General features: G+C 37.5%; 4 protein-coding genes, 5 long non-coding RNA genes and 2 pseudogenes across 16 annotated transcripts in view; 4 read left to right on the top strand and 7 right to left on the bottom strand.

Annotated features, from left to right (window-relative positions):
* LOC139778654 (uncharacterized) overlaps positions 1 to 435 on the top strand; it is a 1,275-nt gene extending 840 nt beyond the window's left edge. The window contains exon 2 of the long non-coding RNA XR_011719634.1: positions 1 to 435. This exon is cut by the window's left edge and continues 193 nt beyond it. This is a non-coding gene — a long non-coding RNA (uncharacterized lncRNA).
* A 995-nt stretch (positions 436 to 1,430) lies between these two features.
* On the bottom strand, positions 1,431 to 3,146 carry LOC139778653 (uncharacterized). Its single transcript, XR_011719633.1, has 2 exons — positions 1,796 to 3,146; positions 1,431 to 1,608 (listed from the first exon to the last, which is right to left on the bottom strand). It is a non-coding gene; the product is annotated as an uncharacterized lncRNA (long non-coding RNA).
* Positions 3,147 to 6,884: 3,738 nt separating this feature from the next.
* LOC139778658 (short-chain dehydrogenase/reductase family 16C member 6-like) lies at positions 6,885 to 10,128 on the bottom strand. The gene is made up of 7 exons (XM_071716712.1): positions 9,979 to 10,128; positions 9,023 to 9,177; positions 8,710 to 8,887; positions 8,380 to 8,509; positions 7,547 to 7,667; positions 7,181 to 7,306; positions 6,885 to 6,954 (listed from the first exon to the last, which is right to left on the bottom strand). Exons 1-7 carry the CDS (start codon positions 10,117 to 10,119, stop codon positions 6,885 to 6,887), a joined length of 921 nt encoding a protein of 306 aa, XP_071572813.1. The 5' UTR covers positions 10,120 to 10,128.
* Positions 10,129 to 19,546: 9,418 nt separating this feature from the next.
* On the bottom strand, positions 19,547 to 20,658 carry LOC139778652 (uncharacterized). Its single transcript, XR_011719632.1, has 2 exons — positions 20,471 to 20,658; positions 19,547 to 20,173 (listed from the first exon to the last, which is right to left on the bottom strand). It is a non-coding gene; the product is annotated as an uncharacterized lncRNA (long non-coding RNA).
* A 3,572-nt stretch (positions 20,659 to 24,230) lies between these two features.
* LOC139778667 (dedicator of cytokinesis protein 7-like) lies at positions 24,231 to 33,141 on the bottom strand (annotated as a pseudogene).
* A 10,058-nt stretch (positions 33,142 to 43,199) lies between these two features.
* LOC139778648 (mediator of RNA polymerase II transcription subunit 24-like) lies at positions 43,200 to 46,386 on the top strand (annotated as a pseudogene).
* Positions 46,387 to 46,689: 303 nt separating this feature from the next.
* Positions 46,690 to 48,071, bottom strand: LOC139778655 (uncharacterized). Its single transcript, XR_011719635.1, has 2 exons — positions 47,601 to 48,071; positions 46,690 to 47,260 (listed from the first exon to the last, which is right to left on the bottom strand). It is a non-coding gene; the product is annotated as an uncharacterized lncRNA (long non-coding RNA).
* A 752-nt stretch (positions 48,072 to 48,823) lies between these two features.
* Positions 48,824 to 51,637, top strand: LOC139778670 (elongation factor Tu, mitochondrial). Its single transcript, XM_071716732.1, has 6 exons — positions 48,824 to 48,981; positions 49,198 to 49,250; positions 49,613 to 49,778; positions 49,880 to 50,187; positions 50,268 to 50,929; positions 51,018 to 51,637. The coding sequence occupies exons 1-6, from the start codon at positions 48,876 to 48,878 to the stop codon at positions 51,208 to 51,210; spliced, it is 1,488 nt and encodes a 495-aa protein (XP_071572833.1). The 5' UTR covers positions 48,824 to 48,875; the 3' UTR covers positions 51,211 to 51,637.
* Positions 51,638 to 51,684: 47 nt separating this feature from the next.
* Ran (RAN, member RAS oncogene family) lies at positions 51,685 to 55,113 on the bottom strand. Of its 3 annotated transcripts, none has more exons than XM_071716733.1 (3): positions 54,792 to 55,113; positions 53,715 to 54,196; positions 51,685 to 53,494 (listed from the first exon to the last, which is right to left on the bottom strand). In XM_071716733.1, the coding sequence occupies exons 2-3, from the start codon at positions 54,144 to 54,146 to the stop codon at positions 53,279 to 53,281; spliced, it is 648 nt and encodes a 215-aa protein (XP_071572834.1). In that variant the 5' UTR covers positions 54,147 to 54,196; positions 54,792 to 55,113; the 3' UTR covers positions 51,685 to 53,278. The 3 variants fall into 3 exon arrangements, with proteins under 3 accessions (XP_071572834.1, XP_071572835.1, XP_071572837.1); XM_071716734.1 differs by having other exon boundaries at positions 54,865 to 55,006; XM_071716736.1 differs by lacking the exon at positions 54,792 to 55,113 and adding an exon at positions 54,339 to 54,621.
* A 2,742-nt stretch (positions 55,114 to 57,855) lies between these two features.
* On the top strand, positions 57,856 to 140,280 carry LOC139778669 (syntaxin 1A). 5 transcript variants are annotated; one of them, XM_071716728.1, is made up of 10 exons: positions 57,856 to 58,090; positions 67,185 to 67,268; positions 78,276 to 78,375; positions 122,900 to 122,974; positions 123,103 to 123,285; positions 123,789 to 123,862; positions 123,966 to 124,103; positions 126,327 to 126,437; positions 136,087 to 136,180; positions 137,260 to 140,280. In XM_071716728.1, the coding sequence occupies exons 1-9, from the start codon at positions 58,058 to 58,060 to the stop codon at positions 136,165 to 136,167; spliced, it is 879 nt and encodes a 292-aa protein (XP_071572829.1). In that variant the 5' UTR covers positions 57,856 to 58,057; the 3' UTR covers positions 136,168 to 136,180; positions 137,260 to 140,280. The 5 variants fall into 5 exon arrangements, with proteins under 5 accessions (XP_071572829.1, XP_071572830.1, XP_071572831.1 ...); XM_071716729.1 differs by lacking the exons at positions 126,327 to 126,437; positions 136,087 to 136,180; positions 137,260 to 140,280 and adding exons at positions 127,425 to 127,535; positions 132,149 to 132,581; XM_071716730.1 differs by lacking the exons at positions 136,087 to 136,180; positions 137,260 to 140,280 and adding an exon at positions 132,149 to 132,581.
* On the bottom strand, positions 70,043 to 70,653 carry LOC139778657 (uncharacterized). 2 transcript variants are annotated; one of them, XR_011719636.1, is made up of 2 exons: positions 70,396 to 70,653; positions 70,043 to 70,271 (listed from the first exon to the last, which is right to left on the bottom strand). It is a non-coding gene; the product is annotated as an uncharacterized lncRNA (long non-coding RNA). The 2 variants fall into 2 exon arrangements; XR_011719637.1 differs by having other exon boundaries at positions 70,043 to 70,264.
* Positions 140,281 to 144,179: the final 3,899 nt, after the last annotated feature.

Genomic DNA, 144,179 nt, shown 5'->3' with positions numbered 1-144,179 from the left:
CATACAATAATAACTACCGTGCATATTTAAACAACTAGTTCAAACTTGAAACACGATTTATTATTTGCAAGAATGCAAAATTGAAATAAACAAATGTTCACAATGTGCATAGTTCGTCGATTACGATGGAATAATGCAGTAGGGGAGACCGGGGCTAAAACGTCAACGGGGTTGAAGCGTCAAATCAAATATCTCGGAACCTGTATATTGTGCGAACTCGCTATTAACATTGTAAACGCTGCTTATGGTACCCATGTGACCAACGGAGTTTCGGCAGGTTACCTGCCGTATTATGATTTTTACGAGGGCAAACGTGTTTTCGGAAGGTGAAAGTTACATTTTCTGCGCGTGGAAATTTTGTAATATCTGCAATAATATTTGCTCTCCAAATCTCGAGGTACGTGATTATAAAGAGTAATGCATGCTGAACACGAATCCAGTGTAGTTTTTTCATTATCGTTGATGTTTAATATTTCGTGGGCGATCAGACCTGAAATTTGTGTTTGGGGCTAATCGGTCAGTAAGCAGTCCAGATGCATTTCCGGGCATTTCCAGGCTCACTGCATATGGAATATGGATGAGACGGGAATTACAACCGTTCAGACACCGAATAGAGTCATCGGACGTCGAGGAGTGAAACAAGTCGGGCGAGTGACTTCTGCGGAAAGAGGAACCCTCGTAACTATTTTTTAATAATGTTTCGCATAAAAATTTTAAATAAATTTTTATATTTTTCTCTTAAAAAACAATTATTAAAATGTGTCCTATCATTTTTCAGGATTAGATGTACGTATATGTATTAAAAATGCAGTGTGACGTTTAAACCCCGGCATTTTTGAGATTTCAATTTTTCCACCGTTGTCGTTTTTGCTCTATACCGGTTAAACAAAGCGACGTAGACAAAAATTTCCTATATAAATTTTGTAGCTAAAGGTTCACTCTTTACAGTGGTATACCACATTTAACTAAAATTATTTATTTTGTTGTTAAAAATCGGCACCGAAAAAAAACTGACCTTTTAGCCCCGGTCTCCCCTACTGTTGTCAGAAAGAAATAACAAAAGAATAATATACATCATTTAGGTGCAAGCAACCGAAGTGAATTTTGTAGTGTTTGATGTAATAGAAATTAATATACAGCAGAAAAAAACTGTTCAAACAAAACTTTTAAACCGTTTAAACAAAACTTTTAAACTATTCAAACAAAACTTTAAACTTTTACAGATAAAAAAATACACGATATTTCATCAACAGTTCCAAGATTATTTTGAGAAATATTTTAATCAAAGAAAGAATATGTAAAATTTTTAATATTGCAAGAATATAATAGTTATAAAACTAAAGCATTTCCCTTGTATTTTAAATTGTTTTAAATTGTTTCTATTTCAAACTAATATTACAATTTTGCCTTAATCAGATTCAAACGGCAAGTAGAATGAAACATTTTATTACATAATATTACATATTCTTTATACTCTTATAACTCTTCTTTATAACTCTTATTTTCACGAAACATTTCGAATATTTTTTATTCTCATCACTATTCTCGCAGTTTTCAGAATTATCATCGTTGTCATCTGAATGAGCCTCGTTATTGTTGCCGGTGTGTCTGTTAATGTTAAATATATCTCTATAATTATCGTTATTTTCGAAATCAAAGTGTTCAAAGTACTCAAAATGATCAGAATTATTAGAAAATTCAGAATGGTGAGAAAGTTCAGAATGATGAAAAAGTTAAGAATAATGAGAAAGTTCAGATTCTGTTTGATTATGAAGAAAATTTGGTATTACGGAACTTTGGCTTTTAACGGAAGCATGTGCTTGCTGAATATGCGACTGATCGAATTCAATTAAAGAATCTGTTGAATTGAGTTCTTCTACAACTTCAACATTCACTTTCTGCCTTTTAACTTTCTTAGAAAGCTTATGAAACGGTGTTTTTTGGCATGTTCTAAAATAAACTGCAAATAAATTTAAATGTTATGTTTACATAAAATACATAGATTTCAAAATATATACTATCTTTACTCTTTAAAAACATTTATTTTTTCAGATTTTCTACTGCACAATTACTATAACAAATGGAATGTTAATGGAAAAAAATATAACTAAATTAATTAAACTAACAGTACAAAATAAACTTATAGGATGGAAGGCTGGCTGATTTTCTCGAGTTATAAAAAGGTCATCAATTTAAATTTAAAAACAAAATCTCGTTTAATTAAACAAATTTTAAATACAATTAACGTTTTACGTTTCGACTTTATATACTTAGTCTTCTTCAGAAACCTGATACATAAGAGATAATACATAAAAAATAATTAAAAAATAAAAAGAAATAAAATTGCTACAGATAAAAAGGATAGAGAACAAAGCCGCATACTTTGGACTGACTTGCCAGAAATGTAGCTAAGATCTACACTATGACATAGTATAGACCTTAGCCACAATTAATGTATATACGAGTTGTCAAAAATAGAATGAAATAAGTCAAGTAATAAAATTGTTACTATTATCTATACTGTTGTTATTATTATCAAACGATATTATTTATTATTTGACAGTGTAAAATTGTAATGCATATATTAAAATTACATTAGGGCTAGAATATAAACCAGACCCACAAGAACGAGAGCAATTCCAAGATCTCAAGACGAGAATTAACCAGATCTTACAGGGCGGAATTAAGGAGTCTGGATTACTGATTGAAATCAAAGTAAGAAAAGAAAAGAAAAAAAAGAAAAGAAAAGAGAGGGGGGCCTCTGCTTTTGTCTACGAGATCAATTCTAGGGCTAGAATATAAACCAGAGCCACAAGAATGAGAGCAATTCCAGATCTTAAGACGAGAATTAACCTTGCAGAGCCCCTTGTACTACCACGATCAATGTCGATCTTCCAATATGGCGTCCCAAATGAGAATATCGGAAGGGCCCTGCTCGCTGGACCGGACTCCTCGCCTCAATCCTCCCTCAAGCTCTCCTTTTCCTGGCGGTGAGCTCTCTTTGGGAAGTCGAATCTCGCTCGGTTGGTCTCCAGAATACGTGCCGCTTAGCTCAATCAGTTACGAAAGAAGGAAAACGTACTCGTCTCGTCCGAAGAAACGCAGCAAGAGCGGCCATGACACTGAACAAGAGCCGCAAGAGCGAGGAAGGAGGTGGGGGCGCGTTGAAAGTGGCGACTCACGTGTCGCGCCATCTGAATGAAACGCCCTAAACATCGCTTGGTATTTGGCGTCAATTTGTTCTTAAGTTTTGTTACCAAAATTTGCTCAATATTTGGCATCAATTTGGCGTTAGGTTTAGTCAACAAACTTTAACAGCAATTTGGTGCCAATTTGTTATCAGGTACTACTAAGCTTTGCTCGATATTTGGTATCAATTTGGCGTCAATTGTGTACGCATGTTTTGATACGTATTTGCTAGCAGTTTGTCGACAACATTTGATAAAACAAATTTTGATGCAAATTTGTACCATTTCTGAAACCAAAATTTGTAGCAAGTATTTGGCATTATTTGTTCGAACAGATTTGGCTATCTGGATATATACGAAAAAATAAAAACACTTTTACTATATATAAAATTGGTCCAATTAGCTATACGATAAGCCTATTATAGTTAGAACTTGATCCGTTCCATGCCGTACAGTTTTTTAAATTGTTTTACAAATAATTTAAGTAAAATATCTGATTGTTTAAGATCAAACTGTGTAATTTGATTTTGAAGTAAATTAAACAATGCTATAACTAACATCATCCAGTGCTGAAAATATTCATTAGGCAAATGATCAATAAGAGCTATAAGAGAATAAAATAACAAAAAATTGTAATTTTCGGATGCATTATGAAATTGATAATATGTTAAAGGTCTTGGTAATCGACAAAATGATTGAAGTGGTCGTATACTTGTGATAAAATTATCAATATCTTTACTCTTTTTTTTTTAATATTCCAAGGACCTTTTTTATCAAACCACAATTTAATAAGTTGTTTTACTATCCCAAGAAGAACCGAGTGCATGAACCCAGGTAAAACACATGTTCCAATATCAATCAGCGGCACACAAAACAATCTACTACTACGGAAAAAACTACGGAAAAATATAATTTTTAATCCAATTATTTGTTACATTTTTGTGGAATTAAATTATATTGTTAGATAACTATACAGTATCTATGTCTGACACCTTCCGTACATCTGCTAACAATAAGTGTAACATATGTAGTACAATACGAAACGTCTTTATTAATTAACGTTGTAGCACAGTACGTAAGGTGACTGACTCAAGATCCAGGGGTTCCAGGTTCAAATCCAGCGGTGGTCAGCAAATTTTTCAAGTACAATATAAATTTAATTAATTAAGCTTGCACATAATAAAGATTTTCGGCAATAAAATAATGGTCCCAACGAAAAAAATAAATTTTATATTTTTATATTTTAATGGTCAAATATGAATAGATATGACCGTCTATATGATTTTGTATGAGCATGCATGATCAGACCTGGCCAATTTTCGGATCTAATCATATAAACAATAATGTATGATCATATATAATTAGTCAAAATTATTTTTTCTCGGGATAGATATTTCTTTTCTTTTACAAAACGACTAGAAGATCTTTTATTCAGGGCTGAAAATATGTTATGACTACGTTAAAAAAATTCAATATTGCCTGTTTTTTCCTCAGATGCAGTGTTACTTGTACACCCAGATGCCAATGGAAGAATTATTGATAAATCAATAATGGACTACTTGCGTTAATCACCTTTTAGGACTAAGAAATAAGTCTTTATATAGATATATAAAGACTTTTATATAGATATATATAACGAACAGTTATATTACTGTTACTTTGTGTTTGCCTGCAGTGGCATTTTGTTATAGAAATATTCATTGACATAAGTTTGTGAAAGATATTACATTAAATTGTTACAGATGCATGTTGTAACAGGAAATTCTGAACTCAACGTCTCGCAGTCTAAACTCTCGGGATCCGCGTTAGAATAAGATAATATTTAATTAGCATTAAAATTAAACTTAGCGCCAGGCCCAATGGGATTGCTCCATACAGCCGAAATGCCGAGCAGGCCTCGACGGCTGTATCGATAACGATGTATCGTACGGCGACCAATGAGCGTCAGCCTTGCGGCGACTTCCCCCGCTCTCTCGAACCGGCCGAACCACAGAAAGCTCCCGGCGAAAGCGCGATCGAGCACTCTCTGTGTGAGCATCGTGCGAGAAGGTCTAAATCTAACCTGTTAAGACGTCGTCAAATTGTATTGTAAGACGTCGTCAATTTGTCAAGAAGCGATCGCACGGAGGGTCAATTTTGTAAAGCGCCGTTGAAAGTTGTCAAAAGATCGCACGGAGAGTCGATCTCCGAGAGTTGTGATTGCCAGGTAAAACAATAAAGGAAACTGATTCTTATCAAAACGTAAGTAGTAATCTTCAGTTCCGTCAATTATTTCCACTTCTTGGTATCTCCTGTTTCCTGGGTCACCCAATCGAACCATCTTATTGAATAAATCAGAGTTTGTTAGTTCTCATAAAACTAACTGGCGCCCAACATATTGAACATATTAATTAATTGCATTTTGAGCCCCGACGGCTCCGACCCAAGCCGCGTCGGGTGAAAGGGTTTGTCGAAATAAAAATCCTGTCTCAATGTTCTATAATTTATTTTTCTTTAAAGTACAAATTATATTTATTTTTCTTTATAATACAAATTATTTAATAATATTTACTTTCCTTTATAGTGCAAATTATAGAACTTATTAACGTATGTTAATCAATGTATATTTCTTCCAGACTAATATGTGATAGATATGTGTCAAATTTATTTTGTATTGAGTCAGTGAAAATCTCTCAATTTATTATTATAAGATGCTTATTATAGATTCTTAGAAACGAATATGAAATGAGTATGAATACATGCAATTTTTGTTCTAAAATAGTTTATTGCACTTACAGTAGAACCCGCTTATAATAATGTCTCTTACATATGTTTTCCCGCTATAACGTTTTGATTCCGTATCACCAAGCAATACCTACAAAATGAAATATATCCCGCATTTAACGTCGTCTCGCGTATAACGTTGCAGTTTTCCGATCTAGAGCTTGTACATTATAAACGGGTTTCACTGTATTTAACAATTTAAAAGAAAAGGTAATAAAGAAATATGATTAAAAAAATGTGTAATATTATCCCCATGCCTCCCGTACAGAGAATATATCCCTCCGCGCTTTGCGTTATCCGAATGTTTAACGAACGCTCGCCAAACGTTATATCGCAAACATTCTCTGAACATTCTTCGAACACTACTTAGACGCGAACTCCTAACACTCAGATAACAGTTATTCAGGTAATGGTTGTAACATTCAGCGAACACTCGGAGAACATCAACATGCTGCCTGGGAAGATTTAGTTGATTCGACCCAACTTTATATGCGATTAAAGGTCTATATGCGAAGTCTATATATGGACCATGTAGTCTGAACTCTCAAAGTCAACATCGATTTATTTTGATTTTTTGTTATAAGAAGACTTTTTTAAAATATGTAAACCTCTATATCTACATATATAAAATAGAATGTATGTATGTATGTATGTATGTTTGTTCTTTATACACTCTTAAACTATTCGACCAAATTTTTACCAAAAGTATATAAAAAATCACGACAATAGATTTCCTCGTCACCCATGAGGTACTATTGTTGACGCGTTTTTTTTTAAGTGGTTTTCCCTGTAGGCCTAGTCCACTAAAAAATAATATAATCGAATTTTGCTTTTATTATAATTATAATTATAACAGAAGAAAATAAAACTATATATATTATTATACATATACTCTTAGAGATAGAGTAAAAAATTTGGAATATTTTTTCTATTTTAATCGTCTGGATAGATACGTGGATCCAGGAAATCTAATATGCACTTTCTTGCTTTGCCGGGTAAAGTTCTGAAATAAAAATTATAATTTTATGATAGACACAAATAATAAATGTCAGGAAAATATCTAAAGTAAAAATAATATTGTATTATAGACATAAAAAATATATAGTAATCATAGTACAACAGTATTTGTTATTAATAATATAACAGAGAATTGTTCTAGGACTCATAGTTGTATATTTAAAAATTATACATTGTGCGTAGTATGAATAAATTATTCGTGGTTTACATACCTTATCATGTTACAAAGGGGCAGCCAATATGGTGGTAATGTTATATTTTCATAATTGCGTCTTTGCGCATCAATTATTAACAAGGCCGCCTCCCGCGGTGAATGTCCACTCATCAACCAGGGAAACCTAAATAATCGAATCACTGCCATTATTATACGACATATATATATATAAATATCTTATTAAATAAAAATTGTCGATATATAAAACAGACCTACTACAATATAAAATGCTATTAACATTAAATTTTTTAATATATTTACAATTAAAATTCTATTTCGTTAAATAGGGCAATGTGTAAAAGAAATTAACTGCGTGTGTGATATTACAAAACATCTGTTACGATGTGTATTGTTGCAAACTTACCTAAATTTTGACTTTTTAACCATTCCGGTATGTACTAGACCCGGATAAATAGTACTGAATTTGATGTCTGATTTTCCATTACTGAATATACGAAATTCCTCAGACACTGCTTCCATAATTGCTGCGATACATATATCAATATGTTAGAAATGTATACTTTATAATTATACGCGTATATTTTTACGCTATCAGTGTGTTGTTAAAATTATGTGTAATATATATGATGTAATTATACATATATATTATAGTAAAAGCGTGAAATTCAGTAAATGTATACACTTACAAGAGCTCTCATTTATAAGTATGAGTGTAGTGAGATAGAGATGTGGAGGAGCTGAGCCCCCACCCCCCCCCCTAAAACTAATTTAATTCAACCTAATTTGTATCATTGTCATAATGATATTGTTTATTAAAGATATATAAAATTTAGTAAATGTATATACATTGACTAGTAACTGCATACATTAACTCGTAAATGTACATTTACTGTTTTCACACTTTTGCTGTGACATATATACATATATACGTATAATTATCTCATTTATTTATTACAAGAGCGTGTGCTTGAAAAAAACGTGAAAACGTCACATTTTTAAATATATGTTTATATAAACTTTCTTTGCTCATTTTGATGAGTAGAATACGCGCCTAAAGTAGCGGCCGACATAAACAGTTAATTTGTCTATATATGTATATGTATATGTGTACGCGCGCGCGTATATATTTTAATTTAATTAATATATTCATCTTTATTCACATGATTTATTATACTCGTTCATATAATATTTCATTATTCATATAATGTTATAATCGTTAAATAAAGGATGAATTACCTTTAACTGCGGATTTTGTAGGGCAGTAAACCGTCCCATAAGGAGCGCCAATAAGTCCTGCTATTGACGAAAGTGCCACAATATGACCGTGATTTTTTTCGATCATACTTGGTAAGAATGCTTTCAATGTCTGAAAGAAATATCCCTTTGTGAACAGTGGTTTGAGAATGTATACTCGTCTAAATCGTACGGTACGTTCCGATTACGAGCAGCAAGCTTGTATATGTATTTGTTTTATAAAAATAAAATGATAGCAGTTGCGTTAATGGTAATTTTCTATATCTCGTAGCTTCGGCATATATATGTCTCTGAGAGAGATACGATACTTACCCAAAAATGCGCTGTCGCATTGACGTTCATAACCCGTTGAATTTCATCGCGACTGTGATTTAGAAATAATTTAATAATCCCTATGCCGGCGTTGTTGACTAAGATAGTAACGTCACCTACTTCTTTCTTTACTTTCTCGGCTACCCGGAAGACTTCTTCCTCATCTGCTACATTACATCTGTAAAATGCGATCAAATTTTAATTAGTATTGATAATTTAACAGGCGTTTACACATATTCGTACACGTGTAAATTTTATCGGAGTAGCTTTTTCTCACTCCATCGAGTCTTGTAAAAAAATCGCTGCAATTTACCGATACGCGTACACAGGGTCTTTTCCCATTTTTTTTATTACGCTCATAGTTTCATTGTTTGATTCATCGTTTATGTCCCAGCATACCACTGTTGCTCCTAACGATGCATAGCCAATCGCTAATTCCTTTCCGATACCGTGACCTGCACCTGTTATCTGTGATAATATATAATATATAAAATAGAATTTAAATTATAATTATACACGGAGAGAATTTTCTCTTAAAATTTACCCTGAAATCATGGTAGTTGTGGGACAACATGTGCCACCAAAAATTTTATGCGAGCTATTCTGATTAATATCCACCATAATAAAAAATATTAATATCTATTACATTATAATATAAAATATGTTTGATTAATTTTACTAAAATAGATCTAGGAAATTTCAATAATTTTTCAAAATTTGCCAATTTGCTTGGTAATTTTTATTACATTGTTTGTAAAATGTCTTTTGTATGTTTTAAAAATTCCTTAGTTGTCAAGTTGTCCCAAGTTTGCAGTGAATTTAAGGGTAAAATATAACAAAAAATTCTCTCCGTATAATTGTCAGAAATTACAATTTACAAACTTTTAAAGTTCAAAATATCATTGATATTTAAATTTTCTTGTTGAATTGTATGCTTTAGAAAGAACGAATTTACTTAGTAAAATATGAAAACGAATGTGTCATCAAATAAAGAATGTCAGCTCAGACTGCTCAGAGTCTAATTGTTAAATAAATATTTTCCTATTTGCTCACGCAATGTAATTTCAGATAACACTTATTTACGGTAATAAAAGAAGAAAATTAGGAATTTGTACATTGCTTCCTCAAGATTTTTAAGAGCTTTGTGAGCGAAATAAAATTTTGATGAAGCAATGTGTAAATTCTTAATTTATTTGTATGTTTATATATATATATATATATATATATATATATATATAATAGTGCCCGTATTAAAAATTTCATACGCACCAAAACAATTTCGCCAGCTACGCTCTTTTTCTTCGTAGGGACGATTAATTTGTAAACGTCTTCACAAATATAATATGCCACTTTCAAAAGAACAAATAATATTTCTGCCAAAAGGAGCAACATATTATATGTTTTCATCATGATTGTCTAAAAAAGAAAATTTTTTAATAAGAACATTTAGTATCGGTTGATATAAAAATGTGTGTTAATTACATTAATCTTTTTTTCATCGGATGATATATTTTCAATTATATGCTTGTAGTTATGTAATTATGTATTTGGAATATATTTTAATTATTGTTAATGCTTTAGAATATTATTTGTATATTATATGAGACAGTTAAAACAAAAGAGGCTAACAAGTAAAATTTAGTGAAGATAATTTTCGATTTTTACACATTGAAACTTCTTTTGGAAAAGTTTTAAAAATTTTAATGAATTAAAAAAATTGTACAGAAATAAAGGAGATAGATAGATAGATGGATAGATAAAGAGAATTTGACATATTTTTATGTAAAATTATTTCCACAAAAGGTGTAAATTTTGCGAATAATTATGTAACATTATCGTGAGGAAAGTTTTTTTTTTATAATTTCCTTTTATGAGGAAATAGCAAGCTTTTGTTTCTCTCTTGAAAAGGGATATAGTTAATTTATTATTTTTATTTGTTACAAAAAACTGAGTTTATTATACAGTGTAAGTACGAAAGAATTATTACACTGAGAAAAAAAATATTTTGATCTAAAAAAATATTACTTTATTCAAGAAAATTATTTATTTGGTGGGTACCAATGGCTTATTTACTTAAATTAAATGCATACATTTTCTTAATTTAAGTATTTATTTAAATAAATTAAGTGAATATTTATATACGACAAAACTAACATTAACTTTAATGAAAGAAATATTTTCTTCATCCTGGAAACAATATACAAATTGTTAATAAATATTTTTTTAAATATAAAATAAAAAACTATAAACAGGAAATGAAAAAATATCTCTTATTACAAATAATGGACAATTTCTCAGAACAAAATAATTAATAAAATAAAATAAATATTTCTTTAAGATCGAAGATGATATTCAAAGTTGAAGTAAATATTTTATTAAATTAAGAAAATCATGAACAGGAGATTAAAAAATATCTCTTATTAGAAAGAAATGCATAATTTCGAAAAACAAAATAATAAATAAAATAAAATAAATATTTCTTTAAGATCAAGAATGATATTCATAGTTGAAGCAAATATTTTATTGAATCAAGAAAATCATAAACAGAAGATTAGGAAATATCTTTTATTAGAAAGAAATGCATAATTTCGAAAAACAAAATAATTAATAAAATAAAATAAATATTTCTTTAAGATCAAGAATGATATTCATAGTTGAAGCAAATATTTTATTGCATCAAGAAAATCATAAACAGAAGATTAGGAAATATCTTTTATTAGAAAGAAATGCACAATTTCGAAAAACAAAATTATTATTGAAACTAAATAAATATTGTTTTTAGATCAGGGATGATATTTATAGTTGAAGTAAATATTTTATTGAGTAAAATGAATATGATAGAAAATCAAAAACATTTCTATTCCAAAGTAAAAATAAAATTTTTCTTTTAAAAAATTATTTATTTTAATAAATAAAATATTTCTGTTAATTAAAAAATACTATTCATAATTGTAGTAATAATTTATTTCACAAATAGAATTTTTATTTTATTTTAACTAATCATTTATTTGAATACATATTTATTTTATTAAAAATAAATCAAAAGTTTGCTTCAGAGAAATATTTTGCTGAATCCGAAAGAGCTGTTCGCAAATTAAGTAAGGATAAATAATAAATAATTGTCATACCTTCATCACTCTTTTTTTATTTAATGGATCCTGTGAATTTAGTTGCAGTTCCCAGGAACAAGCCTATTACCTGCATAAAACAGAAATATGATTAGCTATGACATTAAGCGTTGTTTATGGAAAATGACTTTAATTTCCGAGTGTGCATATTGGAGAAAAAACTTGCAAAAAACCCATAGTAATTAATAGTTAAGGGGGCGAGAGGGAAGGATAAGGAGCAAGGGCATGGGGAGTTATGTGTGTATCACACCGAATCCAAGAAGTGCTTAGGAAGCTTGCATCTGATATTTAGTGGAATCTCCTTTGTATTATAGTTGCCCGTATTACTTATAAGTGGATTTTCGTGGTTGTGATTGTATGTTTTATGAATCATACTTCGGATAACCTCGCTTATAAACTCAGTTTGAGTTTGGGTGTGCAACTCAGTGACACGTAGTTTAGGGAGGTTTAAAATGATTCTAAGAAATCTATTTTGCATTGTTTGAACGCGTTTAAGATGAGACTTATGAGCTGTGGCCCATACCGGAGCCGCATAGAGTAGCACCGATCTTGCACAAGTTTTGTACAGCAAAAGTTTATACTCGGTCTTAAGTTTACTCGCTCCATTTATAACAGGATATAACTTTCGAAGCGCTCCTTGGGTTTTGTTGACTCTGTCCTCTATAGCCGGTTTCCATCTTAAACCAGCATCAATGTTTACACCGAGATACTTGACATTTGAGGCCCAAGGAACCTTGTAGCCTAACATGTTTATAGATGGAGGTTTAGGGAACTTTTTTCGCGTGATAATTATAGCCTCTGTTTTTTCGGTGTTGATGACCATCTTCCAACTTTCAAAAAATTGAACGATGGCATCGACGTGCCTTTGCAGCCTGCTGACGAGTAAAGCCGGGCTCCACGAGGAAGGGTACACAGCAGTATCGTCAGCATATCACTCGTTTACGCGGAGTAAATTATCGCAAGTTACTACAAAATCCCGTTTACGCGAAGGAAAATCCCGTTTACGCGAAGAAATTATCGTAAGTTACTACAGAAGTAACGCTCGCGTAAACGTAGTATAAGTACATAAAATTATTTAATTTAAAATTGAAACCTAAACATCATCTCTTATTACATTACCCACGTGTAATAAAAAAAATTGGTCCGGTGAGATTTGTGTCGGGTTTTAGATTTGAGTCAAAGCATAAACAGCTAAAAGAGATAGCAAATAGTACGACGACTTCAAGACTTAATCCAAGTCACACTTTATTTGTTAAGCATCAACAACATCTGTGTTTTAAATTTTATGCCAAAGTACTTCAACAAAGCTAAATGATTTGTTGATTTCTTGTAATTTAAATGTGCAATTTCCCTTATACCTTTGTGAAGTAAATATTTATATTTCACCATGGGTAGAAGTAAATGGCACTTTATATAAAAACAATATGGTTGTTTTAAATTCAGAATTTAAGTTTGCGAAAATCGTTTATATTCTTATTGATGAAAAAAAAGAAGTACATTTCGTTGCATTACAAATGAGTATGATTCAGTTCTCGCAACATGTACAAGCATTTGAGTTAGAGGAATCTGAAGAATACACAGTTATTACACAAAGTACTTTATACGATTATATTCCAAAAATAATTCATGTTTTCATGGGCAAAAAGTACGTAACTATATAAATATGTATTGATCATATAGCTATGTATTCTTTGTGTATTTCTATAATATATGATTTTACAGTTACTGTACTATATTATATGTAATTTCATTAATGGAAGATTTATAATCAAAATATATAAATATTGTATTATGAAAATTGTAAGAAATAAATTTTGTTACTTAACTAATAAAAACAAATAAAACTTTTTTGAAAAAAATCATATACTGCGTTACTTCTGCTTCATTTAATATAATGCAATAGCAACAAAAAACTTGTAGTCAAAATTAGCATCGGAATTATCAAAATCTATGATTGTTACTTGTATTAATAAAATAGTAGATTGTAATGATAATACTGCAATTAATTGAGTTATATTTAGTGTAGGTAACAAAATATACAATAACCTGAAATAAACATTTCATTAAATTATTAGTAGGGGAGACCGGGGCCTAACCGTCAGTTTTTTTTCGGTGCCGATTTTTAACAAGAAAATAAATAATTGAAGTTAAATGTGGTATACCACTGTAAAGAGTGAACCTTTAGCTACAAAATTTATTAAGGAAATTTTTATCTACGTCGCTTTGTTTAACCGGTATAGAGCAAAAACGACAACGGTGCAAAAATTGAAATCTCAAAAATGCCGGGGTTTAAACGTCACACTGCATTTTTAATACATATACGTACATCTAATCCTGAAAAATGATAGGACACATTTTAATAATTGTTTTTTAAGAGAAAAATATAAAAATTTATTTAAAATTTTTATGCGAAACATTATTAAAAAATAGTTACGAGGGTTCCTCTTTCCGCAGAAGTCACTCGCCCGACTTGTTTCACTCCTCGACGTCCGATGACTCTATTCGGTGTCTGAACGGTTGTAATTCCCGTCTCATCCATATTCCATATGCAGTGAGCCTGGAAATGCCCGGAAATGCATCTGGACTGCTTACTGACCGATTAGCCCCAAACACAAATTTCAGGTCTGATCGCCCACGAAATATTAAACATCAACGATAATGAAAAAACTACACTGGATTCGTGTTCAGCATGCATTACTCTTTATAATCACGTACCTCGAGATTTGGAGAGCAAATATTATTGCAGATATTACAAAATTTCCACGCGCAGAAAATGTAACTTTCACCTTCCGAAAACACGTTTGCCCTCGTAAAAATCATAATACGGCAGGTAACCTGCCGAAACTCCGTTGGTCACATGGGTACCATAAGCAGCGTTTACAATGTTAATAGCGAGTTCGCACAATATACAGGTTCCGAGATATTTGATTTGACGCTTCAACCCCGTTGACGTTTTAGCCCCGGTCTCCCCTACTGCATTATTCCATCGTAATCGACGAACTATGCACATTGTGAACATTTGTTTATTTCAATTTTGCATTCTTGCAAATAATAAATCGTGTTTCAAGTTTGAACTAGTTGTTTAAATATGCACGGTAGTTATTATTGTATGATTAAAGAAAGGAAAGTTAGTAGTATTAGGCTTATAAGAATATTGTTTTAGATGCATTTTCATAGAAATTATACTCGTGTTTTCAGTAAGATTCTATAAATCCTTCTTATACCGGCCAATGCATTATCTGCGCACGGAGTATGTGTTCCAGGCATTATATAAGATTCTCGAGTGTTTACAAATATTGTATGTGCTGTTGACAAAGTTAAATGTTTGCATATGTCAGTAAATTCACATTGTATACATTTACTGTAATTAATATATAATTAATTACTTTATTGCCACCGTTAGATTTTATAAATGTCTTATAATGTTTTATAATATAAAGATTTCTTTTAACATATGTAACATATGTATAAAATAATTTATTGTAAATCAATAACAAATTATATGCTTTTTTATAATTTAATGCTTTTAATTTTTCCTAAAAAAAAAAATATTTTAGTATTTATTAATTGACTTACAAGAATAATTTATTAACTATTACTTATATATTAATAGAGGAAAGTCCCCTATTATGAGACAGGATCCTAATATGAGATATGTTAAGCTAAAAGGCCCTATATAGGCCCCATCTGTTAATCCCACCATGAAAAAACTCCGCCATCTCATTAGATCCTATCTCAAAGACAACAAAGCTAAATGATTTGTTGATTTCTTGTAATTTAAATGTGCAATTTCCCTTATACCTTTGTGAAGTAAATATTTATATTTCACCATGGGTAGAAGTAAATGGCACTTTATATAAAAACAATATGGTTGTTTTAAATTCAGAATTTAAGTTTGCGAAAATCGTTTATATTCTTATTGATGAAAAAAAAGAAGTACATTTCGTTGCATTACAAATGAGTATGATTCAGTTCTCGCAACATGTACAAGCATTTGAGTTAGAGGAATCTGAAGAATACACAGTTATTACACAAAGTACTTTATACGATTATATTCCAAAAATAATTCATGTTTTCATGGGCAAAAAGTACGTAACTATATAAATATGTATTGATCATATAGCTATGTATTCTTTGTGTATTTCTATAATATATGATTTTACAGTTACTGTACTATATTATATGTAATTTCATTAATGGAAGATTTATAATCAAAATATATAAATATTGTATTATGAAAATTGTAAGAAATAAATTTTGTTACTTAACTAATAAAAACAAATAAAACTTTTTTGAAAAAAATCATATACTGCGTTACTTCTGCTTCATTTAATATAATGCAATAGCAACAAAAAACTTGTAGTCAAAATTAGCATCGGAATTATCAAAATCTATGATTGTTACTTGTATTAATAAAATAGTAGATTGTAATGATAATACTGCAATTAATTGAGTTATATTTAGTGTAGGTAACAAAATATACAATAACCTGAAATAAACATTTCATTAAATTATTAGTAGGGGAGACCGGGGCCTAACCGTCAGTTTTTTTTCGGTGCCGATTTTTAACAAGAAAATAAATAATTGAAGTTAAATGTGGTATACCACTGTAAAGAGTGAACCTTTAGCTACAAAATTTATTAAGGAAATTTTTATCTACGTCGCTTTGTTTAACCGGTATAGAGCAAAAACGACAACGGTGCAAAAATTGAAATCTCAAAAATGCCGGGGTTTAACCGTCACCCCCCCAGGGTTTATCCGTCACACTGCATTTTCAACACATATACATACATCTAAGCCCGAAAAATGATAGGATACATGTTAATAATTGTTTTTTAAGAGAAAAATATAAAAATTTATTAAAAAATAATTGTTTTACTTATTCCATAAAACAATTTAGGCACGTGAATACAGAGGTTAACCAAATCGTAAACTCCCCAACGGCACGTCATATTGTCAACGCGGGCAACCACGGGGAACACGCGTGACGGCGTTCCGGTGCCATAGGATCAGCGCGGACCCTCGAGCAACCTAATCAAGCCGCGTTTCTCGCGGGGGAGCGATAAATAGCGACAGGGGGGTTAGAAAAGCTCGCGGTGGAGCGCGACCATTTTACCGACTCGACGGCGTCCTCGCGCCGATTCCTCGACGCGCCGACGACGACGGCCACGACCACCACGACGACGACGACGACGACGACGACGGCCACGACCACCACGACGACGACGATGACGACGACGACGACGACGACGACGACGACGATGACCACCACGACGACGACGACGACGATGACCACCACCGACACCACCACCACTACAACGCCGGCGACGACGACGACGACGACGACGACGACGACGACGACGACGACGATGACGACCACCACCGATACCACCACCACTACAACGCCGGCGACAATGACGCCGAGACGTGCGAACGCTGGACGATGCGGTCGCACGCGCGACTGTCACTGACACAACGACCAACAACGACGATCTACCGCGCGCGCGGCATGTCAACTCTCGCGCGGAAATCGCGGGATCTCAGAGCCGTGCCGTGCCTCGCCGTACCTCGCCGACGTGCCGTGAGCGCGAGCGATCTCAAAAACAACGGTCCGCCATCTTTTCGGTCGGCCAAAACACCCGTTTTGCGACGATACGTGCGTACTATTTCCCTCCTATACAAACTGACGCACGTGCAAGGGAAGACAGAATCACGCTCGAGGGAAACCTAACCTGAAATCGCCGTGAGCCGAAGTCGTGCGCCCGGCGCGCCACAGTGACGAGACTGACGGATAAATCCCGGGTGCTTACTGACGGATAGGCCCCAAGCACAAGTTTCAGGTTTGATCGCCCACGAAATATTAGACATCAACGATAATGAAAAAACTACACTGGATTCGTGTTCAGCATGCATTACTCTTTATAATCATGTACTTTGAGATTTGGAGAGCAAATATTATTGCAGATATTACAAAATTTCCACGCGCAGAAAATTTCACTTTCACCTTCCGAAAACACGTTTGCCCTCGTAAAAATCATAACACGGCAGATAACCTGCCGAAACTCCGTTGGTTACATGGGTACCATAAGCAGCGTTTACAACGTTAATAGCGAGTTCGCACAATATACAGGTTCCGAGATATTTGATTTGACGTTTAGACCCCGGCGACGGTTAGGCCCCGGTCTCCCCTACACTTTATTGTTTTAATGAAGCAATAGATAAAAATTATTTAATGTATAATAAATATGTTAATTCAAATCACTAAATACTTTACTGTACTTACTTAAAATAACAATGTAACTCCTTAATGAGAATGTCTAATCACTTATTTGTTGAAAAATAAAATCGCAAGATTTACAAAATAAGCTTTTTATATAAGTTTCTGCAATCTTTGCAATATTTTTCTCAATAAATAAGTATAGTCAGAAATACTGAACAAATAACTGAAGCGTTATATATAAAAAAAATACTGTGTAAAAATTTTAAAATAATATGTGCTCTTTTTTATTTTGGTCTTACAGTCGGTCATTAACCTTATAAAGGAGTTACACATTGTGTTATATTAATTAAGTTCGTGAAGTACGATATTTAATGATTTCAACTAACATCTATATTTTATGTATATTAAATAATTTTAATCCACTGCTTTATTAAAACAATGAAGTGTACTATTAATGAAATATTTGTTTCAATTTATTGTATATTTTATTACTTTTATTAAAAATAGCCTCAATTATTTACAATTTTTTATTGTTACAATCTATTCTTTTGTTAATACAGATAAATCTACTATTGTTTCAAGTAAATATGCATGTAAAGTAAATGCTATATTTCTTTGAATTTATCAAATATAGGTCTAACTCACTGAAATATTTTGTAGTGTGAACCACATGTTTTGTTGGAAATATCAAAGTACCTACTTACTTGTTTTTCGTCTTGATCACTCAACAATGAAAGCGCGCACTGGCGGATGTGCTTTTATATTATGTTTCCCCACTCGAGTTAACGATTCGAGAAGGGACGGTGAAAGGCAGATGATAATGAAGACTTCTCGCGGTCATACAGTAACAGCCCTACTCTCGCTCGCTCGACGAGTCGTTACGTAACAGCCGCGCCGAAATTCTTTGCTACATAGTGGAGGCAGATTAGATTTTTATCTCGGAACCGGTTAAAACTACTCGGATTTGAACGTTTTTTTTTTAAATGTAGGTAATTGAAAACACTACAATGTTTATGGTTAAAAATTGACGCTTTAAATAGGAAATTCAAGAAAATTCCGAAAAATTGAAATTCTAAGACAAAACATTTCTATTTTACGTTTCATAAAACGGCTTTTGTCCATGAAATTGGGCGTTGCGCAACCAGCGCAACACCGTCGATGTCGATGACGCCGTATCGTAAACACGTCCTCCAAGCTCTTCGCGCCCGCGACGTTACGTAACAGCCGCGCCGAAATTCTTTGCAACATAGTGGAGGCAGATTAGATTTTTATCTCGGAACCGGTTAAAACTATTCGGATTTGAACGTTTTTTTTTAATGTAGGTAATTAAAAACACTACAATGTTTATGGGTTAAAAATTGACTTTAAATTGGCTTTAAATAGGATATTCAAGAAAATTCCGAAAAATTGAAATTCTAAGACAAAACATTTTTTAAACGTGCTAGCTTGCATTTTTTGCTTATAAACTTAAAATAATTATAAAAAGAGGTTTTTCAGATAGTTAATTATGTTTTTATTGATTACAATTTATAAAATTTGAAATGTAATATTTTACAGAATAAAAAATAACATTACAAAAGTGAATAAATGTGATACAAAATATGAAAGTAGGTAAATAGTTTATATTGTTTCTTTACATAATGTTTAAATTTAAATGTTTAAATCTTTATATCTTAAATATTTTTTTAAACTTCTTCCTCGAGTTCATTTTCTAGCAAAATCGTAGGGGAACAATTGGAGCAATTGTCGCCGTTGCATCCTGAGCAAGCTGGTGAACAGAATAATCCCGTTTTCCTGCATCCGCAATTTCCTCCACATCCTGATTTGCATTTGCAAAAGATGATTTTTATCAATTTTTTAGGGGCAGGTTGCTGATTCATGGGATTTGGCATTAAAAAATTACCAATTTTCCATCCCCATACGTTTGGTATCAAATTATTATCTAACCATAATTGCGTTTAAAGATAAACTTTTTTTAAGTGTTCTAGAGCTGCATCTGCTGTGCACTATTTTTGATTGTACTGAGACGATCAACGACGATTCAGCGTCAACGCTGGATGTTGAATAAATTCAGCTTTATTTCTTGACGCTAGCGTCAAAGCGAAACCACGTGACCCTAGAAATAATATTTTTTACTTATTTATATTATATAAGTAAATTTATATATATATATATATATATATATATATATATATATATATATATAAAATATATTATATTTGAAGATTTTTGTGCTCGCTGAAAATGAGCGTCGAGCGTCAACGTGAAATGGCACCTTTAACCAAGGTTAAATCAAATCAATTTAATTAGAGAGGAGAATATGGCTTAAGTATCGGTGAATTGTGTGCATAATGAGGAGAACGAACGAGAGAAGCAGAGTTATTTTTGCTCGCGCGACCAACGTTTTGTTTACGTTTACTGCCTGTTTTCCACGACTCGCCGTCCTTGATGACGAATTCGGATGAAACGCGAGTGAAGTGAGCCCGGATTACCGGTTCAGTGTTCTTTACTGATTGCTTCATGTGTGATACGCAGCGAGAGAGAAAGGAGGAGCTGATCGATCAACGCCGAGTTCTTCGGCTTCCGCTCGTCGTGGATCAATAGGCCAGTCATTAAAGACAATCAATTCACTTTAATTACAAAAGTTTTCAAATTTTGATGGAATATTGGGTGAGTTGAAATAACAATAAATCTCATTTTGCAACCATCTCCGAGGTCCGGAACATGCTAAACATTGCAAAAAACGTTAATTTGTTATAACTTTGCGAAAAAAATTGCAAAAGTCCTGCAAACTTAAAGCAATGTCTATTGTAATATTTTCCGCAATGTATTAGATTTGCAACCTATTTCGAGGCGCGCAACATTGAAATTTTTTATAAAATAACGTTTTTGTTTGTAACTTGGAGGAAAAAATTGCAAAAGTGCTGCAAACCGATAGAATAACTTTTACAACTGCCCCGAACAGCTGTACCAATTTGCAACCTTCTATGTTACACGCAACATATTTTTTTTTAAATCAATGATGGAGCAGTTGTTTATTTAGTCGTAATTTTGCCAAAAAAATTGCAAAAGTTTTGCAAATTGGTTGCAAACGTTGAGATTATTTTTTGTCACAAGCTGTTAAGTTTGCAACCTCGGACAAGGTCCGCAACCTTGAAAAATTAGTAACAATTATTATTTTGCACTTTTTACAAGCGTAAAAAAATTGCAAAAGTTTTGCAAATTTTACGGAGTGCTTCAAATGTCTTCCTCTATCCGAATATAAATTTGCAACCCTCTACTAGTTACGCAAATTATTGCAACTTATTAATGACTAATTTTGTGTTACAAAATTAATGCAAAAATGTTGCAAATTCAGGGAAACAAATTAAAAATACATTTACACATAATGTCGAATTTGCAACCTTCTATCTGTCACGCAAAATATTCAAATCAAATATATTTTTCTTTACTTTTCGATGATTGTATTAATGTACTGAGTATTTATTGATGGAATGTGAGTTAAGGAGATCGAATACAATATTTTGACTCCGACGATTGTTACATTTAGAAAGTTTTGAAGAGTTAGGAAAATGATGATTTCTTTATTCAAAATACAACTACTTTACGATTTTTGCAGAATTGAAAAAGGGAACAAGACACTCTCGAGTTCTAAGTTTTCCGAAATGCAACAATCTGTAACTAAAAGTACTATGCAATTGTTTTATTGTAGTTAAAATAAAATTTCGAGCATAACATAAAAATCACTATATAGTTATGAGAGTTTTCGTCTCTTACTGCCAGAAGGTCCAGGATGGTCAGAAACGTTCATCTCCGCATTCTCAGGGTAAATTTCTCTAAATTTCTGAAGCACTCTCACATTTTTCAGTCCGACAATAAGAGCTGCCTTCCCGTCCTGTCTTTTTTAACTACTATTAATTAAAGAACTGATACCTATAATGATTTTTAAATATATTTAACGCAAAATATTTTTTGAAGGTACATTAGTATATTTTAATTTTAAAATTATTTCGTAATGTCTTATAGATTTAAGAAATTTTTATTTGCTTAACTGATACCTTTTTCTTTAACGTCGTCAATAGCTCCACTTTGTAAATCATTACCGCAAATAAAACAAACATTTTCGTTTTCCATAATTAATTTATAAGCACGAGATGCTGTCAAACGATGCTGCTCGTGTAACGTTTTCTTACGTGAATAAGAAACAACAAGAAAGGTCAGAAAATAAGCCGAAAATGTGTACCGTTAAAATAGGAGAAATGATAAGAAAAGTCCGCGTACTTTTCTATTGTGTGTCACGCACCACAACAACATAGAAAACTAAAGCCTCATACACAGGTGCGAAGCAACCATCGGGGCCTCGTAGTATTGAGCATGATTTGAATATTTTGCGTTACAAGTAGGAGGTTGCAAATTCGACATTATGTGTAAATGTATTTTTAATTTGTTTCCCTGGATTTGCAACACTTTTGTATTAATTTTGTAACACAAAATTAGTCATTAATAAGTTGCAATAATTTGCGTAACTAGTAGAGGGTTGCAAATTTATATTTGGATAAGGGAAGACATTTGAAGCACTCCGTAAAATTTGCAAAACTTTTGCAATTTTTTCACGCTTGTAAAAAGTGCAAAATAATAATTGTTGCTAATTTTTCACTGTTGCGGACCTTGTCCGAGATTGCAAACTTAACAGCTTGTGACGAAAAATAATCTCAACGTTTGCAACCAATTTGCAAAACTTTTGCAATTTTTTTTGGCAAAATTACGACCAAATAAACAATTGTTCCATCATTGATTTAAAAAATATATATTGCGTGCAACATAGAAGGTTGCAAATTGGCACAACTGTTCGGGGCAGTTGTAAAAGTTATTCTATCGGTTTGCAGCACTTTTGCAATTTTTTCCTCCAAGTTATAAATAAAAACGTTATTTTACAATAAATTTCAATGTTGCGCGTCTCGAAATAAGTTTCAAATCTAACACATTGTGGAAAATATTCCAATAGACATTGCTTTAAGTTTGCAGGACTTTTGCAATTTTTTTCGCAAAGTTATAATAAATTAACATTTTTTTGCAATGTTTAACATGTTCCGGACCTCGGAGATGGTTGCAAAATGAGATTTATTGTTATTTCAACTCACCCAATATTCCATCAAAATTTGAAAACTTTTGTAATTAAAGTTAAATTTTCGAATTTTAGTGTCTTTACTGACTGGCCTACAAAGTGACCTGCGAAAGTATCGCTTTTGAGAGTGTCGAGGCTGCGATCGACCGAGTTGCGGAAATCTACGGGAATTTCCATTCGCGTAGCTGTGCGCCTGGGTGCAGTGGTGTGTGTGCGCCCAAGGTTAGGATCGTGCCGCTGGGAGAGAAAGAGCGGCATTCTCCTCCCGCGCGTGAGTCCCGTTCTTCTTCTTTGATATATGGCCTTTGAGCAGTACTGCTCTTATATGGCCAGGACGAACCAATAGTCTTATGAGCCGTGAGGCGGGTCTTTTTTCAATTGCACTGACGCAAGTATGAGCCGTGAGGCGTGTCTTTTTTCAATTGCACTGACGCGAGTATGTGTAGTTGTGTGTGTATGTCCGCGGTGTCGGGAACTCGGGTTAATGCCGTAGGTTTGTTAGGCCCAAGGAACTGCGCGGATCACTTCCCCCTGCGGCCGCGTGAGTCCCGTGAGTCCCGTGCCCGTGGCCGGGAAAGGAGAGCGGCAAGGAATCTGGAATCGGCGTTGCGGCGCGCGCGAGGCACACCGAGGAAAACGGAATATCGAATCGCTGGGCGGAGAGGGGTAGCAGCCCCTTTCCAACCGGTTTCCGAGATAACGCCTTTTCCAACCGGTTTCCGAGTTAATGCCTTTTTCAATCGGCTTCCGAGCTAACGCCTTTTCCAACCGACTTCCGAGTTAATGCCCTTTCCAACCGGCTTCCGAGATAACGCCTTTTCCACCCGGTTTCCGAGTTAATGCCTCTTTCAACCGGCTTCCGAGTTAACGCCTTTTCCCAACCGGCTTCCGACTTAACGCTTTTTTCAACCGGCTTCCGAGTTAACGCTCTTTTATTCGGAAGCGACGATATGTACATACCCATTTTAAGGCATAGTGCACGTTCAAATTGGTAATAGGGAATATGATACTAGAGACTAACATTTTATGAATGCATTAAATTACCCAATTATTATATCATAAATCGCTGTGCTTTATTTACAGTTTATTTAATTCATTAGTTATTTGCTATTCACAATTATGAGAGTTGAACGCATATAACTTTCGCTGTAAAAATGACACTTTATTCTATTACATATTGTGTTTTCTCATCGCACTGTTAACGTAGAGTTTGTGATGTTGTGAGGATATGTTGTACGGAGGGAGCTGCAGAAGAGATTTGCGATGGAAATTCAGAGTGTATTCGACATTGATTACAATATCCTGTGTAAAATTTACTTCTTCAAACTACATACAAGGCGTGCTAAAATTAACAGGATTCGAATCCTTTATTATAATTATATTCTCCGCGCCGAATCTCTCGGCATAAAAGTTCTCGAGTCTCGAGAATATTTCCGGGAGTTTTGTTAAAGTTGGCTCTTTGTAAACGAACTCTTCACCGGCGAGATCGCCGAATCTGGCGCCATAGAAACCAACTCTGAAGTACGTCCCGAAGACAAGCTTGCCAGCCAATTGTTCCACACGCGTATATGCCTCGTGAAGTTTACTAAAAAAAGTTCCGAAATAATATCTTATGCAGTAAATTTGAAAAAGATGTGCCCTCCATATCATACTAAACAATTTAAATTTTCTTACCCGTGAATGTTAGCTAATTTCTTGTAGTCATGTGCAGCTTATGCTATAGGTAGCAACACCCTATAGACGTCAGGAATAGCTTCGTACATTCCAGCTGCGTAAAAAGAGCTAGCCGCGTGCTCCAATAAACCAGCCAATCCACTTTCTGAAAAATCAGGGCCTAAGCAAAGCCCTTCTTCCCTTCTGGCCAGTACGTCATCGCCGACGGCGCTCTCCTCTACAGCGTTCGGTGTTACGGCGTTCAAAGCAACGGCTCCTACGGGCCGACCGCCGCCACCAGGTTCGAGTAGATGAAGATATTCCGCTACCAGAGCGGCACTGTGCACTAAACACATTGCTGCTTCCGTGTGAATTTTCCTTTCCATGTGCTGCTGCGCCATGTTTGCGAGCCAAGTCAGGCAAAGATCAAGCGATCTTTGATAACCCTTGGCGATTCTAAACAAAATTTAGATAGCTCGTTATGTTTACTTTGTGTACCACGTCACTCAGATCTGAGTGACGCATAAGTTCTCGCAGGGGCCCTATCACCCATCTATGGGTGATGATTTTATTCACTCAAGTAGAAACGATTTCGTTACTTATAAATATATTGAATAAAACCTTATTTTTGCAGTGCATTGAATAATGAATATATATTTAAAACAAAACTATCAAAAATTCACTCTTGGGCCCCGCAGAGATCACGCTCGAAATGTGCTTGGCACTCGAAGTGTTTAAGTCAAATTGTTTGCTAAGATTCAGAAATCTTACCTATACATTAGATCCAAGAGCATTTCAGGATCCTCTTGGAATTCCTTCATCTTAACAGTATCAGAGAGGATCATATGAAGATTGAATAGTAGATCCTTCACTTGTTCAGGAAAACTCGTGTCTGAAAGCTCCGTATCTCTCTCGGCGTATACCAGCACCGTTTTCAAGGCCCTACGTAACGCACCCTCGCTAGGTGCTTTTCCTCTTCCAACAAGAGCAGATAAGGACGTTGTGACTTGCATCTTGACGCGCGCAAAGTTCTGTGAAGAATGTAAGATTAAAACAACGCTTATTGGTTCACAACATCACGAGATCTCATGACAGCTTACATTCCCAATTTCGAAATTCTGTCGCATCAGCAGATACAGGCTCGCAGCTGCGTGACTTCTAATAGCGCTTAAGGGCGAGCTGCATCGAGTGAGCAATGTTAAGCACAAATCCCCGCAGCGCTCGCTTTCCTCGTCGAACAATGCGCTGTGATACTTGAAGACTAAAGCCCGCTGTGTATTGAACATGTGCTGAAGCACCGATGTACTTTGGTTTCTAGCCAACGCTCTTAGTAACACTTTCAATACCGCACCTAAGTAATTTCAAACGTTTAATTTATCTATCTTGTCGTATTTAAGTAGTGAAATAAAAAGTCGACGAATACCTCCACCGCCGTCAGCTTGAACTACGGATTCTAAGGTATCTAATACGACAAGAGAAGCCTCAGCCGCTAAGGCTCCTTCTATATGAGCGTCTTGTTCCGCAGCTCTTCCTTCCGGTTGTTCGCAAGATCTTGAAGAATCAATATATTTATATAATTATGACTTCAATTAAAATTAAAATTAAAATAATATAATAATATTTGTACCTGTAAGGCATTTGATCTTTGCGCTATCTCAATTTGTCTCCGGTCACTCTCTCCTTTCTTCGCAGCATCATTTCGCTCCTGGCACTTCCCTGACCGAGAATTACGTCTTCCAGTCACGATCTAATATCGCTGGTGGCCGTTGCTTGAGGTGGCAATCTTTTAAGTGCTTTCTTGCCTTTGTACTCGAAAGCTGCGGTGGCGATATTCAGTACTTGCAGCAAGCTCAGAATACGTCTCGCGCTGAGCTTGGAACACCACTGTGCTAGAGCGGTTTGTTATAATCCCTTCAGCACCCATAAGGCACACATTAATAAATGTCGAGTAGCTTCGGAACTCAGAGATACACGGCACTGATTGCCCGCGGTGTCCGCCGACATTCCGCCAGCAATAGCCAATGCTACCGATTGCGTGATCGATCCGGATTCATCCGGATAAACGCTTTTGTCTTTGGAGTCCCAATGATAAAGCTGGGGTAAGGCATCCATCAAGATACTAAGTAACGGCAGATATAGCGCGGCAACTCTAGCCTTCGCCGCAGGTCGGAATATCGCGGATCAGCATCGTGGCAGCTCATGAGATGTCGGACGGTCCCAATAGCTTTATTCTGTAGCATCGGATTTGGTATCTCCAAGGTGTTTGCCAGATCGGACAGAACGATGCCGACCAAGAAGTGCTGCTGCCTGAATTCCTGACTGAGTTCCGAAAACCGGGCTCTATCCCCAGGCACGAGAGTGGATATCAGACTGCCTGAGCTGCCAGTCGATGGACTGGGCGATGCCGGAGCCGATCCCGACGTATAGCCAGTGCCAAAGGGAAGATTCAATGCTACATAGTGCTCGTGCGAGCACACCGTTCTCACGAGATCGAGTTTCAGAGCGAATAACGCTGCGGAGTCGGGAATATGCATTGACGCATCCGACAGCGAGCAACAGGCGGCGCGAACGAACGACAGCACGAATCCTCTGTCCATCACGGATAGCAAGTCGGATAGGAAATTGCCAAGGCTCGATATCAAGTTGGACGCCACGCGGATTTCCTTGCCGCAGCGCGATATCACCTCGGACGTTAACGCAGCGGTGAGCGTTGCGACATCGTCGTAGAACTGCGGTGAGAATCTCAGTTTTCGCAGTGCCTCCAAGGACGCCATCTCAGACAGCGTGACAACCATCGAGCGCATTATCAGCTCCAGGAAGAACCAGGAATGAGTTATCGCCAGTTCGTGTGCCTGACCGGTGGATACAACCCAGTGCAAGGCAAGTTTCTCGTGTAGAAGTCTTCTGGTAGGATGACTGTTGATCGAGGGAGATTCCTGTCGCATCGACGCGGTTCTGTCCAATCCCCGCGAGTGGATCTCCATCTCCAGATCTTCCAGAGGCAGATCGGGATTGCTCTGTGCTCGCACGACGCCCCCGTTGTGAGTCATGCTCGGCAAAGAGCATTGATACGCGATGTAGATGGCCAATAGCGCGTGTCTTCCATGCGCGTCCAGTTGACCGTCCGGTAAATTGGTGATATTTCGTACAAGCAGTCCCAGAGCCTCGAAGATGGTGGCGGCAACGTTCAACGATTGAGACGGTAATGTTGGCGGTCGCACTAGAAGACACAGTAATTGATCCAGTAATTGGGGAAGTGATCGCACCAAGGCGGAATGCGAGGCACGCGCTAATTCGAGAAGAGCTGATTTCAATTCTGATTCCATGCCCGCTTCGCCGATACGAGGCGAAACTTGACCGGTTTCCAAAAAGCCGCATAATGATAAAAATCTGTAATATGGAAATTATGTAAAAAATTATTACATATCTTTTTATTCGCTTTTTATTCGCACAAAGGAAAAAATAATACATTATTACCTGTCGATATATTTGTCTTGCGGATGAACGCTGGAAACAGGCTCCAATATGACAGTGAAGACCCCTCGATGAGCATCCACCCATCGAGTGCCTGGCAAAAGAACATCGGGTGCGATGTAGGAATAATTTGCGGGCTCTTAGAAGCGGTAGCCACTATAATTAAAATTTTACATATTTAGTTCATTAATCAAATTACTAAGTCCTGGTTTTATTAATTACTGATTGAAATTTACTGTATACCCGACCGCCGTTTCGACGTTTGGTTGCTCTGCTTTCTTCTGGCAACTAATATGATAGAAAGTGAACAATAAGTGATGTTTCGCACTTAAATCCGCGGGTAGTCTCATCTTGATTTCGTCGTAAAAATTCGGATTCTTGTTGTGGTATGACACGGAAGTAAAGTACTCATGCATCATCTCAGGACATGATAATCTGCCGAAGATAGCTGTAAGCGCGTCGGCTTCTTGCTCACCTCCCATAAGCTGAAATCTTACAGCGATATTACGGGCTGAGCCAGTTCTGGAGCTGAAGTTTGCTTCCTACACATAATAAAATATAATTTCTCATGTCGTATAATTAATAAGAAATAATTGATGGTACAATTTTATTCGATATGCACCTTGGGATAAAGATATAGAAGATTACGATACGTTAAATCGGGCGAAACAACTTCGCTTGGAAACTCGAGTATCTCCTTAACCGGTCGATTCTTTTCATCCGGATATGGAACTAATCTTCTAAGGTCGGGTCAAGACACCTCGGTAGTTCTTCGGGTCTAGGACTGAGATCCAATTTCAATATCCCTGGTAAGCATTTTAATCGTTTCAAGTTGGAACCAGGTCTTCGTAGTTCAACCAAAAGCTTATAAAGATCTTCATCGCGAAGTCGTTCGCTTTCCTGTTTGAAGAAGCTCGAGACTGTTAAAGTAATGGGTCTATAAGAATATCAAGATGTTAGTTAAGCCTTTCGATAGGAAAATGGAGCATTATACAAACCTAAAGCTATCGAGGCAATTGGCAAAATCGTCCGGCGACCAACTACGTCTTTTATCCGAACTCCGTCTTTCTAGCGAACCACGTCGCGTCGGCCGTTCCACTTTCTTTCGCCACTGTTCCAGACCGCCCGACTTTCTGTCTAAAGATCCAGCACTGCCAGTGCTATCCGTATCACCACTGCCTCCGATTACACCAGACAGATGAATTGCAGTCCACGCGAGAGGCATTCTATAACGACCCAGGCGTTCGCACGCAGCAGCGGCGGCAGCTCTGACTTATACTGAAATGAATAAGACAATAATATGAGAAATTGCCATTTTGAATGCATCAGTATTTTATTTTAACATTTTATTACCTTATCTTTATTTTTATCTTCGCGTAAATATGGTTCGGCACACTCCGATATATCGCCCTGCAATACTTTCTCGAGCCGTACGACAAGAAACAAATCGGGACTGGGTTTATTGATGCTTAAAACGGAACTTCTAGCTAAGATACTTGCATCGCTATAAGCGATGCGTCCTCCAAGCATTCTTTTCAATCCCTCTGAATTCATATCGACGTAGAAATTTTCGGACACCTGAAATATAACAATTTGTAATTAGCATTATGCATTCTTGAAGTTGTAATTTCAATGATAAAAAATATCATACCTTTTTCTTTGCTCTGGCATCGTATAATGCGAGACTCGCGAATATTGGCTCCACTTCTAGTTCTAACTTTAAATTGCAGACATTTTACGAGAATTTTATGAGCAAAAGGTTCTGTAGGTTCCGGGGCAACGCTGATTTCTTGCCACTCGTCGTCAGGAGAAGTCGGAGGAGCGTAAAGCGGGAACAAGGCTTCCTGAAAAATAAATATTTAATTATTTAGTCAAATATTGAACAATAAATACAATATTTAATATTTAACATTTATTATTCAATATTTTATTAAATATTTAATAAAATATTTAATTGAGGAATGTATGAGGATATAGTCTGGGGTTCAGAAGGTTCGACGGTTAAACGGGACACTCTCAATTCACTCGCGAGTGAATTATCGCTAATCTCAATATCTATATTTACGTCACATACACAGAATACAAAATAAACGCCGACAGAAAGATGATCGATCCGACGGACTGAAGGCCCGTTAACGGAATATAGTTCCGAGCACCAGCGGATTTCGACTCGCACGAGCGTAACTACAAAGCGCGTAACGTAAACGAATGGGAAAGAGGGCGGCGCGTAACGGAACGGAGCGTTGATCAGCGCGAATAAAGAGATCTTGAGGAGCGCGAATATAGAACGGAGATCTTGAAACGCGCGAACGGAGATCTTGCTGCGCGCGATGACGCAGATTTTCGCTGCGTCAGCTGAAAACAGTTCTTGGGCCTGCAAGAAGAGCGTGCTCCACGCCAAAACCAGCTCGCTCCCAATAACACGGGAGGCCGGTATCCAATTGATTGTTAATCTTTGGATAATCACACCCGCACATCCTAGTATTAACGCAGGAGAACGGCGACACAATATACGGCGCGAGCAATCCCATGACCGATCGGTCTTTATCGCAGGCCCGTCATACAGGAACTAAATTCGCCGGATCGTCGCACAGCACGCAAAACCTTCGAGTTCGGAAGCGGCGCAGGTATGCGGGAGCATGACCAGCGCGTGATACGATTGTAGGAGACGCGTGTACGCGTGATCGATTACACGCTGTTGTTGACTTACGGACTCGTTGTCTAAATATCGCGGAATAGAGTGTATCAGCAACGCCGAATCCGGAACAATATTTAATAAAATATTTAATAACAAATATTTAATAAATATTCAATATTTAATAAAATATTGAATAACAAATATTAAGAATATTTAATCAAAATAAAACGGACAAACTTGCCGCTTTATAATCCTGTACCTGTCGATCCTCCAATCTTTTCTGCTCGTTCATCTGATCGATCGTTTCGAGGCAAACACGATCTAACAAACTCGGCAGAAGAGGGTCATGTTGCGAATGCCGCAAATCCAGACTTGCCCAAGATCCTCTCGGAGTATCTCCGGAATTGGACAAATCATCCTCCTCGTTCGGTGATACACAGCCATTTGCATCTTCTTGATCCACCTAATTAAGATAAATCGCTTTCATTTTCTGCTTATCACAAATAAATTAATTTTATCTCCAGCACTAGATACCTCGAAATCTTGTCTATGTGTATCCTGAAGCAATCTGTCTCTGGCGATAGGTGAGATTCTACCTTTGTATTTACGATGTATTACGACCCAGTCTGAAGTAAAACTTTCGATGCATCTTTTCACATAAGGCGACACGGTATCACTGAAAGCCAAATGATCAAAATGAAGAATGGATGGCAAGTTTTGACCCTTAGCCCGCAAACCTGGGTCGTTTTCGTCCGGGCGAAAATCAAATGTAGTTGTAACTTTTGAAAACGGGTAGAGAGGGCGCCATTGCGCTTCCGTAAAAAAAGTTATGCTCCCCGAGAACCCGCCTACCGAGTTTCAAGGCGCCAGTCACCCTCCGGCCGTCACAGGAGACACGTCAATTCTTGAAAGGACGAAAACGACCCAGGTTTGCGGCGAACGTTGCCCAAAAACGTAAGTAATTTTTTTGTGTTTTTTTTGTTTTAAAGTGTTTATTGTGTCCGTAGAAGTCTCATAAAAACATCTGACCGCGAAAAAAAAATTACAAAAATGTTTTTGTTCAGTTTTTCGACAAAAATGGCGCAGCGGTCGGTCGAGGAAATGTCTATTGCCTATTGCCCGAGTGATAAAGATAGGAAAACTAACTATTGCTACGTGAAATGCAAGAAACCAACTTGCGATGATCATCGCGTTACGTGCTGCGTGCCGTGCTTTGTGTAGCGTGTTTTTTACGACTTACATTAATGTATTTTTCTAGATAAACAATAAAGTAATGTTGGGATACTTAACTATTGAGTTATTACTTATTTTATTACTAATTTTTTTATTATTAAATATTTATTACTATTTTTACTACGAAATTTGGGGCAAATTTATTGGCAATTTTAAGGTCGCAAACTTAAGCATTTAATTTCAAAATAATTGCATGCAATATTTTTTTTATGAAAGGTACATACGTTTTTCCCCTTCAATTTCCGTTTTGATTCATTTCGATATCTTTATTTGTCTTAAAGTTATGATTTTTTGAGTAAACAAAGGATTTTACCCGTAGTTACTCCATTTTTTTAATACAAATTATGTGAAAAAATTAAATTGTTTATAATTTTATGATTGATACTTCAAATTGAAGGTTTGAATTACCTCCATGAATTTTTTCAGATTTTTTGTAACACTTTAACACTAAAAAAAAACGTCAGGACGAAAACGACCCAGGTTTGCGGCGTAAAGGTGACAAAAAAACGTATGCGGGCTAAGGGTTAAATAACTGTATTGTAATTAATAGCGTTTCGACTATTTTTTTACATTTACTGGCTTCTCTGTTCGAATCTTCCTCTTTACGACTCTCAATTCGACGTCTCCCGGTGGAAAATCTAGTATTGGTTTTAAAGGATCACGGTCCAGCACTGACTGATGCTGTCCCAAGAATTCCTCGTAATCAAGTGGTTCTAATACCTCGCACAGGGACATCTGCATATAAGGAATTAAATATTAATTTACTCCAAGATTATTGGCAATCTCTTTATATGCCAGTTTTCCAAAGAAGACTATATACCGTGGAAGAAAATCCTGATACACTGCTACCGCTCTTGGATAAATCACGAGAATAGGAAGTAGAAGTGGCAATTTGCCGCCTCACATCGGCGGCATGCTGTTTGCTTAACTTGTGAGCAAACGCACGCCGGACCGAAGACATTATGTCCCAGCAAATTAATCCGACGAGATTTTGTAACTGTTAAATGCCATATCGAAATAATACTTAGTCGTGCTTATGTTCTCAGTTGAACTTATATTCTCTATTTATGTTCTCTCCCACTCGGCATGTTATGTTGCTGAAATATTGAAATATTCGGAAATCCCGGGTGGAAATTACAACCTGGCGCTGTATGGGCTCCGGCTAGTTTTCCACGAGTTAATGTGGGCGCTATGATGGAAGGCTAGCCTGGGGTTGTACTGGGTGGTAACGGCAATAATGGCCAGCTCCAATATTGGAAAACTATCTAGGCCCTGGCTCGCGGAGCAATGTTGCCCCAAGACAACACTGATTGCCATATCATACTCGCGGCGTGTTGCTTTCGTGCCGCGGTCGTTACCTCCGGCGCCGCTCGAGCAAAAAGCTTTCTAAATCCCCTCGCGGCGTGTTGCTTTCGCGCGGTTGTTACCTCCGGCGCCGCTCGAGCGAGAATTTCTCCAAGTCCAATTCGGTCTTTCGACACCGACTCGTGGCAATGCTGTGTTCGTATAAAGCCCCTTGCACAATAGGCGATAGCGATAGCGATAGCGACAGCGACAAAGTTGCCAACAAAGGTATAGCTTTGTCGGCACCTTTGTCGCTGTCGCTATCGCTATCGCTATCGCCTATTGTGCAAGAGGCTTAAGTTACACGACGGTAGCGATCGACTACGAGCGCGAGCGAACGGGAAACGATGCTCCCCGCATCGACTTCGTCGTACGTGCCCCTTTCGTGTGCGTATTCCACAAACGTTTTACACATTTGTACGGACCAAACGAAACGCGTTTGCACGTCCGTACGTATCGCTCGTGTCTCTCGGCTCGCCGAGCGCACCGCACCTCTTATAGTACCCAACCAGCCGGCCGAGCGATCGGCGACGCACGGTCTTACGCACGGTCGCTTACGGGCGCCGGAGGCGAAACCATCGAGACCATCGGGACTTGACCGCTGAGAGCGACGACGACGCGAATTCGATTACCGTACGAGATATCCGGCAGCTAGTCTCGGGGGTCGACGATACGCCACGTTGACGCAAAGCGAGACGAATGACACCATAATTCGGGGTACTTGTAACCGAGAGGCACGAACGCGGTCGTTACCTCCGGCGTGGGCTCTAACGAAAAGTCCTTTCGCGGCGTGTTGCTTCCGCGCCGCGGTCGTTACCTCCGGCGCCGCTCGAGCAAAAAGCTTTCTAAGTCCCCTCGCGACGTGTTGCTTTCGTGCCGCGGTCGTTACCTCCGGCGCCGCTTGAGCAAAAAGTTTTCTAAGTCCCCTCGCGGCGTGTTGCTTTCGCGCGGTTGTTACCTCCGGCGCCGCTCGAGCGAAAATTTTCTAAGTCGACCCAATACATGCCCAGTACTGAGCCGACTCTCGGCCGTAGATCAATATCATTTCTGGCCTTATACACGGTCAGTACTGAGACAAGACTCGCCTCGGAACAGAATATGGTTGCATGGGGGTACTGGTCACCGAGACTGGCACAATACTGATCTAGCGGTTTATCCGTACTGGGGCAGTACCACCCACACACATCAAGTCTTGGCAGCCAATATTGTGCCACTTCTGGGCCATGCGGACAACTCTGGCAGAAGTCCGACATTCGCACATGGGTTATAATCCTGCCTCACTGGCCGGGCGCTAGCTAGTCCCCGACTGGATTTCCCATCTTGGCACCCCCGCACAATTCTGTCTAGCGCCTAGATGAAACACTAGGCAGCGCCTGGCTAGATTTCCGATACGGGCGTGCCACGACATTCCCCACGGGGCCCAAAATAGAAACTTGGATGGCCAGACACATTTCCACCCGGGATGGTGCAGAAATATTTCGTTAACATTTCATTTGTAACTATGCATCTGAAATATTTCAGAAATGTACCTACATCATGTTTTTTATAATATTGCATTAACAATATTTCTGAAATCTTTCAGAAAGTTGTTTACAATATTTGTAAGTTTCTGTAATATTGCAAAAAAATGTAGCAGATGCAATATTTCAGAAATATTTCTGAAACATTATAAAAGTAATATTACGTTTGCATTGCACGAATAATATTTCTGTAGCATATCAAACGCAACATTGCATTTAAAATATTTCTGAAAAATTTCTGAAAGATTGCGTAGGTAATGAAAAATTGAATTGCAGGCAGTGAATTTCTACTATATTGCAGAAGAAATATTGCAGAAATATTGATGTAATATGTATGTTTAGAAACATTTCTGATACATGATAAAACTATTATTACGTTTACATTGAACGCGTTATATTTTTGAATGTTTCACATACAACATTGCATTTGTAATATTTCCGAAAAATTGCTGACAGACTTTAGAACTTATAAAAAATTAAATTTATTATTATTTAATATTGCATTTTATTGCATTTTTTCTCTTTTATTAAGAATTTTCTAATATTCCAAATTTTGTCATATGGCATTTTTAATATAAAATATAAAATATTTAATAATATTTAATATAAAATAATATTCGACGCTGACTGGCAAAAAAGATTTATTCGTATATCTGTATTGTTAATATTGTTATGCGATAGCTTTATGCTCACCAAAATAAGCAAGTATAAGAAAGAAAGAAGCGTCAGAGTCAGAGAATCACCACTACCCTGTTCGATCATCGATGTCAAGCAACAAGGCGCCGGTATACTACTTGGATGGGTGACCGGCTGAGAGAGCGGATTTCTTCGGACAAATGCGCGGCGACTATACGCACATGGCTTAATATATTTTTTTTGTTCCGGTAACAAAATATTTCATTTTTCACATATCAACAAATAGTTTTTGCGTCAGTAACAAAATTTTGTTTGCTAATACAAAACATTTTTCTCAGTGTAAAATGTATTTAAAATATTTCTGAAGTGTTTCTGCAATATTTCGTAGATATATTTCAGAAATATTTCAGAAATATTGCCGAAATCTTTCAGCAAAGTTGCATTTGAAATAATTGTGCCGATTGAAACATTGCAGAAATGTTGCAGAAACGGTCGTGAAATATTTCTGAAATATTGATGAAAGGTGTAATATTTCAAATGGAATTTTGCAGAAATGTTTCTGAAATATTACATGCCGAGTGGGCTATTTACATTCTTTATTTATATTCTCATGACAAAGCGACGTATGTAGTGTTGTTTTCGTTTTAATTTCAACCTAACGTCCGAGCTTTACAATAAAGCAATTGATCATGTATACATATATAAGAGCTTGTCTCCTGCCGCTGTCTTCTAGTTAATATTAAATTGTAAGAGACAGTTCATAATTAGCATAACAACTAGATTGTGAAAGAATTTTCCTTTATTTATTAAAACGAGTAAACCACGATATCATATGAAATTTACAGTAACCAAAACAGATATGGACAGATATAAATCTGACAAAACTACAAATGGTTCTAGCTTTTAAATCCAAATTAATTAATCATTAACAAACAGATATGGACAGATATAAATCTGCATTAATTAATTTGGATTCAAAAGCTAGAATCATCTGTATTATAGTTTTGTCAAATTTATATCTGTCCATATCTGTTTGTTGTAACATTAATTATTAATGTATCACATATTTATTTCCTTCTTATTATGCAAATTTGGGTAATACTTAAAGAGAGCTCCCTCCTCACCGATTTCGCTGAATTTAGGCTTAATCGACACGTTCTTGCACAAAACGAACGAATCTGGCAGAAAAAAGTCCCGCTCTGCCCCGCGAAGCGAGATATTAACTGTTAAAGTTGACGACTATCAGGTTATGAAACCTGTCATACCGACGCTATGTAGCGACTGGTTTTACACTAATTACACTTGTTTCTTGTTTGAAACATACATTGTTTTTTTTACATATTTTTTGCTGGATTTTTTTTCATAATGTGTTTTTCGGCATCGAAATATGAGATTACTTGTATCAAAGCAACAGAGAATATTTTGGAACACAAATTATTCCTGTTACAGATATTAAGCGTTGAATTAAGTTAACGAAACAGAAATAAAATTGTTAAAGCAGAGAATAGTTGGTATATAAAAAGTACATATTTATGTGTACTTTTCATATACCAACTATTCTCTGCTTTAACAAATTATTTCTGTTACAGATATTAAGCGTTGAGGTTAACGAAACACAGTAATATGATTATTAATGGATATATAGAGCCTTATTTAATAAATAAAGAAATACAGCCCTTAGGAAAATTTACTTAAAGTTTTTTAAAGTTACTTAAAGTATTTTAAAGTATTATAAAGTATACTAGCCGTAATAATAGTATACTAATAGTATAATAGTAGACTAATAGTATACTGACAGCCGAGCGTAAAGTTTTCTTTAAGTTATTAACCTCAATAAAAACTTTATAAGCAAGTCGCAAATATACTTTAAATTTACTTTTAACAAACGTAATACTTATAAATATACTTTAACTTTACTTTTTATAAAGGTAATACTTAAAGCTGATTTTAACTTATGCGTGTTGTTTCAACAGTATACTTAAAAAGACAAGTTCCCTTTTTCACCACACTTGCACCACACGAGACATTAAGAAATATTATATCATATATCCAGTGATCGGCAAAAATTCTGTTTTTAGTAATGATATCGGCGGTTATTTGTAATTAATCAAAAATAAAAAATTTTAATGTTTTTAATTTTAATTAACAAAAAATTGGTAATTAATAAAATACTAAGCTCTAAATTTAAAAAAATTATTTATTAATTGAAAATGTAATACTCTGTTTGAAAAATTTATAAATAATTAGAAATATATTTCTTATAATTTAAAAATTGGCAATTATATAAAATAAATTGTCAATTTTTAAAAAAATTACTTATTTGGGAAAAAATATTTTTAATTTTTTGAAAAATTAGTAATTTTTAAAAAGTAAATTATTTGATAATTATTAGAAAATATATTTGAGAGATGAGAGATGAGAGAAGAGAGAGATGAGAGATGATAAATAATCTTGATTGAAAACTTCTTGGAGAATAAATACGCTGTATCTGCTGATACGTTTTATACAATAGAGGAAAGTCCCCTATTATGAGATAGGATCCTAATGAGATGGCGGAGTTTTTTCATGGTGGGATTAACAGATGGGGCCTATATAGGGCCTTTTAGCTTAACATATCTCATATTAGGATCCTGTCTCATAATAGGGGACTTTCCTCTATTAATATATAAGTAATAGTTAATAAATTATTCTTGTAAGTCAAATATGTACACATTTATTGCCGTGTTGACTGATTTAATGATAACTGTGTGATAATATAAATATAATTTTTTAATCATTGACTTCGCTTTATTTAATACTTCTGAATATAAAATTGAAACTTCGAATACATTCATAAATTTACAAAAATTGTATGTTATATCAGTTATATGCACACTCAAAAAGGGAAGGAAAATTTAAGAACAACAGCTTTATACTCATTAATATAATCTAATAAATATCGACTAGGTTAATTAATAGATATATTTTCTCACAATCTTCACAATTATTTTTTTAGTTGTTCAAAGAATGTTGGCATTCTTAAAACAATTTTTCGCTTTATCATTAATGTGTAAAATAAGTGTAATCAAGAACTTTATGATGTTCTCTTCGTCTTGTCTAGTATCTCTGATTGTAATATTGTCAGTTACCTCATATGTTCATGCTTGTTTTTGCCAAAACAACTTGTTTCAGAGTCAAGGATAAAAAATTATTTTTATTTAATTGTTAATTTTCTAAAAAATTAGAAAATATTTTTATTTAATTATTAATTTTTTGAAAAATTAGAAATTATTTTTATTTAATTATTTATTTTTGAAAAATTAGTTTTAATTCTCGATTTATTATTAAATTTTCTAAGAATTAAAAAATAATGTTAAACATTAATAATTTTTGTAAAAATAATCTTTTTTTAAAATTAATTACAAATTGTTAGGTAAATAAAAATAAGTTGAAAAAAATTTTTATTTTTTTGGCAATTAATATTGTATTTTGGCTTATTAATGATTGCTTTGACATTAAAAAATAAATAATGAAAATTTTTTTTTGCCGATCACTGCATATATCCAATTCAAAATTTTATTACTCTTTTTAAACTGAATTTGTTTCTTAAGATGATTTTTGGAAAATTATATATTTGCGCTGGTTATGACATATGTAGACTATATATAACACTTACATCAAATTAAGAAGTAGTCTACCACGTAAGGCAGTTGGCTTACGATCCAGAGGTCCCGAGTTCGAATCCCACCAAGGTAAGTGTGTTATTTCAAATACGAGAAAATATTTATAATCATAGACTGCATCTTAAGAAACAAATTTAGTTATAAAATAGTAATAAAATTTCGAAATAAATAATTTTTTTTTATTCCGGGTGAATATCGGAAATCAGTGTCTTCTAGTATTCCCTTAGGAAAATTTACTTAAAGTTTTTTAAAGTTACTTAAAGTATTTTAAAGTATTATAAAGTATACTAGCCGTAATAATAGTATACTAATAGTATAATAGTATACTAACCCAGGTAGCAAGCACTCGTCATTTTGACGTCAAATGACGTCAAAAGACGTCAAAATGACAGACTTTTGACGTCAATTGACGTCAAAATGACGAGTCTTGCTACCTGGGAATAGTATACTGACAGCCGAGCGTAAAGTTTTCTTTAAGTTATTAACCTCAATAAAAACTTTATAAGCAAGTCGCAAATATACTTTAAATTTACTTTTAACAAACGTAATACTTATAAATATACTTTAACTTTACTTTTTATAAAGGTAATACTTAAAGCTGATTTTAACTTATGCGTGTTGTTTCAACAGTATACTTAAAAAGACAAGTTCCCTTTTTCACCACACTTGCACCACACGAGACATTAAGAAATATTATATCATATATCCAATTCAAAATTTTATTACTCTTTTTAAACTGAATTTGTTTCTTAAGATGATTTTTGGAAAATTATATATTTGCGCTGGTTATGACATATGTAGACTATATATAACACTTACATCAAATTAAGAAGTAGTCTACCACGTAAGGCAGTTGGCTCACGATCCAGAGGTCCCGAGTTCGAATCCCACCAAGGTAAGTGTGTTTTTCAAATACGAGAAAATATTTATAATCATAGACTGCATCTTAAGAAACAAATTTAGTTATAAAATAGTAATAAAATTTCGAAATAAATAATTTTTTTTTATTCCGGGTGAATATCGGAAATCAGTGTCCTCTAGTATTAAGAGGACTGCAATCTTAAGTCTAGTGTCTCATGGTTAGAGGATATTCCTCTAGATTTTAAAATATCTTCTTGAGACCGTATTTCAGAGGAAAATCCTTTAAAATCAAGCGGGAGCCACTAAATAACAGAATTTTTTTTTTGGGTGATTAATAGTAATTGCATGAGTTAACTTAAAGTAACCTTTAAAGTATATTATAGAAATACTTAAAGTTTGGTTCAAAATCACTTCTAGTTTATCAATAGTTTATCAATAGTAATTTCTTTGGTAAACTTTCTAGTTTATTTTAAGTTTTTTTAAGTAAATTTTTCTAAGGGTTAAGAGGACTGTAATCCTAAGTTTAGTGTCTCATGGTTAGAGGATATTCCTCTAGATTTTAAAATATCTTCTTGAGACCGTATTTCAGAGGAAAATCCTCTAAAATCAAGCGGGAGCCACTAAATGACAGAATATTTTTTTTGGGGTGATTAATAGTAATTGCATGAGTTAACTTAAAGTAACCTTTAAAGTATATTATAGAAATACTTAAAGTTTGGTTCGAAATCACTTCTAGTTTATCAATAGTTTATCAATAGTAATTTCTTTGGTAAACTTTCTAGTTTATTTTAAGTTTTTTAAAGTAAATTTTCCTAAGGGAGTGTTCAAAATGTGGTGATAAATTAATAATTGATACAAGTAATCGCATATTTCGATGCCGAAAAACACATTATGAAAAAAAATCCAGCAAAAAATATGTAAAAAAACAATGTATGTTTGAAACAAGTGCAAAACCAGTCGCTACATAGCGTCGGTATAACAGGTTTCATAACCTGATAGTCGTCAACTTTAACAGTTAATATCTCGCTTCGCGGGGCAGAGCGGGACTTTTTTCTGCCAGATTCGTTCGTTTTGTGCAAAAACGCGTCGATTAAGCCTAAATTCAGCGAAATCGGTGAGGAGGGAGCTCTCCTTAAGTATTACCCAAATTTGATTTCCTTTGCAATAAAGCAACATACACAATACACGCAGTATCTTTAAACTTACATCATTTTTGTACGCCCTTAGGAAAATTTACTTAAAAAAACTTAAAATAAACTAGAAAGTTTACCAAAGAAATTACTATTGATAAACTATTGATAAATTAGAAGTGATTTCGAACCAAACTTTAAGTATTTCTATAATATACTTTAAAGGTTACTTTAAGTTAACTCATGCAATTACTATTAATCACCCCAAAAAAAATATTCTGTCATTTAGTGGCTCCCGCTTGATTTTAGAGGATTTTCCTCTGAAATACGGTCTCAAGAAGATATTTTAAAATCTAGAGGAATATCCTCTAACCATGAGACACTAGACTTAAGATTACAGTCCTCTTAATACTAGAGGACACTGATTTCCGATATTCACCTGGAATAAAAAAAAATTATTTATTTCGAAATTTTATTACTATTTTATAACTAAATTTGTTTCTTAAGATGCAGTCTATGATTATAAATATTTTCTCGTATTTGAAAAACACACTTACCTTGGTGGGATTCGAACTCGGGACCTCTGGATCGTGAGCCAACTGCCTTACGTGGTAGACTACTTCTTAATTTGATGTAAGTGTTATATATAGTCTACATATGTCATAACCAGCGCTAATATATAATTTTCCAAAAATCATCTTAAGAAACAAATTCAGTTTAAAAAGAGTAATAAAATTTTGAATTGGATATATGATATAATATTTCTTAATGTCTCGTGTGGTGCAAGTGTGGTGAAAAAGGGAACTTGTCTTTTTAAGTATACTGTTGAAACAACACGCATAAGTTAAAATCAGCTTTAAGTATTACCTTTATAAAAAGTAAAGTTAAAGTATATTTATAAGTATTACGTTTGTTAAAAGTAAATTTAAAGTATATTTGCGACTTGCTTATAAAGTTTTTATTGAGGTTAATAACTTAAAGAAAACTTTACGCTCGGCTGTCAGTATACTATTAGTCTACTATTATACTCTTGGTATACTATTATTACGGCTAGTATACTTTATAATACTTTATAATACTTTAAGTAACTTTAAAAAACTTTAAGTAAATTTTCCTAAGGGCGTGTCAAATTTGTCGATCAATCATTTCACTCAGAAATAATTGCGTGCTGCATTAATGCATTTAAAAGGACATTACAACAAATAAAAACAATGGAAAAATTAGAAAATAATGATTAATATTCATAGTTGTGAGAGTAGCTCGGAAATCGAGCAAAAAAAGTATAAACACGAGTATGAATAACGAGATATCGGGATGAGAATGTGTACTTGTTATATCGAGCAATTACAATTCATTGAGAACGGGACTGGGACACAATATCGCCAGCAAGAATCCACTGTCTTCCAAAACCTTCCTCGAGGCTCGAGCCTTGTCAGCCTTGACGTGAATCCTTGGCTGACGGCTGACTTGAGTTGACTGACGCACCTCCCGTAAGTTAGCCGGTCAACTTCGACTTTATTAATTTTTTTTTTTTTAATCGTTTGTTGGTCGTTTGTTGGTGATTGTTGGCCTAATTACAACGTTTGTTGGTTCTTAATTTTTTTGTAAATTAAAAAAGAAAAATTAGCCTTAAGTTAGCCGGAAAAATTTTATTTTTAATTAAAAAAAAGCCTAATCGATGCGTAATCGTTTGCTGATGATTGTTGGTCTAATTTTAGCGTTTGTTGGTTTATTATTAGTCTTAAAAACAAAAAAAACGAAAAATTATCTCACATTAAAGTAATCGAAGATTGGTTTATTTGCCTACGACTTAAGGTTTATTTCTATCAATTTAAGGCTAACATCTATAAAACTGGCTATGTATACGGGTCTTAACATCGGCAGAAAATCGCGAAAAGATCAAGAAACATGGTGGTTCCCTTGATTTTATCAGTCGAAATATTTGCATTTTACTTTGAATATTAGAGATTAAATCAGTGTACAACAGCTTTAACGTGCACTGAGTGCGTACCAGCTCTGCCAGTGAAAAACGCTATAAAGAGGATTTATATCTTATTTTTTCTTGCATAGATAAACAGAATGTTATCGGAAAGTCATCTAAGCATTTTGAGAAGAATCTTCGGAAAGATGAACGTAGAAACCAATTGTTGCAATTAAGAAGAAAGAAGCGCGAGCAAGTATTTGCGCAGAACAGAAATCTCGGTGGTTTTTCTTCGTCACCTGTTCTTATCTGGGTCATACCGTTGCAAAGTGACGTGGACATTGTTAATTAGTTACAGCAGATACAATTTAAAGAACATTGTATCTGCTGTAACTAACATGGACGAAACTGCTAATGTTGCTACTAGTCCAAATGGCATTATACATATTGGGTACGCTATAAGCAGGAAAAGAACTTGTTTATTCTATTATTAGTGAGGTAAATTAAAAATTTGTTAATATTATATATATATATATTTATCTATGTATTTGTATTAATTTAGTGTTCCAAGACTGAAACAGTGGTTTTCTATCATCGTACCATCGATGGGTGACGTTTTAGCAACATTAGATGCAGCCAAAGTTGCTACCACGTTACTCTTTGTTACTTCTGTCGCGAGTCAAGCAAACGATGGTACGCAAAGAGATATTATAGGCGATTGGGACAAGGAAATTATCGTGTCTTGCCTTGCTCAAGGTTTACCTTCTACAATAATTGCAGTGCATAAAATTCAAAGACTTCATATTAAGGTAAGTAATGATACGTTTAACACTTTATATAAAATTTACAAAGAGTAAACTCTTCACAATAAAGAATTAATTTAATTTCTATATTTGTTTCAAAGATTTTTAACACTTTGAGTGCCAAACTGCATGATTTTGGCTCTCTTGCTACGAGCTTGGCGAGAACGCTGGACTGATTTGCAATGGGGTATTAATATCAAAACGGTAAGCGTCTGTATTTCCTTGATGTGCTTCCTATTTGCTTCCCAAGGTTCTACATGTTTTCTAAAATCAAGATTAATTCTTAGATTTTGCCAAGAGGAGTAAGTGGTTATGTATATAACTTAGCAGATTGTATATTACAACAAGCGTTAGTGGGACCAGGACCTAATCAGTTAGTACTGTCTTATCTGAAGCACTCGTTAAGTTCTCAGGTTTGTTTATTATATATATATATATATATATAATATATTTCAGGGGTTACTTTAATTTTTTCTTACACAATACACATATACTGTGACTTGTCAGTGATTTATATTTCAAATTGTCTTGCAGCTAGTGTCATACGCTGCAGTGTTGCAGCGAATAAGTAAATATGATGCTTTTCACAAGCCCCATTGCATCGTGAGCCTGCTGTAGTTCCTGGAGTCTATACAAGTTGGTATCACATGCCGCGGTAAACCAGAGGAAGATCTCTTGGCAGCGGCAGTCCTGTCTATTGTACATTGGCTTCTACAATGTTACCTGCACACGTTGACAAAGGCGCCCTAGAGTAATCCTCTCACTCCGCATCCGAGCGAGCTCGTAGACAAACCTGCTAGTATTTTGCAACAGATGCTGAATTCGGACTTTTTGTGCGCGATGATGTATCTGGCTAAATACGATGACAAAGGTGTGCTGTGACCAATGGAAAATTATTCAACGTTTTGCAATTGCTTATGCATTTGCACTTTTTCTTTTAGATCTATACATAGAGGTTGTGAAGAAATGCCAGGAGACCGAGACATTACTGAAGACGAGCACTCAAAAGTCCGTGGTACCGATAGAGGATTCACTGAAAAAGTTATGCAATCTGGAGATTGAAAGTCTCTGCCCTGAGAAAATGAAAATGGAGTCTATTACGCATTGTCTGCAGCCACTCTTTGCCGTTCAAGTGTTACAGAATCCTAGTACCGAGACAACCGTGTTCGTCAACCAGCTGCTGATGGTGCAGAGATTAAAGTGCTATACAAATGCACAGCTTTACTGCGAGATTATCCGCGCCTGTCTGATGTGCACCAAAATACACAAAATCGTGAAGTTTCAGCCAAATCGGTAAGGAAGCCCCTCTCCTTCATAATTACCGGAGAAATAAATCGTCTGTTAAAATCAATTATACAAAAGTTTGGTCTTCCTAAAAAAAATTTTCTTTTCCATTCGTACAATCCATGATTAACTGTGGGATAAACTGTTGGTAATAACATTTGAATATCTGTTTTCAGGTATCTTGCCTTCTCAAAGCATTGCCCGAGTTATTCACGACTGATATTCTGCTGAGATTGTACGACATACAAACCATGATCGGGCGCAAGGCCACCGCGCGAGATCTATGGATGTTGCGGAATATTAATCTGAAGCCTACAAAATAAAGTCACAATTATCGTAAAATAGAGAATGCATCTTTTCACATGGATAATATTGACGAACAAATACATCAGTTTTATATATATAAATATCTATATAATGTACACAAATATTATCCTCTAAATTCTTATGGCACTTGTACCGCCATGGTTTACATGTTTGTATGTAATAGCATAAATAAATAATTATGTTCAATAATTATTAAGCTAATCATACTTGATAAGTATTGATTTTATAAAAACACAGAAGAAGAATATTATATTTGACGCATGGCATTTGTTAAAAATTATCTTCTCGATCTAAAAATTACCTATTTCTTTACTACAAATAAAGTTAGAACAAATATTTGAACGTAGTCACTTTGAAAGTATTCTTAGAAAATGCATCTGATGCATATCTACATTTCAAAGCATTTGAAGAAATATAAGTTTATAAGTTCTACTTTAAACATAAAATTGTATTTAAAATGGATTAATTATGAATTTATCATTTTCTTCCCATGAACTCTTCATTCAAGACGCCTAGTTGTCAAAGTACGTATAAAATAAATGTCAAACTTACCATATGTGCTAAAAAAAATGATAGAATAAAGTAAATCATAAATACCTAAATATGATCACTTAAAAACATGATACAGTGTTTCATGATACGCGCATTATGTTTGCGTTTAAAGAACTAAAATTTAAATAAGTTGTATTTTTATAAATAAAGATTATTTATGTGATCATTAAGAGTATATGTTATTTTATAAAAATATAAGCTTCAACCTGATTGAATTTATATAAAATTGAAGAGAATTCTCGTATTCATACGTGAATATACGTTTCCTATAGTAGAATTCTCTTGAAAAAAAACCTACTTCTCAAATGTATATATGCTTCCGTTTCTCACTTGTGGAAAGTGTTTTACTGTAAAATTTATAGATTTGTTTGAAGTAACAAAACGTCATTTTTTTAAGAACCTTATTATTTCATACAATTTTCATATAGATCCTAATTGTCCATGTCTTTTACAATAAATAAGTACTATATATGTATCTCAGGTCTATATTCCACTTCTTAGCAAGGACTATTCTTACAAATTATCTGCACAAGTTTCTTAAAATATAGCTTACTTACAGCTAGGAACTCAAACTGGAGCTTTACGTTACATTGAAGTGCATTAGAAAATAGTATGTTTATATATAGTGAAAACGAATCTATAAGCAATATAATACATATACAGAGTAAAAGTTAGAGAATAGAATTAAATTCGCAGTTTACAAATGGTTTCGATTTACGCTGTACAAAATTAATGTATATAATGCATATAAACTATGTATATTCATATATCTATATATATATGTATAGATTATAAATAACACTTTTCTAGCGTCTAACTTCTCTTTATCATCTTTCATTTTTCAATAACTTCCTGAAAGCTAGCGTCAGGTATGACGCAGATAAGAACAGGTGACGAAGAAAAACCACCGAGATTTCTCTTCTGCGCAAATACTTGCTCGTGCTTCTTTCTTCTTAATTGCAACAATTGGTTTCTACGTTCATCTTTCCGAAGATTCTTCTCAAAATGCTTAGATGACTTTCCGATAACATTCTGTTTATCTATGCAAGAAAAAATAAGATATAAATCCTCTTATAGCGTTTTTCACTGGCAGAGCTGGTACGCACTCAGTGCACGTTAAAGCTGTTGTACACTGATTTAATCTCTAATATTCAAAGTAAAATGCAAATATTTCGACTGATAAAATACCCAGTACATATTTTATCAAATAATGCAATCATGATTTAACCTGTTTATACTAAGCATACACTTTACGTTGGTTTGTGTACGACGGCTTTAATGTGCACTGAATGCGCACCAGCTCTGCCAGTGAAAAACGCTATTAGAAATCAAAGAACGTTCTGCTTAAAACATTAGCATATAGAATTCTACATTAATTACCTTAATCTCACTCGGTCTCTCGTTGAAACGATGACGGCGCAAAAAGACAGGAACCACCATGTTTCTTGATCTTTTCGCGATTTTCTGCCGATGTTAAGGCCCGTATTCATAGCCAGTTTTATAGATGTTAGCCTTAAATTGATAGAAATAAACCTTAAGTCGTAGGCAAATAAACCAATCTTCGATTACTTTAATGTGAGATAATTTTTCGGTTTTTTTCGTTTTTAAGACTAATAATAAACCAACAAACGCTAAAATTAGACCAACAATCATCAGCAAACGATTACGCATCGATTAGGCTTTTTTTAAATTAAAAATAAAATTTTTCCGGCTAACTTAAGGCTAATTTTTCTTTTTTAATTTACAAAAAAATTAAGAACCAACAAACGTTGTAATTAGGCCAACAATCACCAACAAACGACCAACAAACGATTAAAAAAAAAAATTAATAAAGTCGAAGTTGACCGGCTAAGTTACGGGAGGTTGGAAATTCTGTGCCTATTGCCTGTTGCCAACCAATCATAGCATTCGAATCTTTTAGGTTGTAATTAACGATTTTTTGGTTATTTCCTGTTCCTATTGCCTGTTGCCTGGCATTGTGCAAGGGGCTTTAAAGCCATTGCACGTAACAATGTTTTAGTTTGAATCGTAAGGCCGTAAGAAAATAGACCAATCACACTCGATTATTCTTCGAGCTCAAGGAGAATAATCGACTGTGATTGGTCTATTTTCTTACGGCCTTACGATTATGACTAAAATTTTGTTACGTGCAATGGCCTTTACCGTCATATGATACGCAACATTTAACATTTTATAGAATTACCGACAATTAATTTAATTTAATTAGTTTATTTTTTCTATTAATTAATTTTTATTAGAATAGAGTTGTTTTCCAATTAATAAAAATTGTATCGACACTTTATCCAAATGATTCTGGAGCGATTGGATTAAAAAAAAATATTTTTTAGACACTTTCTGCTAATTATACGCTTAATTGATTTTAATTAATTGTGATTATTGTATGGTTTTCCAAACTCTAAAAAGTTTTTTCCAAATATCTCCAAATGATTTCCAAACGATTGGATAAGATAATTTTCAATAATTTTTAATTTGTTTGCCAACTATACGTCGGTGTCGTCTTTCGGCTTCTGCTTTTTACGTTTTTTTAGTTCTCGGCTCGTCTCGTCATATGCCGTAAATTTACGCCACGGTGTCCGGCGGCCCCGGCGGCACCGGCGGGTACTTCCATTACTTCCATAGACTATTCCTAAGTCTATGGTTCCAACGTTTTTAGGATCGCTCCGATCGCTCAATAAACTTCTGTGGAATCGCGACACGAGAAACATGGCACTTATTTCCACAAGGGCGATTTTTAGTCCCGGTAAGAACAAAATATCAAACACGAGGACGTGTCCACGCTGACGATAGCGACAGAATTTTAAAGCGAATTTTCGCCGATTGTTCTGTGCATTGCCCTGCTGCCGAAACCTCTCCGACCGATTATCGAACGTGATCGTGTCGCAGGGAAAATAGGGTTAGGTGCGGATGTTTGCAAAGTGCTTCGTTTTCGTCACGCAAATTTATCTTTTTGTTTCAGTGTTGAGGCAGACTCTCAAGCAGATTATCTTCGCGAAGCAACTGACGAAATGCGTAAGCAGACGGTTGTCAACGATCTATTAATCGCCCCTGGAGTTGTGGCCGATAACGATCCGTCGTGGATCACGATAGTTGCATGAAAAATATTTAAATTGTCATATGTGAAAACTTGCTCGTAAATGCGCGTCGCTTTGATCTTTTAATAAAAGTCGTGATATTTATATTCCATGATATTTATACACGTGGTTTTACTGATTTTTTAAATTTATATTCTTATTACTATTTTTTATTTAATATTTTTAATTAACATTTTCATTTTTTTTAATTTTTAAAACTTTAAAAACATTTTTAATTAATATTGTCATATTGTCGCTATTGCAAAAATCACTTTAATTATATATGATGATTTTTTTTAGCAACGTTGTCAATTGAACAATCAGCTGTTTCTTCCGACTGTTACCAGTCAAAGATTCTATGCGACAGAGAAGAAGGTGTTCAGCCGTGATAAGCCGCATTGCAACATAGGAACTATTGGGCATGTGGATCATGGCAAAACTACTCTGACAGCAGCTATTACCAAAGGTATTTGTTTTGTTTACAGTTTACAGGATGATTGACTGCCTTGTAAATAAGAGAGAGCTGATTGATTACTTTGAACTAACGAAAAATCTTATTGTAAACAGTATTGTCTGAGAAGCAATTAGCGAAAGCTAAGGGATACAGTGAGATTGACAATGCTCCTGAGGAGAAGGCCCGTGGGATTACTATTAATGTCGCGCACATTGAATATCAGACGGAAGGTCGTCATTATGGACACACGGATTGCCCGGGTCATGCCGATTACATCAAAAACATGATCACAGGAACAGCTCAGATGGATGGCGCCATACTGGTCGTCGCTGCCACGGATGGCACGATGCCACAGACTAGAGAACACTTGCTTCTTGCTAAACAGATTGGTATTAAGCACATCGTTGTATTTATTAATAAGGTATCTATTAATATGATACGACCGAAAGACACTGAGAGAATAATAAACGTGGTATTAAAATTGTATGCAATATTTTTAAGGTCGATGCTGCTGATTCAGAAATGGTAGATTTGGTAGAGATGGAAGTACGAGAGTTGCTTTCCGAGATGGGTTATGACGGCGATAATGTTCCAATAGCGAAAGGCAGTGCACTCTGTGCGCTCGAAGGAAAGGAGCCCGAAATAGGTGCACAGGCTATCCTGCAGTTGTTGGATTTGGTAGATAAACATATTCCAACTCCCGTGAGAGAACTGGATAAACCCTTTCTACTTCCGGTAGAAAACGTATATTCTATTCCTGGTAGAGGTACCGTGGTTACCGGTAGGCTAGAGCGCGGAAGACTGAAGAAGGGAACGGAATGCGAGTTCATTGGCTACAATAAAGTTTTTAAAAGCACAGTCACGGGTATAGAGATGTTCCATCAAATATTGGAGGAGGCCCAAGCCGGCGATCAACTCGGTGCTCTAGTGAGAGGTTTAAAGAGAGACGAATTAAGAAGAGGCCTGATAATGTGCAAACCTGGCTCTATCAAGGCACACGATCATGTAGAAGCGCAAGTGTACATGTTGACCAAGGAAGAAGGTGGCAGGAAAAAACCGATTGCAAATATGACACAATTACAAATGTTCTGTAGAACGTGGGATGTTGCAGCGCAGTGTACGATAGTGGGAAAGGATTTGGCCATGCCGGGAGAAGACAGCACGTAAGACATTCGATTTGTTTTTCAAGATTTTTATTCATTTTTTTAAATATTTATTTTTGTACACTCACTGCATTTTTCTTTACTGCAGATTAATATTAAAGTTGATAAGACCAATGGTATTGGAAAAGGGACAACGTTTTACATTGCGAGATGGAACGGTAACTCTAGGAACCGGCGTAGTCACTAACACCCTGAAACCGCTTACGGATAATGAGCGACACGAGCTTCTCGAGGGCAAGAAGGCGCTACTGAAGAAGCAAAAAAAAGTACAGCAAAATTAGTAGACTCGATATAAACGTTTGTTATGGAATGAAGCAGAGAATTGTGCTATGTAATAAAGAAAATATAAGTTAGCCCAGACAGTCGGATCTCGGTCAAAACTTTCAAATGAAGGTCTATCCGAAATATCCGACATTTCTTTGAAACGAAAACTTGATAGGTGCGCAAGATACGACACTGACATAGATTATATAATGATGAATACATAATTTGAATATGTATTGAAAAAGCGCATTTTTATCATTATATTACAAAATTGTGAATCATGATTTGATTCATTAACAAAAAACAAGAATGATTGTGTCGACCCAGATATTGATATGTTTATCAAGTATTGCTTTCATTCCTTCCTCAATTCTCACGTATCTAAGTACATTAAGGTATATGTATTGTACGAGTAAAATTTAAATAAACAATACGTTAATAAAACGGTGTTATACGGTGATTAACGCGAAGGCATTGAGCATGTGAGTACATTGTAGCTTTAAAAACAGTTTGATAATTTATTAAAGTTCATACATCAGCTGATACAATCTGCTTCAAGCAGAACAATGAAACACTATTAGAGGTATACAAGAATTAAATGTACATGTTGCAGTGTGTCATTCCTAGTTCCTTTCTATGTTAGATATTCAGCGGTGTAATTTACACGTGACGTACTTTTCTCTATTGGATTTCTCAAGTTAATAGGAACGAGGATTTCAAAGGGAAAGATTAACAGTTTCACATACTTCTAACAGAACGGATTTTCTTGCGTAGAAAAAAAACCACTGTTCATATAATTTAAGTTGAACAAATCATACATTCATCTTTTTTGCTTATAAAAATAGCAAACAGTCCTCGTCGAAACGGACAGACGCAACAGGCTACGAATCTGTGTTTCACTTCAATCTCGAATCATTCTTTTCATTAAAATATAGAAGACTACACCACGGGAGACGCTTATACTCACGAAAGATGGTCGCTCTCTCAACATTCGTACTTTTCAATTCACACACTAGTAAGTTTCTTAAGCAGTTTTATCAAGAAAATGTATATATGGCATAAGTTAGTTTTTTTTTTATGATACTTCAGTCCAGTTTTACTCCGCTGTTCATACTTAAGTATGCAAACAGTAACTTCTAATATTAAATTTTGTATGTATCGTAAGATTCTTTCTTGTAAATTAATCATTGCATGCTGATCTACTGTATACACCTGTGTTCAATCGAGAGCAAACATGTTATCCTGTTCTGTTGTAACAAGATTGAAGTGACTTGCACCGAGCGTCTCGTTTCTAGCGGTTGATTGAACAGCCAATCGCTAAAATGTACTGTGACTTATGAAGAGAACGACTTGGATTTGGTGCCAGTGCAGTTCTACTCGTCTGAACCTGATAGCAGTTTTGCTGTACCTATTTCAGAATTGGCAGTTTTTACTCTATTTGTGTTAGGAAGTTCGAAAACAAAACGAAAATAAAAAAAAGGATAATGCTACTTTTGATACGCCTTAAAGTGGGTTAGCGCGATTGTGTTTAATATACAGCACGCCTTACACAATTCCATTTCTTATGTATATATGTACATACACACGCACGCACGCACGCACATCTATACAAACGAGCGAATCAGAAAATGCAGTGAATTTCTCTCGGTTGTTTTGTATTAGCGTCGTATCAGCTTCAGCAGGCTGTGTTCCATGAACTCGTATCACAAGTCGTTTCCTCAGTTTCGCCATTACTTTATTCCGTTTCTAATTCACAAATTTACGTGATAATATATCACCATCGTTACATAAGAATTTTACAAAATCTAGACATTCAAGTGCAAATCACATATACACAATCACACACATGTTGTGCATACCGCATTACAACGCATTCAAGCGACCCATTTTTAAGGCTATACATGCAAGTTCACAGAAGTTACGTGTCCAGCATAAAGCATCCAACTAAATATTGCGGGTAAGGTATTTTTTTTTCTCAAAGAAAGAATCTTCGATTTCTATGATGTACGAGTGCGCGATACAACCAAGGAGCACCCGCGTAATAGGCCTTACTCTCCGTAAAGGCCATTCCCAGTGTTAAATAAACTAAAGATCTTCGTCGTCCTCTGGTAAAGCTGTTTCTTGAGCCTCCTTGAGATCTTTCTCGATTTGTTGCTGCCATTGTGGATCCATAGTGACCTCCGGCGGCAGCAGCGCAGGCATAGCGACGAATTCCAGGTTTGGATCTCCAATCAACTTGCGTGCCAACCACAGGAAGGGCTTCTCAAAGTTGTAATTACTCTTCGCGCTAATATCGTAGTACTGCAACAAAAAAAAAGATTAATTGTAAATTATTGTAAATTATATACAATATCAATAATAGGAAGTACTTTCAGATTAGAGGGACAGTATAATGTCTTCACTTTATACAGATCACTGAATCATCAAGAAATTGTATAAAAAAAAGAAAGAATAAAAAGACAGATTTGAAGGATACATATAGTTAATAATATTATCTCAATATTATAGCATATAAAAATACCTGTAGATTCTTCTTTCTATGGAACACGATGCTCTTAGCCTTAACTTTTCTGTCCTTGATGTCGACTTTGTTACCGCAAAGGACAATCGGGATGTTTTCGCAGACGCGGACCAGATCTCTGTGCCAGTTGGGTACATTTTTGTACGTCACCCTGGATGTAACGTCAAACATGATAACGGCGCACTGTCCCTGAATGTAGTAGCCGTCGCGAAGGCCGCCGAACTTCTCCTGGCCGGCCGTGTCCCAGACGTTGAAGCGGATCGGTCCGCGATTGGTGTGGAAGATCAGCGGGTGGACCTCGACACCCAGAGTGGCGACGTACTTCTTCTCGAATTCGCCGGTCAAGTGCCGTTTGACGAAGGTAGTCTTGCCAGTACCGCCGTCGCCGACCAGCACGCACTTGAAGGTGGGCATATCGGGCTCGTTTGCCATTTTAATCGTTAGTTCTTCCCAGTCACGATTGAGGTCGGGAACACACGGTTCTGCAAAGAGAGAAACGACATTAGATACCTGGGCATGTTGGCCACGCGGCTACACGAGCGGAGCAACGTGCGCGCGGCACGGGGGGGGGTGCGCTTCAGACGCGGGGGATGCCTCGTGGAGCACCTCCACGGGCACACTCACGCGGGAACGCCTGGGGGGATTGATCGCGGCTGTCAGGACGGCGAGGGACGCGGTTCGAGAGGGAGACCGACCAGGGACGTCGTCGATCGAACTTGCTGGAAAACCGCGCGATCACGCGTTCGAAACGTGACCGTGAAAGGATTCGGTCGCGCGGTCGGGGGAGGGTCGCCGGCGCGACGACGATGATACGCTCGACGAGCGGTTCGCGCCGGCGGTCGGTGGCCGAGAGAATCGGAGGGAAAAGCGAGTCGCGATATCGAGGACCGGTGCGTCCACCGGGGGGGAATCGCCTCGCCGCCGCGCCGGCGGGGAATGGCGCCCGTCGTACTGCTGCCCGCGAAGCCGGGATTTCTCGCTCCGATCCGCTTCGGCGGCCGGCGGCTGATAGCGGCGCGATTTTTCCGCGCGCGTGACAATCGCGGTCGCCCGGCGATCGTCGCCGCACTCACGTACCTGCTCGGACGGCGCGTGTACGAAATTTCCCGGGTACGCGGTGACGCACGTGAAAATGAACGTTAACACTCACCGTGCCGTACAGTCGGTATGGTTCACAATGGCGTTCCTCTGGGCGGTCGAATGGAGGCGATGCCACCTCGCCGATTCGCCGAGTCGAAGGGACGCGGGGACGCGCGTCCGCGGGATCGAGATCGACGGGAAAAAATCGAATTCGATTTTTCGCGTGTGTCTTTTTTCCCGGCGGGATGCGACTGCGTGCGACGACGAGTGGCGACGAGATTGGACGAGATGCTCGGTTGACGCGGACTCGGGACGGGCTACCGGAAATGCGCGCCGTCAGCGACATCTGCACTCGGCGCGCCATGCGGCTGCTTTCCCCCTCTCCCTCCCATGCAGGCGAACGTGCAGGGTGCAGGAATAGTGCAGTTGCGCGAAAAACGCGGTGCACGCAGAGTAGCGATTCTCCGGATTCTCGGCTCTCTCGTCTCGTGGCGGCAACGGCAAACGTTCAAAGGAACTCGCTCGGGCGAGGAGTAACCGATTTCGGTCGCGCGCCAATTTACGAAACTTGACGTTTCCACAAGCAGAAACGCCAAATTTCATTGAAAACAATTGATCATTTTAAGCGTGAAATGTGAGGAGAGAAAGGAATTGTTTTGTTGGGTAAAGCCGACACAAGTTTCCTGAGAAAACTTTGGACGATAGATTTCTAATGTCCTGTTCTTTCGCTTTTTTTGTTTTTATATTTGATCTGTTTGAAGTATAGGACAGTGTAAGTTGAGAACGAGCTAATTAATCATGGTTAACTTTTTTATTTCTAAGGGCGGTATTCATAGTCGGATCTTATTTCAAGACCGTCTTAAGTAATGTCTTAAGTTACTAATACGGTCATTTGATTGGCTGGACGGAGTCTTAAGACTGCTTTTGACCAGACTTAAGACAATCTTAGATATAAGATCCGACTATGAATACCGCCCTAAATTATTTACAGCTACAAAAAAGATATTTATGTTTGAGTGCATATTACATGACGAATAAGCGATTTATACAAACATTTTGAAAGTATTTTTAAGGATTTTTTTCATTCGTAATTGTTTGGCAACGTTGGAATTAGGTGATAAAATCTTAATACAGTTACATAAGATTTCAGATTTAATTAAATTTTGAGACTGATGAGCTGTGGAACATAGATAAAATATTTGTTGAATTGATAAAATATAATTTATTTTAATATTTACATTACATATATAAATATATATATATTAGCTGCGTTTGCTTTCGACGCTTTCGTGCGGAAAGTATCATTCTATCTTTCTTCAACATATAATGAGCAATAAAGATAGAATGACGTTTTCAGTACGAAAGCGCGTCCAAAGTAAACGCAGCCGTTATACATTAATTAAATATTGGAATTAAAATGGTAAGAGAGCGACAGAGGACAAATCACTATAAAATGCGCGCCAGTTTCCATAGCTACACACTTAAAAATTTGAAATTGATTCTGAATTTTTATTTTATCTATTACAATTATGTATAATTCTAATTATATGAATCTCTCCTATAGATATATGTATAATTTTATGAATCCAGTTTTGCTTTTTTTCTATCGTAAAGATAAGAAATACGTTGCATAATCTTATTATTAATTATTCATCTCAATATACATGTTTCACTTGGAAGACCTCATAATTTAAGTGCAAATGCGTTTTTATGTACTTATATAACTTTTAATACTATTTTCTTGATAAATTACACTGAAGATGATCTGAACACAGATCGAAACATTTGTGATGTGAATAATAATTTGTATTAAATACATCGACACGGACACCCAGTAGTTGTGGCTTTGATACCTTTTTATTTTATTTCATTGAGTCATGATTTAAATTCGTCTGCTATTATCTAAAATCTAAAGTAAACGTTCCGATGGATACTTTACGTATTGTTGTAATAATATCATATTTTTTATAGCATTTATTTAATTTATATTATAAAAAATACTATACATAACTATAAAAAAGTATTGATACAGTAAAATACAATCCCGGTAAATAATTTTTTCATGTATAATTATACATTAAATATATAAGCTATATTTAAACAGTAGATCCCCGTATAACGCGTATATATTAATATAACACAGATTCGTATAACACAACGGAAAAACTTTAATAACTGTTTGTTTTAAAGTGAAATAAAAAATATTTTACGTTTATATCTTTAATATTTATTTTATACTTTTTACAATAAACTTTTACATCTTTTATAAATATTTATTTCTATATTTATACATAATCCAAATATGTATAATCTATCTATATATGTGACTCGTATAACATAGATTCATATAATAATACGGAACGTACCTGTTATACGCGGGTCTACTGTGTATGTTTCCTTTTCCTTATGTATAATTTTTGTTCATATATACAAGAAAATTAATCAAAACAAAAATTTAAAAAAATGTAAAGAATATTTTTTACATTGTTATTTTACAAAAAAATAAAGTTTGAGGAAATGAGAAAAAATTGTCTATATAATTATATATATGTATAAAATGTAATATTTGTACATAAAATATAAATATATGATTATATACGGAATACTGTATAATCTAATCGCAATTTTATTTAAAAAAAACAATGTAAAAGTTATTTTCCTAATTATTTTTCAATTATTCTTCTCAACATTTTTTTTATAGGTATATGAACAGAGATTATACACATCATCCTTTATGTATAATTATATATGAAAAATTTTTTCCCGGAATGTTATAAAGTTCATTAATACTTATTTTAGATAATGACGAACTATATAATTTAAATACGATAGCAACATATGTATTATATTATAGAATGCAAAAAGGATTGGCGCTTATTGCCGAACGTAACGAGTATAAATATGACGTAAGGGCCCAGAAATTCTAGTCGTGTCCCTGTCCTCTCGTGTTCCTCGCCACACGCCACACGGGCGATGACGGTCCGCGGGGCGCCGCGGCGCGCGGCGTCCGCACCTGCGAGACGAAGTTGACGTCATCGGCGCGTGCGCGCCGCGTCGGGACGGCACTGCAGAAGCAGGCGAGTTCGCGAGTGTATCGATTTTACGATCGTGCCTCTCTCGCGGTGCCAGTGCGTTCGTCGTTTCCTTTAGTTTTTTAGTGGACGTGCACGTCGTACATGGATAAAACCGTGAATGGGATTACCCGCTAGACACGCCGCTCCGTACACCGCTTGCTGACTCGCAACTCCTCGTCACCCTTCATCATGACCAAGGATAGATTAGCGGCCCTCGTCGCGGTGAGTGTGAATCCGGTCGAGACCATCGAGACTACTCTACTCTTGCTAGTTCGTCGCTCTCTATCTCTCTCTCTCTCTCTCTCTCCCTCTCTCCGCGTACATGTACACGATGCCTCTGGTGCACCAGATAACCGGAGCTGCACCGTCGACATACGCGTCACGCGTGTCGTCCTCGTCGTCGCCGTTATCGCCGCCGTCGATACACGCGTAACTCACGCCCTATAATAGCGCGTGTGACTTTTACGGTGCGTGTCACTCGGCGGCGGCACCGGGCACGGTGCTCCGGACGCTCCGGTCTCCCGTCGCGGTCGCGCGGCCAAGAGAGTAGAGGAACACGGCTCCGTCGGCTAGAAGGCGTAACCGCGAGACGGAAAGCCGGCGGATGACAGGCGGTTCGTCCGCTCGCCTCGGTCCGCCTCGGCGTCCGAGCTGACAGGTGTTCGCGAGGCACGCACTCTCGCCGAAAGAGCCCCCCGAACTCGTCGTCGGTCGTATGCCGCGGAATATACACGGTGGCCGTTTTCGTCGTCGTCGTCGTCGAGCCGGTGCGTCGCGCCCGGGTACATGGCGACCATGGCCGACCTTGTCACTTATTGGCGACGCGCCGATGAATGGAGAACGTATTCTCACCGGCCGTGCCGCCGGGACCGGGATCGGCGTCTGTGCCTCGCCGAAGGTCGCCCCGGATGTTGTAGACGCGCGAGGATGACGTCTACGTTCATTCACGGCCGCCGCGTTACGATCGGCGTGGCGTACACGAGCGTGGCATCCTCCCGGGAGCCAACTGGACCGCGACCGACGATTTTTTTGTAATTTTCGTGATTTTACCAGAGCACGCGATCGCTTCGTAACCGCGTCGATCTTTTCTTTTTCTCGTATTTCGTGGAATTGATCGTCGGTTTGATTTTCAAGAGGCTCGTACGTTTGCAGTGCATTCGAAAGTCGAATTCATTGAATCCACACATCCACACGGTCGGTTTAAATCCCCGGCTGGCAATTGCGCGTCTATTGAAGAGCTTTCCCATGATGTTTCAATGAAAACCGCGTTATCTCGACTCGCTGCAGCGTGTTTCGAAATGACGAGCCTCGTGTCGAAATATTCGCGACGGCACCTTCGACGGTGATTATTTTACAATATATTTCGTGGAAGAAGAATGTCGAAAGCGTACGGGGCGAAAAATTCGCGCGTTCCATTATTTCGTCAGTCAACGGCTTCAATGGATTAACGCGGCGGGCATCGTTCCGAGCTGAAACGAACATCGCGTCCGTATGAAAAGATTAATCGTGGCCACGGTGCCGTTGGTACAATGCAACGAAATTCGTCACATAAATGCGCCGCGATTGCAGATTGCACTTGTCGCGAATATTCGGGCGCATTGTCACGGTACAACTGTGGCATTGTGCCCCGGAGGCCGGCTTCGAAATTCGCGCAAGATTCACGCTTTAATTGATAACGGTAACGCTCTATCGTTGTGCCGAGCCACGACCTGTCAATGGTATATCGTTGACGACACCGAATATACGCGAAGCACTCCTGTTACTCCTCCGTGTTCTTCCTGAAAGCAGGAAACGTATCGATTGAATCAAAATATGACTGCCCGATATCGGACAAAGATATTCGCGAAACGTTATTAACATCACTGATGAATGAACGGAAATGGACAGTGACGTAAAATGTTGCGATATCTTGACTCGAAGACCTTGAGAGAGTTGTTCTCGTCGAATTTTTTAGTTTGTCGTGTCACTCGTGTCGTCGGGTCATTTGAAATATTGTCAAATAATGGAAAACGAAATTGAATATTCTCATCATCATTGTAATTTATCTTATAAGACTTTCAGTTGTATCCCTGGACAAATTTGTGTCCACAATATAGTACATATAATATTATTATTCCTAAAGAAACGGTAGAATGTTTTAAGCCAACAGTTTTATTCGTTGGTTTACATCGTATGCAGTAAGCAACAATGGTAAAATAACGAGAGAGAGAGAGAACGCGGAAATTATTCGACCGACTTTTCTTTTTGTTCTTTATTCTCAATTAATGCCGTCTGGTTCTCTGACTCGCGAAGGATGCATGACACGCATCGAGTATCATGCTAGCTGATACCCGATGATGACTCATTAGTCGGTGGCATTCGTGGAAAGCACGTATGGGCGTAAAATCTGACCGACGTTACCATCCAGCGGATTTCCTCGTTTCTGTCATCATTAGCTATTGTTAACTCCCGTTGTCATCACAGCAACCATTGGTTATTATTACCGAATGTTTTTTGAATCTTTATCCTCACAGTGTAATCTAAAATCGATATCGATATATACATCTCTATACTTTGAAATTTAAAGTTGTAATCACTTTTAAAATGAGCAGTTTCTTCTATAGTAGAATATGTGATAGACTACAATGCGTTCAAAATTTTTAATCGTAATGCTTTTTTACACCATTTGATTTTTTTTTTAAAAGGAATTAAAGTAATTGTAATGTAGCTTACCACGAAATACGATGAAACGAGTCCTAGAGGCAAATAATAAGGAATATCAAAATTTTCAAACGTACAGAGAAGAAAAGGAATATTCTTGATTTGAAAATATCTGTAGTTTCAACGTGGAAATCTTGAAATAAGATTATTGTGTTAAACGAAGAAAATTTGTTTGAATGAAATATCATTTTACATAGTTCAATCGAGAAAAAGAAGTTGAAAAAGTTAAAATTTTTATAAGATTATAAATCATAGATTATTAAAATATTAGGCTCGTTTTATGCAAAGCAATATGAGAGAATATTGGGCCAACGATACGAGCTTAATACAAAATATCGTACTAATTACATACCTAACTTTATTCATAATTAGAATCGATATAAAGTAGACGACTTTACTAACGATAACTCTTTTTTAGTACTAAATTAAAATTTGCGAAAATAACAATTATTCGTAACTGAAGATTGTTGCGTATACATGAGTATAGGTATAAGTTTTGATTCGAAGTTTTAAACTTCTTTTTTTCTGTGTACTATTCAAATTAAGAATAACCAGAACGACATGTCCGTTCTCATCTGTAGATTGCAGATCGCACTCTCGGTCCTCGGCCTACCATCCGCTTTTGGCTCGTATTTATTTATTTTTCTCATTTTCAATAATTGATTAAATTTTTAATATAGTCTCCGAGTTATATTCCAGCGTAAGATATGAATTGTATTTTGAAATGGAAAAAATTTAAATTTGCATCCCACTCACAGCGCGCGGCTATTATCGTCGGCGACGTCTCGACGCCGCGCCGCCGCTCCGCATAAGAAATGTAAAAAATCCGAGCATCTTTTATAAATAACCGAGATTCCTTTACGAGGAGATAGGGCGAGAGTACGTATCTCGCGAAGACATTTTTCCGCGCGCGGTATGAGATAATTCTTTCTCGAAAATGATCGTGAGTTTATTACAATTGTGATTCGTGTGTGTCACGTCGCCGTCGATATCTATGTCGCGACCTTTTATGTTCGCTATCAAGACTTCTGACACATTGCCGGTTGCAACACGACTCTTACCTACGAAATTCTCTTCTTTCTTTCGAAATATATCGTTTCGTATCTGACATCTATCCGTATCTTTATATAGACTTAAAGCTTAAGATAATATAAAATGTTCGAAAAATTTATCTTTTATTATAATATTTTTACGTAGAAATTTCAAATTTGTTTCTAATTTACTCTTGATCTTTAAACCATTCTTTTTTCAACTGTTGAAATGAACAAATAGTAGGACACGCTATGTATGAGCCAGGCTAGAGTCCCTCTAATCATCAGAGTTTGGCCAACTTGCAGTTCTGGCAAAATTCTGCGAGAGAGAAGGATATACAATCACTATCGCTTTCTCTTTCTTTCTATCTCTTTCTTTGTCTCTTTTCTATCTCTTTCTCTTTCTCTTGTTTTTGTCAAGAAATGGCGAACCAATCAAAAGTTGCTACCGCCGCGTATGGCCGGACTCTGATTAGAGGGACTCTAAGCCAGGCCAATCCTAATTGTGTTAAATACTATTATAGACCTTTTTAGTTGCAATTAATAATGAACTTGTGAAATTTCACGACGCGTTTTTTAAGAGTCAGCAGCAAGTACTATGTGCGTGACGTTTTTTTTTAGCGCGTTAATCGCATTTTCCGCGTCGCGAGACACGTTTCGTCCTTTCGGCAAGGACAATTCATTCTTCAGCTTCTTCCTTGACCCGATAGCGCGCATTTACTCTCTTGACGATTTCACTCGTACGTGAAGGTTATCCCTACTACAGGCTTACAGTTTACATAACAATTCTGGTGCTAATCACTTCAAATCACTTCACGCCTTCGGCTATACATTCTTTACGTTCGAAAACAAATGTGGTGAATTGTTCGTTTAAAAATCGACATTCTCGGAGAAAAAGCTAAATTTTATCAAATGATTCATGAATAGTCTTCCCCCTGAGACATTGTCGTACATAAACATCCCAGTAATGGTATGTTTATGTAGAACATAATGACATTGTGCTACATAAACATACCTGCAGTAGGTTAAATAATGTGTTAAAGATCCGATTGTAATTTCGATAAAATTTTCGACCGGCTTTCGATGCAAATATGGAAATATTTCACTCTCTCTGGAAATAATTTACGTTTCTCTCCATTATCGCGAATGAACTTTAACATGGAGTCATCAGTCGCGTATTTTTCACACCGAAATCTGAATTCACGTCGAAATTGTGTGGGTTTTAATTTTTGATTAAGTTTATTATTATCGCATAAAATGTATGATACTAAAATGCGAGTATTTAAACAGTTAAATTGTTAAATTATTTTGTTATTATGGAAATGTATTTTATATAGATGTGTATGTTTATATAACACTTATATAAATATGATAGTCGTATTTCTAGTTGAATACGTAATTATTTTACCAATTTAGAGCAAACCGATTTCATGAACCACTCATAGAATGTATTGCAATTTGGAGTAAATATAAACTGGATCGCATGAGTTATAAATCCGACTGCGGCAAATGCTGATTAGTTAATTTAGTTCAACATGATTGTCTTGATCTGTCTGTATCATAGCACTGTAATCCAGAAAGGGACAGCGTATCGCTAAACCAGGGTAGTTAACCCGGACTCTGTTGGTGCAATTCAACCTTAGCACGGCGCAAGTTGAAACGGGAACGCTGATCGATCGCGCGAAAATTACGTTGGACGTGTGATAGCATCTATATAAATGTATACAATCCAAGACGTAACTACAGAAAAGATTGCAATGAAACGTTGAAATTATATCAATTTTAGCGAGCGTTCGCAGGAAATGCAAGCCATGCACGGAATTCCAAACTGTTAATAAAATGTATCCTGAATTATCAGGGGATGCTACATATATAAAGTTTTATATATTTCGGCTGTTGAAAAATGTATGTTTGTAATTAAATACTTTATGTAATTACACCTACGTGACTCGAAAGGTTGTCGTGCCAATGAATATGAAACTGTAATACTATACAGATACGGGCATGTGTGTTTTCGCGTTTCCGTTGTTGAATAAACATTTATATTCGCGTTTATGTTTGTAGCAATCTCACCATCGATTCTTACCAGAATTTATATCGGCTCCAATCGTGGCTGGCGTATGCCGTAGAAACAGAAACGCATTTCGCGTTCGATCGTCGCGCCAAACTTTGTTTGGATAACGTTATTTTGTCCGATGTTGGCGTACCCTCGTTATCGGGCCGTCGAAATATCTGCCATTCGGCTCTGCTCGGCGAAAGAAATTCGTCGTGAAAATCTAGCCGGCGTGGAAACGCGATATCGATCGGGAGAACGACACACGAATGACGATACGCTTTCGGCCCTCTTGTCGCACCGCGTTATCGCGCGCGCGGTGCCTATAATCGTTTCTTAATTGTATGCAAATACCGTATCGATTAAGCGCACGTAGAACGCTCGAGCGACAACTAGGGCGATCGAGAAACGAGCGCGGTCGCGAATTTGACAGGCGCACGGCGCGGCGTGCGTTTGTACCGTGAGAAAAATTATGTATTAATTGTCGGTAAGAGAGGTCTATCGTAGATATGACATAAGAGAGAGAAAAAGTATGACGTACAGGTTATTTAGTGCATATATTTGATTTTTCATTACAAAAACATGCATTTAATTTCATTTTTGTACAATACATGTTTATGGTTTGCATTTTATGCATATTGCTGTGATATAAACGCGGATTATATATAAACTGCTACACATCAATCATTTTTATAGCTTCCTGTAAAATAAAAAACGTTTGCTTATTTAGTCTCTATTTTGTTTTGTATTCCGTCCTTCATGTCTAATGAATGGCATGTAAAAATAATGATAAAATAAAATATAACTTGTCGAATGGAAGAATGGCATAAATTGATATAAAAACCACTTCCGTGGTATAATATAATTACTTTAGCGTGATATAGGATTAACATTTTTTTTCTTTACGTATCACTTTTGTTTTTCAAAGTAAGTATTCGAAAGTATAAAAATGCAACTTGTATTAGTATTTTAGCAACAGTTTAAAAAATTCATAATGTTATGTAATAATCTCCAACTTTGATTAATATTTATTTTAAAATCTTCCGCGAGAAACAGGAACAGTGTAATGACATTCTGTAGATACTTTGTTCTGCGGAATTTCCATTTTCATATAACAGCATTAAACTTATAATGAAAGAAAGCTCAGTGGTTTACTGTGGCTGACGGTAATGAAAGAAATTTTCCCGCGAGCGATCAGCCGATTGCACCTTCTATGCTGTAACATTCGCTACAGGAAGGTTATATATTCAATAATGTTGATGAAATAATCCCTTTATTTATTTATAAATGCGGATTTTTATAACGTGACGTGAAATAAATCGATTGCATCTAAAATTTATTACTTATACATCTTTTTTTTACGACTGTTATATAAACTTTAAACAAATATAATGACAGATACATCTTATATTATTTGATATATAGTCAGCTAAATTATAATATTACAATTTAGATAATTATATTAAATTATATTAAAGTATGTAAATACTTGAAATCGAAATTTTTTGACTGTATGACATATTTACATATAGTGGCCTTTTAGTAAATTAAAAAAGCAGAAAGACGTTTTATATGCATAACGTGAAACAGCAATAAGTCATTGATCCAGTTGCTGAATTAATTAATCTTCAACAATTTGAATTGAATGATTTAGTAGTCAACAAAGTAGCTGATGATTTTTTTAAGACAATTAATACAATTGATAATAATCTAATAACCTACGAAAAAAACAGACGGTGAGATAAGATAATGCAGAAGATAAGACAAAATGAGACGAAAATGTATAGTGATTTATTTTACATGGTATTTAAAACGTTTTAATTACAAATATAACATTTCGATGTTGCATAACTTTTTTGTAAATTATTATGAATCTTGCATGTGAAATCTGTTGTCACAATTTTGCCAGTAATTCATAAAAATCGCTGTTTAATTAATTAAGAAAATAAGCAAAAGCGATATTTCGTAAAATAAAGTAATATTTTTCAAATTTAGATTTGTATGTTACAACAATAATTTGTTTATTATAACACACGAGATTATTCTATCGAAGGCAAGATTATCACTGCTCGAATGGAAGCGATTATATCTTGTTATGTGAGAGGAAGTCACTCTTATCAGGATTGTGTACGCACAATACATATGTAGTGCAATCGTCGACGAAACCAATTAATCGTACATATATATGCTTTTATGCTTTTACAAAATAAGAATAAATCACGTCTGCGTTAGTCTTAATTAATAAAGCAGACTCCTTACGTAATATCCGAAAATAATCTCTAAACAATCAGTCTTCATTTGATTCCAATCAGGATATGCGAACACGATTATTTAATACTATGATATTTTTGCTCGTCAGATACGAATTAAAAAATTTCTTTAGTCAACGGTTGACAGCCGGACGAACCAGCTGCTATTTAAAACCGGATCTGTTTGTTTATTGTATCAGTGCTTGTATTATATCCGACCACTGCCGCTTAAAAATCATCTCAGTCAGTTTTCGATGTCTTTCCTAAAGATTCAGTTTGTCAATTTCACGTCCTCTGGACTTGGTTCGGTGAATGGATTTCACTTCTCTTTGTCGGTTAGTCCCAATTTTCATTTTTAGTCTGAATATTTTGCAGACTATCAATGTTAGCAGAATTTTTTCCGGCATTTCCTTTTGAAAATTACACTATCTTTGTTACATTCAATGTTTTAAATACTCACCTTGTGCTTGTGAAGTTTAAAATTATTTAAATTTATCTATCACCGCGTCGCTGAAGATGGCTCAAAGCAAAGCCGAAACGTACGATTTATAATTTGTATTAAATATTAAATTAATAATTAAATGTTACATAACAATTCACCGCACAATTAACCGCATTTGACTCTCAAAGGAAAAACCTGTTTTTGTTTATTACTCGTTAATTTTAATGCCGGGAATCTTTAGTTATAATTAATTATTTATTTAAAAATTCTCGCATTTATGTCATTACTATATATTATATGAATATTTTTAACCCGAGAACAGGCGTCTCATTTTTTTTGCATAAACGGCCTGGGGCTATTTTTACACCCCAGTAAAAATTTATTGTTATTAATTACATATTGCATATTTTGGATTGTTCTATAATTTGTCAATATTTGAGGACAATATGTATACAGATTTACTCAACATTTTCCGAAAAAAGTAAGGAAAAACTAAATAAAAATATTTAAAAAATGGAAGAAGCACATTAAAATTATTACATGAGTTTTATTTTTTCGACACTAGGGTATTTAAGTAGCCCCAGGTGCCCGTTGTCGAGTTATGTATAAACAAATATAGATGTAATAAGCTAGACTTGCTAGAGATATGGAATTAGATTAATATTTAATTAACCAAACTTAAATTAAACTTAAATATATAATATTTAGTAGAATTGAAAAAGTTTTTTCATTGTTCAGCCTGTTATCGTTGTATTAGTTATAATAAGAAGCATTTTTAAGACTGAAAATATAGTTTGCTGTATAGTACTTTGTTTCTAATAAATGATTGTATTTCTTGCAGACCCAGTCGGACGACGACGATGTGACGGACGATGTGTCCGTCAACGTCGGGACGGATGACTTCATGACGGAATTTTTCGCGGAGGTGAGTGACAAACTAATTTGTTGCAATTTTTTATATCCGACGCCGTGGCGCGATCGAAAGTATGAAAGAGTGTGCCGTCAATCAAAAGTAGGTTAAACCAGTATCAGCAAGATTATATCGGTCTTAACGAGGACAATGCACAGTTTCTCCTCTCGCTTCTTTTCATACATGCAATGCATGGGTACACGAATATCGCAGGATAACACAAAAGGAACGTTCGTATATAAAATTCAATAACTCGGGCGAAACAGCATTTCGTAAAAATTCCGCGCCGGAATCTTTGCACAAGGCTTTCGTATTTTATCGATCGCGTCTCGCAAACTTTTCCTCGTGCTACGAGTAAAATGTTTTTACTCGTGCGAGCGCACCTGCTCGGGGAAGCAAGATGCAACTTTCTTGTGGACATAATCGCGCGCGCATCTTTTTCCAAGCGTGAATTTTGCAGTTCCGGGCCGCCCGATCGTAATTCACATGTGATTTACCGAAGCGAAATCTCTAACGAACACCGATACGCCCATATATATATGCATCACGCATCAATCGTATCGTTTAATCAGCTTATGCGGGAATTACGGCGGAATCGTACCATACGCTTTGTGTCGCAAAATGACGCACGTTTTACAGTTACGTAACATTTTCGAATAATTATTAATTATAAATGATTATATACATATTTCGAGGACCGTATCGAATAATCGTCGCGCGGAAAATTGATCAAGTTTTGCATCGTTTTTGTGTTAATTTAAACAGGTACCCGTTACTTTCAGAATAAACACGTTCACAAAAATATAAAGTTGCATCCGTTAATTTAATAATGAAGCGAGCACCTGATTTTCTCTTGCGTACATAAGCTTGCAAAAAAGTTCCTTTATCTGATACGCCGTTTTTCTCGCGAGCTAGTGATTTGTTGTCATAGATAAGAGATGTCACTCTCGGAATACAGGATAACCTGTATCGCGTAATGAGAACCATTTCATTCCTCGGATTCTAAAAAAAAAAAAAGATCGGAAACGATAAAGGTGTTTTAATTAATTGTGCATTTTTATCAAATGCGGTTTGAAAGAGAACAAAATAAATATGTTTTATATATTGTATAAATATTTTCTAAATGTTTTATTTTTTACACATATTTTATATATTTACATCTTGCTGACTGTAATCTGTTAGTAATATTAATACCAGAACAAATACGAACATAAATTAAAGAGAGGAGTCCGGTTAAAGGAAAGATTATTCGCATCGTAAGGAAGATTAATCACTCGTAGGATATTTACTTTTCTTCTTCAAAAACTACTTCGTGTTTTTGAAACGGATTGGTTCTACTAATGGCATTCGCTTCATTTATATTCATACGACCCGTTTACGGATAAATGTTGGAAAATGTATAGTAAGAGATTATTTCCTGCGAAATATACTTAAGACACGTTTTTGCTTTGCGTTCTTCCGCAAATGCTTCTGCATCCACTTTTAAGAGCGTTCGCTTCTTATCCGTGCAGTAATCCTTCGAATCATTATGCTCGTTCACAGTTTCCCGATATATCGAGTAATTTTGCGCAACAGGGATGTTAGTTAATTAAAAGTTACCTCGATATCTGTCTAAATTTTAACGAATTTCCCGCGTTAACACCAGTTCACCGTCGATTAAAGACGAAGGGAGCTGGGTAATAATTATCGCGAACGGTGCGCCATTTCTCACGCGGTCGTTTCGTCGACATTCGCGGTTGCGTGCGTTTGACGTTTACGAGGGTCCCAGTTCTAACGGTGGAAAACACAACGCTCGCGAAATCCACCGCTCCGGACGGGGCGAGGCAGGGAAGGGAGAGAGAATCGGGTGCCGCGGACGTCGGATTTGAACGCGGTCGAATAGGTACGTACGCGACGCGATCGTCGGGGCGCAGGCAATTCAAATGCAGATGTGACTCGCGGCGCGAGAACTAAAGCGACATTAGGTATACCAATTGTTTTTGTTGATAAGCGCTACATGTCGGCATTGGTACCGTCGCTTCGCATTACGTAACCGCGGATTGTAGTCTCAAATCGCGGACTCAAATTGGATGTACATACATAATTGTACGACTAGCGATACACGAGATGATTCGATAAGTATCGAAGATGAATTTTGATGATCTGCGTTAAGGACGTTCTCCGGTCCTTATACTAGAGAAAATCTATTTTCTTTACATTTTCTTGAAACTGTGAATATACGTTAATTTAAATGTGCTTTATGCGTGGTATAAATTTCAGTACCTCTTCCGGTATAAAAAATCAAGATACTGAGCCTCAAAGTTTCAATTTTTACCAAAAAAATTTTTTAATTTAATTTTTTTTTAATTTTGGCATTTTTTCCTTATAGAACTCGACGAGAGGAGCAACTTTGGTTCTTTTGACCAACCTCGTATCTCTTACCGTTTGGCCTGGAAAACCTTTTCATTAGTAAAAGTTGAAACTTTGAGGCTCAGTATCTTTATTTTTTATACCGGAAGAGGTAAGGGAGACCGGGGCTAAACAGTCCGTTTTTTTTCGGTGCCGATTTTTAACAACAAAATAAATAATTGTAGTTAAATGTGGTATACCACTGTAAAGAGTGAACCTTTAGCTACAAAATTTATATAAGAAATTTTTGTCTACGTCGCTTTGTTTAACCGGTATAGAGCAAAAACGACAACGGTGGAAAAATTGAAATCTCAAAAATGCCGGGGTATAACAGTCTGCACTGCATTTTCAATACATATACGTACATCTAATTCTAAAAAATAATAGGATACATGCAATAATTGTTTTTTAAGAGAAAAATATAAAAATTTATTTAAAATTTTTATGCGAAACATTATTAAAAAATAGTTACGAGGGTTCCTCTTTCCGCAGAAGTCACTCGCTCGACTTGTTTCACTCCTCGACGTCCGATGACTCTATTTGGTGTCTGAACGGTTGTAATTCCCGTCTCATCCATATTCCATATGCAGTGAGCCCGAAAATGCCTTGGAAATGCACCCGGACTGCTTACTGACCGATTAGCCCCAAACACAAGTTTCAGGTTTGATCGCCCACGAAATATTAGACATCAACGATAATGAAAAAACTACACTGGATTCGTGTTCAGCATGCATTACTCTTTATAATCACGTACCTCGAGATTTGGAGAGCAAATATTATTGCAGATATTACAAAATTTCCACGCGCAGAAAATGTAACTTTCACCTTTCGAAAACACGTTTGCCCTCGTAAAAATCATAACACGGCAGGTAACCTGCCGAAACTCCGTTGGTCACATGGGTATTATAAGCAGCGTTTACAATGTTAATAGCGAGTTCGCACAATATACAGGTTCCGAGATATTTGATTAGACGTATTTACCCCGTAGACGTTTTAGCCCCGGTCTCCCCTACTGAAATTTATACCACGCATAAAGCACACCTAAATTAACGTATATTCACAGTTTCAAGAAAATCTAAAGAAAATCGATTTTCTCTAGTACGTCCTTAATACGACATTCTTTAAATCAACTTCCAGATTAACTAGAAAATTAACTCTATAGGTACCGTAGTCGCTGACAAAGTATTTATGTGTATACAAAGTATATTTGCAATTTAACATATTTTTTTCTGACTAATCCGGATAAATGTATTATTAATATTATTATATGTATAGTTCCGTTAAATACGAGATACGTGGACTGATCCAAATGAGTAAAATATCAAAAGCGATGGATGATCCCCGAGAACATTTGCAATAAAAACTTCTACGCTAACAAAGATTGAATTCAGCTTAATCACGGAACTGCAAAAATAAATTGGTTCGCGATGCAAATTATTCGCGTTTATTGTATTAAATATCATCATTATACTTTCAAATTCTTCACAACAATTGCATTGTCGTCACTTGTTGTTTTAGCTTGATACTGCTTTGTTGGAAACACGTAGGTAAAACGTTACTTATTTAATTCTCTAACAAAGCCCGTGTGCTCACATAGAAATTCTTACTCGTACGTGTTCTTAGGTACCTATCTGCTGCCGAGATTTATTGCACTAGTTTCTACCTACACGGGTCCTGGATTTTGCTTATACATCCGGCATACGGCGCTAACAAAATTTATTATATCAATTTGCGCTGTATACGAGAGAAACTATTACAGCTGTCCTCCGAATTGAAAAATTTGTGGACTTATCTGCTTACCTTTTTGCCTAATACGTACCTTTAAAGGAGAAAAAAATATGCAAAAGAGCTGAACATTGATCGTTAAATATGCATAACACGTGCTTGTCGTCCGTGCGAAATTTGCGACAAATCGTTCAAACGATCGTTACGCGTCGATAAATAATTCGTATTCCGCTCGGCGCGTATAACGGCCGCCGCGTATTTATATTGCTAATAAAACAACAACGGTGCGACCATGGTCCGGTGGTAAAATTTCATCGTCGAGATTGCTGCCGACACATATACGAGCGTCACAGAATTTCCGCTTGATGCTGTCGCGATATTTTCCAACAGGTTGAAGGAATCTTTGCGATGGGACGCCGGCCGCGTTCCCATGTAAATGGATGGTCGTAAAAGCGCACGCGGAAAGTTTGCGCGCGCCAAGTTAGATTGATTTTCACCGCGTTCCGTCGCCATTCCGCTTGCATCGCGTACCCCGTTTCATTTCGCATCTTTATTCCCCGCTGTTTTTCCACGCGCTCCATCACCTGGGATTTCCGTGTTATTTTTCTGTTATATAGCGTCGAGATCTGCGGTATGACATTAATTTTTTTTACTATTACTGTTCTCGTTGCCGTTGCTCTTAATTTTTCTGCAATGCTCGTTTTATATTTCGGAGAAGCTAATCGCATGTACAATACTTTGCTCAAGAATCGTAACGGAATCATGACGGGAATCATTTCGCATCTTTTCTCTCCCTCCCTCTCTTCCCTTTCTCTCTCATCTCATCTCATCTTGATATAAAGGAGTTTAAACCATTTCACTTACAACGTGTAAAGCCCAAAGTAATTTTATTACTTTCCTTCTTCCTTACAGTAATTTCTTTACAGAGAGAATTTTCTCTTAGAATTTACCCTGAAAATCATGATAGTTGTGGGACAACATGTACTATGAAGAATTTTATGCGAGCTGCTATATTCTGATTAATATCTACCATAATACAAAATATTAATATCTATTATTACAATAAAATATATAATATGTTTGATTAATTTTACTAAAATATATAGAGGAAAGTGCCCTATTATGAGACAGGATCCTAATATGAGATATGTTAAACTAAAAGGCCCTATATAGGCCCCATCTGTTGATTCCACCATGAAAAAACCCCGTCATCTCATATTAGTATCCTATCTCATAATAGGGCACTTTCCTCTAAGTATAAAATTTCAATAATTTTTCAAAAATTACCAATCTGCTTGGTAATTTTTATTAAGTTGTTTGTAAAATGTCTTTTGTATATTTCAAAAATTCCTTGGTTGCCAAGTTGTCCCAAGTTTGTAGTGAATTTAACAGTAAAAAACGAAAAATTATCTCCGTGTTTACAAACTCGAATCAATATTTCTTGTTAAATAATATCTTAAATTTGTTTAGCAAATAATCTATTGATACGAATCCCATTTTCGAGAACCATTCTAATTGTGACGTGCGTGGATAAATTTTCTTTTGCACTAAGTAAACTTTATCGTCTCAAGATCGATATAAAAGATTTTAATATATTTTTTTAATATCTTTGCGTCAATGTTTATAACTTGATATAGTAGGTAACCAAGATACATCTATAATGTATTCGGAGCTCAATATTGTATATTCTAATCATTATTGTAAAAGTTTCTTCGCTCTTTACATTTGTGCAATTATTCCTACATACGTACCTCTAAATCTGAACTTTCATCGTTAAATCTGTATTTTCGCCCTCTTAGTAAAATCGATTAGGGCTTCTACAGTAGCGATGCGGTATAAGAGGAGCGAAACGTGCTTGAACGCAAAGTGTTGTAACTCCGACGACGCAAAATTCCTTCGCGCGTGTAATCGCGCGCAAGCTTATTATCGTCATCCTTGCGAGCGTTTAATATTACCGTTTATTTTCGCGAACTTTGCGAGCGTACTGCGACCGGGAGCGGAACTTACGCACCAGGCGTGGGATCGCGAAATAAACTTCCGGAATCTTCCCTCTCTAGACAGAACCCGGAGGATAAATATCTTCCTTGCAGTAAGTTTCGACCGTAACTGTACGCCTGGAAATTCTAATCTCGAAATATGCGAAATATGTGTTTGAGATATACTAAATATGTAATTCCGTTTTTGCACATCCCTTATCCATGCAGCCATATTTGGAATCGTCGATCTTTTCATCAATGTTTATATCTTAGGTCTTCAAATCTTTTGATATTATATGAATAATTGTTTTTTTTTGTACTGAATTTGGTATTAAATTTTTGTTAATAACACTGTTCAACAAAAAATGCACAAGAATATGAATAATCGTTTCCTGCAGTTGCGGAGCCAAGATGGCGGATATTAAAATTAAAAATTTGACCATTTTTAATTTTCCATGTTGGCTCCGCCATTTTAAATTTATCAACTTTGACATCAGATTAGTATTCAGCCATCTGAAAAACCCTTAGGGGGTTTGAATAACTTTTAGTTAAAAAACTTTATAGATGCTTAATAGTCTATGTAAATCACAACTTTGACGCAATAGACTCTATTTTAATGTTTAATATCTTTTTAACCATGTTGACACAACAAATTCCTTTTAAAACCTGAAAGTCCTATAACAACATATATACTTAATTTTGATTGCAATAAAACTTCTCTAAAACGTCACATATCCTATAGTCATAATACGCCAAAATATACTCTTGTAAAATAGCCCTTTTTCGCAACTTTAACTGAAAAATTTCTCAGAATTGCGACGTGATAGAGCAATTTGGTATAAACGGGATCGTCCAAAATTCCATATTCAGCGTCTAAAAAACTATAGAAAATGATTGTTCTCCTTCTTGTGTTAAGAAAAATAATTTTTCGTTGAACAGTGCAATAGAATTTGTGATAATAGGAGCCTGAAATTTATGATACAATATAGTTTAAATAACGCTTTATGAAGCATACAATAAGCACCGAGTACACAATAAATGGAGAATAATAATAAATACCGATGCATTGATGTTACTCGAAAAAACATACGGTATATAATACCCGTATTTCATAATTATTCAATGAAATTGTGTTCTACGGTCTACAATTAATAATACTTGTACATTAATTGTTTACGAATAATGTAAAAATAATAATACGACGAAATACAGGCAAATATTTTGGAATACGCGAAAGTATTTCAATCTTTCTTTTCGTTTCGACATTCTCCGGAAGACGGTAAGATCGAGAGTTACGTCGAGGGAATTTCATTCTAACGGCGGCGCGCAAAAAATATCGGTCTTGAGGGGGTTAACGCGAAATCGATACGTAGACGTGCCGCCGCGATATATCGCGCGCGTTTCGGGTATGCCGAAATGTGTCGTCGTAGCAGCCATTAGGCCGTCCGTTCTACGAAGCTCGCGCTTGTGTCCTCCTGTGTATGTAAACGCGATGCAGTCTATGCACTATGCAATCGCGAGGAAGTAACGGGGGAAGCGTCCGAATAGGCGAGCCACGCGGGCGTGCAATCGAGCGGGTTGAAAACGGCACGCTTGCGAGAATGCGCCGCGAGTGAAGCAGCATGGCACTAACGAGACACGTTCCTATACGGAGCAACGCTTTGTGTGTCGACAAGAGTGTACCAGCCACGACGAAAGAGCTCTTGACAGGAGCTCGCACTTTCTTCGGTATCGATCACCTATCCTGTTACCGTTACCGTTATCCTTTCACGAAAACCGAGCGATCGAGCTTCTTTGACTTCGAAACACGAGTAGAGTCTCGAGACACGATGGTCTCAAGACTCCTTTGGCAAACCTACAATTCTATTGTTAAAAATGAGTGTTCTCATTGAATTTAATCTCACTAATTCTCATACACTTTTTGCGGTTGACCTCAACTTTATTTACAACGGCTATTAATCCTACATTACTCGCATGGAATGTAAAATACGCCCAAACTTTAGAATTCTATTAAATTCACAGAGTATAAAAACTTTTTTTATCGATCGAATGCCGCACAAATTGTTTCACAATTACAGAAGAAAAGCATTTATTTTTATCTAGAAGATGTATAGAATGTTATCAATCTTTATTTAATCGTAAATCGTCGAAAGATATCGAACAATAAAAATTGATATATGATGTTGGCTGGTAAAATACACTCTATGTGAGTATAAATTATATTAAAAAAGAAACTACGTGAGTAATGTAGACTTTAGAAGTATGGCAATATAAGTAATATGCTTCAGTGTAGGTCTTCTAGGATTAACTTAATCGTTAAAATTATGTCACGCTTTACTCTATCCATCGATTATCTCTCATCATCATGCGCGCCTGCTATTAAAGAGATTAAAGTCGAGCGGATCTGGACCGAAGTAGGTAGTTAACGTTTTTACGGATTAACGTTACGAATTATTCTTCGAGATAGTTATATCCGTTCGTGATTGACTTTTTCGAGTTCCTGTCGGCGAATTTCTCTGGCGAAATCCCAGATTGCCGTTGTCGTCCTCGATGACGACAACGCTGGCTAGTGTCTGACATCGTTTCATCTGTCTTACGACGAAGCAATGGAAAAATCCCGATGAGTCAGACGAAATCGCATCAAATTGTGTGAGAAAAGGAGTGGAGGGGTGAGGAAGCGCATCCTTTTCCAGGAAGCAAATCGATGAGATTTCGTCTGGTTTTACGACGCTACGTAGGTGCACCATTAGGTACTGCCCAGGATCGGCTCTTCGTCTCTCATTGGCCGAATTTTATCAACCATTTTCTTTCCTCTCGCTAATTAGATCGCGCCAAGAATATGCGAACAAGAGCTTTTGAAATTTATCGCGGCCTAGTCCTCTTGCTAAGAACTCCTCTTGAAGCCGAGCGAAGAGCGAAGAGCTCTCCGCGGCTCGGAAATTTGCAGCAAACTTTGTCGAAACAATTTTTGAACTTCCTACATTATTCCATTTATGACGTCACATATCGAATAAAATTAACATGTGATTAGGCGAGAATATTAGTTAGAGGAAAGTCCCCTATTATGAGATAGGCTCCTAATATGCGACAGCAAGGTTTCTACTAAACTAATAGGCCCTATCTGTTGGTTCCACCATGAACTTATTACCCTTGGGATAAAACCTATTTAGTGGAAAATTCATTGTTTGATCGTGCGTGTAGTCATTGCAGAGAAAGAAATTGTGAAATTGGATGTTGTCAAGTGCCATGGATATGAGTCTTTAAACCTTGTTTATTATATAATTAATAAATATTTGGCAATAAGTTCTGCATGCAGCGATAGAGTAAGGTCGTATTAATAGGAAAATACGGGATATGTTGAGTTGTTCAATTGTAGAGATTAGATTTGGTGATCGCGAAACCGCAAGGCGTGGTGCTCGTAACATGAGATACTCAGGGTACTCCTGGGTTGCTGGAGTATGAAAGTTATTGTATAGTAATAAAAGAAGAGACAATACTATATTAACGTTAAGGGAAGGTTTATACGAATTTATAAGACTGTGCTGACCTTGATTTGAGGGGGAAGGGTGGAGGGGGAAGATTAGGTACAATATTGAGTATAAGTGGATTTACGATTGTTGCAAATATGCTTCTCCATTACATTTGTCTTTAAAAAACTTTAAATAAAGTTTTTTAATTGCAATATGATGTATTTTGCACTTTATTAGCGATTTCCCGGGGTCTCTCATATTAGGAGCACACTTTTTCGATTTTTTTGAAAGCTTATTTTTTACATTTTTCTAATTTTCAGAAAAATCAATATTTAAATTAAATTTTACATTTCAGCATCTTAAAGCTTATTAAATTCCCTTCATAATGACCTACTATATTTTTCAATTCTGCCCATAGACTTCAGGCAATCACACAAAATAGATGTGGTATCTCATAATCGGGGTCTTTCCTCTATATTTTTTTGTGTTGATAAACGGAACGACATTTTCTAGCGCTACATATATGTATAGTTATCCTACTTTATTGTAACACTTTTATATAAATATCTTAATTTAATCGATGTCAAAATAATTACGCATGAAAATTAGTGTATGTCGATATTTTTGACTGATTCATAATCACGATTAAGGAGTAAATTATAAGTATTAGTATATTTATAAGTATATTTATAAGTATTAGTATATTTTAAAATATTTAAGTAGAAATATTCTTTTATTGTGTTTTTACACATTTTTGTATTATTTTTTAAAGTTTTTAAAGTTTTAGAAAACATACGTGACCTCGCGAGCAAGTATACGTGATCGTGTGACAAAACGCGGTTTGTACTACTTGCGGCGAGCGCCACTCGTAATTACGGCTATACTACTTAAATAGAGTAGTGTCCGATGTAATATGTATATGTATCGACCTCGACTACTTAAATTGGATACTTTTATCAGCAATGTGATCGAGCGTTTATTTTCTCATTACTCTTTTAATTTTTTTTTTATTAAAGACTGTATTTGAATACAATCGACTTGATGAAATATTAATTTCGAAAATATGCTTTCGTGTGATAGTTTTTTAATATTTTTTATTGTTTTATTATGTGCTCTATATGCGATAGTCAGAGATATTAGCAGCCGATAGTAAATTGCTTTTAAGGATTGCAACATTAAAAAATCTTAAAGAGATATGTAAATCTTATTTTATTATTATATCATTATATCATATTTTTTATTTTACTTTTATTATTATATTATTATATCATTATATATTATTATGCAAATTTAAGCAAGCTCAGTTTTGAGAGATATAACTTTCGAAGTAAAATGTCAATTTAGACGTAGTGTCAACCGCGTCGAAATTTTTAAACTTGGATTTACATCACTCTCGTTTGAATATGCGAAAGTTCGTTTAGTTTAAGCCAACTGCTGACTCTGACGTGTGTGTTTTTCCACAGGTGGAGGAGATCCGCGAAATGATAGATAGGATCCAGACGAATGTGGAAGATGTGAAGAAAAAGCACAGCGCCATCCTCTCCGCGCCGCAGACTGATGAGAGTGAGTTTAATTTATCATCTTGTACTTATTCCCATTTCTTACGCGAACTACGTGCATATATCCTCGCGGCTGCTACCGCGGGGGCAAAAAGCGAGAGCGTGTTCAACGTGAAAATCTCTGTTTCCGGAAATTTCCGGTCATATATGAAACGATCGGTCTTAGGATTAAATTAAACGATAACTGGCTTGATCAAATATTAGCGCATTGTGTGCCAACGCCGACGCATCTGTTTGCTCCACTCCTGTGATCATTTATGTGATTATTTATTCAAACCGATTTTGACATTTTCGATTGCGAACCTCGTTAATGCCAGATAAAAATAATTCATACGTTTATTGATTAAATATATAAATAGGGGCGAGACAGTCGTTGTAGAGAATGCTTTTTTTTTGTATTTATATAGCACGTCGAGAATCAAATTCGTCATTATATTAAGATCTAATCGCTGTTATTTTTATATTTAGTAATTATAATTATAGAAATTATATTTATATTGCTAAATATAAATAACATACTGACAATTATTCTCTCGGATACCGATCGCCAGAAGCGAGAAGAGAATGTTCAGGTGGGCGAATCAACGCTTTGTTCCCGGTTAACCGCTTATCCTCCGCGAACTCCTCCTCCGTCGGAGGCTTGCATAAGAGTCAAATTCAAATTTGCTCTCTGTACATAATTCAAGAACTTATCCGTCTTTCTGGGGTCGATTTACTCGACACTGGCAGGCTTTCAAGCCGGTCGGTTGCCCCCGTTCCATCGGCAGGATACATCCCCGCTCATCTTCGAACGTCGATGCTGAATATTTCATTCGGCTGAACGCATGCCGTTGCTTGCCAAAAAACTCTCGCTGAGCATATCGCGTCGAAATCCGATATTCCAGAGCGACGTTTTATTATTGGAAAGAGCACGGTATGATATACAACGGACTTTCGCGAACTTTAATACATTGAACCTTCCGCGCACGCAGAAAAATTCAGGGTCTACCGAATTTTTAATATACATACATATGTAATATTTTGAATTTCTGACATCGTTAAAGGACAACCTTGATCATATTGATGGGATTAGTAATTTAAGCGCAACTAACGAAGCTTGTAAACTTTAGCGCGAGTGTAAAGTGTAACCCGATCGAGAGAAAGAACTGATGGAAGCTTGAGCAGGCGTTAATTGAAAAGACTTGAGCGAAATAGTTTCTTCTAGAGGATATTCCGTGTAATTCTCTCGCTCATTGCGAGAAACGACTGGGAAATCATTCGACGTATCAGCTTTCGTAATTTCGCGCGAAGATAATCGAGCCTCGATATTCCGATAAGCGCGGCGCCCGCGCCGTCAAATTCAATAGAAATGCAATGCAGGAGACTGGTTAAATTTGAAAAGTGGCTGCCGGAGGGAAGAGGTAAAAGAGGTGGTGGAGTGGCCAGGATGCTCGCGAAAGAGGGTGGGAGACATAAGAGGCACGATAGAGAGAGAAAGATAGAGAGAGAGAGAGAGAGAGAGAGGGATGGGACACTAGTGGTAATCGCCCTTGCCCTGGTTGCCATTGTAGCTGCTGGTAGCCGGGGTTGGATTGTCATCCCTTACACCTTCATTCCCCGGCATGAGCAGGTGCGCGCGCGCGTGTTTGCTACGGCTGTGGCTCCTAACCCTTTGTTTATGTGAATCGAACGCCGACGTCCGCTGCAGATTAATTATTAATAGTACCTACTTCCACCGATTATGCTTTATTTTCTAGGAAAAGCCGTAGAATATAGATTATTGAAACGTCGATTAATAACATTCCGGAATGCTTCCGGGGAGTGAGATGTATTGCTGCTCTAATGAGACCTGGATCTAAGATCCGAGTTCAAATTTAACAAAAAAATTGATTTTTATTCTCGATTGCCACTTTTCCGAAGATAGGTACTCACTGATAGTATCTTGCCCTGAGAGAATCCCTCTATAAATACAGACAGAGATGGGCAAAATTTTATTGGAATAATAGATAACAAATAAAAGAGGCAAAGCATAATTTATTCGTGAATAAATTCTTATTCAATTAAAAATTTATTTGATTAAACGATAATTTAAATAAATTTTTATCTAAATAATTATCATTTTTTATTAGAAATATGTTTTATTTTTAAAACATATTAAAATATTAACAAAAAAGCAAATAAGCAAATTCAGTATAATCAAACAGAAAATTAAGTTACATATAATCAGAAATAAATAAATTACATATTAATGCTTATATAGGATATACATATATAGCAATTTAAATCTTTCCTTGCGGTTAACACGAATAACGTAAATAGTGCATAATACAGCTAATATAGATAACGAATAATACAAATAACGAATAATATAAGTAATAAATAATATAAATAACGGGTGAAATTGTAATTAAATAACGAACTAGATAAAATGTTATTTGAATAATGCCATCTCTGAATACATACTGTCCTCCAGGTTGGGTGTAGGTAAGGCTGATAACTTTACTATGGAAAAACTCATTGTTGCAAAGAATTGAACAAAAAGAAGCCGGACAGCTTACACGGCTGAATAGAAAAAAAATTGTTAATAAGACTAAAACTCATCTTGGATTGTAATGCCAGAAAAAGGCACTTCTGGGGGCGGGGGGGGGGGGGGGAGGAGATTTTTAGTGAATTGTAAGATTAGAAGAGTTTGATTTTAAGGAATCGTTTCGTGGATATAAATAGCAAAATTTTAAATCCATACTGATCCATACTGATCGCGTTACATGCGAATACTAAGATAGCTGTTACACTAATATACTGCATATGTAATAATATTATAAAGTATAATATTTTACAAAATAATCAAGATTTTAAAGCTACTTCTTAATGTAAATATAGTTTGATAATATAGTTTGCGTTATTACATGATTTTTAAGAGCAGTCAAGTCTTACATATATTAATATAACGCGAAACGAAGTTTTAACATTAAACGAGAAAGTAATATTGATAATGAGAAATGATAGAGAAGAGGAAAATTACGTTACGCTAATTGTAGGTTACGCTGTGTGACTTCACGCTAATCTGTTTAGAAATCTGGATAAATGTCGCGCAAACATGCAGTACGTTCCTACGTAGCTTGTCGATAATTTCGAGCAAGTAGATTAACCTCCCGCAACTGAGGGATTAAGTAATATCTCGTACGAGAGAGAGAGCGAGAGAGAGAGAGAGCAATGCCTGCTAATTACTATTAATACCTCGACCTTGTGCATCGAAATTCCGTGATAATTTACCCGTGGCTTAAATTATCCGATATATTATGCATATAATCTTTACTCTTTGACCTCCTCAACCGGTACGTCCATACATCGTATCGGCCTATATTGTTCAAGCAGGATGCGAGTATATTTCCATATAGCTATCTGTCGCTCGGTCTCTTTCAGCTTCGCTCTTCTGTCTACCTGAGAAGTTCTGACGGTGAGGCGGCTAAGCCCTAGATACGTCAAAAAGATTTCTCCGTCTGTCCGTGTGTATATAAACATGCACGTACCTTCGAACACTTACGTTTATTGCAACTTTTTGCAACGTAACCGTCGCCGTAGCCGTCGGAGCTTGAACGAAACAGTAGCAAAAAAATGAGAACATGCGTTTAAGACGTGTATCCTATTTGGCGCGAAACTGCGTTTAACTCGCGATGGCGTACTATCGTCGCCTTCGCGATACACAATTACGCGAAATGTACCAATTTGTTTAAACAGTCGCTTTCGCGTAGATTGCACGAGTTCTTTTCGTGAGCGAGCAGAGATTACGACGGGAGATCTTGTAGAAACTAGTAGACGTGATTCGAAACGTATTCTCGCAAAGAAGAGAGAGAAAAACTTTATTTTTTATTTTTATTTTGACGCTTTTTTTGTCTTTTACCATTAAATTGTTTAGATTGCTTGCTTCAATATAATGATGCATCTTTTATTTATCTCTTTCTAGTTATTGATGAATACATGTTTAACTTATGTGTATATGTGCATGCAAATGTAATTTAAACGACAAGCCGAAATAAAACTGCGTTAGTTGTAACGACGGAGGGATGATAATATTTTTTGTATAATAAGGATGATATAAACAACGCTTTTCTTAAAACGTTGTGTAGCTCTAAAGTAAGCTGTTGGTTTCTAAAATAAAAGCTAAACAGAATAAAATTAATGACAACTTGTACATCCGACGACTTGTACAATCCGATACGTTTTTGGGTCGTTCGATTCCAAACAGCTGCGAGAAATACATATACCGTCGAGATATACGCGAGACTGTTCACAACGCGGATACGAGCGTACGTATACGTGAACGAGATGAAGATAATCGGGCCTCGTGCACGTCGATATTGTTGTCACTCGCGGCGATCCGGTGGAAACGGGTTAAACGGTTTTAGAAACTGTGTCGCTGCGCCGAATGCTTCGTTAGAGGGGCACGCGCGCGGATTACGGGCGATAACGACGACGCCGGGACACCCCGCGGGATCGACGCGGCGCGGCGTTTACGCATTTGTTGCGGCGAACGGCTCGATAATCGATCGTTCCCACGTCACTTACGCGCTGGAGGCCGCGAAACAATCGTCGTTGTTCTCCCTGCGCGCTCGTTCGCTCGCTCGTTCCGCTCATAGGCCGGAACCCTATAATATGCAGGAATTATTCACACGTTTGAATCGCCGCTACGTATTTCCGCAAGCTAATGACGATATTCGTTAAATATACAACGCGCAATATCGCGCATTATCCTCGATGAACAATCGCTTTAATTAGTAATTCATTTCCTCCGTATTTTCGCCCTCCTGTCCGTTGATTAACCTCTGGAGGCCTCCGGAGCTTGTTATTTTTTAGCGGAAGTGCAGCGAAAATTTCACAATGTAAATTCCGCCTCGTTTGCAATATTGATTTTTCTACCTGCGGCACGTGTATATGTGCATGTGTGTACCACGTGTGCATTAAGCGCCACTAATGTTTTTAAAATTAATAATGTTTAAACGCACGGTACATGTTCCCGGTCATGAAGATCAGATGAAAGCGATGTTTACGCGGTATACTATTTAATAGCTTGGTTGGACTGTTCAATTTATTAATGATTTATTAGCACTGCCGAAGAATGTAAACAAGTAATGGCGTGAAAAGGTCAAATCTTGATGTAATCGTTGCATAAGATAAGTCACCTATTACGCATGCAAAGATAAAATGATATTGAAGGTATCGTGTATGATACCTGCAAATAAGTGAAGAGATTAAATCGTTCCCGCGCAATCGTCATCTCGCAGGATTTCCGGTGCGTAATTAATCCGTAGAGAACGGGAAGCCTATTTTTAGGCTACACAGGGGTCGCTTATTTTTCGTGGTATAACACTTTAACACATATCTGGAAGTTATAAATAAATATCATAAAGAGCCATGAAAAAACTTGCCCGTCCTTTAAAGGTTAATGGATTCTCTTCGCGACATGCAATTATAAAAAGTCATCTCGAACGCGCGTTCGTGTTCACATCGTGATTATGTAAATATGAAAAAAAAAAATCTCAAACGCGTAACACGAGTCCGCGTGTGCTCCGCGCTGTTACAGCATCGATGTGGACGCGCACCACCTGCCGACGCTGCTAAATAGTATCACGAGAATAGTCCTGCGCTAAAAATAGCTTGAAAAGTCAGTGCGATGGAGAGGCGGCACTCGAGTTACGCGACGCCGTTCATCGATCCGATCTACTGCCAACTGCCGCGTATCAGCAAGAACGCGGATGGGAGCGTTTTTAAATCGGCAGCCGCGAAAAAACGGACCCTTGCGCTGAGGTTCCATTTAAATGGAACGATTCTCGACGCGAAGATTTTGGTTGAGATATTCCCGGTGGAACCATCGTCGTGCCCGATCAGTTTTAAATATTTTATCACGTGCACGCGTTCATCGACTCTAGATATCAATTACACGATATTAAAAATATATTGGCACGCAGGGGGTCAAGTAGTAATTTCACGTAAATTATAATTAAAAGGATCTCGCTCGTGTGTTTCAAACCAACAAAGGAAAAACAAGGGCCAATAATCGAGCAAATAGGAAATTGGAAATAAACTTTTAAATGTTGACTTTTAAATATTTGACTATCTACTGTTTGCTCGATTATTGGCCCTTGTTGGGCCTTTTCCTTTGTTGGTCATGTAAATTATATTTAATATGTACACAGTTCTACGCCGATCTGATTCTAATAATTTAAAAAAGGAAAAGAATTTAGTTTTATTGATCATCTCCTCAGTAACTCAACATGAGTAGTTCCGCAAAATTCTTTAAGCAGAGAATCCGTGTTCTTATTCGCACGTTTATCACCAGATGCGCTTGTTTAATCCTCATTTCCAGTTTGACATTGAACTAAACCGATTAAAACCGCCAACCGACTTTCCTCCGAGTAAAGTAGGTTTTAGTCGGCTAGGGATAACGTAACTTGCAACAGGTTGACATTGATGGATAGCAGGGCCTAGCCGTTATATATATTTTTTTTTACAAGTTTTTTGCAGTACTCGTTTCTCATTTTCCACCATTGAAACTCTAACTGCCGAAAAGAATGAGATATACGACCCGTTCGCACCTGCGCCGCTAAAAAACATCTGACTAAAATAATTTCCACGAGTATTGCTACAGCGTGTAATTGTTGAAAGAATCCAATTAAGCAAATTCATACACTGAGAAAAAAATTGTTAATCCGAAAAAATATTTAGTCCGATACGTTCAACTAAACATTTTAATTAATTAACTAAATATTAGTTTCAACAATTTATTTAGTTTCTTTAATCAAGAATTATTTAATTCAACTAATGTTCAGTTAACTAACTAAAATGTTTAGTTGAACGTATCGGACTAAATATTTTTTGGGATTAACAAATTTTTTCTCAGTGTATCATCGTAATCGGTTTTCTTTCAGTCCTAATCAGTAGTCACAGATGTTGCACGTTTATTCATTTCACAAAATATTGAGAACAAATATTCAGTAAATTAGTACCGCAGTGTCATAACAGTAGCTCTTTTGTAATCGTTTATACATCACATCAAGCATAATACATCAAAATTGATGTATAATATATCAGTATTTTGACTTCTGATACGATACGTCAAATATATGTAGCCAAATATATGTATATACCTATTATCATATTCAAATGTATCCCTAGGGAACGAAGCAGAATGAACAGGTGTCGAAATTCATCGAGCGTCGACATAGAGATCGGATACTCCCCGTATATGTTTGGCTAGAAATAGATTTTAACGTTGATATGCGCCGCTTGAATAGAGCGGCTATCATCTTGCAGTGAACATTTACGCAAATATAAACTGTTGACCATCGCTGTCTGTCAACGTGGCAGATGCAGGCGCGACAGTCGTATGCTACAAGTCGCCCCGTGCCAAGCTCAGACGGCGGATAATTCATGCTCGACGTCACCGGGTTGATCCTGGCGCGACGTCCTAGAGGACTCCGTCCAATCTTATATACGAGAATTGCACGTTGTCCCGACGTGTACGTGAAGGAATTTACGGGGATTCTTTTGCTTGGAAAAAGCATAAACCTGCTTGATCCGAGCTTTTTCCTTGAATTATTGTAAAACGATGATTGATTTACCTCGCGTTTGCGGTACGAGAAATTATTTGGGACATGTTTATTAGCTGCGTAATGTATAATAGTTATGACTAAAATAAGTTATACATATTTACACTGTTAAATATTAAAGGATGGAATTTAAATATCTTGAGTTAAATAACATTTTGCTATTTTTAACTACCATATGTCGAAATTTATTTTTTTAATACAAAACAGTATTATTTTAACTATTGGTTTAGTTGAATTAACATTGTTCTAATTAAATGACATATTGAGGAGGAGCAGTGACGACCTACGATTTAAAATGACTCAATTTGAGTATAATTTGACACTATAAATTTAACAGTGCATAGTTACAATTAGAATATATATTTATTAGTTTCAATTTAGTACACGGAGAGAATTTTTTGTTATATTTTACCGTTAAATTCACTACAAACTTGGGACAACTGGGCAACCAAGGAATTTTTAAAATATACAAAAGACATTTTACAAACAACGTGATAAAAATTAGCAAGCAGATTGGTAAATTTTGAAAAATTATTGAAATTTCCTAGATATATTTTAGTAAAATTAATCAAACATATTTTATATTTTAATGTAATAGATATTAATATTTTTTATTATGGTAAATATTAATCAGAATAGCTCGCATAAAATTCTTGGTGGTACATGTTGTCCCACAACTACCATGATTTCAGGGTAAATTTTAAGAGAAAATTCTCTCCGTGTAGAGATTTTACGATCTTGATTTTTAATATTTGAGAGGTGTATAGTGATTTTGATTATAATAAATGATATTTTTACAGTTACATATACGTGAAAAGAAGATTTTCCCGTCATAAAGTTATTTTAAAACGTGTGATATATGTTAATTTTTTTTAGTAGGTATAATTAAATGTGTAAAAAATTGTAAGCCGACGCAAGACACGTGCGAGATACCGTTGGGAAAAACTGCGGCATATATTTCCCTTTTTCATTTTGCGGTATACATGTTCTCTCTTTTATTTTCGCGACGTTACACACACAAGAACACAATACGGAAGGTGTCCGTCTGCATCTGTTCTGGAATGTAAATTTTCCGTTTACGTTTAATTAGCGCGACAGATTGCAATCGAATGCATCTCGCATGCATATTCGAGAAGATCGAGTCGAAACACACGGTGAGTTACATCGTGTCGCTATAAATTAAAACGTAGAAATTTATCTTTCGTTGCACATGTTCTCGACGAGGGCACGAGAGTTCAGAAGAAAAAAAGAAAACTAGGACAAAAATGCATACCGCAGTAGAACTTTTCCGACTAACGAAAGAAGTTCCGTGTTTCTTCCTTATAATTAAATGTATAAAGAAGTATTGTTACAGCGTGTGATTGTTGAGAGAATCTAATTAATCAAATTCAATCCTCAGAAAATATCCTTACGTCATAAGATGTACTTTTAGCAGATGTGACAATAACGGATACGATATTTTCTCTCTACTTTAGGGAACAAAAGTTCACCCGAGCTCCTTCGCAGGCATGCATAGACCGAAGCCAATTTATTATTATTTCCTAACTGCAGCGCGTGAACTTCTTCTCGCGCATAGAAAATTAAGTTTATCAGGACTGAAGTACGGGGCGCCGTTGACGAAAACCTGTTTTGTAGAGGCACGTGACACGGATGAGCAACTTGTAATTTTTTTTATCGTTTTTACGTCGTATACCTAGATGCGTGTGCACATACACACACACACACACACACACACACACACACACGTGCATCGCATCGACGTCGTTTGTGCGACACGAAAATTTCATTTTCCGGTAAATGTCGCTCCGTGACGGAGACGAATAGAAATTCCTTCCTTGATAGACGAACAGGAATTCCGTCTTTGATAGAAATCTTTGAGAGACCCCCGTAATTAGGCTTTTATACACCGACAAAACGGGACGTTGCGCGGACAAGTAGAGTGCTGACAACGTAATTAATCTTTAACCCTTTCGTTACTCAAAGAAGTTACGGCATTGCCACGGACCGGTTCCCCTTCATCGTATTTAAATCTCACGTAAATAATTCTCATTGTTATATTGTACGCTGGAATATGAGGATACTAATAGGAGATGATAATTAAAATAACTTTTTTTAGAAATTAAAATTTTATGATAAATTTGCTGATTTCTTTCCCCGAAGATTTAATTGAGCGTCATTTCTTTTAACTCTCGAGATTAAACTTAGCATTTAAATTATAAATAAATTATAAAATATTCTGTTCGCTTTACTTGAAGTTAAATCAAACATAAACATTTGTCATCTATTTGCATGGCTAGAACTTAATTTACTGGAAGCCTTCTTTTTCCCGATAATTCGAATTTTTTGCTATATTTCGGTATCCTCCACATTTTTCATTGAAGAAAAATTGTCGCGGAGATTAATTTTCTAGACGTTCGAGACAGTTAATATAAAATTCTCTGGCAAATGCAATCCATAACGGACGGTGTTTCGCGAATGCAATGTGGTCGTTTGAAAATCCGTACGATAGAAGTCGCAGGAGAAAACCGCGTAAACCGCGAGACAGATTTGTCAGCGGCTGTCACGGTAACGAGCAAATCGATACGTCCAAAATCAAACGAGCACCATATACCGCGTTTCTCAGCAAAAGCGTTCCGCTGGTCCCATGATAGGTGGCCATTTGTATTGCCGTAGGGCACTAAAATATATTCTACTCGCGTAAAATATGGAGCTATATTTCTCTTTTTGAGTTATTTCTGTTGCAAACGCGAGATGATTTCTTTCTCTCTCATGATATTCGACGGCGATGAATCGATTTCCGTCTTTAGTGTCTGATTAGAGACGGCTACAGAGGGTTGCCTGTTCAAGTCTTTTTTTACCGCCATTTCCGACAAGAAATTGACTTTTGCCATTGGTATCCGCTACACCGATCGAAACCGATCATCCCTCGACCGACGACAGAATCGACGTGAAATTACCCGCAAGATGTATAAGTTGCCTTTGCTCCTACATTTCAGTCGCTCTCACGGAAATAAGGAAAAAGAAGGAAAATGACTCGCGTTCAGTAAATATCTCGACGTATCAAAGAAAATGATAAAAGAGAAATCGAGAGCAACAGTTGCGGAGACGCTCTCCCATGAAAATCTCTCCGTCGCGCAAAAGAAAAATTACGGAAGATTTTAAACGGTTTAATTAAGCGTCGTTAATCGACGCAATGAGTCGCGAAGCGAACATCTTGCGCGTTCGTTTTTCGCTCTTGAGATATCTCTCTCTTTCGTTTTGCATATCCCAAACGCGACGTTTCGCAGTTTCATGAAACGCGCGATGTTAATTAAATGTTACACTTTTCATTATCAAGTTTATCGGTCCACGTAACATCGGTGGTTTCCGCTGACGTGGATGTAATTCGCTATGTAAATGAAAGGCGCCTTCCGCGCGCGGATGTGTACACCTGTACATTTGCTACGACAATAAGTGTCATGTTCGTTTCGCGATCGTGGAATTCAGCCAAGGTTGTGACGAGCGACGAGCGGCGCGGCGTGTCTGGCTAATTCGCGCGAGTAAAGTTTACTTTCGCGGAACAATTAGGTCGTCCTCTCCCCGTTAGAGGCAACGTGCGCAAAGTTCGGCGTGGCGTTGCGTGGCACACACATGTGAATTAAGGCTGTCGGCGTTGGCGTTGCTCGCGTCATCGTCACAGGATAGTTGGAAATGCTGTTATCAATATGTGTTTCAACGGTCCTACGCAATTCGAAGACGTGGGAGGACGGTTAGTGGTGATACGAGGGAGCTAAAAATATATACCGACCGTGTATCTCCCTCTCCGTATACCGAAAAATATATCGCCCGCGAAAAATACCGGCCGTGACATTTAATCCTTCTGACGCGCGCGATCCAATTCCACCGGGTGGCTGATCAATTACGCTACGATGTGATTGAGAAATTCGGCATGACGATAAGGCGAGTCCGTAATTTGTGAGATATCTATATCCATCTGAAATACGACGCTGTGCCTGAAACATGTAGCGGAAAAGTAAAAACACTCTTATTATATAATTCAAACCCAAGCTATCGATTGGGTCTACTTAGAACTTGATCGGTTGAGCGGTTATTGAGATCTCAAAATCTCGGGTACTCGCAACTCGTGCGTTCGCGTAAAAGAGTCACGGTGCGGTCTCGCTTTGCGTGTACTTGGTGCGGGACACTACCGTGTTTCTTGATGACGTTTACAAATTACGGGCTTGTCTCGTTCAATTTAAGATAGCGCCTAAAATTCTCTCCTACTTGCGAAACGTAATTTCTGACAAATATGACAATTGCGTCAGCAAATCAATATCGCTTGGCGCATTAAGTTATTATGATTGGCGGTTGAACATTGGCTTTATTTAATAAAAGTAATTTTAACGTCAATGGAAAAGGAGAAGAGATAATAAAATCGCAACGATTCGCAGGAATGAAATTGATTACTTGGTTGAGAGGATTCCTAAATAAGTACCAAACGCCTTGGGTTTTGGGAGCTGAAGAAACAGTGCGGTGTAGCTATCGCAATTTCGCGTGGCTGCAATTTTGGGCTGATGGAAGGAAATATAATCAGATGGAGGGACTCACGGGATTGCTTAACGCCGTCGTAGTCGTACATCTCTCCCGATCGTCTCTCCTCCGAAAAAGATTTCTCCAGACCGGCGAGGGTGTCCGTTCGCGATAGAGTCGTTTTTTCGCCGGTTATCGCAACCTTACAGGAGGTACATTCGCGTTAGGAAAAGCCTAAACAACATCGTGGAATCACCCGAGAGGGAGATGTCACACGTTGATCCCAAACCGCCGCGCTGGCGAATAATGGCGTTTCTACCTAGGAAGAATTTATATTTTATTATTCTCCGTGGATTGTCTCTCTCATGAAAGAGTAATGGTCTCAATTTCTATCAATAGCACACACAGACCCAATTTACTGATTTTGGGGATAAGGGCTTGATTGCGATAGCTGAAAAAAGTAAGATTTTTTATAGATATCAATTTTTGTGCTTATTTTGATGACATTATATAAAATTTTAGATTTAGCTAAAAAAAGATTCGTATCGCAGTTCTGTTCAGTGACCTATTAAATGTCAAAATTTTATCGTGGATTTTAACGTGGGGCATTCGAATAAATCGAGGGAGTTTATAGGATTAATTGCGGAAAAGAAGATTAATTTCGGTAATTATTGGAGAGCGACAGTTATTTCGTATTTTATAATCTTTTTTGGAAGTCCGATTGTGACCGCGCTGACAATATTTTTGGAATTCGTTAAAGCATGCATAAAGTTTATAAGTCAAATTTACTTCGATTATTATATATACATATACGCGCAATACTGGCGTGCTCGATATGTTTGACACTTTTTGCAAGAACGTCAATTTGTCAGTGAACGTAAGAGACTTAGATCGCGAATTTATGGCCGGCTCGACTTCTCGCTTTCTCTCTTTCTCTTTCTTTCAGGTCAATCGCCAATATGACAGGCGAGATATGAACGAAAAATATCGGGCTGTCTCGATAGAAATGGCACAATCTCGGGTCCATTACGTCCTGCGACGTTATATAACTCGGCGGGAAGATCCGGGAAATGTTTCGCCAGCCTGTTCGCTTCAAATGTATCGTGACGCGTTGGTGCCTGCGGCGAGGCTCGCGCGCGATGCGATAATAATATTATCTAACCGATTTGACGAATCTTTTGTCTTGCTCACGTCGACCCGGCAAATTTCCACTTGATAATATCCCTTGCAATACCGATCCAAAAATGCCTGCTATTGATCATTTACATAATTGGGTCCGTCGGCGCATTCGTTTCGTAAGCATTTAAATAATCGATCGCATCTGCGCCCGGACTGCTTGATGCATTCCAAATGAATGTTAATATTAATAATATGCGAGATCGAGTGGGGTAATTAGGACTATCTGTCAATTAAATTTGACATTCAATTTCTCTCAATAATAATCAACAAAGAGTCGAGGGTTATCATTTGACACGTCCTCGTTGATACTGTTATTTCATATTATGAGATAAAAGTTGTATGATATCAAGTATTAACTTTGCACTATTAAGTATTACAACAGGCATAATATACATAATATTACAATATTACATAGGCATAAATTTGATCTTAATTTCGGGTTATAATTTTTCGATATTTTGCTTTAAAGTACTATTATAGACAACATTTTTCACAATGCATCTTTCGACGATTTTAATCCATTTTACGCTTTGCTTTGTTCTAACTTAGACGTAGCCATAATAATTGAAGATTAATTATTTCCTTCGATTCTTCTTGCGTCTCGCCGACGCAAATGTCATTTCCTCCCATGCCGTCGCGAATGTTTTCCTCTTTCTCTCGTTCGTTATTACATTGAATGGAAAACCATCAGAACAGATTTGATACCGGCTTGCATTTACCAGGGAAAATATCATAGGGGTGGATAGCAGGTAGTTCAAGCAAAGTGTCCGATACTTGCGAGGATCAAGATGAGATTCAGTCGCACCTCCGTAGGTGGATGCGTGGGTGCGCGCGGAAGCGTGTGCATGGGGAGAGGTTACGAGGAAAGAGCTCGAGGGCAGAAAGTACGATGCCGTGGAATCGAGCGGAGGAGTCCTTTACGAGTATGGGAGTACGGCGGCGGGAGAGGGTGGGCGAAAGTTTGCGTATCGATCTACGCGAATGCGTGTGCTGGCTGGATTACGAGCTCGCGTATCGGATCACGTGGCAAATTTGTCCGCGTACAGACTGCGCCGGTCGGTGCGTGTTTCCCGGATAAAAAAATAATTCACCCGGTCTGGCGAAAAAAAGTACTTTGCAATTAAAAAGAGCAAACGCGTGGAAGGAAATATTCACATAAAAAATAGAAATGATATATAAATTAGTTTGGATGGAGAGTTTATCCTTTTTGAAGAATACGCTAAGTGGGCGAAAAATCGATTTCCTTTGTAGAGTCAAGAAGCGTGATTTTGAAATTGTTTTTGTTACCTGGAATGGGTTGGAATGGGTACGCTGAGTGCTTGAACTTCAAAAAGGACTTGAAACGAAACTTTGTGAAATCCAAGCTAACAAACATAAGTGTGTACAAATGGTGTAATTGGAACGTACGTTACACGTTTATTACGCTATATATATTTGATGTTTATAACTTTCTTTTTCTATTTCGATATAGTTTTGTCTAAAAAAGAATTAGAGAATTGTCTTTTTCACAAAACCTATATAGCAGTAATCTCCTACCCTTTCTAAACTGATTCTTTGGAGTTAAAGTGAGTAGAAATTTGAACATGAATTTATATATATAATTCATAATTATATCTAATTATATATAATTTACAAGAGTTTTACGTACAGAGAGAACAATAATTGGAATAGAAAGAAATATTAAGAGCACATATTACAACATTTTAATCTTAAATTTAGCCTTTTAAATGGTGAACATTTTATTTAAATTTTTTAAGGATACTGTCGCTTTTAATACATTAAAAAAATTTTTTTGTATAATATATTTTATACATTTTTTTTATTACGTGCACATGCGTACACATATTTATCAGCTTTTTACGCGATATCTGTGTTGTTTACAAGTAATGAATTACTAATATCTTTTTAAATACCTTATGAAATATTTTGAAAATAATTATAATTTCATGTCTTTTTTAATAAAATATAGCTTTCAGTATTTTCCGTATTTTATTTACGCGTTTTATAATATTGTAGTTTATATGTCTTTTATATTTACACCAGCGTTTTACAAATTTTAACTGATATACACATATGTTTTCTTTATGATCTTTTTAAAGATCTTTTTAATTTCTTGTATATTCTTTATTCTCTCCTTCTCGATTCATGGGGAGAAAAGATTGCTTCTCGACATTCCATATCTATGTAGGAAATGAAAGTATCATTTTGTATTTTGCGAATCCTGACTCGCGGTGATAAATCTGTCTGAGTTTCGTCATCCGTCTGTCTGCTCTTAAACCGTCATACCGGCGAATTTTCTCCCGTATTTTCGAGAGAGAAGGCGGCCTATTGTAATCGCACGGGAAAGGAAGGGCATTGATCGTGCAAGAGTTTTCTGAAGGCGGAAAACGTATTTCTCTACTTTTTCCCCGTCTCTCGGTATAATATGGAGACGACAAGACAACATCGTTGCCGTCTTTTCCGAACACAGTTTCCAGACAAAAGGTAAAAATCACTTCGCTAGTTTTCATTTAGTAGTATCTTTTGGAGCTGTGGAAGAGGTAAAAAAAGAACAAGTTGTCGGCATACACAAGTATTTTCTATTAAACCATCTATATAATTTCAATCAAACAAATTTTTTTGAACAGTTTGCTCTTGACTTGCTTTCAACTGAAATATCAAAGCAATTCAAACTTTCAACTTACAAATGATTGGAGATGAAGAGCTTTTTACGAAAAACTTTAGTAATAGCAAACTAATATTTTTCAGTTAATATAAAATGGGCAATAAATTAACAAAATTTTTATTTTATTTTTTATTACATTTGTAACAAATGTTATTTGTACTGAAAGATTCGTATAGTAAATTTTTTCGTAATTAACAAGGCGACACAGTGATTTATAAAATTGCGAGATCGCTATTGCATTAATATATTTAACAGTGACAACTGATGTCCTCTTTTCGCGATTTAAACACAAGGGATAATGGCAAATCACTTTTGATCTCTCCGATTTGCCCCTTGGCCTTGACACTTGTTGCCGCCTAGTAACCCTCTGGGCTTTTTTTCGCCGTGTTGTACGAATTTGTTCGCGCGATGAACAAAATAAAAAAAAATAAAAAGAAGAACTAGAGGGAGATTTCGAGAGGCCGGTCTTTTCAGTCGGGCAGCTCGTATTACCACGAATTAGCTGCCGGCCAACTGTTGCTGATTCGATGTCCTCGTCCTGCGAGCTGACTTCTCCAATTAAGCTCTACCTACCCCTCGTCGATCTCGTCGCCGACACCAGCTCCGGAAACTCCTGGGAAATAGTCAAGGGAAGCGCCCGGGAAAATCGGGCGTGGGAGATGCGACGGGGAAAAAGAGGAAGAGGGAGAGGGAGAGAGAGAGAGAGAGAGGAAGACGGAGAGAGAGTCGGATATGCGGAAGGTCGGAGGTCGTGGATTCAGAAGGTCGAGCACGTAAATCCCACACTGAACCTCCCGCAACCTCCTCTCCGTCCGATCCATTCTAATCACAAAGCGTGCAAAAAATGACGGACGTTGACGGGCGAGCATTATCGAACGATCGGATGTCGTCGACAAATTTGACTCGCTTTAACGTAGGTGTTAAGCTGGGCATAATAGGCGACGGGGCAACCCCGTCTCCATTTAATTCTCTTCGTGTTATTCGCGTAAACGGTCGGCTGGAAAATAGACAGAAAATTGTGAATTAACCAAAGTTTGCTGGTTCAATACCGCGTTGTTCTTTAAAGTGATTGCGATCGGATTGAAATTATGTCACAATTGACGCTATATGACGCTATATAGGGTAAAGTGCCTATTTCGGAACAGATCCTAATTCGGATCAACAAATTTAAAATGCCTCTCTAGCCGACTGTATCTACCATATGTGGATTTTTTTCACTACCGTCTATAGCTATAGACGATAGTGAAAAAAATCCACATATGATAGGTAGAGAGAAACTTCAAATTTGTTGATCCGAATTAGGAGCTGATCCGAAATAGGCACCTTATATCGTTAACCTTTAGAGGATGGGTAGGGTTTTCAAGACTTTTTATGAGATTTTGATTTATAACTTTCATATATGTATTAAAGTGTTATACTACGAAAAATAAGCAACCCCCGTGGAGCCTAAAAATAGGCTTCTCGTCCGGTAGGTTGACAGAAATGGAAAAAATGTATGAAACATTCATATGATTATAAATTTCAGAAAAGTTATTATTTATATTAAGTTTCGAATGAGAAATATGGAAATACTTTTCGCAAAATCTTGTTATAAAAATATACTTGAAATTCAGAGCTAAAAAGTGCAAACAAATTCATAAGGACTTTGGGGGAAAATTTTTAGTTACGTTTATACATACGTTTAGTAGTGTTGTTTTGTATGTGATATATTTCGAAGCAAGGTATAACACACAGGCATATCGCATTCACGACACATAAACTTTGGTCTTCGACGAATACCTTTCTTTGAATATACTACTCATTGGCTATTCTCACTTATTTCCCTTAGATTCCCGGAACTACGGAACTCAGCGACTCAAAAAACCCTTGTATATGATATTTTAGCGCATAAATAGTTCAAAGCCTAAAAATAGGCTTCCCGTCCTCTAAGAGTCTATCCAGACAAACTTGCATAGGTGCATAAGCATATGCGTAAGGAAATGAATTGGTCTATTTTCTTATGCACATGTATATGGACTAATCAATTTTCTTATGCTTATGTTTATGCGCCATGCAAGTTTGTCTGGATAGACCCTATAAAGGTTAATAATATTTTTTCTTCTTGTGATGAGATTATGGATACCCACTACATAGTAGTGGATACCCACTACTATGAAGTCTTAACTTCCATCTACTATTTTTTGACAATAATTTTGATTATTGATTCGATTTTGACATACTCTATATAATTACACTTCGATCACATGTCATATGACATAATTCAATTGTTAGAGAAAGTGAGAGAATACTCCTTCAAAATATCCTGATGGATAGTGTATAAAATCATTTTACGCATACGTTTCTTTATTGTAAAGTTCGATATACACATCGAGGTCTCGACGGGCGTCGTCATATCTTTCCAATTTCAATCGACATCTCAAATGCACCTCATTTTCGTCTACGTCAAAAGGTCGCATGCCAGACGGTCTTTGCGGTTAACGTAGGTGTCATCACGCTCGCGTAGCGGTATCGGTGATAGTGGTTACAGGTTACAGATCGTACGCGATATGTATCAAATCGCGTGGGCGATGGCCTTGACTGAGGCGACTGAAGCAGGGGATGATTGGTTAAACGATCAGTCTGCCGTGGCTCGTTTGTAAAAACGAATTACAACATACATCACAGAGAATGTCCTCTTGTCTCCGCACAATTGAGATTTATTCCCTGTAGTCCCTCGTTTTGATAATACCTATTTGTCAATGCGCGTTTATCATCGATTATTTCAAGCACGAATATTAGAGGTGCATTTATTTCAGGCTTGAATATTAAAAACACGCTTATATTTGACGAACGAAAATTACCAAATTAGGCAATCGTTAAAGGAAGTTCTGCTCCTTGCAATTTGCAACTGTGTGTGTATTTAGGAGCGAGCAAATATATATCTAAATCTAAATATCAAATTCTACAATTTCAAATGCATATAAAATTAATGATATCTATATAATCTATAAAGTCAGAAAAGACGATAAGCATCTGTAACTGTTTTACATAAAAAATTCTCTTCTATTTTTATATCAGAAAACCTCTTACGTTTTTTTCCATTTTTAAATCGTGATTATTCTGTTATTTTTGTACGTAATTTTCTTGGAAAGTCGAGAAAGAGACAAAACGTTTATAGAGTGCTTAAATACGAATTACTATGTTATCTAAATTAATTAGTTAATTAATTAATTAATTAATTTAGATAACATCTGTTAGTTTCTCTAATATATCTTTCAATTCTGGAATAAGCCTTGGAGATGCATCTTATGCATCATGTTATAAATGTATCTTAAAATATTTATTGAATTTATCAAAGAATCTTTATTGGAACATTCGTTGATGGAGTCTAATCCCAGTAGCTTCCAGTGCAGATTTTCAATGAACCCGTCAATCTGCGGTATATCTTTTTGGAAAGGGAATTTTTCTATTCTTCTTATTTCTTCTTCCCTTCTCCGTTCTTTTTCACATATTCGTGTGCGAAATATAAAATTTTGCTTGACGAGGTCGTTTCGTTGGTTGTTAGCCAATAAAGCTGACTGATTGGCCAGTCGCGTCTGATCGTATCACTGTCTTGCGGTAGCGAGAGTCAAAGATCGTGGATGATGCGCATTGAATTTCGTGACCCTGCGTATCGTCAGTTTGAGACGGCATAGGGTGACTGTCTCCCTGGTGTCTACTTTTGTGAGCACCGGCAGACTGGTCGGCGGAATATCTCTCTGTCGCACTATTGATTCCGCTTGCTCTCCGCGACGAGCTGCCGTCATCTCTCGCTTCGAGAACCAAGCACCCTCCTTCCATGCCATTCCCGCAAGGTGAACTTAACGCTTCCTACACTGATGTATCGTTTCTTGTGCATTTCTAATTTGCATTTCTAAGTTTGCGTTTTCTCTCGTCCATAGATAAACACATCTGTTTATGTTGGAACAAACTTTCCTCCTGAGAAGTACAATTTGATCAGAATTGTTTACGACAATAGGCGATGTATTCACATTATGAATGCAAATACAAAACGTACTACTTCAAGGTTGTATAGAAGTTATTTTCATTTCGATAAGAAATTCTTTTGCCAATTTAAGGCCGATTTTTATTGTATGTTAAATTAATGAATTATTGAAAATGTTTGAAATGATTAAATGATAGCAAATAGAGGATTTTCCGAGCGTTAACTTTCTAACTGCAAAATTATTTTTACATATTACAGCACGAGTCTTCAAATACTGTTAAATATATTGGATTACATATTATTATTAAACGTTAATATTTAAATTAAAATGTTAATATTAATATTATTAAATATAAATACATTTTTGGAATTAATACCAATGATGTATAATAATAATCATTTACAATTCTTGGCTGCGTCATTTATTGGTACAACATTTCAAAAAACTGTCTTTTCAACAATGTCAGCAATCTCGATCATGGATTCTTTTTACGAGATTTGCGTATTCTCCGTACTCAGAGTTCAAAGGGAATATCTCGGCCGGTCAATGTGTAGGACGGCGTATGAATTTTTCGCTCTCGTAACGGCCGGAAAATCGTGTGTCGGCAAATAGGAGCGGAAGAATCGTCCACGTTGAGAAGGGCGCGCGTTTTGCCTCGCTTCCCTTCTTCCCTTCCTCTACATCTCTTTCCGAGAGGGCAGAAAGCGGGAGTATTCGCAAAGTCCGCCCCCCCCCTCTCTCTCTCTCTCTCTCTCTCTCTCTCTCTCTCTCTCTCTCTCTCTCTCTCTCTCTCTCTCTGTTATCTATACTGCCCTCGCCACTTTTCCCGAAGTAATCCCGCCATGTAAGCATAAAGCATAAAAGGCTTCGTTGTCGTGGCGGACGACAAAAGCTCGGCTGGGTCATCCGTGAGTGAGCGAGCGGGGCGCAAACTTCTCCCGCCTTTAACTGATTCCCTTTCTTCCTTCGATATCTCTCTCTCTCTCTCTCTCTCTCTCTCTCTCTCTCTCTCTCTCTCTCTCTCTTCTCGAGAGCGGATCCTCTTCACCTACATTCGACAATTAGGAGAAGATTTACGTCTCTCTTTCTACCATTCTGTGAACAAAGTATGCGGAAGCCTCTATATCAGCTGTCTTTACGTTCTTATCCAGCGCGTTTCAGCATCGATTGTTTCAAAATACAGTTAGATATTTATGCTCTCGCGTAAAGCGAATTCGCAAGGATGTACGTTTTGATTCGAGCAGAGCATTGGATTATTATAATCTTTATTTACTACCCTAATAGTTGCGGATTTTTGTTTTTTCTCGAGTGCAGATTTAAGGAAGGATTGGAAAATACAATTTTATTCTTATCATAACTCTCTTTTAATCGGAAGAGATATGTTTACTTTGTAAAGACTGTATTTTATTACAGCTATAATTTTCTTTCTTATGTTCGCGCCTTGGATTATTTTTGCAGAAAACTTCCTAGTTTCTCTTCCTCGTGCATTCTCTCAAGAAGGCAAGAGGACACATTGTCCCTCAACTTGACACTATTCCTCAGCGGCGCGCAAGCAAGCCTCTCGCAAAGATTGGGTTATTTCAGAGATCGACCGACATTACTCTGCTTCTCTCGCTCACACCAAATCACATCATCCTGTTTTTCTTCCCTTTCTCGACGAAAACACTCGTGAGGCTCTTCTGTTCCTTATTTAGACCGATAGATAGCGGCGGCGCCTCCATCCCTTCATACGCTGATCCTGTGGGATTGAAATTCGCCGCCGGCAGGACGTGCCGCGCGGAAGCGAGCACACCCCTCGAGGGAGGAAAACGAGGGAACGGTATATGTTATGTTCTTGAAGGGGAGAGGGGAAGTATAGGACGAGATTTGTACCACGAAGTCAGAAATTGGTGCTGGGATATCGAGAGCGAGGGAAATGAGAGGTGCGCGAGAGAGAAGCGAGATGACGGCAGATGGCACATGGGAGAAAGAGCGTGGGGAACGAGGAAGAGGTACGGCCGGCAGCTAATATGCACTTACCAGCATCCTCCAAGGAACCTCGGTTCAATTATTGACGCTAATGTATAACGTACCCCTCTATCCCCTCCGCGGCATCGATTCCGCCGCAACGCCGTTCCTATTTAGACGATCGCCCACGTACCCCGTGGATTCGTTCGGATGCGCGCTTAAATCCGCGGGATTTATTGTAAAGCCGGGAAATTATTAGGCCGGAAATATGTGATTCTCTCGGAACGAGAGTGAAATTCACGATTTCGTGAATCGACTTTTAGAAACTTACCGTCGTGGAATGTCAACTCGAAGCGGAGTTCCGTAATTCACGCCTCGAGGAGCCGAAAGAAAGTCGCATTCCTATGATACGTTGTTGGGCATGTTTTATTGAATTTGTTTACAATTAAACATTCGAGGAAGAAAATGTCGGCAAAAACATTTAGGGAAAGGAAGCAGATATATTGCTGTACTGTATTTATAGATCTCTCAACAGAACGAGATCTAAAACTTTATTATGTATTTTGATAAAATGCTTTTGCACAGGAATTGATATATAAAAAATATAATTATATAATATTAATATCTATATATATAAAACACATTAATAAAAATGTGATCTTATTAATTGCTATCTGCGCCGCCATGGCGTTTAGTTTCTTTCATAATGATTTTTACAGCCAAAACATCGTTCATATTGTATTTCCAATTTACTAATATATTTCAAGCGTCACGTTCTCTTAATATATAATTTCACTTTTACTCACAATTAGCCGTGCTGACTATTTCATATTGAACTCGAAGTAGAGATTATAGATATCGCCGTTTGCGCTGATACCCATGACTAATGTATCGTTTTTATTTGTTCCGTCGTAGGTATGAATGAACGTCGATTCCCTATTAACCGCAACGCTTTATTGATTAAAGTAGAATACGAGGCACGAAGCGCGCGCGGTTTTGTTGCTTCTGTCATTGATTGCCGCGCTACGACCGCAACAACGCGTTCAACCGCGCCAGCTCGCGATCTCGCGCAGATCGATAGCGATTGCGCTGTTGCGAGAAACAAATGAGATAATCTCTGCTCGGATACACACCGGTTTAACCGGCAAAAATTCACGCGCGGCAACGCGTCTCTCGCCGCGCGATCACGGATAAATCCACCCCCGCGACGAATCCAACGAATCCAACGATCTACCTCTCCCGTTGCTCCGGGGATCTCCCGTTACTCACCATTGTCTCGCGCAGGACTATTGTCCTTGCTTGTTGTGTTTCCAGCCCGGCACGCGACTCGTGTAATCTCGCTTCTCAGTCCGGACAACCAGAAATTATATTGTGTCGCACGAATAATGGTCGCGACTTACCGCACGATACGCTTGTTGTGCGCTGATGCGCGACAAAGCGACGTTGTCGCAAATGTACTTGATTATGTAATATACACATATATCTGTATAACGAGCTTTCACGTGAAACATAGTTTCTTCGCTTTTCCCGCGCCGTTTAAGCATTTTCGATGCAACAGGCACAACGCGCGCAACAATATACCTTCGTTAAAGAACGTCGTTTCCGTTAACGACATAGCGATGCTAACTATAATATTAACATTGTTACATTGCTCTTTGCTACATTGCAAACAGGTACATTGATCTATCGAAATCCTCAAAAAACGATAGAGTCATTGTATTTTATATGTATAATGAAAGCGGTTTGATAAAAATATGTATGTCATGAAACGGAACGAAATATATTCTAGAAGGAAAGTAAGACTTATTTCTATGCGGTTAAAGATTTGACATAAAATAAGATGATTGAAGTTATAATAATAGTTAAAGTGTAACAGGCACATTTATAATGTTCAAAATTAATATGAAAAGAATTGTCTATATATGTTTTGATCACATGGATAAATTATATTAGAGAGGTTGTTCGAGCATTTTTGTTTTTCGCAGTTTTTTTAATACTAATATAAGTCTTTGACTTGTAGTGAGGGCTATATGTTTTAAAAAGCCGTTACGGAATTCATGCAAGTCATTGACCGTTGTTACGGTCTTCAACACATATATACCCGCGTAATACTGTGTTCCGCAGAGTGCTTTATCGCGAAATAAATTCACTCGCGAGATTAATACATTTGATTAATTAAATTCTGCCTCGTCGTTAAGCGTTTCATTAAAATGTCGTCTTTCCTAAACGTTGAAAAATATACGGCGGCGCTTTATAATTGTCAGACCGCGCGTCGGGAGAAATTGTCAACGCGCTGGCCTTTAATATATTTAAGGCACGCCTCCCTACCGAGCTTAATAGGGTGGACGGGGACGGTAAACCACATAATATAGGGTAGTCGATGGAATGCGACGGGGATTGGAGGCACAGCGGAAGCTGATCTGGGGCGGATTAAGTGGGTCATGGTACAGGAGGAGGATCCGACCATGGATGGCGGCGTGGCGCGGCGCGGCGCGGCACGTTTGCCCTGGGATTTTGTTGAAATATTCCGCGCAAGCGGGGACAACGATCATCCCGTGAAGCGTAAGCCATTTCCGCGTGTATCGAGTTCAATCTGCCTCGCCGCTTGCGTTGTGCATTTTTCTTTTTACTTTTGAAAATATCTTATGCATAGAAAATCAAGCGTTGCAAAGTAATCGTCGATTAGAAAATCATCTCATTCCTCTTATTACTATATTGTATCATTATTAGAATTATATTTGTGCGGTTCGAGAGGTCGATTTCGTTATAATGTCCTTTGTGTTAACTCCAGCTTTTGATGATAATTTCCAGTTCGTGAATGATCACCGGGGCAAAATTAGCTGGAGAGTCGACCGTGCCGCCGTCATGTCATTAATATCGCTGATCCGGCAGAATCTAGGTCGGATCTTCGGGAAACTGGCGGAAAGTTTTCACGCGCGTGAACGATTTATCTTTCGCGACAAGCTTTCGCGCCACTGACGTGAGAAAGCGCGGTGTACGGCGACAGTTTTGCTTGCTTCGCGCTGATTACTCGTGCGAGTTCTTTTGCTCGCCGACAAAAGTTGCCCGTCCATCGTTTTTTTTTTCGCTTTCGTAATTAGAGAGGGTAATCCGCGAATCCGAGAGTTTAATAAAGCATGAGACAGGTAATGAACATAAAATCGAGATGCAAACAGAATCTGTGAATACACGTAATCCTTTTCTCCTGTGAATTCCTCGTCATATCCCGCTTTACGTTATATCCTTTAGAACGTTACCTCGCTATAACGTAATTGGTTTTATCTTGAGTAATATGTACGCGGGAATAGAATTTGCGGAATTTTTAAATTCTAAATTCGCGCCTCTGCTCTGGAACCCAGTCTTACTCTTTCCATGTTAAGTTGTATCCGGTTTAAGGTTGATTCACTTAAAGTAACGGCTTTGCGGGACGCATATCTAACGTTAAGCGAGGTATGACTGTATTTTATATACAGAATGTTTCAGAAATAGATGACTAAACTTTAAAAACATATTCTACTCAACATAAGGATGAAAGAAAGTCGTATAAACATGGATTTAGAAACGCTTTCTTTACAATAATTTTAAATATATAAATACTTTTACTGATAAAATAAAAAATATTCATAATTATAAATACTTTCTGTATTTACGGCAGGATTTCTTAATAATAATTATACCAATCGACCGCGATTGGTAAATGAGGATCAATTGCATGCCCTGCACGCTTTCTCAATTTAAGTTCTTTGGATTTTTATTTATCGGGACATTTCTCTCAAGACTCTCGTTTCCATAATACTGCTGCTACAGTGGAAATTCTCCGAAATTGTTATGCGTATATTGTTGTTACACTTGTGACAAAATTCGAAAGACTCTAGGAATTATTAAACGTCTTCGTTATATAGTTCATGAGATGTCGAAATGTATCTTGTCTCGGCAGAAAATAATTTCTAGCAATTTTTTAACAAAATGTTCCCGTCAACTTTCTGTTGTAAACAAAGCGTACTTTATAAAGGCCGTGGCACATAGAAAAACTAAGGCCACGGCCTTAACTCGGAAAGGAAGCGCTTCTGAACCCATGTTTATATTATCTTTTTTTATCCTTGGTGAATAGAATAGGCTCCTAAATTTTGGCCCTTTATTTCTGAAACACCTTGTATACATATAGTGGATAAATCAAACTGCACGATAGAAATGAATGTACAAGGTATACGTGAAATATCGCGCGTGGTGAAGCGTAACTGGCGATTTATCGCCTAGATATCGTATCTCGTTCACGAAATCTGTATTTAAGTTTGAAAAACCGGTGCCGCGGTTGCCGTCCGCGAGGAATTTCAATTTTTGGTCCCGCGTTGTTTTCGAAATAACCGTTTTCGAAACACCGCCTCGATTGTTTCCTGTTTGTCGCGCGCGGCAACGCGGCGGAGGCTGATGGAAATTATTCACCGCCCACCACGATAATCCGATTTGTTCTTGTCGCGTCCCGTTCCATCTCTCGCTTTTACTTGTCCAGCGTCGTTTTGCGACACCGCCGTGTCAGGAGCGTTTTCCATTCGATCGATCCGCATTGCGTTCGGGCGACAAGCAGTTTACGATCGCGGAGAAACGATTGCATTTCAGTCGACGAATTCGCGCATCGTCGGGCTCTCAATGCAAATGAAATATCCGCTTAACAGAAAGGCGCGCCTTGTCACTACGTTTATCTCTTGAACTTGCAATGCAGCGTTTGAAGAAGTATGGCTCTAATGATCTAAAATCTAAATCTAAAGGAACCGGGATTTAATGATATAAAAACGTTCTCGACAGTAACTTCCGTATTCTCATTATTTATTTCTATCTTTTAATTTATATAGTTTGACATATAATTTTTTTACTTAATTCAATTAATTCAACATGTTATTTAACATTTAAACATTATTACCTTTTTAAACATTATTATGCTCAAATATAAGCTAACCTACTACATATATTTTTGTAAACTGTTATGACATTTGATGGGATTCCAGAATGGATGTGAATAAATCAAAGTACGCGAAGAGAATTGCTTGAAGAAAGACGCCGGTGAGCGTAAAAAGATTTTCTTTGAATATGCTTGAATAATTAAATTTAATTAAAAAGAAAATGTTAAGGGTTATTGGAAATGCTTTCAGAAGAATATCATGAAAAAGTAATTAAACGCAATTACAGCGCGAATAAAAGCGACAATTTTAAACAAAGTTTATCTAAAATGTATTAGATTCAGTTTTGGGTTCGTATATATTCTTAAGTAATATTACATTTTATACTTTAGCCTTTGATCTTTATTTAATCTTTATTTCATCTTTGATCTTTCGTAATTTATGTTCTTCTGCAAAATCGCAAAGAGATTTCCTGAAAAGTTAAAGACGTTACGTGTTATCGGGTTACATCCGGAAATAGCAAAACATCGACGATTAGCTCTATATGAGCGGAGCGGACCGATGTTCGTTGCAGGTGTTCTAATTCAGCGCAGCATTCGTCTCCGCAGTTTTTAGGCCAACGACTGGCCGCGCATAAATCAGATGTGATGCACGAACTCCATCGAGACAGTAAATTTATTCCATTTACCTCATTCGCGTCGTCAATTTATCGTCATGACAAAAAAAAAGTAATTCACGCAATTTTACATTCATGCGCTTGTTCTTTAAAAACATGTGCTTGAAACAAGAATTTGTTATTCATCACATCCGTTATTCACACGTTATGAATACCAAATGCTAGGCTCCTCAAACAATAATTTACGAAATGTGTTCGTGTAACACTGATTTATTATTAATCATTTCTTCCGGCTAGAAATAGGAATTAATATTTCAACGTTTCCCACTTGAAATATCGTTTTAAGAACCAACTTTCTGGAACTTTATTGCGAACCGTATAAACATACTTAAAGCGTTTATTATGTGAAGATTGTCCCGGCTGGAAAACTGTTGCCTCGGTAATTTAATAACGCGAACGCGGCGCAGATTTACTTACTTTCAATTTATATTAGCGCTGTCGGAACTCCGCATGAATGGCGGTGACGTGATCAATATGCGGGGGTAACAATTTTGAGGGTGTAAAGTGTGTTGTGGCATTCGCGGCGAATGTAAATGCGCGCGCGGTGAATTACGCTATTCCGAAGCGACGAGGAGTTGCAATTTTTCTTAACGAGGCCGTCCTACGACAAAATTGAAATCGTGTCGAGCTTTCGTTCGACAACAAGGAGGAAGAAGTGGACCCTCTTCTCTTTTGTATGTCTCTCTCTCTCTCTCTCTCTCTCTCTCTCTCTCTCTCTCTCTCTCTCTCTCTCTCTCTCTCTCTCTCTTTCTCTCTCTCTCTCTCTCTCCACAGTTGGGCTTTCTTCCGCCGCGGAATACAAATTGATCGTGCCCCTAAGTCGCGTAGGCGACCTCGCCATTTTTATTGCGGTCACGTGCCGCTTTTCCAGCCACTTTTACTATTTTTCCGCGTAAGAGAGATGCGCACCCGATATTTTCCCGCCGACACTTCTCTTTCGACCCTTTTACATACACCGTGCCCCGGAAGGAAAGGTCAATACTTCGAGAGGCGGTAGCGCCGATTATAGTAGATGAGAAGTTTCCCCGCATAAATATACAAAGTTGCGAGGCATTTACAAAGCTTATATGTCATTAAACTTAAATTACTGTAATCTTCTCAATTTCAACAAGGCTGTAGCTGTTGGGCTGCCACAAGTAAAGGGAAAAGAAATTATTTTCTACCTGTTCATAAATATAAACATATATAAATCGATCGTTCGCGCACAGAAGGTTCGTAATATTCAATATTGTTACTTACCGAGAACTATGACCTTTCTTCCACGACACCGTGTACACCAAGCGAGCTTCCTAGGACTTCAAAGGAGAGCCGATGTTGCTTTCTTTTTTTTTCTCATCGCTGCCAAGTAAAGCCCTGGATGCATTTAATTTTCCATGCGGTTCACATCTCTTTGCGATTTTTTGTGCAACTTTGTGCAGACACTCTTTCTCACACAATCCAATTAACTTGTGCGGCATGAGAATTAAATAGAGAGAGGACAAATAAATTTAAAAAATATTGTTCCGCTGCGCATTTATTGACAGGTAAATACATAAAAATATGTGAAATTATTCTGATATGACAAATCTATTAAGATTTTTGTTATGCGCGAATAAGATAAGAACTGATTAATTAAGGAATAATAGTTGAATAATACAACTTTTATTAACATTGCGCGGACACCGTGCTTTTGGAGCACTCCCCTTGGGACTTTTAAGTTCAAAGGGTTTTTGAAAGTTTTTCTGTGTTACAAAAAAATCTATAAAAATTCATGTATCATCTTCAATGTTTCAAAAAGTGATCTCTATATTTACATAGGCCAGAACTGTTGCAATTTTCTTTAAGTGTTAAAACGTCAAGAGAAAACTGTAAAATACGAAAAATCGATTGTGCCTTAAAAGGCCTACGGTGTTAAATTTTCGCGCAGTGTTAAAAATTTATTGAAACAAATATTGCGTAACTAATTTCTGTCACGATCGAATATCTATCTTTCAAGAATAAAGTGAAATTCATGAAAAAGTTTATTACATAAATATGATTCTTGCACGTTAATCAAGATAACTGGACTAAACATTTATAAATCTAAATTACCTGATGAACTTGTCGTTCGATCTTTCCTACGATCGGAATTTCGTTTCGTGCCGTTCGTCGGCATTAAACCTTGAAACGCGAAATCATGGGACTATATACACGCATGATCTTATGGCTGGATTACCGAACGTAGCCTCTTGTCGATCGTGATACCGTAAAACTTTACGTCCCGCGTTTTACGGCAAACGAAGTTTGTTCTCGTTCTAGGGAAATAAATATTGTCTTGCTCTCGGCGCAACCGTCGTTATAAGCGCGATGATACGACGCTTTTACGTGATTCAAAGCGATTAAAAAAAAAAGGAACATACTTCATCCGGCGTTATCCTCTCAAAGGTCCTTTTAACAAGGACACGAATAATAAAAATAAAAAAATTCATGATGACCGTGGAAATTAAGCTCTGCAAAGAACTGTTCTGTAATTCCGTGTATTGATTCTCTTGTATCTGCAACGGAACGGCTAACTTCCATTTCCCGGTACGTTGACACGAAAAACACGAGCGGACGGCAAGTCAATGCACGCACCCCCGCGCGCTCTCTTTCGCCATCTCTGTTTCCCCTCTCCGTCTCTCCACGTCAAAGCCAGTTAACGGAGGTCAAAGGTATCGCTCGGTTCAATTTATGCCCATACAGACACTCCGTCATTCTGCCCTGGCTACGTGTATACGATACATATTCATGAGCACCTGGCTTTGCACCGAAGGACGGACGCGCCATGGGCCTGCCTCCTCCCTTTGGTAGATCGAAAGTATCCGTGTTGGTTTACCATCGCGTCGATCGTGTTTGCCGTGCGACCAGGCCAGCTGTTCCGTCAGTGACCGCCCCGCGATTGAGAACGCTGATAATTTAATAGACCTTACTATAACAATATACGGCTGTCCTCGGTTTACGGGAACGGTGGGAAAAGTTAATCTGGCTGATCGAAAGAGTATCAAGAAACCTTTATTGGCTTGTGCATTTTACCGCAGATTCGCATCCACAAATTTTAACTATAACTTTTATTCTGATATGATTGACCGGCGCGAGAACACCTGTGATTTGGTGTCGACTGTTAGGTATTTTAAAAACGTTAATTATTTAAAATGATTTTATTAAAATAAATCTGTAAGAGCGCAAGTGAATATTTTGTCATCTAACTTTAAATAAAATGCAGTTTAATGGAAGTTTAATTTCTCTTTCTTTTAGAAACATGGGATTTTGTTATAGAATTTTGTTTGATATTCTATATTCTTTTTTCAAATTTCATAAGTATTGTATTTAATAGTATAGCTTTTTAATGTGTTATATATTGACGACGCTTTGACACTTCCTTTCAACATTGTGTACGTAAGAACTTGCATTATTAGCGAACTAGTGCACATAAGAAGGATTTACAAGCTGAACAAAAAGCGAGAACGATCGAAAGTTCGCCGGGGCGTCGCAAAATCACCGTCGCCGTCGGTGCTTTCCGACAACATCGCGCTACTTCCGAGTTCGTTAAAGTTCGACATCCTATTCCGGTCCTGGTCGATCGGTCGGTCGGTGGAATAACCGGAAGTAGGTCTGGCACGTTTCTACGTGGTATTAACCCAATTTACACGTTCGTAATTGTAACGCGCGAGCGTCCGCAAACGAACGAACGAACGGACGAACGAATGAGTTCCATTGTCTGCGACAGATTTAGTAAATCTGGAGCTGTCGATAACCGACCATTCACCCCGATTAATACGGAACGTACGATCGGCCGGCTCGCTGTAAAAAGGCGTGTCCCGCTGTTCTCTTCTGCAATCGTCTCGAGAGGGTATCTCTCCGGAAAGGTGAAAAGAATCGGAAGTGACTGGAGCGTCACGTCGTGTGCTGGCCATGTCGACTCTTTCGATCAGTCGATTGCGGATGTGGACGGTAGAATTGGATCGACTGACTGGAGAGGTGAACGGGGGGGAACGAGGGCAGGACAGATCGCGATATCGTCGAGGTCAGGAATGGGCGAGGTCAGCCGAAGTCGATAACACGTCGAGATATCCAGGAAGAGGTCCGAGGCACCTGAAAGTGTCGCGAAATACCTCGAGTTCCTCTGGGAATAGTCTTACTCGTTTCTCTCTCTCTCTCTTTTTTTCCTCCTAACTTCCCTCTCTCTTTCTCTCTCATTCTCCGTCCTTTTTTCCTTTTTTCTTATCTATTTCGTTTTCTCCATTTTTCCCGGCTTCCGGTTTCCTTCAGGATGAGGATGGAAGAGAAAAAGAAAACGTTCTCTCGTACCCGACTGAATTTAATCGGAATTTCGATATCTTGCGCCGGAGATCGGCTTGTAAGCAAAATAGCCAAGCATACTCTTGAAGATTTGTTAAAAGATCCGCTTTTACAAAACAGAAATGACGTTATAACCGCTTTGATGCAGCGAACGAAGTTCTGATTTAATCTGTAAAATAATAAAATGAAGCTATTTTATTCGTAGATTGTAGATTAAAAGTGGCACTATCGCGGGAGTTTTTTTCATAATTTGATATCTTTCATATTTTTATATTTTATTTTATAATGCGCGAAAAAGTTTTGCTCGTTTCCATTGCAGCAATTTTTTTTATTCCTACAATTATACACAATTATAACATATATTTTGGACTTTTTCCGGCTTATTTAAACATACCCGTTCCAAAAGTAACTAACCACTCATATCGTTTTGCATTTCAATTTATATATATAACTCCTATAATTTTATTACCTTCCCGCTGTGGAATGTGACGTAGTCCGGCTCCCATGTGATGTAACCGGGCTATGCGGAGGGTACTTTGATTTGCAAAATTACTCGTTGACAACAATAGCGAAGCGGTTACGCGAACGGGGCGGAATATTTGCCGCATTTCTGCGGAAAGCGATTTTGATCATATTGCTTTTGGACGTCCCGGCGCGGTGGCGCGGCGGGATAAAGGCCAAAGGAAATGTTAATCGCCGTTATTTAATGCCCGCAATTTCGGCCACTTTGCTTTGAGTCCGCTAATAATACGCGACGTGGGCTTTATTACCTGCGTTCCGCGCGTAATACGCGCTAATTGACACATAATGCATTTACGACCGATGACCGACGATCAAACGTTTGGACGTTAGCGCTGAAAAACGCCGATCGTATCGAGGAGTTGCCGGACAAACGATTGACACTTAACGTATCGATACGGCCGCTGACCCATCACAAACTACCGCGTTGCCCGCAAAAAAAGTTGTATCCGTCGCGCGCGAGTATTAATACTTCCTGTCACCCGGTATTTTAAGGAGGGTGGTTAGTAAAATCACTTTGATAAGAATTAGTTCAAATTTACGGAGAATATTCGTCTATGGGAATCTGTCGTCCATGCCAAAGTTGAAGACAATCGTCTGCATGGTTGTCGAGTAATTAATTAATTATTGAAGTTATACTCTTGTCTCTCTCTTATACACGGGCGACACAGCAGAAATGTTACCTAACCTGTAATGTAACTCTCGAAAGCATATTAACCCTTAAATGCCACCCGGGGTCCAGCGGACCCCAGACCCTTTAGAATGATATATTTTCAAATGTTCCCGCCAAATATGGAGCTCATATTTATTCATTTATTATTTTTTATTTTTTTGATTTTGGAGCCAACATTTTAACTGTTGGCGATCTTAATTTTTTATACTATGTTGAAATTGAAATTTTAACAATATAAGCATTTTATTCTCTTTTCTAAGCCTTGAACAACATTGAAAATAATTTTCATAACTAAATATCAAAAAATCAATAAGTAAGGAGACATTTTTCATGCTGGGGTCTTTTAGACCCCATGTGTCATTTACGAGATTCTTGAGAGGTGTGGCATTTAAGGGTTAAAAATGATAAGAATTTAGTGAAAATAGGTGCAAATAACTCTTTACATATTTAGGAAGAACTTTCTCGAAGACTGAAATGATTCGTCTTTATAGTTATCAAGAAATTGTAAAAATAAAATAGGACCACATTTATTATTTCCACATTTCAATGTGGATAATAACGTATTTGGGTTTCAATTGTACAAACAACTCTTTTTAAACCTTAAGAAACAGCAATTAAATGCATTCCACATATTTATTTGCTAAAATTCGTTTATTTCACGCGACGAAAATCTAACCTATTGCTTTTCCCCTGCCGCGCGCCCCTTCCCCGCACGAAGAGCGAACCAACCTCCTTAAGGACGTCCTCCGGTCCTTATACTAGAGAAAATCGATTTTCTTTAGATTTTCTTGAAACTGTGAATATACGTTAATTTAGGTGTGCTTTATGCGTGGTATAAATTTCAGTACCTCTTCCGGTATAAAAAATAAAGATACTGAGCCTCAAAGTTTCAACTTTTACTAATGAAAAGGTTTTCCAGGCCAAACGGTAAGAGATACGAGGTTGGTCAAAAGGACCAAAGTTGCTCCTCTCGTCGAGTTCTATAAGGAAAAAATGCCAAAATTAAAAAAAAAATTAAATTAAAAAAATTTTTTGGGTAAAAATTGAAACTTTGAGGCTCAGTATCTTGATTTTTTATACCGGAATAGGTACTGAAATTTATACCACGCATAAAGCACACCTAAATTAACGTATATTCACAGTTTCAAGAAAATCTAAAGAAAATCGATTTTCTCTAGTATAAGGACCGGAGAACGTCCTTAAGCTCCCGCCCGCGGCGGAAGCCACGAAGGGATCCGCTAAATCGAGAGAAAAACAAACTCGTTTCGCTTTTACGTCGCGCATGTTTTATGCGTTTTCGCTTTGGCGTTTTGTGGAATTGGCTTTAGAGATAAACGAGTTTGTGGGTCGTAATTGCGTGTGACTCGGGACTGTAAAATTGCAAAGCCGCCGATTGCCTCAAGACCCTTGTCGATGAGAGAAATTCAGCGAGAGAATATTGTGAATTACGAAGGGAAATTTTGTGTGTGTGTGTGTGTACAAATCTTAAAGGAAAATCGTAGTTTTTCAACCTCGATGTTACGAGTACTGCCAATTAAGTTTCAAATGAAATTTTTCTTAGCGTAAAGTCCACTTGACGTTATGCGAGAAATAACAACATCTCGGGGCGGGTTTACGTTTTCAGAGCTTAATTAAAAACTCAAGGTAAACTCTCTTGAATGTTAAATAACTCGTTAACGACATCGTGAATTAAACACGCGTCGGGAAAGAAGTGGAATATTAATCGTTCGACGTCTTCGCGGGTTCGTTCTTTAATTAAATTAAATTTTTCCCTCTCATCCGACTCGCGGTTTTCTCGCGGCAGTCTATATCCGTTCCGTTCCTTTCGCGAGCGCTATTCACACATATGCGCGATAATCCTATATAACGAGGATATAGAAAGGAAGAAAGAAAGAAAAGAAAAATTCCCACTGGTTGGGGTTTCTTGATTAAGTCGCGTGAGCGAAGTTAATTCGGTTCTTTGGTAGAATCGATAAGGTAGTTCGACCGTCGCGAAGTCGATTCGAAGGCGAAATCGGGATAAGTCGCGAAGGGATAACCGATACCTTTAAATATACTGAATGACATTAATCGCTTGTATCCTTCCGCTCAAGAAATTTCTCTCGGGGACGGCGGGTAGACGCCATTCTTCGTTCTTAGAAGATCCACGGAGTCCGGGGGAGCGTCGAGGGCAATTAAAGGGAGTTCCCTAATTGCTAATTGCTCCGCCTGCGCCGTGCTCGCGATGGTGTTCCATCCTGCTCGCGATGTCCCCGACGTCTAAATTATACACGACAGATTTGCATACGAAGATCCTCTCGCGAAAGAAGCGTATACCGAACGAGATTGCGAACTGACATTTCTCTTTCCCAACGAATCGCGCGCGCTAATTAAAACTTAACGAGAGATTCGGCCTACTTTAGCAAGTGCGATTCGCGACAATTACGAAACGAACACATAACTTCTTGCAGTTCAAGTTTCAGTTTATACGTTAAATTATATTTTAATTGTTTTTGTGGCGTCACATAAATAATTGAAGAAATTTTTAAATCGCATCTTACAATTAGATTTACTTTTTAAAAATATGGGCTTAAGACATATATTTTCCATTTATTTTATAAAAAACTGCGAAGAAATTCTCAATAATGTCGTTGCGAAGATAAACATATCAACTATGCGACATTTGACGCAAAAACTAAATAAGCGTTTTGTTTTATTATTAGATTATATTATAGATTCTAATTTTTTCATTTATTTTATAATGAAAACTTTGCAAAGAAATTCTCAGTAATATTATTGCTTGATATATATATTAATTATTATATTATTTCAAACTTTTTCCTCAAGTTATCTTTTATATATCATAGAAAGTAATAAGTACACATTATAGTACACAGCATTTAAATACACGTGCGTGCGCGCCGTGTACGTTGGTAGTCTGAAAAGTTTTGAGCCTAACATCGACTTAAAAGGAGACATGTTGAAAAATAAAACTACATTTGACCGAAAAAAAAACTTGTTTGAGGCTCAAAACTTTTTAGACTACCCACGTATATGCGCGCATTTAAACATGACCGCGTGTTAAAGCGTACGTCTAATATCACAAGGCCGCAACTTGAACTTTATTACACCTCAAATACGTGCTTTCCCTCTACTTTACGCTTCAAAATTTTATCCCTTATCACAGTGTCGTGGCGCGATAAAGGGGTAACGACACCTCTTTCTCTCGCATAATTTTACTTGGCCGGCGGCCAAACTCTCCCATACATCTTTTTACTATATTTACGTTCTCCCCGTCCTCCTCCGGAATTTCTTCATTTCTATAATCTTCCGTATCTGCCTGCCGTCGGCCACGGCAAGAGAAAAACTTTCCAGCAAGTGATTTTCGGAACCGTTGAAATTATCGCGACTGCGATCGCCGACGGGGGAAACTAGTTTCGTGCCGTGGCACGTGCAAGAGAATAGAATCTTGGCGTGAGCTGAAACGAAGGAGGGAAAAAGCCGAGATAGGTCGGATTATCCTCTCCATATATACGTATAGACTGTATAGAGCCCCTTAAGCCAAACCTGTTAAACCAAACGCGGGCCGAATCGCACGCGACGCATATCGGTCGGTTTCACCGATCAACTTTCAAGATAAATATAAAATTAAGTTATGCTTATCAAAAATGGTATCCGTAGCTGAATCTCACATTATTCTTAATCTTTTATGTACATGCGTGTATGTGCGTGCGCGTATTTACATATCGTGTTCATCAATATTACATAAATGTATTGGGTATCAGATTCATGAATTCATGTTTTGCAAATTGTTGTTTGGAAGCACTTAGCGTTGTTTATAATATTTGTAATGACCAAAATTTCATTTGACGCTTGAACTTTTAATCTATGGATTCTATGGTGTTTAAACTATAATGAATTATTATGAATAATTTAGTTATTTTTAGTGATATAAGTAAAAAGTTTTGCGCGAATAGAATCTGCCGAAGTTCGCGATGAAAAAGACTCGCCGACAGAAAGGTTTTATACCTGAAGCCGCGAGTTCTCTCGATTTATGGGGTTGGAAAAAACGCTCGAAAGACGCTTTTGTGGGCGTTAACATAGGGGAATGTTACATATATATATATATATATATCTTGGCCGTCGAATTACAAACACACTGGCCACGGTTCTGTATATATAGTACAATATACGTATAATGCCGCAGAGCATTCATTCGGGGGCGCGCGTCTATTCACGGACATTACCACTGCGCTCTTCTTTATCATATCGATGGAAACATCCTGGCGAGAAGTTCTTTTGCGCGAAAACGTTGTTGTCAAGGCCGAGGAAGAGAGCTCGATATTGCAGATTAAAGAAAGAAAAGTTGTTACGAGTGGCCGTTTGGCGGAAGAGAAAATTGGAAAAAGTTGCGCTCGCGACAACAAGAAAGGAAGGATTTAAAAACATATTAGCTCGGTACGTCAAGATATTAGAGTCACAGTTCACAAAAATAGATAATTACAGATAAATATCCTTCGCGTTTTATTGCGAGAGCCATTTATTTCAAATGTTATGATATTATGTTTAACTCCGGGCTGTGCTCCAAGTTTCTTCTACCATATTCTGTTATACAGCAATATTAAAATATTTGTCAATAATGTAAACGTAATAATCACTAAGTTGTTAAAATATTTTTATCATCTATGTTTAATGCTAATAATATATATTTATAACACATAATAAAATTGTAAAAAAAAACAGTTACACTAATTATATAATTGAAAAAGATATTATATTATTATTCTTATCGTAATATTGGAATTATTTAATTGATATTTTTTTCATTTATAAAAATTAACTTCGTGTTGAATCTCTTGGCCGAGAGCCAAAATACTAAACAAAGAGATACGTTTCGGTATTGAATTACATTGTGAAGCTCGACCGGACATTCAGGCGGCCTTTATTACAGCCGGAGCTTTATATGTTGTAAATTCGTTATGAGCATTACTTCAACCGCAAGGACGAGTTCACGTATTCCAGGTCGTTGCATTCGGATGCGGTTAAACTTGGTAGTTCTCTCCCATAGTCGAACTTTACGCTAGCGCCTATGTAAACGACCCTGATTGTTGCTTTCTTCCGCATATACCTGGGTACCGCAGCAAGAAAATTTTGTTTTATCTTAGCTTCCAATCTTGAGCGAAAATTGGCGTGATTATTGGCGCAAAATCAGAATTCAGTATTTCCTTCAGGAAGTAATTTTTTCCGCAGGTAGTTATCTTCTTATCATTCGATTAAAATAAAAAATCAATAAAAAATTGGAGAAGCACGTAAAAAGGATATTTGTGATAATAACTAAACAATTAAATAATTTATATTAAATATCGTTGCAAGGCCATACATTGAAAAATTGTTAAATTATATTTATTAAAGTAATCAATTATGCTAATTAAATTTTAGTGTAATTGCAGCTTGCATTGTTAATTAAAATCATCTTATAAGTATTAAATTTTGATTAGAAATGACAATTTTGGAATCAGTTAGGGCGAACGATATATTTAAGAAAAAAATCAATTTCCCATAAAAGTACAGACCAAACAACCATAGGGCGCGATGGCGAGCGGAACTGTTCCCTTGTCTTCTTTATACATCATCAATCAAACTAAACAACCCCTATTTTTTCGTTCCTTCCTTTTGCGCCGTCTTATCTGATGCAATAAAGATGCCCTTTGCACGCGTCTGATAACAGCCGTTAAATCGCGCGGCGACTAAGTGTCCGATCGTGACTGGAAAGGTGCGCGTGAAGACGGAATTTTTCAAGCACCTTCATTCTTATTCGGTCTTCTTCGATCTTCAGCTGCGGCCCGCCCAGGCTCGCCGCTGCGATGGTGTTAGTGAAAATAGATGCGATAGATGTGACCGATAGAAGCGCAAAGAACACACCCAAGGCGAATTTGCATTTTAAGCAAAGCCAAGTAATTTCGCCGAAACTTCCCCGGGGAATATTCAACGCGTTGCACGTGAGGTAACAGCGAATTACGGGGTTAGTTGTAAGTTTACCAGCTAAATTTTAATCAATTTTCCAAGAGCCCCTGTCACAACAGATTTTGGTTAAAAATTGTTTACTGCCTAAATGCAAATTAATATAGCGCTTTTAAGGGGATGCTGGAGACAGGTCTGTTTTACCGCGAAATTTTCAGACACACTAATCTTTTGATTGATTTCACCGAATTAAAAATTTTTTGTCCAGAATTAAAGTACGGACGATAACGAAGACCGCAGACACCATTTGCGTATGAAAAACGAAAAGACATTAGAAAATTACAGTTTTATTTTCGATTCTGCGGTCGACTCATGACAACATTTGCTGCACATAAAAGTTTTAGACTGTGTACGTATACAAAAACCTGGCAGCTGTCTCGGAAATATAATAAAGAAGAATCCTGCGCTTGCAGAAATGAGCTACGAGCTTTAGTATAAGAGAAAAGTGAGTTTGAAAATTTCATATGCACATGTTACGCGTCTCCCCGAATTCAGCCAAAAACATACGGATCAGTATAACGAGTAGCCCTAGAGCAGGCGCTCTGTATGTATGTGTAAGAATCGGTGAGCACTTCTTTATCGACGCTGATCGAGTTCGCCTGCGCTCTGTATGTATGTGTAAGAATCGGTGAGCACTTCTTTATCGACGCTGATCAAGTTCGCCTGCGGCTCCAGCATCCCCTTAAATACCTAAGCGTTAATTCTTTTATGACGGCGTCTAAAAGTGACCTCACTCGCGAAAGAGAGAGAAGCATTAATTATAATTATATAACTATTATATAATAAAAACACTTTTAACGTATACATAATTTAATATACATATATTTTTACTATAAAGAAGTGTAATATTGTAAATTTTTTATATAAATTATTTTTATATGACGTAATCCATATATTCTTTGATTTCATTGCTTTTACACGTCGTATAAAGATATTTGCTAAAAATGCTCTAAATTGTGGTTACGCCACTCATATCGTTCACGCGAACAATAAAGATGAACGTATTTCGGGGAAACGTCTTATTACTCAGCATTTTCGGGAGCTCCCAAGGGAGACGCAGCAGCGTCGTTCCGACGGCGGACGCTAAATCTCATGGCAACTGGATTTGAGGTGCTCGAGGGTGTCTTGGCAGACTCGGTGGCTCCGACATACTCGGGAAATATGTGGCGTGACACGTAGGTAGATATAATGCAAACCTCACGTTCTACGTTGAGGGATCTCTGTTTAAAAATTATTTGCGATTCGAATAGTATAGCGTCACGTGCAGTATATTCAAACATTGCGCTATTTCTTTCACCGAAAGAGGTTTCTATTAATCTTCTTCCGTTGTGCAATCTCACTCATTTCGAACAGCTCGATATTTAAGAAATAGTCGATCTCGAAGGAGGGGATTCTCTCTGACCTTCTCTCTCTTCCTCATTATCTTCATAAAGCGTAAAATACATCTCGTCTTATACGGAAGATACGAAAACGTATGTATGTTCATAATGCCCGCCTATCGAAAGGGAGGGTCTTTCAACAGAGATCACTCAGACTCGTTCGAGACGTAGGCGAGATTAGTTGCGTGGGACACGGTTTAACGCGTATATGCGTGGGACGTCTTCACGGAATATTGAAACCTGATATTACGAGAAGGATCATGACCTCTCTTCTACACTTGCCCATAATTAGATCAGAGATCCGTGCCGGGTTCAGCCGGCACGCTAATTGGTTACGAGTTTTATAGACACAATCGAGAATTGTGTCTATGAAAATTACGAAGGCTGCATTAAAAAGAGATATACAAGCTCCGGACTAAAAAAGATCTTTTTGGAAATGAAAACAAATATTTATTTTGAAACAATCTTCTTGTAATTATTTTTAAACGTGGCGAATGAAATAAGAAATGTATTAGTCGCATCGTGTGCAATAGGTACATTAATTCAACGTAATCGAGTTCCATGGTATTTGCACGGTTCGTTAAAGGTGCTTTGAAATTATTTCGGTGCCGTGAGTAAATTACTGGCCTCGAATGCAAAATATAGTCGGAATAAGTCGCAAATTGTAATTTGATGATCGCAATAACTTCGAGGGTAGGAGTAGCGATGGGATGAAGTACCTTACAAGTAAATTTGAATCCGTTGGTAATTTCAAACCCCCCTTTATGATTATTTCGAAAAATGAAAGTTGTACTTTCAAGTAGACTCGAATCTGAACGAAATGGATTCGAACCGGTTCGAACCTTTTATGAGTACATATTTCGAAAGATAAGAGCTTTAGATACTTCCAAGTGGACTTTAATCTGGTTCAAATATGTGTGTATTTTTTGTGAGTAGGGTAGAGCGGGGTCAAAAGTAACAATTTGACTTTAGAACTTGATTGTGGAAGAACTATTACTGTAAAAGAAAAACTCTTAATACCCTAAGTTAATGTGATCATTTCACTTTATGGAAATCCTCCTATTTAAATCTTGTGATAAACCAAATAAGAATTATTAATCAAAAACATAAACGAGGGAAAATGTTACAATCGCCCCCGACTCCGGGTCGGTTGCAACACTATAGGGGATCGATCGATAGTAATAGTTTTAAATAATCAAAATAAAAAATGTTTATTCAATGAAAAATAATAATTTCTCTTATATTAACAAAAACAAACTAAAATATTCATATTCTCATACAAAAGAAGTAAAATAAAATCTTATTCTATTAAAACATAACTTCTTTATATCAATTATAGAAAACATTAACTTTGTTCATTTAATTATAAACATTTTTTGTTCTTATATTTTTAAATGATAGGAACACAATGTCTTTAAGGACTAGTACAAATAAAAATTACTTTGAATCACAGTTGTTACAATCGTCCCGAATATGTTTTTGAACTTTGACTTAAAATTTTTAATAATAAAATGCCAAAAATGAATAAGTAATAATTATTATAATAAGCAAAAACAACGAAACTCAAATATAACGTAAAAGAAAAAGTACTTACTTGCAGTGGATATATTATATTAAAAGTTTAAGATTGTCGGAAGAAATTACTTTACGGCCTCAAAAACATATTTTATTTATTGCACACGTCCACTCAATACTCAGGCCGCAGGCGTTCTGAGACACGTTATAGCTTGTTCAGCTTCATCCGTCAACCAACAGACGCATTCGCATCTATGCCTATAACTATAGATATTTGAGTTGTTACTTTCGCCCCGCGTTACTTTTTACCCCGCTCTACCCTACTTTACTAGAAATTTTACCCTTTGAATCAAAACGTTTTTATGATATAAGTTATATTTTAAAATTAAAATGGATTCGAACCGGTTCGAACCTTTTATGAGTATTTCGGAAGACAAGAGCTTTAGGTACTTTTAAGTGGACTCTAATCTGGTTCAAATATGTGTATATCTTTTGTGCGTACTTTACTAGAAATTTTATCCTTTGAATTAAAACGTTTGTATAAAGTGACAGTTATTTTAATATATTATTTTTTGATAATTATAAATATTAAATTATCAACAAATTAATAGACGGCGATACGAGTCAAGCGCGGTACGTGGTGCGCAAGTAAAGAAATTAATAGTTACAGAAGTAACGAATTACAATGTATACTGTGTTTCAAGTCCGACAAATAATCGGCGCGCAGTTTATTAAGTTGGAATATATGTATATGTATATTATATACATCGTAATTCGTTACTTCTGTAACTATTAATTTCTTTACTTGCGCACCACGTACCGCGCTTGACTCGTATCGCCGTCTATTAATTTGTTGACATTTTCACGAGTCTAATGACATAATTAAATTATCAGTCGTTGAAATTGAATTTGATAAAAATACAGAATAAAAGTTACTTAAAACCTTTACACATTTATACATTCTTTAAACTAACAACTTCTCAGAGTTCGAGTACTAGTGAAAGATTCGATTTCTTTACGATAGGAATCACTTATAAGTATATTCGAATATACTTATAAGTTTATTTCGAATTCTACAGACAGGGGAGACCGGGTTTGGTGGGCCATAGAGGCAGATAGACTAACCGTTAATAACTTTGCAGTTTTTACACGAATGTGCGCCCGATCGCACTAAAACTTATTGTAGAAATAAACATTCCTCTCCCTTCAATTGCGTTAGACGCGGCGTCACGGTCATATGTTGTTACAGAATGACAGGTGTTTATTGAAAAATTGGACTACAAAAGTAAATATTTTTCTCAGAGATTTTTTGTTTTTACACTTTATGTAGCTACAAAAGAATGTCATAGCATACATTTTAGTGTTTGTTTACTAGACAAGTGATTGGAACCAGTTTTGTTTAGATCCGTAAATATTTAAATGTAATATATTACTATTTAAAAAGATTATTTTTATATTATAAACGCGAATTTATCTTTTATTTGTTAAAGAATTTGTTTAGTTTATTCATATTTAATTTTAAAATATAACTTATATCATAAAAAATAATTAATAGTTTATAAGAAGACAGCTTTTCTATTCATACTGGGCTATTTTGTTACCGCTGGGTTAAGCTGCAAATAACGTTTTTTCGACTAATTACACCTATAGTCAACTTTCCTCATACTGTTAATCAACCAACCCCGACCATGGGGTTGGTTGATCAGCGTGGAAGAGGGGTATATATAAGAAAAATATTCAATTATATTAATTATCATCAAATTAAGTTAACTTGAAAAATTCAATTTAATAACCGAATATACGTCTTACCATAATATAAGCATATAACGCGACAATGATATTTCTTTTATGTATTTTATTAAAAATCAAAAACTGAAAAACTGGCCTACCAGTCCCGGTCTTTCCTATTTATTCTAAAATTCAAAACTAACTAATCAGGATCGACTACTTCACAAGTATAATGTATAAAATATTATTTTTTATGAATATTACTCGAATGTTAAAAAATGAAAGTTGATTATTGGATTTGACTCTGATTTTTGAGTACATATTGGACTTCATCTCATCGCTAAGAGTATCGAAAGCAGGAAAAGGTTACAGAGAGGCTAGGTATATGGATGAAATAAGAATCGCCGCGGAGACAGAGAAGCAGATCGGATTGTAAATTTACTGCGAAAGGCGACAGATAACCGCGACTGGCACAGTCTTGTGGGAATTCGAAAGTTTTCGCGTGTAGTGGTGATTATGACAAGCTGTGCACGGACCGTTCCTCGATCAATATAATGTTGCACAATGCTGCTTTACGAATGTACGATCTTGCTAGAACTGTAACATTTGAAGCAATAATGTCACAAGCGTGATTTGGTGAGCTGGATTTTTATAAAGTGTATAACATTTTATTGACGATATGATTGAGCTTCCGTAATCGATAATAGCTAATTTATATTTAAATAAATTAATATATATTTTATGTTATCTTGAATTATATGTACTTACATATAAATTTTATATTATTGTCTAAAAGTTATTTGTTCAATAAAGAATGCGTTGTAACACAGTTTCGAGTCTACTATCCTACTAATCTTGGAGATGACATTTGCGACCTGTTTCAGATACTAAATAAAACTTCTATCTTCTTTGGCATATTAGAAAATAATGGATTTCTGAACTCGAGACCCATGGCGAGACCATGACGTAAATAACTTTTTGATTTCTTGATTTCAGAGGTGAAACTGGAACTGGAGGACCTGATGTCTGACATCAAGAAAACCGCTAACAAAGTGAGGGCTAAATTAAAGGGTAAGTTCTTGCAGTTCGGATGATCGTGACGTGGGTGACATGTATTATAAATTTATCGATCCCTCTGCGATCCTCGGAGAGTACGTTTCGCATTACGACAGCCGAGCCTTGTTTCCTGTGTGTTTTAGTGATAGAGCAGAACATCGAGCAGGAGGAGCACACGAACAAATCGTCAGCGGATCTGAGGATACGCAAAACCCAGCACTCGACGTTGTCCAGGAAGTTCGTTGAGGTGATGACGGAGTACAATCGGACACAGACCGATTACAGGGAGCGGTGTAAGGGGAGAATACAACGACAGCTCGAGATCAGTGAGTATACGGATGTCGTGATTGGCCGCATTGCAACCTGAATGCCTGTTCGAGTGGAACAACCCTTTCCAATCTGTCGTCATATCGAATCCGTCTCAGAATATCCGCGCTCATCAATCTAATGCTCGTGTTCGTCTCTATTCGAAGAAAAGCCCGGAGGAGGACACTGATTGTTGTCAACAACAGTTTTCTTTCAAACAACTCTAATTGAATTTTCTTACTATTGTTACATCGCGAGTTTTCTTAGCTTATTATATTTATAATTTTTTTAATACTATAATGCGAACGCGATAACCAGGATGAGGTGCAATAAGCTTACAATGTAAATAGTAATTATGACAATGGGATCAAGTATTTGTATAATATCGATATTTATGATCCAAGCAATCGCTTCGTTCGTTGAATAAATAATAGCGGCAACGGCTTTGAACGGAAAATTGATTGCATCCGCATTTGAGTCGCGTCTGTTTGCGAGACGAAGAAATCTCTCTGTTTCTTTTCAGCGGGGAGAACGACCACCAACGAGGAACTCGAGGAGATGCTGGAGCAAGGAAATCCAGCCGTCTTCACGCAAGGGGTACATCTTTAATGATCCTTGTCTCCTTTTCTCGCCTAATAGCTACATGAGAAGCATTAATAACCGCCTTTCCTACCCCGATTAATCTTACCCCTTGTCGCAGATCATCATGGAAACGCAACAAGCAAAACAGACTCTTGCGGACATCGAGGCGCGTCACGCTGACATCATTAAACTTGAAAACTCCATCAGGGAGCTGCACGACATGTTCATGGACATGGCCATGTTGGTGGAGAGCCAGGTAAGGTCGAGCAGTTTCATGCAAATTTATCGCGGAAACTTTACCCGTTTAAACAAATGATAATTACACCATTTTTATCTTTTTGTTCCCCCTGGCATAAGAGGTTTACATCTCTACGAGATGTAACGAGATCGATATTGCATGCAAAAAATTTTATATATCTTTTTTATTATTATTTTGAGATAACAGCTTTCTATCTTGATTTTCGATACATATGGAAGAACAATACTCTGCCGCAAGATACATAACTTACATGCAAATTGCATATGTTCATGTATCACAAATCGCGTGCGTATAATACAGCAGAGATATTCGTCATGAATATTGATGTGCTATTACAGAATTTCATATACAGATGCTAAAAGCCTAAATGTAATAGTAATTAAACGTACATTGTTAGTAAAGTCGGATCAAATTCTGAAAAATATGATTACAATCATTTTTGCAAACATGAATTTTCCAGTAATTCGCAAAGCAGTTAATAGATATGACTTTTTAAAATAATTTGGCAGTAGATAATAAGTTCATTGATACGTGCATTTGAGGAAAAATTAACTCTCGAAAGTCACACTGGGGTCTCAGGGACCCCAATAAAATTTTGGAAATATGCTTGTAACTATCATTTATATTTTTAATGCGTATTTTTGGTAATAATTTTTTTGACAAATTCTGAAATTACCATCATAATTCTCAGAAAATTTACAATTAATTGAAAAAAAAAAAAAATAATATTACAATACGTTGATTTTTTCGGAACTTATGCACGAAAAATGGCTGGGGTCCTTCAGACCCCATTGTGGCTTACACGTATGCAAAAAATAAGTGTGGCCTGCGAGGGTTAATAAAGAGAAGGAATTCAGTTTAATTAAAATAATTTTAGAATAGATTCGAGAGGAAGGCTCTCTGAGTTTCGATTAAAAACTTGAATCTCTTTATGATAAAATAAAGATCAAAATATTGTCGACGATATTTTCAACAATAACGCATTTAATGTGCAACTTTGGTTTGTTTTAAATCTATTAAACAAATAATGTTTGTTTTTTATTTACCGCGTTTTATTTATTTCAGAAAATTTGTTTTACGTGATTTTTAATTTTATTCTGAAGCAAAAAAAGGAAAACTTTTTCGATTGCTCTGTCAGATGCACGTTTCAATTTATTTTTCAACCCAAACTATCGATTTGATTAACAAATGAGATGCTTTATTGCGAGATGCTTGAGCGGCATCGTTCCTCGCGATTGATCGTACAACAGGCTACACTTACAAGTAGTTTGTTTTCCCGAATTTAATTGACATTATAATTTGAAGAGTATATATTTTCGTCTCAATTATATTATTTTTATTTTCCATTACTGCAGTATATCTTATATTAGTTGCTCGCGATTACTTCAGTACGACAATGATTTATAAGCAATTAGGAGCGTAGCGCGACGCAGTGTAACAATCCTCTTCTCTTCAGTAATGTTTCTTAGCCGCTTTAGTTTCGAGCCGCATTATGTGACGCGTTTACTATCTGCTGTTTCAAGGGAAATTTCTTCAACTAAAATCTCAAGTTTTCCCGGATTTCCTGGAAATTTAATTATTTATGATACGTATCCATTCTGTTATTAATTGACTGTTACCTTCTCTTCGATATCTACTTGAAACTTTTCCGCGAAAGACTCGAGATTTTAGTTCATCGCTTTCTTCCTCTGCATGCTAGTAATAATTAATTAATTAATAATAATAACAATAATAATATTATTAAGCTTTACTCGTCATGGTACAGTTTGTCCAAGTTCAAAGATCTTTTTTTCATACAATGAGACAAAGTAATTACCGCAGTATATAACTTACGTCGATAATTTACAATTATCATTAACTGTACTTACATAAAGAAAAACAGCTTCTGATATCAATTGAGAATGTCACAAATCACAACCCTGAAATTACCATTTCAAGAAAGTTTACGATACTTGTTACTATTGTGATTTTTCCCATAATCATTATTCGTAATTTTTTAAAATAAATCAGACGTAATTATAAACGCCATTGATTCTTGGCGATAATTACTTTTCTCACTCTCGATGCCGGTGACGCGAGCTGATGCATGATAATAAGAAAAAGAAAAAAAAATTGGCGAACAGTTTAATCACTGGCCTTGCCTTACTCTTGAAAACTAACACTCTCTCTTCCCCTGTGTTACGCTGTGTGGATTCGCGCCGCGCCTCCTACCCACATTAGGGCGAGATGATAGATCGCATAGAGTACCACGTGGAACATGCGGTGGACTACGTGCAGACGGCCACGCAGGACACCAAAAAAGCACTCAAGTATCAAAGCAAAGCCCGACGGGTGAGTCCTCCCCAGATATCATCGCGCCGAAGCTATTTCGTTCGCGTCTAATTGGTCACTTCTTGTTTTTTTTCCCTCCCTATCGTTCCCGCATTCCCTACCCTCGACCCCGTTGTCGACTCGGTGTCTCTCGAATCCCCGTTTTGATTTTCATCCCGTTCCCCCTCGTCCCCCCCTTTCCGTTGAGTCCGCTCTACTTACGTTATCCGCTTCCGTTTAATTATTACGCTTCTGTTGATACGTAACTCGCTACAATCTGTATTAATCGGTGTACCATCCATCCCCCCACACTTATCCGCCCCTCTGCGACGCGTAAGCAATTAACGACGGCGCTTTGTGGTTTTCTTTCTGTTTATTTGCGTTTCACTTTACTCTGCCGTTCGTTGGTATTCGTGTGTCAATTCGCGCTCGATCGTAAATGATATTTTATAAATGTATATATTTATATTATACTATATACATATATACTGTTGTATGTGTGCGTGTTTATATACTCTTACTCTCTCTCTTTTTTCCTCCCCCTTATACCTGTACATCGCTCTCTGTATACTCTGTCGAAACATGGGTGTGCTAATTGTGTGCCTCTGTCCATCAACTGCTCTGTTTACTACTATTACTCATACTACTAACCTTGCGTATTAATCTCTATGCTGTCGATACTAATATACGGATACGTGTGTGACTGTGTGTCGATGTGAAAACACGACGACGTGTGGTACATGCCTGCGCATATGTACACACGCGTAATGACACTCTGGGAATCTGGCATTCTCCCACCTGCCGCGGGGATGCTGCTTCTCTTTCTCTTCATACTCGCCGATTATATGTACATAAATGTAACCCCTGGGCGCACCCGTTCCCCGAGGTTGTTCCCCTCGACGAGCGAACCTGGTCCCACCTGGATATCTCCCTCCGCCACCTCCGCTTCCATCCCGATCTCCCGAGTCCTTCGTCCTTCGTCCTTCGTTCCCACGTGCGGTACGGCAGGGTGAGATGGTGGACAGCATTGAGTACTGCGTGAATCAGACCGGCGACCACGTGGGCCAGGCCCGGGGCGAGCTGATCAAAGCCGAAGAGTATCGAAGCAAGGCTCGTAAGGTAAAGAACATCAGACACCAAACACAGGCACGCGGCCGGGACACGGGCCGAAACTGGGCAAATTTGTTTCTCGCGTAATATTGAGGCTCGGCCTCCCGAGGCGAGCAACAGATTTCGCCGAGTTTCGGATCAGCTCGGCCGACATGAACGCTGCTAACTCGTGAATTAAATTTAGAGAGAAGTATAGCGTTGGTCAATCGCGCACATTTATTTGAAATATAAAGGGAACTAATGTGTGTGTGCGTGTGCGTGTGCGTGTGCGTGTGCGTGTGCGTGTGCGTGTGCGTGTGCGTGTGCGTGTGCGTGTGCGTGTGTGTGTGTGTGTGTGTGTGTGCGTGTGCGTGTGCTGTGCGTGTGTGTGTGTGTGTGTGTGTGTGTGTGTGTGTGTGTGTGTGTGTGTGTGTGTGTGTGTGTGTGTGTGTGTGAGCGGTTTTAGCACTTTGCGAACTTTTCTTTTTAAACGCAGCAAGGCAGTCCTTCGCTGACACAATCGTCCTTTGCTAACTGCTCCTAAAATTTTGATTCGAGCCCGCATAACACGCCAGGTAATACTGTATCACTTCATGCACACAACGCACGTATACACATATACATGTATGGTATGTATATTTATATCCATGTCTATACAATATACATACAATACAGTATACAATATACACAGATTTTCCGGCGTTTATAGAAGTTTGTTGATCTTTCATCCAAAAGTGCCATCGAGAAACGCTCTCTTTTTAAAATTTTTTTCTTTTGCTCGTTGGCATCGCGAAAAAATTTTGCATTGTGAAATAATAATTACTTTGGAATTCATTGAAGAGCGGTCTTTTCCCGTGAGTGTGTTGACTCAGAGGATTTACCGTACGCCTCTGAAGTACGGTACTGCGATAAGGGACCGTTTCGCTTGGCGGCGTTCATCAAAAGACGTCAACGCGAGTGAATGAAGCCCGGCAAAAAGGAGCAAAAAGGAATAAGTGCCCATTCAACGGGCATCGGCTCGAGAGAGAGATTTGTTTCGAGTTTTACCAAGTGCAACGGCGAACTTCAAAACATTATCGCGGAATAACATTCTTCTCTTGCATTGTTATCATTCTCGCCTCTTCGCGCCGCGCGGTCTTCGCGTAGAATTTTGACCTCTCTAACCCCCTCATTGTGATCTTCAAAGCGAACATTTTCACTTGGATACGTTTCAGTTGGAACTCGTTTGGCCTGCCGCAGAGAATCGATGTTAAAAATAGCAGAAGAACTTATCGGATCGCGCGATTTAAGAATGTCCATCCGAGAAAACATGAATTTTTGCATGTACGAAGAACGAGAGCTTCTATAAAAATTTTTTATCTGAAATTGTAGTGCATAGAATGTGAGAGAGAATCGATATTTTAACGTCAATCTTGCGTAATGTAAATATAAAAGTTACCGACACGACAAATTTGTACAACAAATTCTTTTTTGCTCCTGGAATAATTTCCTTCGTCTCTGATACTACCCTACGATCAGGCACCTCGCATCGAGTGGGATTCGAACCTTGTTTCTTGTGATTGACCTTTAATCTCTTGTGTCTAATGTATAGCGTACACAATTGCACTCGTGCTAATCATATTATTCTTCTTTGTGTTACGTTACGCGATCGAAGTCTATCGTGGAATCGCGGTAAAAGAGATGAAGTGTAATCGATGTCGAGTAGACTGTACTAGTACGACGAATAGATGAATGCGCTGTTCTCTAGATTTGCACAGAGACGATGTAATGAAGTAGGACATGTAGCGGACAAACGAGTCTTTATGGTATCGGGTAGAAGTGGTAGATACGGTTTGGTGTTTGTGAACTAATTAGTTAGTGAACGCACCCGCATTATTAGTTGTATGAGGAATGCGCTTGATTATGTTTGACAGCCAACTCACCTCCCACTTCCCCAAAAGTTATTGTCCATAATACTACATACATTAACATTGACTGCTTTTAACTAACATTTTATTCTCTATTTTACGAATAATGCAGTAAAAAGTTACTCAAAAGTATTTATTTCTTTTAATCCTAAAGAGAGCAGTGGAGCCTTTCAAATTCATAAAATTTCATTAATATACTTTTCTTACTTGTAGATATTGAAAAATTGAGCTTTTTCTGGATATTTCCAAGACATTTGCGTCTATTTTATTAAAATTAGACATTGTTGTGTCATAAGTTAATTAAACCATTAATCAAACGCTTTCAGTTCTTTTTTTTCTTGTCGAACTTCCTTGCAAATATGTTTAATTTCGCGTCACAGTGAAGTTATTATCGTCACTTCACTCTAATTTTATTTGCATTTTATTTTACACTGATTGCAATTCTTTTATTTCGCGTTTTAACCGTTTTATTTGCGAACTAACGTTAACTAACGAGGCAAGTAAATATATTTGATAAAGCGTTTCTAGCAAAACAGAAATTACAGACGCATCGGAGAGAAATAAGATTTTTCTTTTTTCTTCTCTTCCTTTTGGTCACGAAATCAAAATACATCACTTGTATGCAGTAATGCAAGTCAGCATGAGCGAACACGTGAATCACACACTCGCTTCTGACACGCTTTTTCCCACCGTTTCTTCTCCCGCAAGTTTCGAGTTTTGATTTCCGATCCACTGCACTCGTACAATTTTGTAAGGTTTTTTTTCTTCTTTCTCTCTCTTTCTCTCTTATTTCATCTTTTCGCCGTCACACAGTCAAATATTTTTCTCTTTCTCTTTTTACTTTCCCGATTTCTCTCGAAGGTACGTATTTACGTGTTTCGGCTTTCTTACAATTTTTCTCACGAGGCACGCCGCGTAACGTTCGATATAGACCCTCATCATCTTTTTCTCTCTCTTTTTCGATTTTTTCGATTCTTCGCCGATATGAGACACATATACGTGCGTATACCTTATACGTGGCCTTCTCTGCTTTTCTGTCCACAGAAAATGATCTTCATCACAATCTGCGTTCTAATATCGGCGGTCATACTAGTCGCCATAATAGTAGCGCTCATTCCGAGATCTTAAACGGCCGAGGGGGGTGTTTTCTTTTTTTGTGGGAGAAGGAAAGTTAGGCGAACGAGAGGGGGCGTTTAAAAGTTTCCAAGGAGAAGGCAGAGAGAGAAAGGGAAAACGACTGCGACGCGACAGAGCGAAAATGTCATAATAATAATATTAATAGTAGTAATAATGATATAATAATAGCAAAATAACAATAATAATGCAGAAAAACTTAGTTGCGGTCAACTTGGGGAGGGGAGGAAAAGGGGGAAACGCGCGTGAGATCGGATGTGCAGTGTGATCAGAAGTTCCGTGGGGGAGGGAACGGACGATGGAGCAATTACGGTGGTGGTCGCCTATGAGAGCTGTGAACGTATATCCTTAAAAGTCACACGTGCGCTAACAAGCCGAAAAAAAAGACAAAGGGAAATAGAAATGCAGTTAATAAAAAACGGATGTCCCGCGCCGATCCTGAATAACACACGTCTCTCTCCGTAATCTTACGACGATAATCCTCCGACTAATCTCTGTAACGAACGACTAATTAACGTAATAATCCCGCGCACTCATCGCATTCGCTCGTTTCGTTAACAGTAAGTACACTTCATTACCGCTCGACGTTCCTCCGGATCGCGAATGTCTCGAAACGATCTCCGCCCGAGAGACGCTCGGCAATCTCGATTTGAGGGTTACCCCCGTCTTATCAGTTTTATTTGTGCAAATAATCGATAACTGTGCTTGTGATTAACCGCAGGAAACTGTAAAGACGTGGAGATGTGGAAACGGCCCAGTTTCCGGAGGAAACTCGAGATCATCGTCAAAAATTGTTTCTCATTTAATCGATATACACATTCGTCATTTGCCATTTGTTTGACAAATTAAAGTAACGAAAATTTCGTTCCGTACTTCGAGATATACGAAATTAATTGGCGAAGAATAAAATGTATTTAGCAGCGCTTTGATTCGAGTCGTTTCTATCTGTCGTATATATTTATGTATGTGTAGTACATATGTACTTTTATTGTTACTTATCAAAATTCGTCCATGAGGGCGCGTACGCGCGCGAATGTGTTAGGTGTTCTCCAAGTTCGCTGCATTTCACCTATAAATTCTGTGAGCAACCCGGATGTTAACGTAATTCCAAAATTCTGCAATTTATTCGTAGCAATATGTAATAAAAATTGAAAAAAGAAACCCAATAAAATTTGCGTTCTGGAAAATCTCGGTTCCATGTTGCTCAAGGAGAGCGAAAGACGGCGAAGAGAGAAATATGGAACGTTTCTGTATAACGAATATCCGTTAGTCATTGAATTAAAGCAATAAAAAACGTGGAGAAGATACCGGAAGAATATTGTCAATACAGAGATTTCGAAGGCAAATGTTGCTAGCTGGATGAACGCGAGCGTAGTAAGTAGCGTTTATAGACACTTTCGATCAAAATATCTAAACAATATAATCGAACGCTCGAAGTCGGAACCGTCATTTCATCTCGAGCCGGAACGGCCGGAACCATCGCGATTTCAGTTCAATCGCAAAGCTGTCATTCCGTTTTTCTTCTTCTTCTTCTTCTTTTTTCTTTCTTTTCTTTTTTCATTTTGTTTTTCCAAACGGTCACGGAATTCTTTTATTTTGCAGAAATTGTTCCTGATATCGATCTGCGTGACGATAGCAGTCATCATTCTGATTATCATTCTGGCAGTTAGCTTAAGTTAGCTTAAGTGCGCGCGCGCGCGCGACATTGGCGACAAAAAAGAAAGAGATAAACACATTCGCGAAGCAAGTTTAACGGAAGAAAAGAAAAAAGATGGAACAAATCGGGAGGGAACGGGTATTTTTGGATTTGCCGATGTTACCCGTCGTCCCTCGCTCTTGTCCCGTTCCATCAATGAGCCAGGATTATAACGGAAGATTAACGCCGATCGCGTCGATCTTGAATCTTCGCCTGAAATCGGGGGCGACACGCGCCGCCGATTTCCGGCTCCCGAAAATATCGCCGATATATCCCGCACCAAACCGTTACGTTTATTTATTATTGATTCTTAATAAATTTTATGTGTTTATACGTTTATTTATTGTCAGTCGTAACGAATTATTGATTTCTTTTTTTTTGCGGTGCTCACGCTCGCGTCACTCGACCCGCGGATTAACCCGATCGTGTACCCGATCGTGACGGTATAATCAGGATCGATCGTGCGGATGTAACTTTTCGGAGAACGCCTCGCAGACATCGCAAACGTCGTAACGCCAGTGGGAGGCTGTGGGAACGGTGACGACACACACGTTGCGGGGTCTCGGTTACACAAAGTAAACCGTCGTGTTATTAGCGGAGACTCTCAACGAAGTTCCTTCATGCGCCTCGATACGTCGGAGAGCGCGCAAAATCGCGATGTCAAGTTTCAAGTTAATCTCCTTTCCGAGGAAACCGTCTTTCTCGCTGAGAAGAAATCGATACGACAGTTTCTGTAAACCTGCGGAGCGAACGGTTCTTGAAATTTTCAAGAAAAATTATGACGCTCGTACGAATTAAGCACTTACGTTTACTTAAAATGTTTGTTAAACGCGCTGCGAGTTTGCGTTAAATCGTAGAAAATGGAGGTGAGAAACGCCGAGAGAAATTACTGAGGTCGGTGTTTTCTTCGGTATGCGACCGGAGGATCGATACCCCATTTTACCGATAGCTTCTCCTCGCATTCAGGCGCACCTTCGCACTGCCTTTTGTTACTTTTCTTTTTCACTTTTATTATTTCCGCCACTTCACCGTTCCCTAGTCGAAGTTGCGACGCGAGCGATTAACGAAGACGGCGATTGCGAGAATTTATAGAATCACGCGCTTCACGAGATCTCGAACGCACGTTCGCCCTTTTCCTCAAATCGTCTTCAGGCGAAGCTCGCCGCCGATTTGACGAAAAGCCCTCGGTTATACGAAGTGCGGCGACAGCAAACCGAACTATTCGTGACTTTTACATTTTATTTCTCTTCCTATATATTTGTCACCGCGAACATTGATAATCGATTTCGACTATCACTGGAGAAGAAATTGTCAGCGATCTTTCATGCAGAAGCGATCAAAATCACTAAAATAAGACAACATATTTTGTGCCCGCTGAATTCTTACCCTCATTCGCACTTTAAATAAAAAGATTAGTGCAACGGTTTGAATCGAGGAAGGTTTAAACATGAGGGCAAAAATTCATATTAAGTTTAATTTAAGAAATATTTGTCTTAATATATCCGTTCACTCGTTATATGAGATCTCAACATCTCGAGTACTCGCAACCCGTCGCGTCGCGTAAAAGAGTCACGGTCGGTCTCGCTCCGCGTGTACTTGGCGCGAGACACTACCGTGTCTCTTGATATCACGCAGTCTATTTGTTAAATTTTTCCCGAAATCAGGTTGATAATTGGCTAAGAAAATATAATTTAAAGCTCGAGAGCGCCGCACGCGAAGAATTCGAGGACGACAATTCCCGAAACGCAGCGAACGACGAGCGTGAAGATATTCGACTCCGCATTATCAATCTTCGTTCTTGTCGAAAATCGATGTCTATCCCCGCGGATCGTTTGTTGTCGCCGCAGATTCGCTCGATGTCGCGAAATCGGCGATCTCTCTACTCTCCGGGGTCTAGATAACGGAGGAAGGCAATCTGAACCGGCGTGCGGCGCGCGAGTTGTTGATGGAGCTCGCGGGAACGCTTCCGGATTTGTCCCAGAACTGATCGATCGTCTCTGCGCGAAATGCGACGGAGACGATCGCCACCTTCCTCGTGCCGCGTGCTTCAGTCACCGTCTCGGCTGACGCGAGGGTTTCCGCTCGGTCGGGACGGTTAATCCGCGCGCGATGACGACGTATCTTCGCGATACGTACAACACGCTCCGATGAACAGATATCGATCGCCCGAACTCTAATAATCGCCGTCGTCGCAATGCAGACCGCGCGACACACGGTATGGCGCCCCGCATTGTACATGTAAATAATCGCAATTTGTATAGAGCAGATAATAATAATAATAATGACGAGATAACGAGAGAAAAAAGGAGTAACACAATATTAATCATTAATGCCGATAGCGTAGTAGGAATTTTCTTCTCTTCGGGTGTATTCAGCGTTAAAAAAAAATAATGAAAAAAAGAAACTGTTAGATAGGAGAACGGCGGCTTCGTTCACGGCACGCCGCTTTTTTTTCTCTGTCGTCTTTATTATACCTTGCCGCCTCGCGGAGAAAGAAAACTGAAAAGGAAAAATTGTAACGCTAGTAACAGCTAGGCGCGAGTAAAATGAGATAATAATAATAATAACCAGCGCCGATCGCACGAGATGATAATAGAGTCGCGAAGATAATAGAATTCGCGTCGCGTTTTATACAAGAGAAAAGCAATGGCAGCGCGTCCGATCGCTCGTGAGGATCGGCTCAGACACCAGACATAAATTTCCTTGGCGGGAGTACCTACTCTACGTTTGCTGCGAAGAAAGAGAGACAGAGAGAGAGAGAGAGAAGAACGCGGGATAAGACGAATTAGGAACGAGCCGAATTGGGAATACGTTGTTGAAGCTGCACAAGAGGAAGGAGGCTCCGAAGAAAATGGACGTTAACAGTGTCGATCAATGAAGGTCTGTATTCTCTTCTTTTTTTTCCGACTAATGCCGATCTCTTTGATCGCCTCATTGATTCCTATTTTATTCTATTAGAAGTAAGGCTTACACGATTTTTCGTTATTGATACTGTCGCGAGAAATATTTCTACATTTTAAATACAAAATTAACTCTATGATCGATCACATTTCTTTCTCTTGTGTGCAAGACGTTCCAGATTTCTCGTACTTTTTATTATCTCTGAATTTTTCAACCAAATTGCTGAAGCTGAAGATCTTGATGCGATTTTTCCTCAGCTGTACGTCATTTCTTTCAAAATTTTCTCTGAAGTTTGTACTTGAAGAATATTTTCAATTCTCAAAGTTGACAATCTAAATTTTCTCTCGGGAATATGTAAATCAAAATTAGTTAAAAACTTTTAGACGATGGGCGAGATAAAATATTTGGGACATCCTGTATATATTGAAGATAAGATTATTCAAATTAAAAATGTATAGCAAGTCAAAGTTACTTATTTATTAGAATCACATCATATCCTGACGCGATTCAACTTTAAAATTGGAAGTCTACGTCTCGTGAGAATTCAGCTTCTGTTCAGTTGCAATTTCTGCTTCGGATGTACATTACAGTTACATACTCATGTATCATTTTTTTACGCAGGCCACTGCAACGTGCGCAGCTCACGCCGGCAACGAGCAAGATTCCAATTTCTTTTAGGTGCTCTACGACACGGTAGATCGATAAGTAAACAATTGTAATGTGTAGCGTAATAATAATGGACAGAGGTATCGAGAGCACACAAGCAGAGTATCGAGTTTGAGAGACAGAACGGAAGGTAGAGGGAGGGAGGGAGAAAGAGAAAGAGAGGGAAGTAGATGAGGATAGAGAGATTTAGGGGAGAGAGTCAGGAGTGAGAGAGAGAGAGAAGCTTTGTAATAGATTATATTAAACCTTTATCGATCTCTGTTAATGCCGAGTGCAGAAGAAGATTATGATCATGATTTGCCTCGCCATATTGGGCGTTGTCGTCGCCACCACCATCGGTGGATACTTCGGACTGTGAACGCCAAAACCAGGTACGTGGCCGGGTCAGGACGCGTATAACGCCCGCGTGACATTTGACATTCTGTCGTGTCGGGAATATCCGGATAACGATAAGAACGTATTGCACGTGAATAGCCGATTTATTGACGTCTAACGCTGTAATCGTAATTGGATTGCTCGCTGCTACGTCGGAGTAACGTGCAATGATGTGTCAATTTTCAACTCGCAAGGTTCTTAAAATTCACCTTTTATCGCGTTTTACTATTTCAAGTGACAAATTTACTCGCTAAAGCTCAACAATAGCACTAGGTGATACATTGCCATTCTTACAGAGTTGGGAAGTAATGCGTTACTTATAACGCCGTTACCATTTCCGTTACTTTTCTCGCTAACGATCGTTATTTTTTTGTCTGTAACGGTAACGGTAACGTCGTTACATTTTTACAGTAACGGTAACGAATTTAACCGTTTTATTTTTATCGTTACTTTAGTTATCTCTATTTAATAGATCGCACTGAAAGCGCGTATTAAGTATTCTTGATTGGATAGAATTATTTCCTTCTAACATCTTTTCCCGCATCACGCGGTTAACAAATCAGTTGAGCCCAGTGCATATGTAACATAAACTATAGATTTTTAATACTGGCAGTTTAGTACTATTAAAATGCACAACATTAATAACGATATTACGATCTACATAACGATAAAACAATAAAAACTTTTGATAAAATTTGCGTTTTTAAATTACGATTTAGTTTCCTATAAAGATAAATATTAAATATAAAGAATTAGAAAAATTATTAGATATGTTTAATACAAAAAAGACTGCTATACATATGGATAGACTAGTTTAGAATTTGAATATTGATTATTAAGTTTAATTAAATAAGAATTAAATAATTCAATTTTAAAGTCAAATATTTTATTTTAGTATTACAACATAGTAATGCAAAAGTAACGAATCGTTACTTCCTTAGTAACGATAACGATAACGCGGTTACTTTTATGAAGTAACGTTCCCAACTCTGCCATTCTAGCGTTAAACCGATAAGATTTTTATGTCTGCCATTGTCCTGCCATTGTACGCCACTTGGACGATCTTTTTGTTCAGAAAAGTCCAAAGACATCAGCAGCATCGTGTACCTAATTCCGAACCGCCGGCAGCGCCAGCATTCACTCATATCACTTCGATACGTGAAGCTGATCGCCATCGGACGAAAGGAGATCGTCATTGTCGAAGGCGTTATCATCGGCGCACTTCTATCGTAACACCCATCATCGCTAGAGCCTTCAGTCTATTATGCGCGTTCTCCAGCTCGACACGAAGAAAACCAAAGAGATAAAGGAACATCGTCGTCGCCGTCGACGTCGTCATCTTCGCCATCCTCATCATTGTTCGTCATCATCGTCATCGTTGCGTTTGCGTCATCTTCGTCTTGAAAGTCTCCTCTGATAGCTAGTGCGCTAGTCGCGTTTGGTCGAAAAGAAAAATACGAAGAGAGGAGAAGAGAGAGGAAGAAACAATTATCCCTCGTTTTTCTATTCAAATATTAATTCGATAATTTCCCAACAAATTTCCGCCTTTAGCAGTCAGTCCCAGGTCGGTACCCTCCCCTGCCCTTTGCTCGCCCCGCTCGTCACGACGAAGCTCAAGAGCCTAAGCTCTTTTCGTGCGTGCGTCCTCATCGGTCTTCTTCCCTCCCCTTCCCGCGTCCCCGCCCCCCTACCCATTCTCTTCTCACGGATTCTCCGAGAAAACGCTCTCGTCCCTCTAAAACGTGACTAGAGCTATCGATCGGAGATACGTACGCACCGTCGGTCAAGCGACAGATCCCCGATCGACGCTCTGACACAACGTCGTCCTATCGTCGACAGGACGACCATTGACACGAGGACACTGCCGGTGTTTCCCTTCCCCTTCCCTCCCCCTTCGCCCTTGCCCTATTCTTCTTCGCGCGCGCACGAACGTTCCCGTCGAATGTGACGAGGAGTCATTATGACACGCGTCGCGCATCGTCGCCGAAAACAGCGGTTCGCGCGATGCGACCTTCCGAAGGTCACCATCTTCGTGGTGTCCGCCTCGTCGCGACCCGAGCCCGACACCCAATGGTGCTTCCAAACGCGAAGACGATGAACGGCTCGCGACTAATGCACGCATGTACGCACGATGCCGTGCTACCGAAGAGCTACGTTCTTCGACTGTGATCTGCATATCGAAAATAGTCGGACGAGTCACATTCTGAAAACGCGTTCTCCACCCGTTGATACGACCTGTGTCCGCTTATATACGCGAGAGATAAACTGCTGAACTAAAAATTTGTACGCCAAATTTGCATTGTCCAGATAGCTCGTAACTCCCGCTAATAAATCCTCTCACGGCGGTACGTTACTAGATAAATAGCGCTAATTGGTATTTAGTAATTATTCACGTTGTGATATTCTTCAGATGATTTCTAGCGATTTCTACGGTACACTTTGCGCGAAGACTGTTCCGAGCCTCGAACGAGGTTTCGCGAACTTTTCTTCGCCGACGATCTCGAAGAGTCAAAGTATTTAGCGGCTAAATCGTGTTTACCGAAAAATTCAGCGAATATTACTTAAGCGGAGAAGTTAACGGCGATCAAGGGCCAGTTTCACCAACGTCGATTAACTGTAACCTTCGATTAAACTCACTCTTCATCTCTTTCCAACTGTTCCCCTTAGAAAGAGACGAAGAGTGAGTTTAATCGAAGGTTACAGTTAATCGATGTTGGTGAAACTGGCCCTAAGTGATACTCGCAAAGTTCTACTACCTCGACCAGCGGTTTAACCCTCGGCTATACATATCACGCCGGCTCTGAGTAACGTTTTCGACATCTCTACACTACACCTCCTTGTATCCGGACGATCACGAAGAATCGATTAGGTGATATGTTTCTTCTTCGCGGATAACGGCATGTCAAGTACGAATCGTGAGGTCAAACTTGAGAAGCGTATAACTTAGGGTAGATTGTGCACCAGCGTCGACTAACCACGGTTCGTCAAGTCCCCTTTTCACGCGCGTAAAAAAAAAACAGCAAGGCATTTAATACAGTTAGTGTACAGTTAGATCAGAGAACTTAGCTTTATACAAGCTTAACCCATTAAGCGCTTTTCTATCCTTTTAAATCCTTGTAACTTGGGTCCTAATCAAAATTTTTAGTCCGCAATTGGTATTTAGGAGTTACCGGCGGCGACCATGGGATGGGATATCTGGGAAAAAAGAGAAACAATAGAGAGAGTTGAAAGTGGAGATAAAAACGTAATCCCTGCCCTTTTACTGACAAATATTCAATTAATAAATGATTTTATCTACCTCTTTGAGTAGAATTTTTGTTGTGAATCACTCAAATAATAATTATCGACTTATTCTAATCAAAAAAATATATGAAATCATTTATTGGTTGAATATTTGTCAAGAAGAAGTCAGAGCTTACTTACTTTTTCACTTCCACTTTCAATCATTATCATTTCTTTCAGATATCCCACCCCATTGCTGATAAGATTTTCGAAAGAGCAACTCTTTTTACTCCTAAATCACAATTGTGGTTTAAAAATTTTGATTAGTATTCGAATTACAAGAATTTAAAACAGAAAATCTCGCGTAGGAGTTTCCCAAAACTTAATGGGTTAATTAAGCATTCCTCCTTACACTTCGTATTACTCGCAACCAAATACTGTTGGCACAATCAACCCTCGGAGTACTCGTTTAACTTAACGGTGATAAGGGCAATGACGTGAGCAATGTGATTTTTATAACGGGTATTTTAATGAGTAAAAGGTGTTTGCGCACTCTCACTGTGTCTCGTTTGTTCAAACGATGTAGCTCACTCGAGATGTTTCGGCCAATAGGTGTTCACTGAGAGAAACAATCAATTCTTCCAATATTTCTATTTAGCTGTAATTAGCGCGATTATCAATCGCGATATAGCGAGGTGTAGACGAAGCGATCCTGTCTTTCTGTAGGCGTTCTGTACGCGATGTTTCAGAATGTGACCGGCAGAAGAGACGACGAATGCTCAGGCACGTCACAGACGTTAGAATAGACTCAACCTAGTGAACACGGTGTCCCAAATCGAGACATAAGATGTCTCAAAGACATCATATCATAAGACGTCTTTTATGACGATATTTAATTCGTCTACAAGACGTCTTAATGACGTCTTTTATGACGATATTTAATTCGTCTACACGACGGTTTTTTTTTTTTTTTTTTTTTTTTTTTTTTTTTTTTAAGACATCATCTGTCCCGATTTGGGACGCGAGGAGCCTGGAAATTGTGCGATATACGCGAGATACGTAAAAAAATCCGTTTTCTCTTCTAGACGGTCAATTTGGCCGATGATTTTTTTTCTCACCGAGTCGACGGGTTTGCTGTCTTCGGTTTCGTGTTGCGCGGTACGCACCATTAGGTGTTGGGTACGACGATTATCAATCCTCAATCGCGATTCTCGCCTTGGACGATAGTCGTTTCGCGTCTTCTGTAATCTCGGCGGACCCTCGACAAAAGTAATCCCCTGCGTTACCTTTCCCCCTGCGCACTATCGCTCGACAAGTGTAACTTCCTTGTATCTCGCTAGTCTTGAAAATACGCCGCACGTATTTGTCCGTTGCGCTCGAACGATCGAATTTGATTTTGAGTTGTATCTGCAATTGGTACACGGAAAAAACGATATGGTTGCCACATCCAAAGAAATAGTAAGATTTGGCGCAAGAATATCTGGTGGTTGTCACACTCATATTGATGTGGTGTTTTAACTATATCATAGTTGCCGCACCACCGCACCAGCGCTGGTATCAATTCTCTATGGTTGTCCCAACCATATATAGTGTATAGTGATCCATCAATGTGGGTGTGACCACCACAGATATTCCTGCACCAAATCTTACTATGTCTTTGGATGTGGCAACCATACCGTTTCTTCCGTGTAGAAATTGGTAGTCTCGCACGTTACTCTTATTTTTTCTTTGCAGTTTAGCGCGTGGATCCTGAAGCCGTTGCCGCGCGCCCCTAAATAACGCGGGCCGCCTTTCGTCGTTTTTTCGAGATCAACCGCGGAGCGCGTGCATGTGAAACGATTGCACCACAACTCAAATTATAAAATTTTTCTGCGCACGATATTTTCTGAAATTCCTCTTATTAAATTACACGTGGGTTCTTGAAGTCGCGACCATACGAAAAAGGTGCATCATCTTTGAAACGATTAACCCCAACAGCGGACGAAGTAACGGAGGGCATGATGAGTGAGCGGGAAGCAAGAGGCATTGCGTGAGAATGAGAGAACGTGCGAGTGCGTGTACGTGTGTGTGCGCATACGTGAGGAGCAGAGAGAAGGAGCCATAAGCTGCAGCAATAATATAATTATAGGTGTTATGGAAAACAAAAAATTAAGGAATAATTCCATCGGCGGAATGAGAAAGAATGAGCGGTTACTGTATGACACGGATATGTATACATATACATATTTAAAAATATATATATATATAAATAGATAGATAGATAGGTAGATAGAGAGAAGTGTCACGAGGAGAAAGAAAATTACTATTAATATTGACAATTATATATTATTATTGGCAGCGCCTATATATTGCTCCTCGACAGATTTAATGTATCAGGCGGAGTGCTGGCGACGTTAATGTTAATGTTTTGTTGAGTATATTATAATTATTACGAACGTTGAGGTGCATACATTCTACAGAGAAGATTATGGGTTAATGTTTAAACGGAAGGAGGAGAAAGAGAGAGAGAAAGAGAGGAAAATGATATAACGGTGAATACGATTACGATTTTGTGCACCGCGCGTTTAAGTGCGCGTTGCTGTAATAATTAACATTAAATAATAATAATAACGATGATTAAGAAGATATTAAGATCACACCTTGCATTGTACAGAAAGCATAATAATTGTTAGTTTAGGTAGAACAAACATTACGATCTACTATCTAATTATAATCCAATACGATTAAGATGATCTAAGATTTAATCGCGTAATCCCTCTGTCACGAGTTACTGCGGTCGTTGATAGGTATACCGCTCTCTGATATTTATTATCTGGCTGATAAATGGATTTCGTTCGAGGAGAGGATGCTTTGTTCGTGCCGTCGAGAAGCTTCGCGTTACTTAAAAGAGAAGGAGGAGAGATTCTTTCGGTCACCGAAGAAGGTAAAGAGAAATAAAGGAGTCACGCGGGCGCGAAAGCCTCCTTCTCTTTTTAAGCTATACGTTTTCATCTTTCGGCCCCGTATTCGTATTCTAATCTCCCCGTGCTCCATCGAGTCGCCTAACTGAACGTGTCGCGTGACGCCCCGTAAGGCGAATGCAAACGTTTTTTCTTCTTCTCATTGTTTAAATCCACATCGATCTTTCGCGCAGTCTTGTTCACGTGCGATTGCCTTATTTCTCGGATCAATTGGATTTCCGTAACGGATCGTTGTGACGAGTCTGTCCGGACCATTCGATGTATCCGCGCTCTCGCAGAAATCCACAGCCTCAGATCTCGTAATTTTAGCTTTATAGCGAACTCCTCGTGGTAGGGATTTTGAGAGAGAGAGAAAACACCTATCGTCGTCAATTTCTTATTGCTAGATAAAGAGAGCGCGCGCGCGAGAGAGAGAGAGAGAGAGAGAGAGAGAGAGAGAGAGAGAGAGAGAGAGAGAGAGAGAGAGAGAGAGAGAGAGAGAGAGAGAAAGAGTGAGATTCTATAAGAATAACGTTATCGGCGCACGACAGTTAACTGTACGTTAAACGAATCTGGCCTAAAGATTTAAGGAATGTCGCGTTTCCTCGTTACTGTCAATCGATCGATCATCCCGACGTTCATCCTCGTCTCATCCAGGACCGTCCCAGTCCCCCGGGACTGAGGGATCGGCCGTACAGATGTCTATAATTAATCTCGTTGTCTTTAATCTGTACGATTTTTATCGCTTTCGATTTTGCACGTTTCAACGCTCGAAATCCTTTTCACGTTCGCGATTTCGTCGTCATATCACTATCGTCGGTTAAGACGCAAGAAAGCATTTCCTTGTTTGTTTTTTTTAGATCTGACGACTTAAAGAGCAGCGAACTGGAGCAACGCGTTCAGAGTCGGCTCTGTCGCTAATTAGGATCGCGGAATCGGTGAACGTTTTTTTTCTCGCGAGCGTCTCATTAGGTAGCTAATTGCGGAAGCTGGCACGTCTTCCTTGAGAAGCTTCATTATTTTTTGTCCCGAGCGCGCATGCAGAACATCGCCCCGCGGTTTAAAGCGCAGCAAAACGTGTCGAGAGGGATGAACTATGAAGAAACATAACAAAACGACAAACCTAGTCACACAATTTCCGTGTTCTCGAATTATATTTATTCATCGCGATTATAGCCGGAGTTACGCACTGCGGGAGTTCGAATAGAAAGAGAGTGAGAGAGAGAAAGGAGGAACATCGGTTTAATCATTATAAATACGCTATTTCATTGCATTTGTACGTAGAATAGGATAGAAAAGAAAGATTGTGCGGCGGATTGATCTACGTAGAGATCTCCGGACGCGCGATCCATGACATTTCCGGACATAAAGACAAACACGCGGAAGAGAAAGAAGAGAGAGGAAAAGAAGAATAATGAACGCATGCGGAGGGATCCTCTGGTGTCCGTGAACATGTGGGTCGATGTCATGTCGGTGCAATTATTAAATACGAGAGGCTACTTCAATAATCTTATGAGTGTCAATTCCAATTTCAAGTGTAAATTGTAATTTCGTGAGAATCCTAAGAGAAAAGAACGAAAAAAAGGAGGGGAGAAGAAAGAGAGAGATGATGCGGCGTCAAACGACAGGAGAGAAGAATCTTAAACGGTTTAAAATAAAAAATATAAGAGTCGCACGCGCGTATTACGGCGTGGCAAAGTGAGATTATTAATAAACTTAATTTATCGAAACCGATAAAAAATATTAGGAACGAAAGGGAGCGTGTTTGTGTGTAAGAGAGAAAGAAAAGAAATGTGTGCGCGAGAGAGAACGAATGAGAAAGAGCGAGAGAAGA

Source organism: Temnothorax nylanderi, unplaced genomic scaffold, assembly GCF_030848795.1.
Source record: "Temnothorax nylanderi isolate EJ_2023f unplaced genomic scaffold, tnyl_v1.0 TNYL_tig0191_pilon, whole genome shotgun sequence".
NCBI classification, from domain to species: domain Eukaryota; kingdom Metazoa; phylum Arthropoda; class Insecta; order Hymenoptera; family Formicidae; genus Temnothorax; species Temnothorax nylanderi.
Note: the sequence above shows the minus strand (reverse complement) of the source record. Positions and strands in the feature narration are given on the sequence as shown.

Excerpts from the sequence above, each read along its gene's own strand:
- LOC139778670 (XM_071716732.1), top strand. The coding sequence starts at position 48,876 with ATGGTTCCAACGTTTTTAGGATCGCTCCGATCGCTCAATAAACTTCTG. Across the intron at positions 49,779-49,879 it reads GACAGCAGCTATTACCAAAG|TATTGTCTGAGAAGCAATTA; the intron begins GTATTTGTTTTG and ends TATTGTAAACAG. Across the intron at positions 50,930-51,017 it reads ATGCCGGGAGAAGACAGCAC|ATTAATATTAAAGTTGATAA; the intron begins GTAAGACATTCG and ends TCTTTACTGCAG.
- LOC139778658 (XM_071716712.1), bottom strand. The coding sequence starts at position 10,119 with ATGATGAAAACATATAATATGTTGCTCCTTTTGGCAGAAATATTATTT. Across the intron at positions 8,888-9,022 it reads GACCCTGTGTACGCGTATCG|ATGTAATGTAGCAGATGAGG; the intron begins GTAAATTGCAGC and ends CGCATTTTACAG. Across the intron at positions 7,668-8,379 it reads TACAAAATCCGCAGTTAAAG|CAATTATGGAAGCAGTGTCT; the intron begins GTAATTCATCCT and ends TATGTATCGCAG.
- LOC139778669 (XM_071716727.1), top strand. The coding sequence starts at position 58,058 with ATGACCAAGGATAGATTAGCGGCCCTCGTCGCG. Across the intron at positions 78,376-122,899 it reads CGCGCCGCAGACTGATGAGA|AGGTGAAACTGGAACTGGAG; the intron begins GTGAGTTTAATT and ends TCTTGATTTCAG. Across the intron at positions 123,863-123,965 it reads CAGCCGTCTTCACGCAAGGG|ATCATCATGGAAACGCAACA; the intron begins GTACATCTTTAA and ends CCCTTGTCGCAG.
- Ran (XM_071716733.1), bottom strand. The coding sequence starts at position 54,146 with ATGGCAAACGAGCCCGATATGCCCACCTTCAAGTGCGTGCTGGTCGGC. Across the intron at positions 53,495-53,714 it reads ATAGAAAGAAGAATCTACAG|TACTACGATATTAGCGCGAA; the intron begins GTATTTTTATAT and ends TTTTTGTTGCAG.